At 45.0% G+C, this 144,179-nt stretch overlaps 3 protein-coding genes and 1 long non-coding RNA gene across 9 annotated transcripts; 2 read left to right on the top strand and 2 right to left on the bottom strand.

Annotated features, from left to right (window-relative positions):
• Window positions 1-46,525: 46,525 nt before the first annotated feature.
• Window positions 46,526-57,008, bottom strand: GEMIN4 (gem nuclear organelle associated protein 4). 3 transcript variants are annotated; one of them, XM_040424781.1, is made up of 3 exons: window positions 56,915-57,008; window positions 56,771-56,828; window positions 46,526-51,053 (listed from the first exon to the last, which is right to left on the bottom strand). In XM_040424781.1, exons 2-3 carry the CDS (start codon window positions 56,778-56,780, stop codon window positions 47,851-47,853), a joined length of 3,213 nt encoding a protein of 1,070 aa, XP_040280715.1. In that variant the 5' UTR covers window positions 56,781-56,828; window positions 56,915-57,008; the 3' UTR covers window positions 46,526-47,850. The 3 variants fall into 3 exon arrangements, with proteins under 3 accessions (XP_040280715.1, XP_040280717.1, XP_040280716.1); XM_040424783.1 differs by having other exon boundaries at window positions 56,899-56,929; XM_040424782.1 differs by lacking the exon at window positions 56,915-57,008 and having other exon boundaries at window positions 56,771-56,905.
• Window positions 57,009-77,939: 20,931 nt separating this feature from the next.
• On the bottom strand, window positions 77,940-93,778 carry GLOD4 (glyoxalase domain containing 4). The gene is made up of 9 exons (XM_040424780.1): window positions 93,565-93,778; window positions 92,461-92,510; window positions 91,366-91,486; window positions 91,015-91,159; window positions 90,071-90,207; window positions 88,317-88,403; window positions 86,307-86,420; window positions 82,830-82,916; window positions 77,940-78,104 (listed from the first exon to the last, which is right to left on the bottom strand). The coding sequence occupies exons 1-9, from the start codon at window positions 93,652-93,654 to the stop codon at window positions 78,039-78,041; spliced, it is 897 nt and encodes a 298-aa protein (XP_040280714.1). The 5' UTR covers window positions 93,655-93,778; the 3' UTR covers window positions 77,940-78,038.
• A 119-nt stretch (window positions 93,779-93,897) lies between these two features.
• Window positions 93,898-105,983, top strand: MRM3 (mitochondrial rRNA methyltransferase 3). The gene is made up of 4 exons (XM_040424779.1): window positions 93,898-94,222; window positions 98,332-98,576; window positions 100,280-100,447; window positions 104,967-105,983. Exons 1-4 carry the CDS (start codon window positions 93,915-93,917, stop codon window positions 105,497-105,499), a joined length of 1,254 nt encoding a protein of 417 aa, XP_040280713.1. The 5' UTR covers window positions 93,898-93,914; the 3' UTR covers window positions 105,500-105,983.
• Window positions 105,984-128,018: 22,035 nt separating this feature from the next.
• Window positions 128,019-129,653, top strand: LOC120995513. 4 transcript variants are annotated; one of them, XR_005777609.1, is made up of 7 exons: window positions 128,019-128,155; window positions 128,325-128,562; window positions 128,661-128,742; window positions 128,839-129,079; window positions 129,176-129,235; window positions 129,335-129,416; window positions 129,513-129,653. It is a non-coding gene; the product is annotated as an uncharacterized LOC120995513 (long non-coding RNA). The 4 variants fall into 4 exon arrangements; XR_005777608.1 differs by having other exon boundaries at window positions 129,335-129,653; XR_005777610.1 differs by lacking the exon at window positions 128,019-128,155 and having other exon boundaries at window positions 128,371-128,406; window positions 128,503-128,562; window positions 129,335-129,653.
• The last annotated feature ends 14,526 nt before the right edge of the window (window positions 129,654-144,179 follow it).

Here is a 144,179-nt window from a genome sequence, read left to right as displayed (position 1 = left end):
TATTAGCAGATAACATATTTTCCTTACAGCAGTTGTAAACTAAACAATGGGTCCCTATCTGTATAGTTTTTATCTTCCTGTGCTGACTGCTAAAGAAGGACAATATTTTCTATTTCATTTTCAATGGTATAGTACTGTCAAATAAAAAAACAAAACTTTTTTTTGAATATTGGATTTAAAAAAATACTTTTCTGACAGAAGTGTCCCTTTGAAGAGAACCTGTCACCACTCCTGACATGCCTGTTATAATAGCTTCATGCATTCCCCATGTAATAACAAGTCTGGAGCATCTATTCTTATGGCTCTATGTTGTACCATTCCTTTATTATTTCTAGTAGAAGTTATGGATGAATTGCTAGCAGTCTGCAGTAAGGGTACATAGGGGTATTAAACCAGTTGGGGGTGTGTACCTGCACAGACTCACTCTATCCAATCAGTGCTGCCATTTTTAGACTATTCAGGTACACACCCCAAACGTGTTACCACCCTCTGTACCCTTACTGCAGTCTGCTAGCAATTCATTCATAACTTCTAGTAGAAATAATACAGGAACGGCACAACATAGAGCCATAAGACTAGATGCTCCAGAATTGTTATTACATGGGGAATGCATGAAGCTATTAAAACAGGTATGTCAGAAACGGTGAAAGGTCCTCTTTTAAGGCTATGGACAACTTTGACATGGAATTAATCATTTCTTCTAGGTTAGTGGTTGCATTAAAGGGGTTATCCAGGAAAGAATATTAATGATATATCCTCAGGATTGGTCATCAGTAGGCGATCCGAAGTCGATTCGTTCAAACACTTCGTTTTAAAAATGCATGCCTTCCGCGGAGGCAAAATTAGTTTTGAATTTGTGAATGAAGTTAGTATTCATTTCTGCATCTTTAAAACATTTAAAATTAGGAACCCGTAGTCGTGTTTGGTACCAGCTGGTACCTTGACACGAAACCCGACTTCAGATTCCTGATTTGAAATGTTTTTAAAGATGCAGAAATTAATACTGAATTCATTCACTGAAGTCTCACATGACTTCAGGTGGAACGAATTTTGCCTCCATGGAGGCAATAGATATTAATGCTGTACGTTATAGCATTAAAACAGTGTTTGAACGAAATGGCTTCAGATCTGTGATCCGAAGCTCGATTCACTTAACACTAGTCATCATTATCAGATCTTCTGGAGTGCAACACCCGGAACTCCCTGATCAGCTGTTAGAAGAGCGCCAGCCTCTTCCTAGGCCAGTGACATCACTGTATATTGGCAAAAACCAAAAGATGACGGCAGCATATCCATACGAGGGTCCTTTATTCACCAGACATCCATGAGTAATGTACAAAAAAGGGTACAAAAATGCAACATTTTGGCTACATCCTAGTCTTTCTCAAGCATAGTAAGTAGTAACTATTGAGAATATTTATAGTGCTTCATGTTCCACCGACAAACATTAAAAACCAATCAGGTGACTCAGAATGTTAGGTTCTAACTATTCATTAAAATATCTCCAATAAAACCTGACCTATTAGTAATAAGTACTGTATCACCCAACCAACTTACGTGTGAACTAAATAAGTGATTACCTCATAAGGTCATAGGTGTTCTCCATGTGGTAAATGGCGGGCAATGGAATCCACAGAACATGACATCTCAGCGTCTGTCCAATCCCCCTGCGCATGTCAGCATGTGATCACTATCACTTCAGTTGTAGATGCTCAACGTCAGCTCATCATGTGATTAATATTAGTCACATGACCTACCCGGGACTCTGCTGGATAGTAAGCATCTACATCTCCATAGAGATCGATCCACAGCGCCGCGTTGAATCGTCTGCGCATCCTGTGACCTCCAAGCGTCACATGATCATCTCAAAGCTTGTCAGCTAGAGAAGCTCACTCTCTACCCCTGGAGATCAATCACATCATCCAGCGCAACACTCACAAAGCCCATCAGCCTGTCGCGCTATTAGGTCCCACGATCATGGCACAATGTAATATTGTTCAATCATGATCTATATAGTGTGGAATATTTTACTAAGATCATTACAACTACCTCTTACTTGTGCATGATATGGGTCCAGCATCCGCCACTTATCCATCTATAACCAAAAACAAAAACACAATTAAAACATTCCCATAAAATCAATGTATACTCCATAATGATGAATGATAACTAGAGACTTATTCTATACCACTTACATTGAATTCTGTGTTCAACACATGGGGTTGTAATGATTGTAATGCCACCCCGGGCATAAAAGGGGGTAAAAGCCGTTTAAGAGATATTCCCTTTCCAGATGCAAAGGCAGCTACTAAAGACACCAATCTCCTGAACTGGAGACCATATGAATGCTGCATACAGCCGAATAGGAAAAACCATATGAAAGGTTTACACTCCTAGCAGTCAGACTGGACAACATACAATTCCCCAAGAACGAGACCAAGCTCTGTGTTGAGGGTAAAGCAGTGGACAGCCAGAGCTGTGTGTTTATTGTTCTTATATACACATTCTTACACATTAGTACCACCCACAGGGTTTTGTAAAAACAACCAATAAACACGTACAATACAGTAAAACACTCCCATACAAAATCCTCCCCTCTGCCTGTGATACAATTACCTTACACAATGGGTTAATGTAATTATCACAGGCAGGAGAATACACAGTTTTACACAATGTCTTCTGTCCTGGAGACAATTGGGAAGTAATCCAATTTATCTCCAAGGGCAGAGAAAAAAACTCCATTAGCCACATGGTAGCAAAAGACAATAAAAGACATAAGAATATTTAACTGTGCAGCTATTGCATAAAACATAGACATTGAACATATCCCCAGATAGTTCAGGTCTGAGTGCATTCAATTATTAGGTGAATGGCACTCAGACTACACGAATACAGTTCAATTGCCATGGAGCCAAATTCTTTCACATAGTCTTTGCAGGGGAAAATCAAGCGTATCAACATGGGGCCATAGTCTAAAGGAAGCAGGCGGGCAACCAGGCTTCTCCAATGCAATGTGGCGAGATTGGTCTCGTCACAATGATCTTAGAGTAAAAATCCACCTTAATTCTTTTTTTTTTAGTAGATTCATTTCCCTGTCCCCTCCTCTCCTCAATGTCCCCACCGAATCAAATACACGGAACCTCAATTGGTGGATCGAATGGCCACACTCTACAAAATGTTTTGCAACTAGTTTGCCGAACATCTTTTTTCTAATGGTGCATTTATGTTTATTGATTCGCTCCCTAATTTCCATAGTGGTCTCACCAACATATATAAGGCTACAAGGGCATTGAATCGTGTATATTACATCCCTAGATCTACACGTATAGTGACCTTTGATGTTATATGTATATCCAGTGTATGGGTGTACAAAAGTGTCCCCTTTAATCAGGTTCCCACAATTGAAACACCGCAGACATGGGAAATTGCCCATTTTTCACGTAGCTAGGTATCACTGTCTCTCAATTTGTGTGCCACCTATGTCAGTTTTAACCAATTTATCACGTAGACTGGTATTCTTTTTGTATGCCATAGCTCATCCACAGCTTTATCTAATATCTCTTTCAAGATATTCATTATCTTAAAATTTCGGATCCGCCTTTAAAACCTTGTAGATTTCCTCATCCTCGAGTTGTCTCTGTGTCTCATTGATGTATTTGTCAGAGTACATAACTGATGAACTAAGATTTTAACGCATTTCTTTCCTGTTTGGACATATTATATCTTTGTTCCTCCCTACATTGTTCCCTTAATTTCCCAATCTGTTTAGAGACTATCTCCACATATGATTCTATCATGGTTATTATGTGGTGGAGAAAAGTTACTCTTTTTTTTTTCAGATCTAAATCCTTTAAACATAGCATATCTTTATTCGTTTCATTATTATTCAATTTTGTACTTATAGTTCTGTCTTTTAAGAAGAAACCCTTTAGTCGTATTCTTCTAAAGAATCGTTGTAGATCTAGTTCAACCTCAAATCAATCACATGGTTTTGTAGGGCAAAATGTTAATCCACGACTTAGAACTTTAATCTGGTCCATAGTCAACTCCATGGAGGAGATATTCACTACTAGCTGATTCATTTCCACGGATTGCATCTCGTTGGTCTCACTTGGGTTTCCTTGGTCTGTCCCGAGTATGTCGGTGGGATAACATTTTTTCTGGGACCTCCGGTGTTTCCTGCCGCCCCGTCTATATTTTCTCTTCCTCTCATTTTGGTTGTGCCTAAAAAAGACGATTTACTCGATTCATCTGTAGATTCCGAATCACATGTGGTGAATCCAAAATTGCTTTGCTCAAATCTCTTTCCTTTCCTCTTTTTGGGTCTCCCTTGTATCTGTTGATTTTGCCAATTATAGACCTTACCAGTCTGATAATCTTCCAAATCTCTATGTCAGGTATGGCCAACCTGTGGCTCTCCAGCTGCTGTAAAACTACAATTCCCACCATGCCCTGTTGTAGGCTGATAGCTGTAGGCAGTCTTTGCATGCTGGGAGTTGTAGTTTTGCAACAGCTGGAGACCCTCAGGTTGGCCATCCCTGCTCTATGTCATTTGTCACGTTTCGTCCTTTCCACTTCTGCTTTGTGGCGTTGTACGTATTATGCCATTCTCTCTTTATGAGTGGTCAACTCATCAGCTCCGAGTAGCTCCTGTATCTGGGCATCTAGTGTTGAAATAACATGCTTAATGGCATCAGCTTCTTTATGTTGATACTCTATGTTTAACAACATAATTGCTTCTTTATGTAGATACTCTATGTTTAACAACATTATTTCAAACGAGTATTTATTGCTGACTAGTTCAAATTCTTTTCAAAATTCTTCATTATTAGGGAAGAGGTTGGGGTGTAAATGTGATCTCAATCCCCATGGGATCCTTTGCATTTCATAGTATTCAATCAACGTTTTCAGGTGTAACTCAATTGTGGTGAGTCTCTTAGATTCTTGTTCAAATTTATTTTTCAACAGATCTATTGAGGGTGTTCTTAAAAAGGTCACATCACTTTCATCATTAATCAATCTGTTTATATCTTAATCAGTGTATAAGTACATATTCATGTTCATAGTCTCTTTAGTCTTACCGGGTCCTGGGGTATCCTCCATCATAATGAATATGGGGTCACCCGTGCTCACTCCTCGGATCCACAAGGTACAATAACAGCAATGTAGAGCAGCACCAGTACCACACAGACTCCCTCAGGAATGCATCAGCTCGTCCACAAGCATAGATCCTAAGCGGTCAACAGATCAGTAAAAACCAAAAGATGACGGCAGCATATCCATACGAGGGTCCTTTATTCACCAGACATCCATGAGTAATGTACAAAAACACAACATTTTGTCTACATTCTAGCCTTTCTCAAGCATAATAAATAGTGACTATTGAGAATAAAAATAAATAACAGCAGCACAGTGAAAAATAGGTTCGGGTGCAAATCCTAGGGAAAGGTGGACAACCTTCCTCAAGTATAGTGTATCCAAAGAAAAGACAGCACTCCAACTGTGGTGAAAGGTGATGACCCGTTTATTCCCTGGCAACGTTTCAGCCCACACAATGGGGCCTTTGTCCAGCATTACAATAGTGTCACACATGGGTATATATACCCGAATCAAGTCATGTGATAGGGGTGAACAGTTAATCATTTAAAGTCCCAAGTGGTTGCAACATAAGTTTACAAAGACAAATATAACACAATCAATATAGTGCGTGCATAATTACATTGAATAATTACAGTGTTTCCATGATTACAATCATAAAAATAATTTTTAATACATGATATTAATCTATATATACATAGATAATATAAAGTGCCAGTGCATACAGCGAGTGAAGGGTTAAAAACAAGATAGGCCCAGCTGCTCTCACACAGCTGACCTATATTAGACATAAGAGAATATCAAAACCAGCATACCATTGGTGGCTCAGCGTGTCAGCATGGAATCGGCATGAAGACGGCGTTCCCCTGCAGCAACTGCGCAGGCGCGAAGTCAGATAAATCGCTCACCTGCCACGGACGCAGCGGCGTCCATCCCCAGCTCAGCCCCCAAGACTTAAAGACGTGCTGACGAGTGAACTCCATCTACGTCAGAGGGAGGGGGCGAGTCACCTGACCAGGGCCCGACCAAGGGGTGTCTCCACAGTTGGACTATTGAGAATATTTATAGTGCTTCATGTTTCACCCACAAAGTATAGTAATACTTAGTAATAAGTATCACCCAAACAACATAAGTGAACTAAATGACCTCATAAGGTCATAGGTGTTCTTCACATGGTAAATGGTGGGCAATCGAATCCACAAAACATGCACATCGGGTTCATCTCAGCATCTGTCCGATCTCCCTGCGCTTGTCAGCATGTGATCACTATCACTTCCGTTGTAGACACTACATCTACATGGCCCAGGTGGAGGACACGCTGGTATATCAATTTGCATTTATGAAGAGGATCCTGTGCTGTGGCACTACATCGACGATGTCTTCTTGATTTGGAGTGGGACAATGGAAGAGTTGGAAAATTTTCACCAACATCCGAACAGAGGAGACCCTGGACTACAATTTACTAAAACAGTGTCTGAACAGGAACTACAATTTTTGGATGTGAGGATCTATGTAGAGGAAGGTATCCTCAAGACAGATTTATTTCAGAAACCATCGGATAAGAACAATCTGTTAAGGTATGACAGCAAACATCCTCTATGTATGAGTCATTACCGTGGAGCCAATTGTTGAGGGTTAGGAGAGCGGTCTCCAATGACAATAAGTTTGACAATAGGGTGGAGGAGATGTGTAACAGATTCTCTAAACGTGGGTATCCCCACAGATTATTGGGAAGATCTCGAGATAGGATATCAGCGACAAGTAGAGAGGTCACCCTACGAAAGATGTCTAACAGCAATGAGATAAGTAGGATTCCCAGGGGCGTAACTAGAAGTGACTGGGCCCCACAGCAAATATTTGTAAGGGCCCCCCCCCAGCGCGCTTCGCACCTTCCTCCTCCTGTGTAAACCCCACTCCTTTGGCACAGTGTAGCGGTATATTGTGTGGCACAATGTAGAGGTATACTGTATATTGTGTGGCACAGTGTAGCGGTATACTGTATATTGTGTGGCACAGTGTAGCGGTATACTGTATATTGTGTGGCACAGTGTAGGCTATATGTGTATAACAAACATATTTCACATGAAAACTTACAGTTACTTGGCTTGGCCCTTGGGGATCTCGGACGCCACTTCCACACTTTGGCCGGGGGCTCGGCGGAGCTGATGTTGTGCTTTATCCTAATGAGAAAGATTTCATAATAAGGATTTGGAGAAGGGGCAGTGGGGTCGCAGAGCAGGGAGAGGCTGGTGCTGCTACTAGGGGGTCATACCATGGGGGAGTAATAAAGCCCACCATAATGCCCCCCCCCAGTAGTAATAATTCTCCTTATAATGTGACAGTGCAAAAATACCCCCTTGTAATGCCCCCAGTTGAGCTAATGTCCCCATAGTGCCCCCATAATGTGCCAGTATAAAATACCCCTATATAGTTCCCCCAGTAAATGCCCCTTAGTGCTCCTCTCCCCCCTTCCTGCTAGTGCCCCCCATAATGTACCAGTATAAAATGCCCCATATATAGTGCCCCAGTAGATGCCCCTCAGTGTCCGGCCTCTGATAGGCTGCCGGCCTAGTGTCCCCCATAATGCCCCCCCATCATGTGCCAGTATCAAGTGCCTCTCTCCCCCCCCCACATGTCCCAGTATCATAGTGCCATCTCCCCCCCCCCCCCCACAAAAAAATGTGCCAGTATCAAGTGCCTCTCCCACCCCCCCATGTGCCAGTATCAGGTGCCAACCCCCCCTTCCCCCCCAGGTGCCAGTATCAGGTGCCAACCCCTCTCCCCCCCATGTGCCAGTATCAGATGCCTCTCTCCCCCCCCATGTGCCAGTATCAGGTGCCAACCCCCCCTCTCCCCCAGGTGCCAGTATCAGGTGCCTCCCCCCATGTGCCAGCATCAGGTGCCTCCCCCCATGTGCCAGCATCAGGTGCATCCCCCCCATGTGCCAGTATCAGGTGCCAACCCCCCTCCCCCCCCCAGGTGCCAGTATCAGGTGCCAACCCCTCTCCCCCCCATGTGCCAGTATCAGGTGCCTCCCCCCAGGTGCCAGTATCAGGTGCCTCTCCCCCCCCATGTGCCAGTATCAGGTGCCAACCCCCCCAGGTGCCAGTATCAGGTGCCAACCCCCCCTTCCCCCCCCCAGGTGCCAGTATCAGGTGCCAACCCCTCTCCCCCCCCAAGTGCCAGTATCAGGTGCCAACCCCCCCTTCCCCCCCAGGTGCCAGTATCAGGTGCCAACCCCTCTCCCCCCCATGTGCCAGTATCAGATGCCTCTCCCCCCCCCATGTGCCAGTATCAGGTGCCAACTCCCCCTCCCCCCCCAGGTGCCAGTATCAGGTGCCTCCCCCCATGTGCCAGTATCAGGTGCCAACCCCCCCTCCCCCCCCAGGTGCCAGTATCAGGTGCCTCCCCCCATGTGCCAGTATCAGGTGCCAACCCCCCCTCCCCCCCCAGGTGCCAGTATCAGGTGCCAACCCCTCTCCCCCCCATGTGCCAGTATCAGGTGCCTCCCCCCAGGTGCCAGTATCAGGTGCCTCTCCCCCCCCATGTGCCAGTATCAGGTGCCAACCCCCCCTCCCCCCCCCAGGTGCCAGTATCAGGTGCCAACCCCTCTCCCCCCCCCCCATGTGCCAGTATCAGGTGCCTCTCTTCCCCCCCCCCCCAGGTGCCAGTATCAGGTGCCTCTCTCCCCCCCCCCCCATGTGCCAGTATCAGGTGCCGACCCCCCCTCCCCCCCAGGTGCCAGTATCAGGTGCCAACCCCTCTCCCCCCCATGTGCCAGTATCAGATGACAACCCCCCCCAGGTGCCAGTATCAGGTGCCTCCCCCCATGTGCCAGTATCAGGTGCCAACCCCCCCTCCCCCCCAGGTGCCAGTATCAGGTGCCTCTCTTCCCCCCCCCCCCATGTGCCAGTATCAGGTGCCTCCCCCCATGTGCCAGTATCAAGTGCCCCCCGCTCCCCCCATGGCAGTAACAGTCGGGTATTAAAAAAAAAATATATAAACACTTCTACTTACCTCCATGTCAGCGATGCGATGCAGCCTCTTCCTGTGTCCCGCCCTGTATGTCCATATATGGAGTCAGTGCTTATATTTCAGAAAAGGTTTCTGCTGAGATTCGAACCCACGACCTTCTGTATCAGAGGCAAAGCATCTAACCACTAGACCATAGAAGACACCTTACTCTGACTGAAAAAAATTGAGACTTCTACTGTTATAGCTGGCTAAGTGTACATCTATACACATGACAGCTGCTCATTTATAGAGATAAAGCAGAGCTGAGTGTGCTGGGACAGCTGTCATATAGAGATATAGCAGTGCTGGGTGTGTTGGGGCAGCTGTCATGTGTATAGCTGTACACTTAGCCAGCTATAACAGTAGAAGTCTCTTTTTTTTTTTCAGTCAGTTGTAATGCAGCCTTTATGGTTGTGAGGGTTAATGCTTTGCCTCTGATACACTCAGACTTTGGAGGTTGTGGGTTCGAATCCCAGACACATTAGGAGACAGAAAGATTAGATCATATTAGCGAGGGAGCCTGGTCAGCTGCTGTGAAGGGGCCCTGAACAGTTAAGACATCGATAGAACTTGAAAATAAACTGTCACACACGTTGCCGACGCCGGGCCCCGAAGCAGCTGCTTCCCCGGTAGTTACGCCACTGAGGATTCCCTTTGTGTCATACAGTGGTAAGATAGCGGGTATTTTGAGAAAAGAATGGCACATTCTACAAAAAGGCCTACCAGGGATACGTGAGTTTGAGGTACCTCCCCTTATGGCATACAAAAAGAATACTAGTCTACGTGATAAATTGGTTAAAACTGACATAGGTGGCACACAAATTGAGAGACAGCGATACCTAGCTCCGCCAAAAATGGGCAATTTCCCGTGTCTGGGGTGTTGCAATTGTAGGAACTTGATTAAAGGGGACACTTTTGTACACTCATACACTGGCTATACATATAACGTCAGAGGTTACTATACATGTAGATCTAGGGATGTAATATACATGATTCAATGCCCTTCTAGCCTTATATAGGTTGGTGAGACCACTATGGAAACTAGGGAGCGAATCAATAAACATAAAAGCACCATTGGGAAAAAAGATGTTAGACAAACCAGTTGCAAAACATTTTGTAGAGTGTGGCCATTCGATCAATCAATTGAGGTTCCGTGTATTTGATTCAGTGAGGAGAGGAGGGGTGTGAGGGTTAAGACTCCATGTTGTGTCCTCAGCCTCCATGTTTGTATTTCATACTGCCATTTTTTGTGTAATGAACGATGAGCTTCTTGTGGAAAGTTACTGTAACTTCAAGGTCACTCCTTGCCCCCACCAACGCTTGTTAGAAAGGAATCTTAACAAGCCTCAGGAGTACTAGTATTTGGCTAGCACCCACAGTTAAGATTAAGGAGACGTTCTAGGCGTATAGCCAAGAAGATGTATTTTTTTATTTTTTTTATTCTGTTTATTTGAAGCTGATTCACAGAATAACAAGAACAAGGGCCATGTACATACAAATCATACAACAATGTATCCCCTTGTTCCCCCAGAGAGGAACAAAGGGGTCGGTACAGCATTTAAAGGAACATGAGCCTTACACATGCGTATCTGACTGCATTTTTCAAAATAAACAAATAAAACAGTGATCAAAAACCAGGGAGGGAAAAGGGGGAGGAAGAGGGGGTTGAGGGGAAAAGAAAAAGCAGGGCCAGATTGTGTTTTTAATGAGTTAATGATGTAAATGTTTGACTACGTCTTCAGTTGGAAATTATCCAGAAAATTGCTTTACTAACCGCTGCTTTTTTTTATTTTATAAAGTTTAGAAACACTTGATACACAGACCTATGCCTGTGTTGGTTTTTCTCTATGGATATCCATAACTTCTAATTTGGAGTCCACCGCTCATCCGACATTGGGGTTTTTGCCCTAACAGAAACTGGGGCCCGACACGTGGGGCACGTCCTTCCTGCTGAGACCCCCAAACAAAAAAGAGGGGGGGAGGTCAGCACATCCCAATGCGCAGGTGCACGTCGCTGAGGCTGCAAATACATATAGAACAATACATAATGCAACAGCACTCTACAAACCAAATAAAGTACAAAGGTATATTATATTGCAAATTCTATGCTAATAAATTAGAGATGCTTAGCAAATACATTTTGTACAAAATCATTTAAGCCCGTCTGCCGCATGCCAAGGCGATCTCTATAAGACGGGTCCTAACACTAAACTCACCTGTTAAGTGCCATAACAGCGACCATGAAATTCAGGAAGTGTAGGTCCCACATGCATGCTGGGCCCCTTTTGGTTTATATCTGTGTGTTGCCAAAATGGCCTCCATTGAATCCAGGGACTACAAATACCAGCATGCATGCCTTCCTGCTGAGACCCCCGACGCCTGGACATGCCATACCGGGACAAACAGATGAAAATCAGCGCTGAGGTAAGAGATTTTTCTTACAAGTAGTCTGTACCTCCCTGTGTGGCATTTGTCTTGTTCGAGGGTCCGGCAGAGTATAAGGTAACTTTACAGTCATGCCTAATTTATGTTTAAGAATCTGTGACCCTGATAAAGGGCTAGCGGATAACCACATGAGTGGTGGATGGATTTAAACCAGGATTTTAGCTGGGAATTGCTTAGGATTGTTCTGGGAGTAACTGTTTACGTATTTGTCATTGTTTATTGTGTGTGTAGAATCTGGCAGGAAACTAGGGGAAGGGGCCAGAAGCTCAGAGAGGCTTTGGCTTTAACACAGAAGGTACACCTGGAAGGACAGGGTGGGGAAGCCTTTTGTGGAGAAAATAGACGTCTAAGGTTACCCTTCGTAAGCACATATTGAGTAATAGACAATGGGTAATCAGAACAGCATTCCCGAAGAGTATGAGACAGCTAAACAACTGGTAGGAAAGACAGGTGGCAAAGATGCATTAAAGAAAGTTGACAAGCAGGTATGAAACATGGAAACCTCGATTTAGAGGTTTGGGAAAGGTTCAAACACACCCACAGTGGGTGGATTAAAGATCATGCATGTGAAGATGTAGTTAACATCTAGATTAAGGTAGCAAGAGAGATAGAAACCGAAGGTTGGAAGCCACAAGTTTACAGGGGAAAGTTGTACTACAAACTCCCTGAAGAGGAAACTGAAAAGGTTAAATCTGGAGGTCCACCACCTTATAATCCTTCAAGGGCGCATGCATCTCCCACGGCCCCTGCAAAGGGACCGGAGGGATGGATATGCAGGACTTGCGGGAATCAGAATCCAGATTGAACTGAAACCTGCAGAGTGTGTGGTGCCCCCAGATACAGCACTTGATTATATCCAGTGCTATTGAGAACAGGCATGATACCATAGGTCCCTCAGGCGCCTGCCGCCACCGATGGAGCTGGTGGTGGAGATGGCCAAGACGGCCAACAAGCAGCACTACCTCCTCAGGCTCCCCATTATTTTCAACAGCACTTTATACAGTATGTTCCATGGAGTCCTAAGGACCAACTGTGACTACTGCCAAGGATACTTGACCCACTGACGTGAACCATGCCCACATCCCGAATGTTACTAACAGATACAGGCCACTTACAGAGCAACATGGGCAGACTTATTAAATGACTTGGTAGCCCTGAAATTAGGGGAGGCACAGTATAGCTCAGTTAAGAATACCCTAGAGGGCGACAGAGTGAAAAATGACCCAAATGTGGCTTGGAGGGATTGGGAGAAGACAGAACAGTCAGGGACAGAGTATAGCAGGACTTTTTGTAGATGGGCCAGGACAAAGGAGGATGAGAGTTCACGGAGCCTGAAGTACGTAGTGCAGGAGGCTAAAGAGGATGTAGTCTCCTTTGAGTCAAGACTAAGAACTGTTCGGACTGACATGGGGTGGGATGCCACGGGGCAAATGGGAGAGAAACTGCCGTGCTCCTCCCCAGCAGCAGGAGAATCAACAGACCCAGGGAACCCCAGACGTTAACCCTGTCTCTGCTGGTTCACAATAGGAGATCGGCAACCCAGTGTCCTTATCTGCCATGAGTATAGCTAAACAAGGGTGTCAAATTCAAATACCAGTACAAGTTGGGAATAAACAAGTCCCTTTCTTGGTGGACACGGGGGCAGCCAAAACAGTGATAAATCCAAAACATGTTCAATCATGGCAGATGAGTGGAGATTATGTACCTGCAGCAGGTTTCACAGGGGAGACAATTTTTGTTCAAGAAACAGTGCTGTAATTGAGAATTAAAACACAATTGTTAGTCAAAGAAAATATTCCCTATAATTTATTGGGCACTGATGTGTTGCAAGCTCTAGGGCAGGGCTGGCCAACCTTTGGCTCTCCAGCTTTTGTAAAACTACAATTCCCACTATGCCCTGCTGTAGGCTGATAGCTGTAAGCAGTCTAGGCATGCTAGGAGTTGTAGTTTTACAACAGCTGGAGAGCCGCAGGTTGGCCAGCCCTGCTCTAGGGGCACATATACATTTCAATGAGGACGGTACCACATGGGTAGATATAGGAGCCTTGAATGAGGTTCTGTGTCAAGTTATTGCTTTGTACCTAGAGCCCGAGACAGGATGTTAGTTACATTACAAGGATTGTGAGGAGTTACAGGTAGTGCCGAACAAGTTGTGGGCATCCACAACGTTGGACATTGGGAAACTTAATGTTACCCTTTTCATGGTTCATCTCAAACCAGGTTGCCAACCAACCCGTGTTAAACAGTACCCCTTGAGTCATGCCCAATAACAAGCAGTGGCCTTACAGGTGAACCAGTATGAGAGAATAGGGGTATTAGTAAGGACCAGTTCACCAGCAAACACACCCCTGTTCCCAGTTAAGAAGAAGCCAGCAAAGGGACAACCAGTAACATACAGGATGGTTCATGATCTTAGGGAGGTCAATAAAGTCACGATGCTGCAGACTCCCATTGTGCCAAACCCGCAAACTTTGTTGTCCCAGGTGCCACCAACTGCAACACGTTTCACTGTGATAGACCTAGCAAATGCATTTTTCAGTGTTCCCCTACATTCTGATTGTCAATATCTGTTTGCGTTTACATTTAAAGCTAATCAATATGCCTGGACAGTTTTACCCCAGGAAGCACAGAATTTGCATACTATGTATAGGCAGGCCCTCCAGTCAGTTTTTATCTGGTTTGTCAATTCCTGATGATGTTGTGTTACTTCAATATGTTGATGATCTACTCCTGTGTGCAAAAAACTGGAAAAGCTGTAGGGAAGCCACGCTGTCATTGTTGATATTCCTTGCAGAAAGTGGTTGCAAAGTTTCCTGTGACAAGCTGCAATATTACCAATCAAGGGTCACATTTCTGGGACATTGTCTCTCAGAGGGTGCAAGGCACCTTACTGAGGAGAGAAAACAAGCGGTGAAGGACATAAAACTCCCTCATGGACCAAAACCACTCAGGATGTTTTTGGGTCTGGCCTCGTACTGCAGACCCTAAATAAGGCATGCATCCATGCTTATACAGCCTTTGCATGATTGCCTGTCATGAGAACCTTTTTGTCTGACGGAACATGCAATCGAGTCCTTTTTCACTCTTAAATTGGCAATATTGTCTGCAGCGGCATTAGGAATCCCAAACTATGATCAACCGTTTAGGCTACTTTTACACTTGCGTTTGGTGCGGATTCATCATGAACCATCGTTCAGATAATACATCTGCATGCATCTGTTCAGAACGGATCAGTTTGCATTATCTTTAACATTGCCAAAACGGATCCGTCTTGAACACCATTGAAAGTCAATGGTGGACGGAGCCATTTTCTATTGTGCCATATTGTGTCAGTGAAAACGGATCCATCCCCATTGACTTACATTTTGTGTCAGGACGGATCTGTTTGGCTGCAAGCAGAGTTTTGGTGTCTGCCTCCAAAGCGGAATGAAGGTGGAACGAAGCCAAACGGATGCATTCTGAGCGGATCCTTATCCATTCATAATGCATTAAGGGCAAAACTGATCCGTTTTGGACTGCTTGTGAGATTCCTGAATGGATCTCACAAATGGAAACCAAAACGCCAGTGTGAAAGTAGCCTTTTTGTTCAGAACTCCAGGAACACAGCATAGCAGTGTTAACCCAGAAACATGGAGATAGGCAGAGACCAGTAGCATACTTCTCTGCCAGACTTCTCTGCCAGACAGACTGTGGCGGCTGTCCAGCTCATGATGGAAAAAGCATCTGAGATAGTCCTCGACTACCCCTAGTGGTACAAACACCACATGACATCCAGGGTATTCTTAGTCAAGTTCAGCGAAAACACATTTCCATGGCTAGATAACTCAGACTCCAATGTGCCCTCCTCATGCCAGACAATATTTCTTTCAAAAGACATACTACTCTGAATCCTGCTACTTTGTTACCAATTACAGATTCCGAAATGGGGGAGGGTAGCACAGGTAGCTTTTGTCTGATTTAGCTGAAAATGATCCTCATGATTGTATACAGTTGATGCAACAAGAAACTTCTGGATTTTCTCATGTGCATGAAAATCCTCTTGATAACCCTGATGTTGAGTATTTTGTAGATGGAAGCAGGTTTATGGCAGAAGATGGCCGGTTCCACACTGAATATGCAGTGGTCACACAGCATGAGGTAGCCGTTGGTAGACATGTCTGCGCAAGAGTTGAAGGCACTCACTGAGGTGTGTAAAATGATCGAAGGGAAGAAGGTGAACATCTACACAGACTCCAGGTATGCTTTTGGTATTTTACATGACTATGGACACATATGGCGGGCTAGAGACTTTTTGACTTCTGCAGGTCCACCCATTAAAAACAAAGACTCTGTGCTTGAACTAATGAACTCTTTACTGTTGCTAGAAGAAGTTGCTAATGTGAAACTAAAGGCTCACACAAGGTGTACCACGGCAGAGGTAAAAGGCAATGACAGAGCTGATAATGCAGCCAAGCTCCGGCTACTGAATGCTGATGCCACCCCGGTAAGAGCCTTAAAATCTGTGAATATATCCAAAGACACTCTGATCAAATTGTCTGAACAGGCCCCACCTGTAAAAAAAGAACTATGGACTAAACAAGGGGTTGGGCCAGATTACCAAGGACTATGGGGAGACAAAGACAGAATTTGTCTACCACGCCCTCCGCACCCAGCTATGGCTCAGGAGGCCCATGGGCCTACACATCTGTCAAAAGGTGCCATGGTAAGTGTGGTAAATAAAGGGTGGATTGCTCCAGGGTTTTCTGCAGTAGCCACTCGATTTGTACAAGGATGTATGGTCTGTGCATTGAACAACCCCGGCCAAGTGGTGAAGACTCCAAACAAGCACATTCCTAGGCCATTTAACCCGTTCCAGAGACTGCAGATAGACTATCTACAACTGCCTAAGGTAGGAGTATATGAGTTTGTTCTTGTGTGTGTTGATCTCTTTTCAGGGTGCCTGGAAGCGTGTCTAAGGCAGATGAAAAGAACACCGCAAAGAAACTGGTCAGTGAACTGATATGCAGGTATGGTGTTCCTGAAGTTATGGAGTCAGATAGAGTTTCCCACTTTACAGGTGAAGTGATGAGAGAGGTTATGCAAGCCTTAGGGGTGACCCAAGCCTTCCATACGGCGTACCACCCAGAAAACAGCGGCAGTGTCAAATGCTTGAACGGGACAAAAAATCTGAAAATTCAGAAAGCCATGCAGGAAACAGGTAGACCATGGACAGAATGTTTGCCTCTAGCCTTATATTCCATAAGACCAACCCCATACAAGAAGACAGGGTTGTCCCCCTTTGAGGTATTGTTTGGCAGTGCTCCAAGGCTAGAATTGTATTTTCTTCAACAGTTGCAGTTGCAGACTGATAGTATGGTCAGTTACATGAAGGCCCTTACTGAAAGGTTAGATCACACTTATTAACAAGTGTTTGCTTCCATTCCAGACCCTGATTCAGTAAAAGGCACACACAGTCTTGAGCCTGGAGATTGGGTGGTGATAAAGAGGCACGTGAGGAAAACCTTTGAGCCCAGATTTGATGGTCCCTGCCAAGTGCTGTTGAAAACAGCAACCTCTGTAAATGTGTAAGGAAAGCCTAAACTGGATTTTCGCCTCACATTGCAAAAAAGGTGCCCAAACCTGAGGATGGAGATCCTTGCATTGCTACTTCTGGGTCTCAGCATTCAAGCTCTACATGTGAACCTAAAAAGTGACTGGGACAATGCCCTTATTAGGCATCATCAGGTCATGTTAAAAAAAATATATAAAAGATGTGGACAGTTATAAAAACTGTTGGATCTGTACTCACAGTCCTGTGAGTTCAAAGACTATGCCTTATTTAGCGATTCTGGTACCGTGGTTAGAACTTGCTGACATAAATTGTAGAGACTTCTTATCTATCTGAAGACCAGAAAATGAAAGTTTTAAGTTTAACTCCTCTGACTACCTAGATGACCAAATATGGGATGCGTTAGGCCTTGCAAACCAAACTAATGATGTACAATCTAAGTTAATCATAGTTACTAAACAGCATACTCTAGTTTTAGACTATCTTACTGCTAAGGAAGGAGTAATGTGTCAAATAATAGGATCTGCTTGATGTCATTATATTGATCCACAAGGTAACCTTCAAGTAAGAGCAGGTATCGAAAAGATGAAAGAAATGAGAGATAAATGGCTGGATGCACATAGTGCTGACAAGGGCTCTTGCTTGGCAGGCAGATACCTTCTCTTTCTTGAATTTAGCAAACTGGTTTAAAACTGTTGGTGGGTGGCTTATTGGTATAGTACAGGGTATAATACAGATTTTGTTGATTGTTGCATTCATTTACATTGTCATTAAGCTCACATTTATGTGCTTGAGCAGAGTGTGTAACAAGAACAAAGGTAGAAAAGACTATGAGACATGTTGAGATGATCCCTCACACAGGTGCAGATATGCAGAATCTGGGAAACCAGCAGCAAGGGGAATGTCTGGCTAAAGTATGTGTATCTGACACCTGTGCCGAGTGAATATCTCAAAATGAGGGAATTGTGAGGGTTAAGACTCCATGTTGTGTCCTGAGCCATCATGTTTGTATTTCATACTGCCATTTTTTGTGTAATGAACTGTGAGCTTCCTGTGGAAAGTTACTGTAACTTCAAGGTCATTCCTTGCCCCACCAACGCTTGTTAGAAAGGAATCTTAATAAGCGTTAGGCGTACTAGTATGTGGCTAAATGACCTAAATGTTTGACTACGTCTTCAGTTGGAACTGATCCAGAAAATCGCTTTATTAACTGCTGCTTTTTTTAATAAAGTTTAGAAACACTTGATACACAGACCTATGCCTGTGTTGGTTTTTCTCTATGGATATCCATAACTTCTAATTTGGAGTCCACCGCTCATCTGACATTGGGGGTTTTGCCCTAACAAGGGGACAGGGAAATTATTCTACGAAAAAAAGAATTAAGGTGGATTTATACTGTAAGATCATTACAACCCCATGGGTTGAACATACAATTCAATGTAAGTGGTATAAAATAAGTCTCTAGTTATCATTCATCAGTATGGGATATACATTGATTTTATGGGAATGTTTTAATTGACGCTGGACCCACATCACGCACGAGTAAGAGGTAGTTGTAATGATCTTAGCAAAATATTCCCCACTATATAGATCGTGATTGAACAATATTACATTGTGCCATGATCGTGGGCGCTAATAGCGCGACGGGCTGATGGGCTTTGTGAGTGTTGCGCTGGATGATGTGATTGATCTCCAGGGGTAGAGAGTGAGCTTCTTTAACTGACAAGCTTTGTGATGATTATGTGATGCTTGGAGGTCACATAATGCGCAGGCGATTCAACGCGGCGCTGTGGATCGATCTCCATGGAGATGTAGATGCTTACTATCCAGCAGAGTCCCAGGTAGGTCATGTGACTAATATTAATCACATGATGAGTTGACGTTGAGCGCCTACAACGCAAGTGATAGTGATCACATGCTGACATGCGCAGGGGGATCAGACAGATGCTGAGATGAACCCGATGCGCATGTTCTGTGGATTCCATTGCCCTCCATTTACCACGTGGAGAACACCTATGACCTTATGAGGTAATCACTTATTTAGTTCACACATGTTGGTTGGGTGATACTTATTACTAATAAGTCAGGTTTCATTGGAGATGTTTTAATGAATAGTTGGAACCTAACATTCTAAGACACCTGATTGATTTTTAATGTTTGTGGGTGGAACATGAAGCACTATAAATATTCTCAATAGTCACTACTTTTTATGCTTGAGAAAGGCTAGGATGTAGCCGAAATGTTGCATTTTTGTACCCTTTTTTGTACATTACTTATGGATGTCTGGTGAATTATGGATGTCTGGTGAATAAAGGACCCTCGTATGGATAGGCTGCCATCATCTTTTGGTTTTTACTGATATGTTGACCGCTGAGGATCTATGGTTGTGAACGAGCTGATACATTCCTGAGGGAGTCTGTGTGGTACTGGTGCTACTCTGCATTGCTGTTATTGTATCACTGTATATTGGTCACATGGCCTAGTTGCAGCTCAGTCCCATTGACTTGACTAGCAAGCACTGCCACTATACGATACACTGCGCTGTTCTTTGTTAATCTGCCAGTAGCTTGCATTGCTCCCCAGAGCTCCAGTGAGCACAGTGGCTCCTTGAAACAGCCGATCGGTGGGGGATGCCAGCACTTGGACCCCCACTGATATTATAATGATGACCTATCCCTGTGAAAGCTAACCTCCGGCACTCCAGCTGTGGTAAAACTACATCTCCCAAGATGCACACTTGCTTGGCTGTTCTCAGAACTCAATAGAAATTAATGGAACATGCTGGGAGTTGTAGTTTCATCACAGCTGGAGTGCCAGAGGTTAGCCATCACTGGCCTATCCCGAGAATAAGTCATTATCTTTTCCACTATAACCCCTTTAAGTTTCAGTCTGGAATCTTCATTGCTTTATTCATTTTCCTGTGCCATCTGCGCATGTGCAGGTTCCAAATGTCTGGAATCCAGAGCATTGGGTTTCAATGGAGGAGGCTGAGAACGTGGCTTCAGCAGTAATGAACACTGCGAAGAACTTAAATATAGGATGTATTAGTAGCATCTATCTAAAATTGTTAAAACAAAAATAAAGATTCTAATTTGTATAATATGGTCCACATGCTGAGTAAACATTTTTCTTTCTTGTGGCTGTAAAGCATTGTGGTATGTTACTATTATTCCTATACCTTCAATGTCTGATAGGTGTGGGTCCCACCTTTGGGACCCGCACCTATACTTAGAAAGGCAGCTGCCCTCCATTGATTTCTATGAGACTGCCGAATCTAGCTGGCTATTTCCGTAAGCCACATAGAAGTGAATGGAGCGGTGGCCGGATTTAGTGGTGCACTTCCCATTAATTTCTATGGGACTTCAGAAAATAGGTCCCATTGAAATGAACGGAGGGTGGCCATGTATGTGTGGTGTGGGCTCCGTTCTAAGTATAGGTATAGGCACCTCTGGGACCTTCACCTATCAGACATTGGGGGCATATCCTAGCGATATGACCCCAATGTCCAGGATGGGAATTCCTCTTAAACCCCTTAAGGACTCAGCCCTATTTCACCTTAAGGACTTGGCCATTTTTTGCAAATCTGACCAGTGTCACTTTAAGTGCTGATAACTTTTAAACGCTTTGACTTATCCAGGCCATTCTGAGATTGTTTTTTCGTCGCATATTGTACTTCATGACACTGGTAAAATGAAGTAAAAAAAAATCATTTTTATTTATAAAAAAATACCAAAATTTACCAAAAATTTGTAAAAAATTGCAAATTTCCAAGTTTCAATTTCTCTACTTTTATAATACATAGTAATACCTCCAAAAATAGTTATTACTTTACATTCCCCATATGTCTACTTCACGTTTGGATCATTTTGGGAATGATATTTACATTTTTGGGGATGTTACAAGGCTTAGAAGTTTAGAAGCAAATCTTGAAATTTTTCCGAAATTTTCAAAAACCTAATTTTTAGGGACCAGTTCAGGTCTGAAGTCACTTTGCGAGGCTTACATAATAGAAACCACCCAAAAATGACCCCATTCTAGAAACTACACCCCTCAAGGTATTCAAAACTGATTTTCCAAACGTCGTTAACCCTTTAGGTGTTCCACAAGAATTAATGGAAAATAGAGATACAATTTAAAAATTTCACTTTTTTGGCAGATTTTCCATTTTAATAATTTTTTTCCAGTTACAAAGCAAGGGTTAACAGCCAAACCAAACTCAATATTTATGGCCCTGCTTCTGTAGTTTACAGAAACACCCCATATGTGGTTGTAAACCGCTGTACGGGCACACGGCAGGGCGCAGAAGGAAAGTAATGCCATACGGTTTTTGGAAGGCAGGTTTTGCTGGACTGGTTTTTTTTGACACCATGTCCCATTTGAAGCACCCCTGATGCACCCCTAGAGTAGAAACTCCAAAAAAAGTGACCCCATTTTAGAAACTACGGGATAGGGTGGCAGATTTGTTGGTACTAGTTTAGGGTACATATGATTTTTGGTTGCTCCATATTACACTTTTTGTGAGGCAAGGTAACAAGAAATAGCTGTTTTGGCACCGTTTTTATATTTTTTTATTTACAACATTCATCTGACAGGTTAGATCATGTGATATTTTTATAGACCAGGTTGTCATGGATGCGGCGATACCTAATATGTATACTTTCTTTTTTATTTATGTAAGTTTTACACAATGATTTCTTTTTTGAAATAAAAAAAATTATGTTTTAGTGTTTCCATAGTCTGAGAGCCATAATTCTTTCAGTTTTTGGGCAATTACCTTGGGTAGAGTATGATTTTTGCGGGATAAGATGACTGTTTTATTGGCACTATTTTGGGGTTGGTGTGACTTTTTGATCACTTGCTATTACACTTTTTGTGATGTAAGGTGACAAAAAAATTGTTTATTTAGCACAGTTTTTATTTTTTATTTTTTACGGTGTTCATCTGAGGGGTTAGGTCATGTGATATTTTTCTAGAGCCGGTCGATACGGACGCGGCGATACCTAATATGTATACTTTTTTTTTTCTCCTATTTTTTACCAATTTTTTTTTACTTTATTTGGGGAAAATGACGTTTTTGTTTATTTTTACTTGAAACTTTAAATTTTTTTGGGGGAAAACTTTTTTTGTCCCACTTTGGGACTTCAACTTTTGGGGGTCTAATCCCTTTTACAATGCATTCAAATACTTCTGTATTGGAATGCATTGGCTGTATGAGTAATACTGTGTGTATTACTCATACAGCTTCCGGCCTGTGAGATCCAGGGGGCTAGATATCACAGGCTCTCCACCGAAAGGCAGCGCGATGCCCTCCTTAGACATCGCGCTGCCTTCCATGCCATCGGGTCCCCCCCCTACAGCCGCATGGGGACCCGATGGGACCGCCACACGCCACCACCGCAATAGGTAAAAGCTGCAAACCGCAGGTCTGAATTGACCTGTGGTTTGCGGCGATCACCGACACCGGCGTTGTGACAGGATGGCCGCTGAATAATTTCAGCAGACATCCTGTTGCGATTAACCCCCGCCGGGCGGCAATCGCGATTTAAACTTAGGACGTACCGGTACGCCCTGAGTCCTTAAGGGGTTCTCCGGGAATTAAGAAAATGAAAATAGGTAAATATTACTTTATTATAAATATATTCCAAAATACCTTTTATTAGTTATAATGACTAGTTTTGTCAGAGAACCCCTTCTGTGACGTCAGTGATGTACCGGGGCCCTTTGTGCAGAGCGAAGCCTCTTCTTACGCTTCGCAAGGAGCCCGGTGACGTCACAGTCAGTCACAGTAATTATGCAGAGCGCACAGAGGGCGGTAACTAGGTGGCAACACACTGCTCTAAGCCACGCCCCCTCTGGTCCAGTAACGTCACCGGGCAGTGCGCTTTCTTATCAATGAAGGAGGCAGAGCACTATGCTATTTAGCATAGTAAACGCCTCCAATGTAAATTACAGGCAAATGGGGTGGCAGGCTGGAGAAATAAGCAAATAAATAAATGAGATGGGCGATGCACAGAGGAGTTGATAGACAGCTAAAACCACGCGATGCTACGCTGCGCTGGGACCCACAAGGCAGCGTTGCAGGAAGTTACCGCACACATAAACATCGATGTAAACAATCAGTGGTGGACCGTCGGAGCCTTGCAGAAGTGTAAAAAATACATAAAAACATCTGGGGGGACCTTGAATTAGCTATTAATAGTGAGTTAACTTTTTTTTATCATTTTTTTTTATCCCGGACAACCCCTTTAACCTCTTCCGGACACATGACGTACCGGTACGTCATGTGTATTTCCGATCAACGCCGCCCGGCGGACGGTGATCGGAACATGGTGCCTGCTCAAATCATTAAGCAGGCACCTTGGCTAAATGCGCGGGGGGTCCCGTGACCTGCGGTTTGCGGCTTTTCAATGTTGCGGCTGGCGGCGGTGCCATCGGGTCCCCGTGGGGCTGTAGGGGGGACCCAATGGCATGGAAGGCATCGGCGCTGCTACTCATACAGCCAATGCATTCCAATACAGAAGTATTGGAATGCATTGTAAAGGATTAGACCCCCAAAAGTTGAAGTCCCAAAGTGGGACAAAAAATAAAGTGAAAAAAAAAGTTGAAAAAATAAAAAGTGAAAAAGAAAAAAAAAGTTGAAAAAAAAGTTTTCCCCCCCAAAAATTAAAAGTTTCAAGTAAAAATAAACCAAAACGTAATTTTCCCAAAATAAAGTAAAAAAGAATTGGTAAAAAAATAGGGGAAAAAAGTTGACATATTAGCTATCGCCACGTCCGTATCGACCAGCTCTATCTATAAACATATCACATGACCTAACCCCTCAGATGAACACAGTAAAAAAACCTGTGCTAAATAAACCATTTTTTAGTCACCTTACACCACAAAAAGTACAACAGCAAGCAATCAAAAAGGCGTATGCCCACCAAAATAGTACCAATCTAACAGTCACCTCATCCCGCAAAAAATGAGCACTTACCTGAGACAATCGCCCCAAAAATAAAAAAAACTATGGCTCAGAATATGGAGACACTAAAACATAATTTTTTGGGTTTTAAAAAAGCTGTTATTGTGTAAAACTTACATTAAAAAAAAGTATACATATTAGGTATCGCCGCGTTCACATCAATTGGCTCTATAAAAATATCACGTGACCTAACCCCTCAGTTGAATACCGGAAAAAAATAAAAATGGTGTAAATAAAGGAATTTTTTGTCACCTTACATCACAAAAAGTGTAATAGCAAGCGATCAAAAAGTGATACGCACCCCATAATAGTGCCAATCAAACCGTCACCTCATCCCACAAAAATCATACCCTACCCAAGATAATCGCCCAAAAACTGAAAAAACTATGGCTCTCAGACTATGGAAACACTAAAACATGATTTTTTTTGTTTCAAATATGAAATCATTGTGTAAAACTTACATAAATAAAAAAAAGTATACATATTAGGTATCGCCGCGTCCGTGACAACCTGGTCTATAAAAATACCACATGATCTAACCTGTCAGATGAATGTTGTAAATAAAAATAAATAAAAACAGTGCCAAAACAGCTATTTCTTGTTACCTTGCCTCACAAAAAGTGTAATATAGAACAACCAAAAATCATATGTAGCCTAAAATAGTACCAACAAAACTGCCACCCTATCCTGTAGTTTCTAAAATGGGGTCACTTTTTTGGAGTTTCTACTCTAGGGGTGCATCAGGGGGGATTCAAATGGGACATGGTGTCAAAAAAACAGTCCAGCAAAATCTGCCTTCCAAAAACCGTATGGCATTCCTTTCCTTCTGCGCCCTGCCGTGTGCCCGTACAGCGGTTTACAACCACATATGGGGTGTTTCTGTAAACTACAGAATCAGGGCCATAAATATTGAGTTTTTTTTGGCTGTTAACCCTTGCTTTGTAACTTGAAAAAAATTCTTAAAATTGAAAATCTGCCAGAAAAGTGAAATTTTAAAATTGTATCTCTATTTTCCATTAATTCTTGTGGAACACCTAAAGGGTCAACAAAGTTTGTAAAATTAGCTTTGAATACCTTGAGGGGTGTAGTTTCTAGAATGAGGTCATTTTTGGGTGGTTTCTATTATGTAAGCCTCACAAAGTGACTTCAGACCTGAACTGGTCCTTGAAAAATGTTTTTTTCAAAATTTCTCAAAAATTTCAAGATTTGCTTCTAAACTTCTAAGCCTTGTAACATCCCCCAAAAATTTAATGTCATTCCCAAAATGATCCAAACATGAAGTAGACATATGGGGAATGTAAAGTAATAACTATTTTTGTAGGTATTACTATTTATTATAGAAGTAGAGAAATTGAAACTTGGAAATTTGCAAATTTGGTATTTTTTTTATAAATAAAATAGATTTTGTTTTTACTCCATTTTATCAGTGTCATGAAGTACAATATGTGACGAAACAATCTAGGAATGGCCTGGATAAGTCAAAGCGTTTTAAAGTTATCACCACATAAAGTGACACTGGTCAGATTTGCAAGAAATTACTCTCACTTGGCCATACACATAAGACAAATGTTAGACAAACCTGCCAATTTCAAAACCAGCCAACCATCTAATGAGTAGGGGTGTTTCCCCAGATTTCTCCTGACAGCAGAAGTGTGTGTGGGAGGAAGGAGGATTGGGCATGACAAATTTTATCATGTCTGATCCTTTGTTTTCACAGAAGATATGCCAATGCCAGAGGCTTATTTCTATTTCTCCATTGAAGTCACATGTATGATCAGACATACTGAGCATGCATGTATATGGGGAGTTAGGAATACCTGCTGGACGACAGCTGTCTCATGGTCACTTTTAGGGCTCATGCACACGACTGTATGCGTTTTGCAATCCACGGAACAAGGATCCCAGCCATGTAAAAACTTTCATTTTCTTCACTTCAACAGAGGTGTCCTATCCTTGTGCACAAAATGTACAAGAATAAAACATGTTCTATATTTTTTACCTGGCCACATAACGGACATGCAGATGTGGATGGCACACTGTGTGCTGTCCGCATCTTTTGCAGCCCCATTTAAATGAATGGGTCCACATCCAATGTGCAAAAAATGTGGATCAGCTGCAGACTAAACATACGGTCGTGTACAAGAGCTTTTATGCTTCCACAGCATTCACATATCAATCCTTTAAGGTAATTTGGTTGCATTACCATATTCTAATTAGGTTCTTGGTGCAGCCTGTATAAAGAATGACAGTTTTTTTGTTTAGCGGAGACTATTTGTTTGAAAAGCTATGTTTCATGAAATAGATACTTGGGAAATTCCTCGGCTTCTCAGCCTTTTGGTAAGATCAAGTGTAGTATATGTTCTTATCGATTCCTGGTGGACAGAGCCTGCTAGGATGTAGAACAGAGAACCACACAGCATTGCTAGGGTGTACGGCTTGGGCCATTAGTGCCCTATGCTAGGTGACCAAGGGTTCTGCTGGACCTAAGCCCGGGGCTGAGATGTTTGAAAGCCTGAGGTGCAGAAGTGCCCCAGGAGTGGTGGCCCTGGGGTGCCTGAACTCACTGCGGGTGAGAGCACACTGAGTGATGGCACATTTGCACGCACCTCACTTTCTCACATTTTGAGCGCACACACCTCTATTCTTTGCCTGGCCGTCAGGAAGATACATTTTTTATCATTCCGGCCAGATGTCCGGCCTGAGCTTCAGCACACATTCACTATTTATTTAACTTTTTTGTTCACTGTGTGTTCACTTTTCATGTTTGTTTTGTCACAAGGATTTCTTGGGTTGCGGAACCCTTATGGGTACCCACCTAGAGGTCTAGGGGGGTGTGTGTGTGACCATCCTGGTTCCGAACCCCCCTGACAAACCCCTTGGTCTCTCCTTTCGGGGAGAGACCAGACCTAGTAGTCAAAGCTCCGTGCCGACACCCTGGGTGAAGGCCGGAGCAGATTTGGCGTAGTTCGGCTGAGGGTTGCCTAGGCGTACTACCGTCAGGGAGTTTCCTATTTTGTCTTGGTCCCTTGCAGGAGCCTTCTGGCCCGGAGGGACTAGGAAAGGTTTATGGGGGACCCATCTGTTATGGAGAGGGTCTGTGATAGACCATAATCTTGTGCACGTTTTTGTGTGGCACTCTGCACAATTTTTTTGCATGGGTGTAGAAAGTACGCTCCTAGGGCTTTAAAAAAATAAATAAATAATTGGAAATTCCTCAGCACCTTTACAGGCATTGTGTAACATGAAATTTATTTGTGTACTTCTTCAATGAAGAAGCTTGACAGTTTATAATAACATTATCCATTAGACAAACAGTACAGGTCAGGTCTTGAAATGTAAAGTAGTCCGATTCGGTCCCTAAAAGGGGTATTCCCATCTGGACATTTATGGTTTATCTGCATGTGTCATAAATTTCCGATAGGTCAGCACCTCTGTGACCATATCCTTTTTTGAGAACAAGGCGCCGTCTCGCTTCATCAAAAATTGAGAGGTGGGTTTTCTTCAGGGAACCCAGCATTTTACTGGACCAAATAGCCCCACAGGTTGTACTATTATGTCCACCTTTTTTGACGGAATCTAGAACATAGCTTGCTAATGGAGCCTCTGACACATGTGAATGAAGCCTTAATTAGAGTACAAGTCACTTACTATATTTGAGCCCAGAGCTGCATTTGCAGTTCTGCTAGTTATTTGTGGCTAAGGGCTCATGAATATGGTTTTTGTCCGCATCTGATCCGCATTTTTTGCGGGTTAGATACGGACCCATTCACTTCAATGGGGCCGCAATGCGGATAACACACCGTGTGCTGTTCTTATCTGTATGTACGTTCTGCGGCACCCACAAAAAATTTATAAAAAAAATTAAATAGAACATGTCCTATTCGTGTCCGTTTTACAGACAAGGATAGGACTGTTCTATAGAGGGACGGATGTCCTGTTCCACAAAATAGGGAATGCACGCGACCATTTTTTTTGTATGTGCATGAACCCTAAATGAAATTTCAGAGCTGCTTCACATAAAATTCTTTGGATTTCAAACTGTTTTAATGTTTTTTACAGGCTTTTTGGTGTTTTGTATTGTAAAATTGTGTATATTATTTCTATAGAAAACACCATAAATACAAAATGCCAAGTTGTGATTAGAAATAAATAAGAAAATAGAACGCCACTGACCTAAATAACACTACTAAAAAGTGATAAAAAAAGCCAAAACATTAAAGCTGTAAAGTCATGGCCACTAAGGGTCTCAAGTCCACCTAAAAGTTGCAGTCCACTGCTTGGCAAGATCCGTCCCTGGTAATGGAGACACAGAAGACGCCAGCGAGGAAGTGGAGGGTGTCAGAGCTAACTTCTGATAGAAAAACTGAACATCACAGGAGCCTTCTGCCTTCTTGTAAGGGCTCATCCACATGAACATTTTATTTCCGTGTCCGTTCCTTTTGTGGACCATATGCAGAACCATTAACTTCGCTGGAATCTGTGTTTTGCAGACCACAAAACATCCAACGGTCACGTGCATGAGACGCAAGTGTGAACACTCATCTGTTCTGTGAGCTCCAGAGCTGAAAAAAAGATGGTGAGAAGTAAGGGAAAGGATGTCACAGTAGTACAGAGCAGGCAGAAGGGAGACCCCCCCCCCCCCTGCTTCTGAGTGAAATGCATCTAGCTGTGCATCTGAAACAGGGAATAAAATGGCTAAAGACTTTAGAGAAGCCCAAATATAACTGTTCCTTCACAGTTATGATTGTACAAATAAGCACATCTATTATGCACTTATTTTTTTTTTAACTCCGGTACGCTTTAAAGCCATTTTACATTTATAAAGGAAAAAAAAAATAACATGCATTATTCTCCTACATTCTAACATTGCCAGTTCCCAATGAGATTGGCAAGACCTCATCATGCACAGTCACCTCCACAGGGCTGCAAAGCTGTGCAATGATCCTGTTATGTCTTTTCAAACTATGCAGAGGGAAACACAAGCCCTAAATTATAAAACAGTTTTTGTCTTTATTTTGGAGTAAATTGTGACTTTTCTGGTGTAAGGTACGGTTATCAATATTCTGCAACATGCAGAGGTCGCAAGAATGCCTGTACAAGCAATTTTACTCTGTATCAGCACAGCACATATTTAATATCGACATAATCACACCGACTCGTAGAATATGAGTAACATACTAGAGGACTCCCCTGCGTAACGGAACGGATCCGTTTTGCAGCCCATACACTTCTATTATGACGGAATGAATAAAGGAATGCCTCTAAAGGCATTCCGTTAGGCATTCCGTCATAGAATTGTGTTATGGTCCGTGGGAACGAAATCCATAACGCAATTCACCTTTTACCAGTAAACAAAGCGTGAATAAATTTCAAAATATGAAATTCGCTCATCTCTAGTCAGAACGGTAAAGGCCGCAGGGCTTACAGGAGCGCTGGTGCCTTCTCAAACAGCTGTTCGGCGGAGGTTCCGGTTGTCGGACCGCCACCGATCAGATACTGATGACTTATCCAGAGGATAGTCTCGGAAAACACCTTTAAAAACTTCACCCTGTGGACCCAGTGTAAAACGGTTGAGGTTGTTTTTCTTTTGTAGCCGATTTGAAAAATGCTTGAGAAGTGACATGTTACTTCTTGGAAGCAGATTTGATTGTGTACTTCAGAGAAGTCAATGGGAAAGCAGAAGAAACCTTAACCAACTACTTTTCTAATAATCTTGTAAAAACTCCTCTAAAACCTCTACCAAATTAGAAATTTGCCACCAAAAACGACCTGTTTTTTAACTAGTAGCCTGCAACTAATCTGCTAATTTTTCTGCCACTGAGTTTGCCGTGTGCATTTAGCCTCAGTCTTCAAAGTCTTCTCCATAGACCTGTAATGAAAGTCATGAAGAAATCTAGCAGAGAAACAGGAGTCCTTCCATCGTTGTCCATTCCACATCTTGGACAGCATGTCACAAGGCAGCTGGTCTTCGCTAAATGATGGGATGTTCGTATGGTCACGATGATTGCTCAGGTAAAAAGATCAACCATAATTCATCTTAGATCATCACTGGGCGTCTAATGGACCCTTAGCTTCCACTGCAGCATAGCTATGGGGAATCCAGTAAAGGACGCAGTCTCCCAGAAGCCTAATCCACCAGTGTTTTTCATAACCCTGTGTTCATATGCTCCAAACAGAGGAGAAGGGAAATAAATTTATCATCATTAGGAATATGCATACTGTTACTACCCCAAATAATAAACATAACAGGATCAAGTACTTTATTAAAATTGATAATATTCAAAGAAACCTAGAATGATACAACACTCAAACCCCATTAGGGTATATTCACACACAGCAGATTTGTTGCAGAACCTTCTGCAAATGAAACTCTATTGCATCCATCTGAATGCAGTTGTTTTCAGAAGAATAGGACAGCCACAGAAGTGTCTCCAGAAATCTGCCACGTGTAACAACATGCAGTCTCGTGCCAGTACAGGAACTGGCATTTACTGCTGGTTACCTTCCAATTACTGTAAGAACAGCAAACAAGCCAATTTCCTCTAATGTACCAATGCTTTTTGTTCCAACGTTAACTATAAACACATCTGTAAAGTACATGGCAGAAGGAGTTGAGCAGATTGATATAATGTTTTGTGGGAAAAAGGTTCTGCAAATTTCCCCTTTCCCCCATATGCATTTTTCACTTTAGTGACCAAGCAATTTTTTTGATCGTCACATTCCAAGAACTATGTTTTTTTTGGGGGACAAGTTGGACTATTTAATGTTGTACACATAACTCATTGATTAAAGGGGTTATCCAATACTATAAACTGTTCCCCCCATGTGCCAGGCCCCTCGTAGAGAATATACTTACTAGGGATCGACCGATATTGATTTTTTTTAGGGCCGATACCGATAATTTGTGAACTTTCAGGCCGATAGCCGATAATTTATACCGATATTCTGGGAATTTTCATTTTTGAGAAAAAAATAATTCCTACACAAATCTGCTGAAAATTAATATGTTTATTGTTAATGTGTATTTTTTTTTTTTTAATTTTTCATTTATATTTAATATTTTTATTTATTTTTTTACTAACTTTTAACCCCCTTAGGGACTAGAACCCTTGTCCTATTCCCCCTGATAGATCTCTATCAGGGTGAATAGGAGCTCACACTGTCCCTGCTGCTCTGTGCTCTGTGCACACAGCAGCATGGAGCTTACCATGGCAGCCAGGGCTTCAATAGAGTCCTGGCTGCCATGGTAACCGATCGGAACCCCAGGATTACACAGCTGGGGCTCCGATCGGAGGAGCAGGGGACCCTGTGGCCACTGCCACCAATGAGTAATACTGGGTGGGGTGTGGGGGGGGGGGCGCACTGCGCCACCAATGTTTTTACTATTGGGATGGGGGTGGGGGGCGCACTGCGCCACCAATGATTAATGCTGGGGGGCTTGGGGGGGCGCACTGCGCCACCAATGAAGATAAGTCTCTCAAATATTCACATACAGGAGGCGGGAGCTGGCTGCAGAATCACATAGCCGGCTCCCGACCTCTATGAGCGGTGGCTGTGATCCGCGGCACCTGAGGAGTTAACTACCGCGGACCGCAGCTACAGCTCATAGAGGTCGGGAGCCGGCTATGTGATTCTGCAGCCAGCTCCCGCCTCCTGTATATGAATGAAAGACTCATCTTCATTGGTGGAGCGGTGGCCACAGCCCCTCCCCTCCTCTTATGTTCTCTCCTCTCATTGGCGGCAGCAGCAGCACAGGGGGAGGGAGACACTGCTTCCTTCTCCCCTGTGCTGCGGAGGGAACACAGAGAGCGCTGAGAGCAGCGCGTTCTGTGTTCCCCATATGTTATCGGTATATCGGCAAAATAGATGCCGATAACGTTCAAAATCCTCAATATCGGCCGATAATATCGGCCAAACCGATAATCGGTCGATCCCTAATACTTACCCCGCTCCCTGTGCCGCTCCTGGTCCCTGCATCGCCGCTGCTGCTTCTCCCCGTGCACGGATGATAACATTCTATGTCGGGGGAGCAGCCAATGGCAGGCGGGTATGGGGGGGTGCCTCCCTAGCGTCACCTGCGATGCTGGGGAGGCTCCCCCCGACACCAATGTTTTCATTGGCACGCGGGGAGAAGCAGCAGCGGCGGTGCGGGGACCAGGAGCGGCGCAGCGAGCAAGGTTAGTATATTCCCTGTGAGGGGCCCAGCACATGGGGGGCAGTTTATGGTATTGGATAACCCCTTTATCTTTTTTGGGGAAAAAAAAAAAACAGCAATTCCCAGGGATCTCCCTCCAATTAGTGGCCTTAATGTATATAAAAGTACAATATCACCATTATGAAGGCTTTGCATCTTGGTAATTACCTGGTTGCCCCGAGGAAGTATGGGGCACTACAAATGATATTCCAATGTTATTCCCCCAAAAACTCTCTCTATATTACTGAAGCTGTTTTGTATACTTTAGGAGAGCACATCCACACTGGGATCTTCAGAGCATATTACATATTGATGTATCATTTATATGTCTTCTATGGAACACTAAGGGCTCTTTCACACGAGTGGATGCCGTGCGGGTAATCTGCTGCGTGAAAGAGTGCCAAACCCCGCTCTGGACAGCAGAGACATGGAGCATTAACATGATTGATAACGCTCCGTGCCTCTCTGTGACCTTTTTGCTGCAAAATCACGGTGACAACTTTATCTCATTGTGATTTTGTAGTAAAAAGATCACAGAGAGGCACGGATTTACTGCTCTGTGTCTCCGCTGTCCGGAGCGGGGTTTGGCACTCTTTCACGCAGCTCGTTACCCGCACGGCATCCGCTCGTGTGAAAGAGACCTAAGGCCCTTTTCACACGGGCGAGTATTCCGCGCGGATGCGATGCGCGAGTTGAACGCATTGCACCGGCACTGAATCATGACCCTTTCATTTCTATGGGGCTGTGCACACGAGCGGTGATTTTCACGCATCACTTGTGCGTTGAGTGAAAATCGCAGCATGTTCTATATTCTGCATTTTTCACGCAACGCAGGCCCCATAGAAGTGAATGGGGTTGCGTGAAAATCGCAAGCATCCGCAAGCAAGGGCGGATGCGGTGCGATTTTCACGCATGGTTGCTAGGTGACGATCGGGATGAGGACCCGATCATTATTATTTCCCCTTATACCATGGTTATAAAAAGGGAAAATAATAGCATTCTGAATACAGAATGCTAAGTAAAATAGGGCTGGAGGGGTTAAAAAAATTAAATAAAAATTTAACTCACCTTAATCCACTTGTTCGCGCAGCCGGCATCTCTGTCTTTAACTGTGAGCAATCGGACCTTTGATGACGTCACTACGCTCATCACATGATCCATCACCATGGTGATGGACCATGTGATGAACGCAGTGACATCAAAAGGTCCTATTGCTCACAGTTAAAGACAGAAGAGATGCCGGCTGCGCGAACAAGTCGATTAAGGGGAGTTACATATTTATTTATTTTTTAACCCCTCCAGCCCTATTTTACTTAGCATTCTGTATTCAAAATGCTATTATTTTCCCTTATAACCATGTTATAAGGGAAAATAATACAATCTACAGAACACCGATCCCAAGCCCGAACTTCTTGTGAAGAAGTTTGGGTTTGTGTACCAAACATGCGCGATTTTTCTCACGCGAGTGCAAAACGCATTACAATGTTTTGCACCTGCGCTGAAAAATCGCACATGTTCCCGCAACGCACCCGCACCTTTTCCCGCAACACCCGTGTGAAACCAGCCTAAGAGTTCACATCTTCAGGCTCATTTATGTTTGAAGCACTCTGCCACTGATGGATTAGTCTATGGAAACATGCCAGTGACATGCTTTATCATATATAGTGGATATAAAATGTACCACTCAATTGAAAAACAAAACTAAAATCTTTTAGGTAGAGGGAAGAAAAAAAAAAATAAAAAAAAAAATAATGTTTTTGCATAAGTATGCACACCCTCTTATAACTGGTGATGTAGCTGTGTTCAGAATTAAGAAAATCACATTCAAAATCATGTTAAATAGGAGTCAGCATACACCTGCCATCATTTAAAATGCCTCTGATTAACCCCAAATAAAGTTCAGCTGCTCTAGTTGGTCTTTCCTGAAATTTTCTTAGACGCATCCCACATCAAAAGCCATGGTCCACAGAGAGCTTCCAAAGCATCAGAGGGATCTCATTGTTAAAAGGTATCAGTCAGGAGAAGGGTACAAAAGAATTTCCAAGGCATTAGATATACCATGGAACACAGTAATCATCAAGTGGAGAAAATATGGCACAACAGTGACATTACCAAGAACTGGACGTCCCTCCAAAATTGATGAAAAGATGAGAAGAAAACTGGTCTAGAAGGCTACCAAGAGGCCTACAGCAACATTAAAGGAGCTGCAGGAATATCTGGCAAGTACTGGCTGTGTGGTACATGTGACAACAATCTCCCGTATTCTTCATATGTCTGGGCTATGGGGTAGAGTGGCAAGACGAAAGCCTTTTCTTATGAAGAAAAACATCCAAGCCAGGTTACATTTTGCAAAAACACATCTGAAGTCTCCCAAAAGCGTGTGGGAAAAGGTGTTATGGTCTGATGAAATCAAGGTTGAACTTTTTGGTCATAATTCCAAAAGATATGTTTGGCGCAAAAACAACACTGCAAATCCCCAAAAGAACACCATACCCACAGTGAAGCATGGTGGTGGCAGCATCATGCCTTGGGGCTGTTTTTATTCAGCTGGAACTGGGGCCTTAGTAAAGCTAGAGGGAATTATGAACAGTTCCAAATACCAGTCAATATTGGCACAAAACCTTCAGGCTTCTGCTAGAAAGCATCTTTCAGCATGACAACTACCCAAAGCATACATCCAAATCAACAAAGGAATGGCTTCACCAGAAGAAGATTAAAGTTGTGGAATGGCCCAGCCAGAGCCCAGACCTGAATCCGATTGAAAATCTGTGGGGTGATCTGAAGAGGGCCGTGCACAGGAGATGCCCTCGCAATCTGACAGATTTGGAGTGTTTTTGCAAAGAAGTGTGGGCAAATCTTACCAAGTCAAAAGTGCCATGCTGATGGACTCATACCCAAAAAGACTGAGTGCTGTAATAAAATCAAAAGGTGCTTCAAAGTATTAGTTTAAGGGTGTGCACACTTATGCAACCATATTTTTTTTTTCTTTCTTCCCTCTACCTAAAAGATTTTAGTTTGTTTTCCAATTGAGTTGTACAGTTTATAGGTCACATTAAAAGGTGGAAAAAGTTCTGAAATGATTTATCTTTGTTTAATTTTTTTACATCACAGAAACCTGACATTTTAACAGGGATGTGTAGACTTTTTATATCCACTGTATACGGCATGGACACTGACGTTGATTGTATCTCCTGTACGGCTATTCATGTGTGTGGATATTCTACAGTCGTGGCCAAAAGTTTTGAGAATTACATAAATATTGGAAATTGGAAAAGTTGCTGCTTAAGTTTTTATAATAGCAATTTGCATATACTCCAGAATGTTATGAAGAGTGATCAGATGAATTGCATAGTCCTTCTTTGCCATGAAAATTAACTTAATCCCAAAAAAACCTTTCCACTGCATTTCATTGCTGTCATTAAAGGACCTGCTGAGATCATTTCAGTAATCGTCTTGTTAACTCAGGTGAGAATGTTGACGAGCACAAGGCTGGATATCATTATATCAGGCTGATTGGGTTAAAATGGCAGACTTGACATGTTAAAAGGAGGGTGATGCTTGAAATCATTGTTCTTCCATTGTTAACCATGGTGACCTGCAAAGAAACGTGTTCAGCCAACATTGCGTTGCATAAAAATGGCTTCACAGGCAAGGATATTGTGGCTACTAAGATTGCACCTCAATCAACAATTTATAGGATCATCAAGAACTTCAAGGAAAGAGGTTCAATTCTTGTTAAGAAGGCTTCAGGGCGTCCAAGAAAGTCCAGCAAGCGCCAGGATCGTCTCCTAAAGAGGATTCAGCTGCGGGATCGGAGTGCCAGCAGTGCAGAGCTTGCTCAGGAATGGCAGCAGGCAGGTGTGAGCGCATCTGCACGCACAGTGAGGCGAAGACTTTTGGAAGATGGCCTGGTGTCAAGAAGGGCAGCAAAGAAGCCACTTCTCTCCAAAAAAAACATCATGGACAGATTGATCTTCTGCAGAAAGTATGGTGAATGGACTGCTGAGGACTGGGTCAAAGTCATATTCTCCGATAAAGCCTCTTTCCGATTGTTTGGGGCATCTGGAAAAAGGCTTGTCCGGAGAAGAAAAGGTGAGCGCTACCATCAGTCCTGTGTCATGCCAACAGTAAAGCATCCTGAGACCATTCATGTGTGGGGTTGCTTCTCATCCAAGGGAGTGAGTGGGCTCACTCACAATTTTGCCCAAAAACACAGCCATGAATAAAGAATGGTACCAAAACACCCTCCAACAGCAACTTCTTCCAACAATCCAACAACAGTTTGGTGAAGAACAATGCATTTTCCAGCATGATGGAGCACCGTGCCATAAGGCAAAAGTGATAACTAAGTGGCTCGGGGACCAAAACGTTGACATTTTGGGTCCATGGCCTGGAAACTCCCCAGATCTTAATCCCATTGAGAACTTGTGGTCAATCCTCAAGAGGCGGGCGGACAAACAAAAACCCACTAATTCTGACAAACTCCAAGAAGTGATTATGAAAGAATGGGTTGCCATCAGTCAGGAATTAGCCCAGTAGTTGATTGAGAGCATGCCCAGTCGAATTGCAGAGGTCCTGAAAAAGAAGGGTCAACACTGCAAATACTGACTCTTTGCATAAATGTCATGTAATTGTCGATAAAAGCCTTTGAAACGTATGAAGTGCGTGTAATTATATTTCACTACATCACAGAAACAACTGAAACAGCAAACTTTGTGAAAACTAATATTTGTGTCATTCTCAAAACTTTTGGCCACGACTGTACAGACATACAATCCCATATGCTGTATCCCCAGACTCTAGAGAACCAGTGGTACACAGTGTGTACAGTGGTGCTGTTCATGTATGAACACTGATCCAGTATCATTTTCTCTATTAAACTTATGTACAAGTGAAACTTGAAAAATTAGAATATCGTGCAAAGTTAATTTATTTCAGTAATGCAACTTAAAAGATTGAAACTAATATATGAGATAGACTCATTACATGCAAAGCGAGATATTTCAAGCCTTTATTTGTTATAATTTGGATGATTATGGCCTACAGCTTATGAAAACCCCAGTCACAATCTCAGGTACCCTTTGCTCAGGGGGTTTGGATTATTAGCCGACTAGAGTGGGACACTGAGTCTAGAATATTAAACCTTTTCACAATATTCAAATTTTAAGTTGCATTAATGCAATTCTTTTTAAGTTGCATTACTGAAATAAATGAACTTTTGCACGATATTCTAATTTTTCGAGTTTCACCTATATTATTAGTGTGTGTAATACATGTGTTTTTTATGTCCTGTGAAATTGTCCTGAATAAATCTACATGCACACGTCCTTTGTGTGTTTTGCGGTCCACAAATTGCGGATCTGCAAAACAGGGATGGCATCCTAAATTGCGGAAAGGCACGGATAGCCATTAGTATAACTGCCTATTCTTGTCCGCAAGAAAACTGTAATTCTGAAATTTTTTACTGTGTTCAATGTGCGGGATAAATCTAACAAAAATTGTATAGTTGGGGTCATTATAGATGTGGCAATACTGAATGTGAGGAGCGGGTTTTATTTTTTCTATTTAACCCCGTGATCTCATTCATGGGGTGCTGATGGCTGACAGAGGGAGCCTGCTAAAACCACTTAAATGTTGCAGTTGCCATTGACCACAGAATCTAAGGGGTTAAACATCCAGGATCAGTGCTTCTGATGATCCAAGCTGTTAGAGCAGAATCCCATGCTGCACTTAATAATAAAAAGGCGACGGCCTAGAATAAGGTCTCTTAAAAACCACCATAAAAGAGACATATCGGGGGTCATAAACCCCTTAAAGGGGTTGTACGGTTATTTTAAACTGATGAAAAAGGATAGATCAGCAGCATCTGATCGGCAGGGGTCCGACACCCGGGACCCCTGTCAATCAGCTGTTTTAGAAGGCAGCGGCGCTGGCAGTAGCGCCGCAGCCTTCTCGCCGTTTACTGCAGGCCCAGTGACGTCACGACTAGTATCACTGGCCTGGGCGGAGCTAAGCTCCATTCATGTGAACAGAGCTTAGCCCTGCCCAGGCAGCCTCTGAGAATGAGACTGTGCGCAGGCGCGATGCGATCCCGGCCAGTGAGGGTGCCGGGCGCATGCGCTGAAGATAGCCGGGGACACTAGTTAGCCGCCCAGCGAAGTGAATATTGATGAGCTGGGCGGCGCTTCAAACGGCAGTTGTGGCGAGGCTGGCTGGGCGCAAGCTGAGGTGAAACACCGCCCCTTGGGCAGATTGAACCCGATTCCAGCAGGTTATAAAACTTCACATTACTGTAGTTATAAGGTGGACAGGGGGGATACTTACATGATTCTTATACACTTTATAAGACCTGTACGGTCATATATATACCTTAACCACCTCCGGACCGCCTAACGCAGGATCGCGTTCCGGAGGTGGCAGCGCTGCGCACAGTCACGCATATATGCGTCATCTCGCGAGACGCGAGACTTCCTGTGAACGCGCGCACACAGGCGCGCGCGCTCACAGGAACGGAAGGTAAGAGAGTTGATCTCCAGCCTGCCAGCGGCGATCGTTCGCTGGCAGGCAGGAGATGTGTTTTTTTTAACCCCTAACAGGTATATTAGACGCTGTTTTGATAACAGCGTCTAATATACCTGCTACCTGGTCCTCTGGTGGTCCCCTTTGTTTGGATCGACCACCAGAGGACACAGGTAGCTCAGTAAAGTAGCACCAAGCACCACTACACTACACTACACCCCCCCCCCCCCCGTCACTTATTAACCCCTTATTAGCCCCTGATCACCCCATATAGACTCCCTGATCACCCCCCTGTCATTGATTACCCCCCTGTCATTGATCACCCCCCTGTAAAGCTCCATTCAGATGTCCGCATGATTTTTACGGATCCACTGATAGATGGATCGGATCCGCAAAACGCATCCGGACGTCTGAATGAAGCCTTACAGGGGCGTGATCAATGACTGTGGTTATCACCCCATATAGACTCCCTGATCACCCCCCTGTCATTGATTACCCCCCTGTAAAGCTCCATTCAGACGTCCGCATGATTTTTACGGATCCACTGATAGATGGATCGGATCCGCAAAACGCATCCGGACGTCTGAATGAAGCCTTACAGGGGCATGATCAATGACTGTGGTGATCACCCCATATAGACTCCCTTATCACCCCCCTGTAAAGCTCCATTCAGATGTCCGCATGATTTTTACGGATGCACTGATAGATGGATCCGATCCGCAAAACGCATCCGGACGTCTGAATGAAGCCTTACAGGGGCATGATCAATGACTGTGGTGATCACCCCCCTGTCATTGATTACCCCCCTGTAAAGCTCCATTCAGATGTCCGCATGATTTTTACGGATGCACTGATAGATGGATCCGATCCGCAAAACGCATCCGGACGTCTGAATGAAGCCTTACAGGGGCATGATCAATGACTGTGGTGATCACCCCCCTGTCATTGATTACCCCCCTGTAAAGCTCCATTCAGATGTCCGCATGATTTTTACAGATGCACTGATAGATGGATCGGATCCGCAAAACGCATCCGGACGTCTGAATGAAGCCTTACAGGGGCGTGATCAATGACTGTGGTGATCACCCCATATAGACTCCCTGATCACCCCCCTGTCATTGATTACCCCCCTGTAAAGCTCCATTCAGATGTCCGCATGATTTTTACGGATGCACTGATAGATGGATCGGATCCGCAAAACGCATCCGGACGTCTGAATGAAGCCTTACAGGGGCGTGATCAATGACTGTGGTGATCACCCCATATAGACTCCCTGATCACCCCCCTGTCATTGATTACCCCCCTGTAAAGCTCCATTCAGACGTCCGCATGATTTTTACGGATCCACTGATAGATGGATCGGATCCGCAAAACGCATCCGGACGTCTGAATGAAGCCTTACAGGGGCGTGATCAATGACTGTGGTGATCACCCCATATAGACTCCCTGATCACCCCCCTGTCATTGATTACCCCCCTGTAAAGCTCCATTCAGATGTCCGCATGATTTTTACGGATGCACTGATAGATGGATCGGATCCGCAAAACGCATCCGGACGTCTGAATGAAGCCTTACAGGGGCGTGATCAATGACTGTGGTGATCACCCCATATAGACTCCCTGATCACCCCCCTGTCATGGATTACCCCCCTGTCATGGATTACCCCCCTGTCATGGATTACCCCCCTGTCATGGATTACCCCCCTGTCATGGATTACCCCCCTGTAAAGCTCCATTCAGACGTCCGCATTGGAATATGGGCCCCTTTGCCCACCTAGGCTGCAAAAAAGTGTCACACATCTGGTATTGCCGTACTCAGGAGAAGGTGGGGAATGTGTTTTGGGGTGTCATTTTACATATACCCATGCTGGGTGAGAGAAATATCATGGCAAAAGACAACTTTTCCCATTTTTTTATACAAAGTTGGCATTTGACCAAGATATTTATCTCACCCAGCATGGGTATATGTAAAATGACACCCCAAAACACATTCCCCACCTTCTCCTGAGTACGGAGATACCAGATGTGTGACACTTTTTTGCAGCCTAGGTGGGCAAAGGGGCCCATATTCCAAAGAGCACCTTTCGGATTTCACAGGTCATTTTTTACAGAATTTGATTTCAAACTCCTTACCACACATTTGGGCCCCTAAAATGCCAGGGCAGTATAACTACCCCACAAGTGACCCCATTTTGGAAAGAAGAGACCCCAAGGTATTTCGTGATGGGCATAGTGAGTTCATAGAAGTTTTTATTTTTTGTCACAAGTTAGTGGAATATGAGACTTTGTAAGAAAAAAAAAAAAAAAAAATCTCATCATTTTCCGCTAACTTGTGACAAAACATAAAAAGTTCTATGAACTCACTATGCCCATCAGCGAATACCTTAGGGTGTGTACTTTCCGAAATGGGGTCATTTGTGGGGTGTTTGTACTGTCTGGCCATTGTAGAACCTCAGGAAACATGACAGGTGCTCAGAAAGTCAGAGCTGCTTCAAAAAGCGGAAATTCACATTTTTGTACCATAGTTTGTAAACGCTATAACTTTTACCCAAACCATTTTTTTTTTACCCAAACATTTTTTTTTTATCAAAGACATGTAGAACTAGAAATTTAGAGCAAAATTTCTATACGGATCTCGTTTTTTTGCAAAATTTTACAACTGAAAGTGAAAAATGTCATTTTTTTGCAAAAAAATCGTTAAATTTCGATTAATAACAAAAAAAGTAAAAATGTCAGCAGCAATGAAATACCACCAAATGAAAGCTCTATTAGTGAGAAGAAAAGGAGGTAAAATTCATTTGGGTGGTAAGTTGCATGACCGAGCAATAAACGGTGAAAGTAGGGTAGGTCAGAAGTGTAAAAAGTGGCCTGGTCTTTCAGGGTGTTTAACCTCTTAAGGACACAGGGCGTACATGTACGCCCTGTGTATTTTCGATCACTGCCGTGCGGCTGGCAGTGATCGGAACCCGGTGCCTGCTCAAATCATTGAGCAGGCACCTAGGCTAAATGCGCGGGGGGGTCCCGTGACCCCCCCATGTCGGCGATCGCGGCAAACCGCAGGTCAATTCAGACCTGCGGTTTGCTGCTATTTCTGAAGTTTCTGGTCCCCGCAGTCCCTGACCGCGGGGATCAGAAACTTTATATGCCAAAAAAAAAGTTTTATTCACCCCCCCCTGCACCCCCGAATGATTTTTATGGTGGCGGGAGGTGCAGGGGGAGGGTTGCGGGCGGTGTGGGCGGTGCGGGAGGCGGGCGGTGCGGCAGGCGGGATCGCGATCCCCCGCCCGCCTCCCCTTGTATAATCGTTGGTGTCTAGTGGGGATACCAGGGTGCCAGCACATTGCTGGCACCCTGGTATAAACGGCTGACATCTGCGATGCGATGTCAGCCGTTTAACCCTTTCCATACAGCGGTCCGTACGGACCGCTGTATGGAAAAGGTTAACAGCGCAAGGAGCTCCCTCCCTCTCCCATCGGGGGGCTGCTGTGCCTTTGCAGCCCCCCGATGGGGAGGGAGAGAGCCCCCAGAGAGCCCCCCGAGAGATCCCCTCCTTACCCTTCCCCGTCTGCGAAGTTCTGAGCAGTACTGAGCAGACGGGGAAGGTTCCCATGGCAACAGGACGCCTCTCAGGCGTCCTGCTGTCCATGGTGCTGAACAGATCTGTGCTGAAAGGCATAGATCTGTTCAGTGTAAGTAAAATACAGTACAGAACAATATATACTGTACTGTATTATACAGACATCAGACCCACTGGATCTTCAAGAACCAAGTGGGTCTGGGTCAAAAAAAAGTGAATAAAAGTGAAAAAAAAGTAAAAATCAAAAAACACATTTATCACTGATAAAAAATGAAAAAAATAAAATTCCCTACACATGTTTGGTATCGCCGCGTCCGTAACGACCTGATCTATAAAACGGTCATGTTACTTTACCCGAACGGTGAACACCATAAAAATAAAAAAAAAAAAACTATGATGAAATTGAAATTTTGCCCACCTTACTTCCCAAAAAAGGTAATAAAAGTGATCAAAAAAGTCGCATGTACGCCAAAATTGTAACAATCAAACCGTCATCTCATCCCGCAAAAATCATACCCTACCCAAGATAATCGCCCAAAAACTGAAAAAACTATGGCTCTTAGACTATGGAAACACTAAAACATGATTTTTTTTGTTTCAAAAATGAAATCATTGTGTAAAACTTACATAAATAAAAAAAAAAGTATACATATTAGGTATCGCCGCGTCCGTATCGCCCGGCTCTATAAAAATATCACATGATCTAACCCCTCAGATGACCACCGTAAAAAAATAAAAATAAAAACGGTGTAAAAAAAGCCATTTTTTGTCATCTTGTGTCACAAAAAGTGTAATAGCAAGCAATCAAAAAGTCATATGCACCCCAAAATAGATGCCAATCAAACCGTCATCTCATCCCGCAAAAAATGAGACCCTACTTAAGATAATCGCCCAAAAACTGAAAAAACTATGGCTCTTAGACTATGGAGACACTAAAACATTTTTTTGGTTTTAAAAATGAAATCATTGTGTAAAACTTACATAAATAAAAAAAATTGTATACATGTTAGGTATCTCCGCGTCCGTGACAACCTGCTCTATAAAATTACCACATGATCTAACCTGTCAGATGAATGTTGTAAATAACAAAAAAAAAAACGGTGCCAAAAAAGCTATTTCTTGTTACCTTGCCGCACAAAAAGTGTAATATAGAGCAACCAAAAATCATATGTACCCTAAACTAGTACCAACAAAACTGCCACCCTATCCCGTAGTTTCTAAAATGGGGTCACTTTTTTGGAGTTTCTACTCTAGGGGTGCATCAGGGGGGCTTCAAATGGGACATGGTGTCAAAAAAACCAGTCCAGCAAAATATGCCTTCCAAAAACCATATGGTGTTCCTTTCCTTCTGCGCCCTGCCGTGTGCCCGTACAGCTGTTTACGACCACATATGGGGTGTTTCTGTAAACTACAGAATTAGGGCCATAAATAATGAGTTTTGTTTGGCTGTTAACCCTTGCTTTGTAACTGGAAAAAAAATATTAAAATGGAAAATCTGCCAAAAAAGTGAAATTTTGAAATTGTATCTCTATTTTCCATTAAATCTTGTGCAACACCTAAAGGGTTAACAAAGTTTGTAAAATCAGTTTTGAATACCTTGAGGGGTGTAGTTTCTTAGATGGGGTCACTTTTATGGAGTTTATAATCTAGGGGTGCATTAGGGGGGCTTCAAATGGGACATGGTGCCAAAAAAACAGTCCAGCAAAATCAGCCCTCCAAAAACCAAACGGCGCACCTTTCACTCTACGCCCCGCTGTGTGCCCGTACAGTAGTTTACGGCCACATATGGGGTGTTTCTGTAAACAGCAGAGTCAGGGCAATAAAGATACAGTCTTGTTTGGCTGTTAACCCTTGCTTTGTTAGTGGAAAAAATGGGTTAAAATGGAAAATTAGGCAAAAAAATGAAATTCTCAAATTTCATCGCCATTTGCCAATAACTCTTGTGCAACACCTAAAGGGTTAACGACGTATGTAAAATTAGTTTTGAATACCTTGAGGGGTGTAGTTTCTTAGATGGGGTCACTTTTAGGGAGTTTCTCCTCTAGGGGTGCATCAGGGGGCTTCAAATGGGACATGGTGTAAATAAACCAGTCCATAAAAATCAGCCTTCCAAAAACCAAACGGCGCACCTTTCACTCTACGCCCCGCTGTGTGGCCGTACAGTAGTTTACGGCCACATATTGGGTGTTTCTGTAAATGGCAGAGTCAGGGCAATAAAGATACAGTCTTGTTTGGCTGTTAACCCTTGGTTTGTTAGTGGAAAAAATGGGTTAAAATGAAAAATTAGACAAAAAAATTAAATTCTCAAATTTCCTCCCTATTTGCCAATAACTCTTGTGCAACACCTAAAGGGTTAACAACGTATGCAAAATCAGTTTTGAATACCTTGAGGGGTGTAGTTTCTTAGATGGGGTCATTTTTGGGCGGTTTCTATAATGTAAGCCTCGCAAAGTGACTTGAGACCTGAACTGGTCCCTAGAAATTGAGTTTTTGTAAATTTCGGAAAAATTTCAAGATTTGCTTCTAAACTTCTAAGCCTTATAACATCCCCAAAAAATAAAATATCATTCCCAAAACAATTCAAACATGAAGTAGACATATGGGGAATGTAAAGTCATCACAATTTTTGGGGGTATTACTATGTATTACAGAAGTAGAGAAACTGAAACTTTGAAATTTGCAAATTTTTTTCAAATTTTTGTTAAATTAGGTATTTTTTGGTGCAAAAAAAATTTTTTTTTTGACTCCATTTTACCAGTGTCATGAAGTACAATATGTGACGAAAAAACAATCTCAGAACGGCCTGGATAAGTCAAACCGTTTTAAAGTTATCAGCACTTAAAGGGACTCTGGTCAGATTTTCAAAAAATGGCCTGGTCCTAAGGTGTAAAAAGGCTGTGTCCTTAAGGGGTTAAGCACTGGGGGCTGAGGTGGTTAATATGCTTTTTGGCCCTGTCAGTGTCCCTTTAAACTTAATTTTTTTTATTGAAAACACTTTTTTTTTAAACCTTCTGTGGGACTTCAACTTTTGGGGGTCTAATCCTCTCTGCAATGCATTACAATACATCTGTATTGTAATGCATTGCCTGTTAGTGTATTATACAAAGTAATACACTAACAGGTTGCTTAGGAGACACAGCCTGAGGCTGGATCTCCTGGGCACCCATAGAAGGCAGGTCCCGATGCCGTGTGAGGCATCAGGCTGCCGTGTCACACATCGGGTCACACGCCACAGCAGCGAGCGGACCTGATGCGCTCCTTCATCCGCCGCTAACCACTTCTATGTCGCAGTCAGCGCTGACCGCGGCATAGAAGGAGTTAATCCGCTGGCATTTCTATAAACAGTCGGCGGATACAGCAGAGGCCCGACTACCAGGGACTGCCGGACTCCTGCAGTGATCGGGCAGGAACAGCTCCTGCACCCACCCGATCAGCCCGCCGTGCATGTACAGCAGAATGCGTTCTGGCACAGCATCCCCCGCCGTACATGCACAGCGTTTTGCGTTAAGGGGTTAAACCTCTGCTCTTTGTATACTTGAGACCACCCCATTTACAGCCATTAGTGACTGACAGCTATCTTATACACAGAGAGTGAATGCTATGAATCATTGATAAAAATGGCCCCTGTGTACAACTGAGATCAGAAAAAGATGACATTTTACTGAATCTTTCAATCTTCTCAGCTCCTCCTGCTCTGCATTTCAAGGCAACATTGCAAACCATACTCAAAAGTAGGCGGTTACTAGCACGTGTTCACATCTGACTATGGCCCATTGTGTGCCATGCTTAGGAGATCCACCCTCCTACCTGTCTTTTCTGATTAGCTGGAGTATCAAACCTCAACACAAGTGAGAGGGGGTTAACATTAGGGAATGTTTTTTGTTTTTATCTACACTCTTTCAGTTATGATGGGAGAGAGCGTCTGAGGCAACAAGGTTGGAGACTCATGAACCATGCATTCCCTCAAAGATTGCCAAATACTTGACATTTAAGTCATGCATCTACCAGGGCAGAGTACAGATTTTTGTACAGCTGGACCATTCAAAATCTATCCTTCCGCCCTGAGGTAAGTTGGAACAGGACTCAAACAAGATCAACCTGAACAGCATTTGAAACAAAAATGAACAGAGACGTGAAGAAATGTATGAACATTTAATGAACTCCTGCTCCAACGTCATATGAAGTAACAGGTTAACAGCCTTTTATTAAGCCCGAAATTAACACTGGATTAAAAGCTATGAACTAGAAGTAATTCAGGAACAACATTGGGCAAAGCGACTAACTACTATGTCTTAAAGAATTTGGCTTAAAAACATATTTTGCTTCACTCATGGCTTTTATTAAATTACTTATTTCTTCTGTAGCCATGCAAAAAAACTTTAATTTCTGTTACCGGTATAGTAAAAAAAAAAAAAAACAACAACAAAAAAACACAACATTTTGGGTGATGACATTTTATCATTCCAATTTTCAGACCATCAAATTCTGAATGTATGTTAAAGGGGTTGTCCCATGTCAGCCTTTCATGACCGAGATGGGAAAAAAAAAAATTTTGTCGGCCGGAGGCGGAAGGACTTACAGAAACATCAGTTTGCGAGTTAAAGGGGTTATCCAATATCTAAAATATCCCACCCAATGCCTAGGCCCCATCCAGTGACGGGGCGGAGCAGCCAATAGCATGCCATGACGGGAACAAGCTTCCTTGAGGCTGGTCACTGGCCCGCTATTGGCTTCTTACCCTATCACCAGAAGTTTTGATCCAAGCAATGGGAAGATGCGGAGACGCCCGTGCAGGGTTCCAGAGCTAGAGCACCATACGAGGGGCCCAGGCATTGGGGGGCCCATTTTAGATATCGGATAACCCCATTAAGGAAAGTGTAGCTTGCTGCGCTTTGGGCAGCTGCGCCCCTGCCATTTCCACAACTCTGCCTCCCCTGGCCAGCACTTACTGTGGTTATTCCCATTTAACCTCCAAGAAGAGCCCTAAAATGTGTACAGCTTTGGGGCGTTTCTATGCCAAAGATGTTGCCGAGTACTAGTTTAAAAGGGTCACTGAGGTTTCATGAAACTCTTGATATGTCAGAGACATATCAAAGGTTTTGACTGGTGGGGGTCTGAGTGAAGAGACCCCCAGAGATTGCTAAAAGGAGGAGAGAGAAGCACTAGCATATTGCGCTTTCTATCCTCACTGCAGGAGAGGAAGCTAGATGGATTCAATAGAAAGTCTAACGGTCCATCTCGATTCTGTTCCCTGCAGTGAGGAGAGAGAACACAATATGCGTGCGCTTCTCTCGCCTCTGTGAGGTCTTCAGCACTCAGACCCCAGCTGATCAAAACCTTTATGTCTATGACTAAGTCAAAAGTTTTATGAAAACTCTGTGATCCTTTAAGAGTCCAATATACAGTGCACATACAGCAGGGCTGATATTTCGAGAGCAGATAACTAACTGGACACCTTTTATAAATGCTGTATAGGACCACACAGGTCTTTCTTTACAGCTTGTTAATTTTTTGCATTAGTGTAGCTCGATGGCTTTCATTGCTCACGTTCTCGATAATGGACTTCAGGAAATGTCTTTCATTAGCCAACCTGAGCAATCGGTTTTTGGAAGTGTCATTTGCTCTCAGGCTTTCGTACAGGGAGAGAATTTCTAGTGACAAGAAGAAGAGAGGTGCACATGTATTTTCTGGCATCATTGCAATTATGTGGAGGACATGACAGAATACCTGACTGTAGATAAATAGGACCTCCTGTACACAGTCCGATTCTTTTTCAACTTTCTGCATTTGAAGACTGTCTTCTACGAGCTGCTCTTTAACGCCATCCAGCATGTCAGATACACAGACACTATAAAGTCTTGCAATATGCTTCTGACCATCAAAGGTAAGCCAGCTGGAACAGCTCGAGCTACAGAGGAGCTGGAAACCTCTGAGTAATAGAACAGAGAACTGAAGAACATAGGCAAATGGACGAAGATTCAAAAGAGGCATATACTCTACATACTCCAGAGAATATGGTACATGGAGAAGTTGTCTTTTCAAAAGACACATCACAACCTGAGAAAGAAGCTTGCATTCCGTTGAGCTGCACCATGGCAGGACTTGTACCATGGCTACTAAAAATCCTTTGCTGAAAAGATTAACCTCATCTGGGTCTTCCATGTTGACACAAAGGATTGAAAGCATTAGCTCTTTCATTTCTCCTGAAATACAACAGCATTCCACCCAAGCCATAAGCCCTGTACCGGGACCATACTCTGGTAGATCAAGTGCTGCCCAGTCATTCTCAGAGAGTTTGCAAACTGCAAACAAGGAAGCTGGGGCTTCATTTTTAAAGTGCTCTCCAAATAAAGGCTTTAGCCTCAAGCGTACAACCCAATCTAAATGCTCCATTTTCCTGTGCAGCCAAAAGAGTGACTTGCCCCAAGTTTCTGGGCTAGTTTCAGCCACTGGCAATATCAGTGGGCAGAGCTGTGTGAGAATTTCAACTATCAACTCCTTGGATCCAAGTGTAAGGCAATATGGTTTATCAGATTGTTGCCAGCACCTACTGAAGCTATTGAGGAGTTTACAAAGTGACATAATGAGAGGGAATGGTGAGCAAGAAAGAACCCAATGCTTATCCGACACATCTAGTGGGTTCTCAACATTTAGTGCTTTATGAAGAATATTCAAGCATAACTCCACATGAACACATTCATCAAGTATATAAGGAAGGACAAATGTCCTCACTACTTCTGCTGGCCGTAGTAGGGAAACACTTTCACCTGTGGTTTCGGAAGGATTCATTAGGTAACACAGCAAGTATAAAAACTGATTTTCTTCTTTATCAGAGGACAGTTTGCCCCAGCATGTCTCCATCAAGCAGCGAGATAATAATGAGCCTGACGTATCTGAATTATTAGAGCCCCTAAAGCTTAAAGCAGGAAGTGAAGTCAATATTTTTGCTAGAAATACATGAGCACCAAGATTTGAAACGGCAAAGTGGCATGCTTTGCTTATGACATACTCTGGATACAGGAGGGCCAGTCTCGCCACTCTTGAAACATTGTTATAGTCTGTCACATTTTGTGAGATTTGATTGAACGTCATGTTGAGCTCTTCCTGGAAATTATCTGTAAATGCAGACATGCAGTGAGACAGACCTTTTTCACCCCATGTATTTAGGGCTCTCATCAGCAATTCATCCATCTGAGCAAGTGAAAGCTCAGAAAACAAGTCTAAAATGACAGCTGTAGACTTCTGAATCTCCGTGATACTTTGATTGTTCTGCTCGTATGTGGCTTTACTGACTGTTTCCAACAATTTTAAGATGAGGTCTGGCTCCTGAAAACTCTGTTTATTCCTTTTAAGACAATTTAGCCAGTCACTGGAGAAGGCCCATGCTATTTCAGATGCGTACTCAAAACATATTTCTTTATAGCGGCACATTTTAGAGTCAATTATATTTTTGGCCACAGTAGCCATCATGTCCACATCATTCATCTTGCACGTTATCTGAACATTGGAGGTTTTCTCCAGGAGGCTAGAAATGCAGTTTGCCAGTTCTAAAGCGTTCCCTTTTTGCTCTTCAGAAAAAGTCTCACTTGGCTCTAAGGCAACCAAATTCTTTTGTAACGATGCAAGACTACCATTCATCCGAAAACATTCATAGGAAATCTTTTCGCAGTTATTCATGTAATTGTGCAGCTCTTCCCCCCAATGAAACAGCAGGTCTTTTAGACATTTTAAGCCAAAGTGTTGGGCGCCTCCTAATAACCTAAATCTGGAAGCACTGTTGCCACTCTGCACAATCCTCTCGGCTTCCTGAATCATTTCTGGGAGGCTTTTTTGGGGATTATCATCTTTCACTGTTGCGTTACAAAAACAAAGCACAGCGACTAGCTTCTCCAAATACAGTCTTATAGGAAGATCGCCCGATTCTTTATCTAGAAAAGCAGACGAGCACAACATGTCTGCTAGGTTTGCTATAGTGTAGCACTTCAGTTTGCTGTTATTGATGCTTGGCCTGAGTTTATGAAGCCCCTCTAAAAACACAGCAAGAATGTTATCAGCTGCAGGTAAGCATTGCTCAGGATCCGGCTTAAATCTTTTAGAGCTTTGGCCAATTTCATCCTTAGTCTTAGGCAAGTACTGGCATGCAACAGCTGAAAAGGTTTCAATAATCTCATCCTTCCGATTTCTACTATTTTTCATGATCTCCCACCACACATCAAGGAAAAAAGTCACATCTGCTATGGAAGTGTCATCACAAATATGGTTCAACAACAAAGACGCTTCGCTTACCCAAAAATCTGCTGGCAGGGCCAAGAGAAGTTCTGCAAATACATCTGCTGCTTTTGCAGCCTTGAGTACTTCAAACAAAAGTGTGTGGTTCATTTTTGGGATCATGTTTTCCACAGGAAAGAACTCTTCCTCTTTCCATCTCCTGTCAATATCAAAGTCTCCATCTAAGGAGAGTTGCGCTTGACATGAGAGTACTTTGGCCCAAAATATTGCAATGACTTTCCTTCTCCATTCAAGGCTTTGTGACCAGGTACCTGAGCTGATTTCTTGTAAAGCATTTATGATTGTCTTCTCCACAAGAGGCCATTCAGCCTTTGTGAGCTTCAGCAATGTTTTCTGTAAGGTGAGTTTTTCTGCTAACAGTAGAGCTCCTTGAAGAACCACTGTTTGTTCACATATGTTCCAGCTTCCTACACAGAAGAAACAAATTATAACGTCAGGATAAATGTTTTACTTTCCACAAATAGATTTTACTGTTTTCATTAACTGTACATTGCTGTTGAAAATTACACGCAATAGAAAAATATAATACAAGAACCTGTTTAGCAGCTTGCTGTTCCTTAATTAGAGGCTAGCCCAGGAGGCTGAAAACCCTACAACGCTGTTAAAACCTACATGGATATTATAATTTGTTGGAGAAAATCAGAAGCAAACTAAAAATAACTTAAAGTTAACTGTGAATTGTTTAAAGTGTAACGGTCATTGTTTTTGTAATGTGCAGGGGCAGTGACCATTCTTATAATATACTTTAATCACTGAAATTGTACATTTCTGTTAGAAAAATAGCTCTAAAGTGGCCCATTTTGTGCATTAGCAGTTGTCTCTGTCTTCTGTTTACTTAAAGAGGACCTTTCACCGATTATTACACTATGAACTAACTATACAGACATGTAGAGCGGCGCCCGGGGATCTCACTGCACTTACTATTATCCCCGGGCGCCGCTCCATTCTCCTGCTATGCCCTCTTGTATCTCCGTTCCCTAAGTTATGGTAGGCGGAGTCTGCCCTTGTTCTTCTGTAGCGCTGGCCAATCGCATTGCAGAGCTCACAGCCTGGGAAAAAATAACCTCCCAGGCTGTGAGCTCTGCGCTGCGATTGGCCAGCGCTAGAGCAGAACAAGGGCAGACTCCGCCTACCATAACTTAGTGACTGGAATCTCCGCCTACTATAACTTAGTGAGCGGAGATACCGGAGGGCATAGCAGGAGAACGGAGCGGCGCCCAGGGATAATAGTAAGTGCAGCGAGATCCCCGGGCGCCGCTCTACATGTCTGTATAGTTAGTTCATAGTGTAATAATCGGTGAAAGGTTCTCTTTAAAGGCTATGTACACCTTTGGGGGCAATTTTTTTTATTATTGCATTGTACTAATTTGAGCTAAAAATCTTTTTTCAATTGGTATTTATTAATTTCTTTTTTTTATTATTATTTTATTATGGTATTAATTATTATTTATTAAAAATATGAAGTCCTTTTTTCTGTACAGAGTTGAGAGGCTCTAGTACAGGTCTCTGGGTTTGCTCTCTTTTCCCGTCAGTTAGGGAGTCGTCGGGCTCCTTATCTCTGACATTATAAACACCCATAGTTCAGTTCTTATCTTACTGATAAGAATGTGGCTTAAATAAGTCTTCATGACCTCTTAGTAGTTTAGAGATAAGGGTTATTAGATGACGGCACAAAGTGAAAGTGCCAGACACACAGTTTGAAAAACAGTTAAGCTTTAAGCCTTTGTGACAGAACAGCTCAATATTTTTCATAAAGGCCAATTGAAAATATGATTTTGAGCCAAAAATGAGTAATATGCAATCATAAACAAAAATTGCCTCTGAAGGTCTACATAGCCTTTAACTATAAAAATAATAATAATGCTTTTTCATACATAGTTGGGTTTAGCGGGAGATGCCTCCCATGACTTTCACACTCGCGTTTTGGCTTTCCGTTTGTGAAATCCGTTCAGGGCTCTCACAAGTGGTCCAAAACGGATCAGTTTGCATTCTAATGCATTCTGATCCGCTCAGAATGCATCAGTTCAGTCTCCATTCCGCTTTGGAAACTACACCAAAACGCTGCTTGCAGCGTTTTGGTGTCCGTCTGATGAAACTGAGCCAAAAGGATCCGTCCTGGCACACAATGTAAGTCAATGGGGATGGATCCGTTTTCACTGACACAATCTGGCACAATAGAAAATGGATCCGTCCTCCATTGACTTTCAATGGTGTTCAAGACAGATCCGTCTTGGCTATGTTAAAAGATAATCCAAACGGATCTGTGGCAAAAGTCTTCCATGGGAGGGAGAGATGTGTGGCGAAAGTAACCTTCGCCACTGGGTTTTGGAGGGGCCTGTTTGCCAGCCTCTTGCCTCAGGATTATGGCCAATGTACATTCTGGAAGGAGAAGATAGAATGCGACTTCCATGGAATTCAGGAACCCCTGACCGGATCTGGGTGATTTTTGGATATGTTGTTCGACTAGATCAGAGCTATCTAGGGATGTATAATTCAGGGGGATATGTGGGGTTTTGAGGTGTTTTCTGTGTTTTGGGAAAAATGTGTGTTTTCTGCCTGTGAGTGATTAAGTTAATTGTGTTTGGTAATTATATCACAGGCAGAGCCCATTGTATTTTGTTGATTGCATCACAGACAATGCCCATTGTATTTTGTTAATTGTGTCACAGGCAATGCCCATTGTACTTGTTGATTGCGTCACAGACAATGCCCATTGTATTTTGTTAATTGTATCACAGGCAGAGGGGGGATTGTGTACAATTGCTGGGAGTGTTTCCATACTGTAAATGCAAGTCCATGACGGATCCGCACAAAACGCGAGTGTGAAAGTAGCCCACAGCTCTACTACCATAGATTTCATTCTGTGGTGAATGGAATTGCCAATGATGCACTAAATCTATTAAGATGTATGCACCTCTTAATAAATTTGTCACATCCTACTTCAGATTAAGACCGGCCTTAATGAATTTCGCACATAGTTTTCCAAAGCATTGTTGCTTGTCAGTGATATACTAACAAGCAATCTATAAGGCCATGCCTCAAACCTATGGCAGCCATAGGGGACTTTTTTAAAAGTTATGGACAATTTCGGGGGCAATTTTTTATTATTGCATTCTACTAAAATCATTTTTTCAATTGGTCGTTATTAAACATTTTAAGTCACTTTCCCAGTATAATGGTGTACTCTGCAGAGCACCAGGGTTCTATGCTTAAATTGAATCCCGTCATCTGAAGGCTCATGTAAATCCTGCATCTGTGATTTCATGAAGCCCATAAACACTTATTTAAGCCATATTCTTATCAGTGAGACAAGAATTGAGCTGTATTTATGAGCTGTCAAGAGTTCAGAGAACAGGACTACAGACTGAGCAGGCGCTCTGCTAAATGATGGGACGCAGGTAAATAGAAACTGACAGTCTGCAGATATACTGTTAATTAACACCTGTTTAATAAAGACCAACTGAAAAAATTATTTTTAGCCAAAAAGGAGTAGAATGCAATAATAAAAAAAATTCCCCCCAAAAGGTGTCCATAGCCTTTAAAGGGGTTGTCAGGTTTCACGATATTGATGACTTATCCACAGGATAGGTCATCAATAACAAACGGTGGGAGTTCAACTCCTGACGCCCCTTTCGGTTAGCTATTTGAAGGGGACACGACCAAGGGCTGTGTCCTCTTCAACGGTTCAAGGTTTACCTGCACGCTGTCTAGACTCTAGCGGCGGTGAAGATAATTACAGCTTGCTCTCTCATTCAAGTGAATGGGCTGAAAAGCTAGAATTACACTGCACCACCGCTACAATCTAGACAGCACACAGGTAAACACCGAAGAGGACGCAATGCTCGTACGAATGCAGCGGCCCCTACAAAACGTGGGGGTTTCTAATGTCCGACCCGCACTGATCTGATACTGATGACTAGGGATCGACCGATTATCGGTTTGGCCGATATTATCGGCCGATATTGAGGATTTTGAACGTTATCGGTATCGGCATCTATTTTGCCGATATACCGATAACATATTGGGAACACAGAACGTGCTGCTCTCAGCGCTCTGTGTTCCCTCCGCAGCACAGGGGAGAAGGAAGCAGTGTCTCCCTCCCCCTGTGCTGCCGCCAATGAGAGGAGAGAACATAAGAGGAGGGGAGGGGCTGTGGCCACTGCGCCACCAATGAAGATAAGCCTTTCATTCATTCATATACAGGAGGCGGGAGCTGGGAGCTGGCTGCAGAATCACATAGCCGGCTCCCGACCTCTATGAGCGATAGCTGCGATCCGCGGTAGTTAACTCCTCAGGTGCCGCGGATCGCAGCTACCGCTCATAGAGGTCGGGAGCCGGCTATGTGATTCTGCAGCCAGCTCCAGCCTCCTGTATATGAATGATTGAGAGACTTATCTTCATTGGTGGCGCAGTGTGCCCCCCCCCCCCCCAAGCCCCCCAGTATTAATCATTGGTGGCGCAGTGACCCCCCCATCCCAATCCCAGCCAATAGTAAAAACATTGGTGGCGCAGTGCGCCCCCACCCAGTATTACTCAATGGTGGCAGTGGCCACAGGATCCCCTCTCCCCTGCTCCTCCGATCGGAGCCCCAGCTGTGTAAGCCTGGGGCTCTGATCGGTTACCATGGCAGCCAGGACGCTATTGAAGCCCTGGCTGCCATGGTAAGCTCCATGCTGCTGTGTGTACTATGCACAGAGCAGCAGGGACAGTGTGAGCTCCTATTCACCCTGATAGAGATCTATCAGGGGGAATAGGACAAGGGTTCTAGTCCCTAAGGGGGCTAAAAGTTAGTAAACAAAAACCACAAAAATATTAAGTATAAATGAAAAAGATTTATAATAAAAAATACACATTAACAATAAACATATTAATTTTCAGCAGATTTGTGTAGGAATTTTTTTTTTTCTCAAAAATGAAAATTCCCAGAATATCGGTATAAATTATCGGCTATCGGCCTGAAAGTTCACAAATTATCGGTATCAGCCCTAAAAAATCTATATCGGTCGATCCCTACTGATGACCTATCCTTAGAATAGGTTATCAATATAATAAAACCAAATGAAACCCTCTAAGATCCAGCCGAGTTACACTGCAGGGACTCCAATCATAGTAGCTGTGTCAACAGCATTGATATAGTCGCGCTCTCGCTACATCAGTGACTGATATCCTGTGTGAATGGATAATATCCATTGCTGGTCATGAAGGAGTCATGTCCAACTATGACAGCTCTCTCTGGTGAAAGGACATGTGCCTAGCATACACCTATCAGATGATCAGGATAGGATTTCAGCCTTTATATGTAAATGTTTTCATTCACTGATATTCATACCTCCCAACCATCCCTGATCCGGCGGGACAGTCCCGGATTTCAGTAGCTGTCCCGGTACGGGGGAGGTATGTTCTGCTTTCTGGCAGCTCTCGCTGCTTCCATAGGAGGCAGAGACAATTGCCTGTAATTATGAGGTAGAGAGTAGTGTTGAGCGAACTTCTGTTTTAAGTTCGGCATCTAAAGTTCGGCTTCCGGTTAGCGGAGAATCCCGATATGGATTCCGAATTCCGTTGTGGTCCGTGGTAGCGGAATCAATAATCGGCCATTATTGATTCCGCTACCACGGACCACAACGGAATTCGGAATCCATATCGTGATTCTCCGCTAACCGGAAGCCGAACTTTAGACGCCGAACTTAAAACAGAAGTTCGCTCAACACTAGTAGAGAGCCATCGGCTCCCTGCTCCATCATTCTTCACATACCTGGGCATCGCTACTGTGAGGGGGCACCTACCTGGGCATCGCTACTGTGAGGGGGAACCTACCTGGGCATCGCTACTGTGAGGGGGCACCTATCTGGGCATCGCTACTGCGAGGGGGCACATAATGTCCCTCTTCCTTTTTTTCAAAAGTTTGGAGGTATGGATATTGGAAATGGGGGCCTAAAGCATATTATAAAGTAGTACAGCTTTGCACTATACAATTATTAACATTTATTTACGTAAAACTAGAGACTTTTTCGAGAAAGTGTAACTGTAGTCAGAAGTTGTCACCAATGTGGCAGCACTGGTATGTATCTGATTGGATGTATAGGTGCATTACATACAGCATGTGCAGCACATCTCACCTACTTACCCACTTCCATTGTATTACTGATGGGTTATAAATCCTTATGGCATACCTCCAGCACAACCTACAAACAAGCAAACAAGTAAGAATGTGGTCACAAGACAACTAAAGCCGTCATTATATAATGATGTTACTTGTCTAGTCACGAACCGCAGCCTGAGCATGCAACGTCCTATGACAGAACTCCCTCTACAAGCAGCAGGGCAATCACTTCTAAAACGGCTTCATTTTATCACAGCTATGGGACTTCGAAGCAGACATATTACCGAAGACATCATTACGCTTAGCTAACGGAGTATCACCTCCAAAATGGCTCCAGGTCTGAAGACTTGAGAAGTATTGGTTTCTCGTCATTGGAACGCGACATTGCGGAGGTTAATTTTACCAGCAGGGGGCGCGGTCACGCTTGCGCCTGTACTGTACAGCGGCGTTGTCAGGGTAACGGGAGGCGGAGCTACAGTTGTATTTAGCTCTGCAGGACGCTCAGAAACGACGTCTGACGTTGGAAGTTTTTTTTTTTTTTTTTTGTTAATAATTTTGGCGGCAAGCGTCCATCCCTGAATGTTAGAAAATACCCCTCTTATAAGCAGCGGGAACTGACAGGAAATCTGTCATTTGATTATGTAAAGTTTTACACATGAGAAGCAGGTTTTCTCTGAGCATTAGCCCCTCTTGGGTGCACAGAAGGCCTTTCTTTTTTTAAATTATTTTTTGTTACATAATAGAGCAGGGATCAGCAACCTCCGGCAAGCCAGCTGTTAAGAAACTACAACTCCCAGAATGCTTCATTCTCTTCTGTGGGAGTTAGAAGAGCAGCCGAGCATGTTTGCATGCTGGGAGTTGTAGTTTCACAGCCGCTGGAGTGCAGAAGGTTGCTGATCCCTGGAATAGAGGATTCCCTACTCCCTAGTAGATTTTGGTGGGTAGTGGAAAGGTCATTGCAGGCTACAGACTGTATCTAACATGGTGGCATTAGGAGGCTGAGGACTAACGGCAATAACTGATCTGGAAAAAGAGGAAGGAGATCATTTCTTTTACTACTATTTGGGGTGGTTGAGGATGCTGGGCCATGGGTCAGGGTGCCGTGGCATGTATGTGATACATTAAGGCAGGTTACCTGAGTGGTTAGGTCATGTGATTTTTTTATAGAGCAGGTTGTTATGGACGCGGCGATACCTAATATGTCTACTTTTTTTAATTTATTTTACTTTAACACAATAATAGCAGCTTTGAAGCAAAAACAAAATTATATTTTAGTGTCTTTATTGTCTGAGAGTGATATTTTTTTTTTTGACCGATTGTCTTAGGTAGGGTATCATTTTTTGTGGGATTAGGTGACTGTTTGATTGGTATTATTTTAGGGGGCATACGCTTTTTTGATCGCTTGCTGTTGCAATTTTTGTGATGTAAGGTGATAAAAATGGCTTTTTGTTACACCATTTTTTTTTTAACGGTGTTCACCTGAGGGGTTAGGTAATGTGATATTTTTATAGAGCTGTTTTTTTATGTATTTTTAGTGTCTCCATGTTCTGAGAGCTATAATTTTTTATTTATTGGGCGATTGTCTTAGGTAGGAGCTAATTTTTTGCGGGATGAGGTGACGGTTTTATTGATACCATTTTGTGGGACATACGTCTTTTTGATCGCTTGGTGTTGCACTTTTTGTGATGTAAGGTGACAAAAATGTTTTTTTTTTACACCGTTTTTTTTTATTTTTTTTATGGTGTTTATCGGACAGGGTGGATCATGTGATATATTTATAGAGCCTGTCATTACGGACACGGCGATATCTAATATGTGTGTGGTGTTTTTTTTTCTGTTTTTTATTATAAAATAAGGGTAAGGGGCAGGTTTTTTTTTACTTAAAAACTTTATTAAGTTTATTAAAAACACTTTTTTTTTAACTTTTTTTTCTTTACTTTATTTTTGACGTTCACTTTTGGGGGTCTGATACCCTCTGCAATGCATTACAATACATCTGGTGATGGACTATGTGATGAGCGCAGTGACGTCACCAAAGGTCCTTTTCCTCCCAGGTCAGCAAAGAAGAAGAAACACGAGAAGCCGGGCTGCGCGAACAAGTGGATGAGGTGAGTTTAATTATTATTTTCCATAGGATCATCACGACAGCATACAAGGAGATTGACCCCTGACCTCTGTAGGGGGCAGGAACAGAGAAAGAATTAAATTCCCCCCTCCCACCACCAACACCAGTGTTTTCCTGTCCCCTGCAGAGGACAGGGCAGAGAAAGGTCTCCCTGTATGCAGGGAGATGAAGCTTCTACCGTACAGTGTTACCTTTCATGGTACTCCCCTGCCCTCCCGCGGTCCTGGTACGAACGCTGGGCAGGGGAAGGATCGGGAGGACTTGCTCTGGTCCTATCTGGATCCTGCTCCAGGGGTGACGTCTACCGCCTTACCTCTGGTAGGCCAAGCCGGGTTTTTTCTCATGACGTCACTTCCGTCGGACGGAAGTGACGAGGGCAGGCATGCGGCGTTCTGACTGGCTAAAAGCCGAACACAGGGTCTGGTCGGAGCCGTGCACCCAGCTGAACATCGGAGTAGTTACCCGTATACCCAGCAGCAGTGCTCGGCCTCAGAATGTTTGGAACGGAAACACGCTCACCCAAGGAGTCGGACCCGCTATTGCCACCAGCCCTGAGTTCCCCTTGTGGGAAAAGTTCCTAAATTATGATGGTCAGGGAGTCTCTTTGATCCCCCTCTCCTCTTGCTGGAGGATTATATGGGCATTATTTTTTAGCGCCTATAATGCCCCCCCCCCCCCAATCTCTATTCCTCATGGATACCCTTTTTTCTTTTAGGTCTCCAAGGAGGCACAAAAGAAAATCAAAAGATCCCTTAAGTGCATTTCCTGTAATACCCGGCTCCCTGATAATTGCTCCAAGAAGTTATGCAAAGCCTGCATTTCCAATATTGTCCGTGATGAAGCTCCTTCTCTGAAATACGAACTTAGGACAATGATTCAAGAAGAGATACGGTCATCTTTATCTCATTTATCTTCCAATCCTGTGGACACTCCCCACCCCAAAAAGAAGAGGCTTAGATCCCCCTCATCCTCCGATTCTGAGGCTGTGTTAGATGACGTTCCGTCGGTCAAATCGCAGGAAGAGGGGGAGTGGGACTCGGACGCAGGATCATCTGACAGTAACCGTAGGTTTTATTTTTCCATGGAGGACATGTCGGATCTCCTAAAAGCTGTTAGATCAACTATGGGGGTGGAAGAGGTACAGAGAAACCATTCTATCCAAGAGGAAATGTTTGGATGCTTACGGGTTAAGAAAACCCGTGTGTTACCTATTGACGAGAATATTAGGGACATGATTTTGGAGGAGTGGTCTGACCTTGAAAAACGTTTAGGGGTCTCCACTGCCTTTAAAAATCGATTGTTATTCGATCCTGAGGAGTCCAAAAATATTAATGAGATCCCTAAGATCGATGTCCAGGTGGCAAAGGTGAATAAGAAAACATCCCTTCCCTTTGAAGATGTTTCCCAGTTAAGGGATTCCATGGACAGGAAAGCCGACAGCCTCTTAAGGAAGTCATGGGAGGCCGCAATGTTTAACATCAAGTCCAATATCGCGGCAACCTCCGTGGCCAGATCCATGTTCCTCTGGCTTAATGAATTAGAGGACCATATTAAAAATAAAACCCCTAGGGAGGAGATCCTAAATTCCCTACCCCTCCTCAAATCAGCCACCGCTTTTCTGGCTGATGCCTCGGCCTAGTCGGTCCGTTTCTCAGCTAGGGATGGTGCCCTCTCCAACGCCGCCAGAAGAGCGCTCTGGATGAAATGCTGGTCAGGGGATAAAACATCTAAGATGAAATTCTGCTCCATACCATTCTCGGGAGAGTATGTGTTCGGGTCCGTATTGGATAAAATCTTAGAAAAAGCCTCTGAGAAAAAGAAGGGTTTTCCTGAAGATCGGCCCTATAAACGCTGTTATCCCTTTCGTTCCTCCTCAAATCAGGACAGATCTTACATAGGGAAAGGGAAGACCGGGCGCTAGAGCTACCCCAAAGGGGGTAAAGGAAGAGGTTTCCCTACCTCCCACTCTAAACCAAACGATAAACAATGATGCTGCAGTGGGGGGGAAGGCTCTCAAACTTCCTGACATCCTGGGAATTGATCTCCCAGAATGCTTGGACAAGAGAGATCATAGGTTCAGGATACAGGATAGAGCTGTCTTCAAACCCCCCAAACTGATTTTCAATAAGGCGCTTCCAGACGAATCTATGGCAGGAAATTCAAGACCTTCTAAAAAAGAATTTAATTACTCAAGTTCCCATACTACATCAAGGAAAGGGATTCTACTCGAACCTTTTTCTGGTAAAGAAAAAGGAGGGGTCGTTCTGCATGATAATAAATTTGAAACCCTTAAACAAATTCATCTTGTATCGGAAATTCAGGATGGAGTCCCTGATGTTGACAATACCTTTGTTAAACCCAAATGTCCTGATGTGTACGATAGATCTACGAGACGCATAATATCACGTCCCAATCCATACCAACTCCCAAAAGTTCCTCTGGTTTGCCATCGGAGACGACAGAGGCCGAATCCATCACTATCAGTTCAGGGCACTCCTGTTCGGAATTTCCTCGGCCCCGAGGATCTTTACAAAGTTAGTAGTGGAAATGGTGGCATTCTTAAAGCGGGCCTGACGCTAGTTCCGTACCGAGACGACTTCCTTCTAATGAGCGACAGTCCACGTCAGATGAGACTAGACTTAGACACCCTTCTATCAACACTAGACAGGCTGGGATGGATGGTAAACAGGAACAAGTCTGTCATTTCACCTTCCACAAGAATTTGCTTTCTAGGAATGATCCTAGACTCCCAGGCCCAGGCTACTTTTTTTCCCCAGGACAAGATCTCAGCTCTGCAATGGAAAATCAGAACATTCCAGGGGAAGGGAACATGCTCAATAAGAGAAGCGATGAGCCTGTTGGGTCTATTAACCTCATGCATTCCAGCAGTATCCTGGAGTCAGAATCACTTCAGACCCTTACAAAACTGGATCCTGGGGATCTGGGACAAACGACAATACTCACTAGACCGCAAGGTGCCTATCCTACCGCCAGTAAAGAAGTCTCTAGATTGGTGGAAGTTCTCCTCAAACCTGTCCAAGGGGACACCGTGGCCCATTCCCTACATTCAAGTAGTTACAGATGCAAGTCTTTCAGGCTGGGGAGCGAAGGTAGGAGACAATCTGACCCCAATCAATCAAGTCACAATCGTCAAATTACAGGGAGCTGAGGGCGGTCTGGGAGACCCTAAAAGTGACGGAGAGGATTTTTCAGGGTTACCATGTGAAGATCCTCTCAGACAACACGACATCCATCGCTTATCTCTCACACCCCGGTGGGACACGGTCAGCGGCTCTTCAGTCACTGTCATCCAAAATCTTCACCTGGGCAGAGCAAAAGATGAGCTCCATCTTAGCGGTTCACCTCAAGGGAGTATTAAACCAAGAAGCAGACTTCCTCAGTCGCCACAGGCTAGACCAGACCGAATGGTTCCTGAACGAAGACGTGTTCCAGATGGTGGTGGACAGATGGGGAAATCCCGAAGTGGATCTCTTCGCCTCAAGGGCAAACTCGAAGGTGGAAGTATTTTGCTCCCTAAACCCCAGGGACAACCCATGGGCCTTGGATGCATTCGCCGCAAGATGGCCTTCCCTCCACTACCATTGATTCCAAAGGTAATCCAGAAGTTACATCAGGACAGAACCACACTAATCTTAATAGCCCCGTTCTGGCCAAAAAGAGGCTGGTTTTCTTCTCTCAAGAAACTCTCCATCCGGGAACCTTGGCCTCTTCCCATCAGGAAGGACCTTCTGCATCAGGGTCCAGTCCTATACCCCAATCCACAATTCCTGAAACTGTTTGCCTGGATCCTGAGACCCAGCTCCTGAAAAGACAGGGATTGTCGGACAAGGTAATAAATACACTAAAAGCCTCTAGGAAGAAGGTGACCTCAGCAATCTATTTAAAAATATGGAAGAAGTTCTGTTCCTGTTCGGGGGACGCGACTCCGAATTTTAAAAAACCTAACATTCTGAAAATTCTTGACTTTTTACAGCAGGGGCTTGACTTAGGATTGAGACCTTCCACCCTCAAAGTCCAAGTATCTGCTCTTGGCTGCTTTTTTTATCAAGATATCGCAGGCCACCGCTGGATTAGAAGGTTTATGAGAGCAGCCTCTAGACTTCGTCCAACTATTAAGTCACGAGTTCCCTCCTGGGACCTCAACATCGTACTCTCAGGACTGATGCTACCTCCCTTTGAGCCTATAGCTCTCTATCTATCTCTATCCCTCCCTATCTATGTATCTAAGACGACAGGACAATTCTTAGATTAGATCCAGGTTTCCTCCCCAAAGTTGTATCCAACTTCCATCGCAGCCAAGAGATCATCCTACCTTCTTTCTGTCAAAATCCCTCAAATAGCAAAGAGTTTATCTTCCACTCCTTAGATGTTAGACGCTCCGTATTAAATTACATCGAGGCTACCAAAGATTTCAGGAAGTCCGACAATCTCTTAGTCCTGTTCGCTGGAAAAAACAAAGGCCAGAAAACTTCCAAATCCTCTCTGGCCAGATGGATCAAAAACGCTATATCTCTGTTTTGAGATTCAGAATCTCCCATGTCCTGTTAACCTGAGGGCCCATTCAACCAGAGCCATGTCATCCTCTCAGGCAGAGAGGGCTGGCGCTTCCCTTGATGACATTTGTAAAGCGGCCACATGGGCCAGTGTCCATAGTTTTGTCAAACATTACAGACTCGACCTTTCCGGGGCTTCTGATCTGTCTTTTGGACGTAGGGCGGTTGCCTTACTCAACCTTCAGGCGGCTACCCCCCCTTGATATATATTTTGTATATCTCCTTGTATGCAGTCGTGATGATGCTATGAAAAAAACGGAATTAGTACTTACCGGTAATTCAGTTTCCATGAGATCATCACGACGGCACGTTATTCCCTCCCATTTTATTGTTTGTTCTGTGTTCTCGGGAGGCCCCCGGAATGTATGAGGTAATATCTTCCTTCACTAATCTTATTCTTACTCACCACCTTTTTTACTCTGTATGATTTTGGAAACACTGGTGTTGGTGGTGGGAGGGGGGAATTTAATCCTTTCTCTGTTCCTGCCCCCTACAGAGGTCAGGGGTCAATCTCCTTGTATGCCGTTGTGATGATCTCATGGAAACTGAATTACCGGTAAGTACTAATTTTTTATTTTTTTTTTAACCCCTCCATCCCTATTTTACTTATCATTCTGTATTAAGAATGCTATTATTTTCCCTTATAACCATGTTATAAGGGAAAATAATAACGATCGGGTCCCCATCCTGATCGTCACCTAGCAACAATGCGTGAAAATCGCACCGCATCTGCACTTGCTTGCGGATGCTTGCGATTTTTTTACGCAGCCCCATTCACTTCTATGGGGCCTGCGTTGCGTGAAAAACGCAACGCACAAGTAATGCGATTTTCACGCAGCGCACAAGTAATGCGTGAAAATCACAGCTCATGTGCACAGCCCCATAGAAATGAATGAGTCCGGATTCAGTGCGGGGGCAATGCGTGAGGTGAACGCGGGAAAACTCGCCCGTGTGAAAGATGCCTAAGGGTCAGGGCTTTCAACTGCAGCTAAAATGGTTAGAAATTTAAAGGGAACACGTCACATGAAAATGCAGTGCAATCTGCAGGCAGGAGGTTATAGAGCAGGAGGAGCAGAGCAGAGCAGATTCATGTATATTTGTGGGAAAAGATTCAGTAAAACTTGTATTTTATTCATTTAATTAAAGGGCACCTGTCAGCAGATTTGTACTTGTTGCCTGTGCACTTGACATTTGAAGGCATCTGTGTTGGTCCCATGTTCATATATGCAGGCATTGCTGAGAAAAATAATGTTTTATATATATGCAAATTAGCCTCTAGAAACAACAGGGGCATTATCATTAACCACCTCCGGACCGCCTAACGCAGGATCGCGTTCCGGAGGTGGCAGCGCTGCGCACAGTCACGCATATACGCGTCATCTCGCGATGGCCGAGATTTCCTGTGAAGGCGCGCACACAGGAACGGACGGTAAGAGAGTTGATCTCCAGCCTGCCAGCGGCGATCGTTCGCTGGCAGGCTGGAGATGTGTTTTTTTTAACCCCTAACAGGTATATTAGACGCTGTTTTGATAACAGCGTCTAATATACCTGCTACCTGGTCCTCTGGTGGTCCCCTTTGTTTGGATCGACCACCAGAGGACACAGGTAGCTCAGTAAAGTAGCACCAAGCACCACTACACTACACTCCCCCCCCGTCACTTATTAACCCCTTATTAGCCCCTGATCACCCCTGATCACCCCATATAGACTCCCTGATCACCCCCCTGTCATTGATTACCCCCCTGTCATTGATCACCCCCCTGTAAAGCTCCATTCAGATGTCCGCATGATTTTTACGGATCCACTGATAGATGGATCGGATCCGCAAAACGCATCCGGACGTCTGAATGAAGCCTTACAGGGGCGTGATCAATGACTGTGGTGATCACCCCATATAGACTCCCTGATCACCCCCCTGTCATTGATTACCCCCCTGTCATTGATTACCCCCCTGTAAAGCTCCATTCAGACGTCCGCATGATTTTTACGGATCCACTGATAGATGGATCGGATCCGCAAAACGCATCCGGACGTCTGAATGAAGCCTTACAGGGGCGTGATCAATGACTGTGGTGATCACCCCATATAGACTCCCTGATCACCCCCCTGTCATTGATTACCCCCCTGTCATTGATTACCCCCCTGTAAAGCTCCATTCAGACGTCCGCATGATTTTTACGGATCCACTGATAGATGGATCGGATCCGCAAAACGCATCCGGACGTCTGAATGAAGCCTTACAGGGGCATGATCAATGACTGTGGTGATCACCCCATATAGACTCCCTGATCACCCCCCTGTAAAGCTCCATTCAGATGTCCGCATGATTTTTACGGATGCACTGATAGATGGATCCGATCCGCAAAACGCATCCGGACGTCTGAATAAAGCCTTACAGGGGCATGATCAATGACTGTGGTGATCACCCCCCTGTCATTGATTACCCCCCTGTAAAGCTTCATTCAGATGTCCGCATGATTTTTACGGATGCACTGATAGATGGATCCGATCCGCAAAACGCATCCGGACGTCTGAATGAAGCCTTACAGGGGCATGATCAATGACTGTGGTGATCACCCCCCTGTCATTGATCAACCCCCTGTAAAGCTCCATTCAGATGTCCGCATGATTTTTACGGATGCACTGATAGATGGATCCGATCCGCAAAACGCATCCGGACGTCTGAATGAAGCCTTACAGGGGCGTGATCAATGACTGTGGTGATCACCCGACTGTGGTGATCACCCCCCTGTCATTGATTACCCCCCTGTCATTGATTACCCCCCTGTAAAGCTCCATTCAGACGTCCGCATGATTTTTACGGATCCACTGATAGATGGATCGGATCCGCAAAACGCATCCGGACGTCTGAATGAAGCCTTACAGGGGCGTGATCAATGACTGTGGTGATCACCCCATATAGACTCCCTGATCACCCCCCTGTCATTGATTACCCCCCTGTAAAGCTCCATTCAGACGTCCGCATGATTTTTACGGATCCACTGATAGATGGATCGGATCCGCAAAACGCATACGGACGTCTGAATGAAGCCTTACACGGGCGTGATCAATGACTGTGGTTATCACCCCATATAGACTCCCTGATCACCCCCCTGTCATTGATCACCCCCCCTGTCATTGATCACCCCCCCTGTCATTGATCACCCCCCCTGTCATTGATCACCCCTCTGTAAGGCTCCATTCAGACATTTTTTTGGCCCAAGTTAGCGGAATTTTTTTTTTTTTTCTTACAAAGTCTCATATTCCACTAACTTGTGTCAAAAAATAAAATCTCACATGAACTCCCCATACCCCTCACGGAAACCAAATGCGTAAAATTTTTTAGACATTTATATTCCAGACTTCTTCTCACGCTTTAGGGCCCCTAGAATGCCAGGGCAGTATAAATACCCCACATGTGACCCCATTTCGGAAAGAAGACACCCCCAGGTATTCCGTGAGGGGCATATTGAGTCCATGAAAGATTGAAATTTTTGTCCCAAGTAAGCGGAACGGGAGACTTTGTGAGAAAAAAATTTAAAATATCAATTTCCGCTAACTTGTGCAAAAAAAAAAAATTTCTATGAACTCGCCATGCCCCTCATTGAATACCTTGGGGTGTCTTCTTTCCAAAATGGGGTCACATGTGGGGTATTTATACTGCCCTGGCATTCTAGGGGCCCCAAAGCGTGAGAAGAAGTCTGGTATCCAAATGTCTAAAAATGCCCTCCTAAAAGGAATTTGGGCCCCTTTGCGCATCTAGGCTGCAAAAAAGTGTCACACATCTGGTATCGCCGTACTCAGGAGAAGGTGGGGAATGTGTTTTGGGGTGTCATTTTACATATACCCATGCTGGGTGAGAGAAATATCTTGGTCAAATGCCAACTTTGTATAAAAAAATGGGAAAAGTTGTCTTTTGCCAAGATATTTCTCTCACCCAGCAAGGGTATATGTAAAATGACACCCCAAAACACATTCCCCAACTTCTCCTGAATACGGCGATACCACATGTGTGACACTTTTTTGCAGCCTAGGTGGGCAAAGGGGCCCATATTCCAAAGAGCACCTTTCGGATTTCACAGGTCATTTTTTACAGAATTTGATTTCAAACTCCTTACCACACATTTGGGCCCCTAAAATGCCAGGGCAGTATAACTACCCCACAAGTGACCCCATTTTGGAAAGAAGAGACCCCAAGGTATTTTGTGATGGGCATAGTGAGTTCATAGAAGTTTTTATTTTTTGTCACAAGTTAGTGGAATATGAGACTTTGTAAGAAAAAAAAATAAAAAATAAAAAATCATCATTTTCCGCTAACTTGTGACAAAAAATAAAAAGTTCTATGAACTCACTATGCCCATCAGCGAATACCTTAGGGTGTGTACTTTCCGAAATGGGGTCATTTGTGGGGTGTTTGTACTGTCTGGCCATTGTAGAACCTCGGGAAACATGACAGGTGCTCAGAAAGTCAGAGCTGCTTCAAAAAGCGGAAATTCACATTTTTGTACCATAGTTTGTAAACGCTATAACTTTTACCCAAACCATTTTTTTTTACCCAAACATTTTTTTTTTATCAAAGACATGTAGAACTATAAATTTAGAGCAAAATTTCTATATGGATCTCGTTTTTTTTTGCAAAATTTTACAACTGAAAGTGAAAAATGTCATTTTTTTGCAAAAAAAATCGTTAAATTTCGATTAATAACAAAAAAAGTAAAAATGTCAGCAGCAATGAAATACCACCAAATGAAAGCTCTATTAGTGAGAAGAAAAGGAGGTAAAATTCATTTGGGTGGTAAGTTGCATGACCGAGCAATAAACGGTGAAAGTAGTGTAGGTCAGAAGTGTAAAAAGTGGCCTGGTCTTTCAGGGTGTTTAAGCACTGGGGGCTGAGGTGGTTAAACCTAGAGTCTCTGCTCTCTCTGCAACTGCTGCGTCCTCTGCATTTTGATTGACAGGGCCAGGTAGGGAAAATGTCATTATGACTTCCTGACCTTATTAATCAAAGTGCAGAGGGAACAGCAGTTACAGAGAAAGCATAGCTTCTGGGTGTAAGGCTAGGGCTGCGCGACATTGATGTCGCACGACAATTTTTATAATGATAGTCTTTGGTGTTGCACTGGATGGATTATTTTGCTATTGTCGTGTCGCAGTCGCAGCATAGACGATCATTATAAAAATTGTCGCGTGACATTGGTGTGACACATGTCGTCGTGTAGCCCTAGCCTAACAGCAACATCCCTTTTGCTCCTAGGGGGCTCAATTGCATATAATAAAACTATTTTTCTTAGCCCCCTGTGGTGTGATTGTGGAGTGCTGGGGGGTTGCCATGGAAGCCAAGGGGCCTAACAGTGGTCCTCCGGCTGGCTATGTTTGGATCAGACCGAAGTCAAATTTACAGTAATTGACTTAATACACAGTGTATTTTATGGGCAATTAGAGGATCGCAGATTCAATTCCACTAAGGCTACTTTCAAACTTGCATTGTTAATTCCGGCAGAGGATCTCAATACTGGAATTTTACACATATGGATGCATCCGTTCTGTTACGATGCGGTTGTGTGAAATCAAAAAACGGATCAGTCAATAAATACATTGAAAGTCAATAGGTGACGGATGCATGTTTTTTTTAGGCTCCTAAAAAACGGATCTGTCACCATTAGTGTTGAGCGAGCATGCTCGGCCGAACACCATTTTGACTCTAGCATCGGGGGATGCTCGGCACATCGTGGTGTTCGGCTATGCAGCTAATAAACGTGCAGGGAAATACTGTAATGCCATAGCCATTAGTATTGAGCGTGATAATCTTGAATCCTTATTATGCCATCTATGTTCTGTACCTTCTTTTTTTTAATAGTTTTTATTTTACCTACCATTAATAAACTTATTATAAGTATTATTTTACCTATCACTAATAGTTTCGTTTTATAGATGCTATATCATCACCTATAACATACAATAAACATATAATCACACAAAGCCAGGTATGTGCAAGCCAACAATCTATCCATAAGATAGGTAGTCAGCATACCTTACAATGGCAGCCTTGTGTGCAATGAAACCATTCAAATCCATTTACCACCTCAAAGTTGCCTGATCTGCGTTGGATAGCTTGGGGGAACCTGCACACCTAGACCATTATGATTTTGGTGACAAAAATTTTAATAATTTTTTTGGATGCCAGCTAACTCTTCTCTCACTGCTTAGGAGGGCTGCGTAAAAATTTTCAGTTTTCTAATTATCCTAACATTTATATTCAACAACCTTTCTATACTGTTTTGTCATGTAAACTCATTTGCATAAACATGGGCATATGGGAAAGACATGCAAAAGCTAAAAAACAGATTCTGCTAATTTGCATGCCTTTCCCATATATCCATTTTTATGCAAATGAGTTTACATAACAAAACAGTATAGAAAGGTACCGAGCATCCCGAGGTGTTCTACTCGAGCACCGGAGCACTTTGGTGCTCGATCAACACTAGTCACCATTGACTTACATTGGTTTCAGTGCCAGATCCGTTTTTTTTCCATTTTTATGAGCGGACACAAAACCGCAGCTTGCAGTAGTTTTGTGTCCGGTCCTGACACAAAACTGACATCCTGACCGGATCTCTTTCCATTCAGAATGCATGAGGACTAAATGTATTTATTTATTTTTCCGGGATTGAGATCCTCTGCCTGATCTCAATACCGGAAAACAACAATGCAAGTGTGAAAGCAGCCTAATAAATAAATAAAAAAGTTGAATAAATTCTAGAATTGCTGTTTTGTTTATCCCTCTTTCAAAAAATAAATAAAATATAAAACATGAAAAATGATCAAATAAAATATATACAGTATATGTGCCCCAAAATAGTTCAGCTCAAAAGTCCCTTTGAGGAAATTTCGTATTGACCAGAATAAAGTTAACATGTCATTTATACTGCACGGTGAATGCTATGGAAAAAAAAGTCCAGAATTACAGATTTTTTGTTTATTCTGCCTGCAATAAAGTGGAGTAAAAAGTTACAAAAAAGACCACCTATGCCGTTTTGTGGTGTAAAAAAGCCACTGGATTTGAGAGTTTGCTGCCGTAGATTTCTTTCTGGCACTTGGACTGCCAGAGGAGACATGTCATTTATGATGAGGCCTGTGCAGGCCCCATCAAGACCGATGCAGCAGACACTGGTCTTGATGAATCAGGGCCTATGTGTCCCAAAATAATTCCAATCAAATTTATAGCTTGTACCACAGGAAAAAAAGCCCTCACACAGCTTCTTCAATAGAAAAATTAAGATGTTAACGCTTTCAGAATATGGTAACACAAAACAAATGCTAACAGTAGTGTTCAGTGATGAAAGCAGGTTCTCCCTTGAAGTGTCACGGATGAAGTTGCAGATAGCTGGAACTAATAAATAAATGACCGAATGGCTTGATCCCAAACTAAGGAGCATATAGGTGAGCCCTATAAACCCTTAGAGCTCTCCCTGAGGGTCAAGGGTCTCAATGGTAGACGATTGCATGCCCACGTACCTAAGACTGTGCGACACCTGAAAACCCTATAATAGTGAGGGGACAAGACCACCGGCTACCTGCACTTAATACGGACAGAGTCAGGGTCACCTAGAATCAAGCCAGCAAGGAAACACAATAAAGGAAAAGACTTATCTGAGAAAACAGCAGCAGCAGCCTCCAGCAGTGAACACTTCATCCAGGAAGTAGTACAAACCGCAAAGTGAGGCAGTATGGGAGAGAATATAAAGGAAGACGATTAGTCTAAATAAGTGACACCTGGCAGAAGGAAAGGAGATGACAAAGTGAAACCAAAACAAAGAACGTCATACAAGAGGTAGAGAAGAACGTCTACCAGACCTTCTCACACAACTGGCGGTGACATGATGCTAATGATGCCTGTATGAGAGTTCTTAGAAGGGCTGGAGGACACTTACTGCAATCATACATAGTGTTGACACACACAGGACCAACACCAGGTGTCATAGTGTAGGGTGCCATTAGCTACCATGGCTGGCCCTCTCTGGTGTTCATGGAGGGAGCAGTGACTAGCCTTTGGTATGTCCAGGACATCGTGGAACCAGTCCTACTGCTTTTGCTTTTTTCAAGAGATGTGGTGTCCCAACAATATAACACCCACACACTATCCGCACTACACAACATGCTCTTCAGGGTATCCAGCAGCTCCCCTGGCCAGCTTGATCACCAGATCTCTCCCCCATCTAGAATGTCTGGGACTGGATGGGGTGATGGATCTCCCACTCGCAGCAGCCAACAATGACCTTGGATGAACTACGGGTCCAAGTTAAAAGAGCACAGAATGACATACCAGAGGAGGATATTCAACATCTGTATGGCTGTTACCATGCCAGAGTGGCAGCCTGTATCACAGCAAGGGGAGATGTAACCCTGCCTCTACATATACCCTGCTGCAGAACCCAGAATAAAGGAGGCACCACCTGGGTTGTGTGATCATTGACCAAACACCACTAGCATTTTATGCTCTGTAAATCTCAACTCAATAACATTAAAGGGGTTATCTAATATCATGCCACAGCCCCCCATGTACCGGGCCCCTCAGAGGGAATATACTTACCCCGCTCCCTGCGCCACGCCTGGTCCCCACACCGCCGCCGCTGCTGCTGCTGCTTCTTCCCGTGCGCCGATGAAAACATCCGGTGTCGGGGAGAGAGAGCAGCCAATGGCAGGGACCAGCTTCCCTACCGTCATTGGCTGCTGCTCCCCCCCCCCCCCCCCCGACAACGGATGTTTTCATCAGCGCATGGGGAGAAGCAGCAGAGGCGGTGTGGGGACCAGGAGCGGTGCAGGGAGCGGGGTAAATATATTCCCACCAAGGGGCCCGGCCCATGGAGGTGGCTGTTGTATGATATTCGTTAACCCCTTTAAGTTTTCAAGGAGATCTTTTTTCATTTCCCGGTAGTGTATTTAGAGCTTATTCACATAGCTGTATTCTCTTACCAAACTTGGTAGTGATGTAATCAGATCACATCACTAAAAGGCAGGAAAGCCTTTCCTAAAGAATTACTGTTTGACTAAGACATAGTGGTAGGATGCATGTTTTAACCCTTTCGCTACCATTGACATATTATAGAGCTGGAACAATGTTTAAACATGGCACCCGATCGCGGTCATTACAGCCTTTATGCTGTGATCAGGTGTGATCATGGCATCTAAAGGGTGAAAATATGGCATCTCAATGCGGTGATTGGGAATGCCGGTAATGAATTCTAATAGGCCGGGTCTTTCTGAAGAGACCCAGCATATTAGAAGTGCAGTTACTATGTTGGCCAGCAGGTGGCAGGCCAACATAAGAAATCAGTAACTCATGCAATACTATACACCCTATGGGTATATAGAAATAATTTATAAGAAAAAAACAAGTAATGAACGTTGTAGCCTCCTAGACTGGCTACAAAAACATAAAAAATAAAATAAATATATAAAAATTTAAAATCACCCCCCTTTTATTAGAATAAAAAAATAAATACATAAGTAATAAAAAGTATAAACATCATGGGCATCACCAAGGCCGAAAACGCCCGTACTTATAAAATATGGTGTAATGGAAAAATGTATCAAAATGGCCGATTCACCATTTTTTCATCCCTTCTCTTACCCAAAAAATAGGTCAGAGTTATGGCTCCAGGAAGACAGGGAAGAAAAATGAAAATGCAAAAATTAAAAAAAAAACTCTGGTATTATAAGGGTTAAAAGTCCATGCATCCATATAAAAATGGATGCTGAAGTATGGTTGTTATGGGCTTGATCTAGTTACCATACACAGTAGCTAGACTGCTGATATGGTTTCTGATTAAGAACTCCAATGCCTTGACTAATGGTGTGTGATTCACTGAAAGTAGCTAGTTAATGCAGTACAAATTTACTAAATAAATATTGATCTTTATATCAGTTTTGCTAGGCGCCTTATTCCTTTGAGCCATTTATAGTAGTACAGTGCACAGTGTCAGTAACAAGTTGTACTGACTTTTGAGACACTATTTTGAGCTAGAGATGAGTGAATCTGAGAAAATGTTCTATATTGTAACCCTGTATTTTCCCATATAAGACAATGAAGGCTAAATTCCAGAGATTGGCAGTACTGAGCGGCCTCTGCTACTGATTGTTCTGCTATAGTGAAGTCAATAAATAATGTCTCAATCATTAAAGGGGTTTTCCAGGATTTTAATATTGATGACCTATCCTCACCGCTGCGCTGTCGACAGCGGGCAGGTAAACAATGAAGGGAAGGCAGCGCTTGCATGGACTGTGGCCTTCTCTTCAACCAGTTGATCGGTCGTGTACTGGGTGTCGAACCCCCGCTGATCTGATATTGATATGACCTATCCTGAGGATAGGTCATCAATACTAAAATCCCAGAAAACCCCTTTAAGGACCCTCTTCTATAGGCAGGGTGGAATTAGCATTTCTAGGTCGCACTGCTAAGCTCCACCCCAGCACACCACTAATCTCTGCCCCGATCAGCCTGCTAAGCTCCATCCCCATGCAGCCGGGGCATTTCTGCTACTGATTTAAAGAAGCACTCCCACAAAAATCTTTATTATCTGGCCTATTAGAAAGGTACGTGATATAAATTGTAGTGAAGGTAATATTCTTAACAGTGACTGTATTTGTGAGTTATAACCTCCGTTCTGATCCTAAGCTGTGTCATGTGACCAACACTCTTCCTCTCCAACTGACAAAGTACAGGAAGTCAGTTTCTGCACTGATTCCTATGAGACTGACATTGAGGCTCCCATAGGAATATATAAAGAAACTGGATGGATATGTAGAGAGAATCTCTAAATCGCACATCCTTATACTTATGCTTCTGATATACAACTGTTTTCAATTATCAGCATTTCTTATGATAAAACATGGCTATACAGCGATGCTATCAATCATTTGCTGTGCACTATAAAGAGACAATTAGTATACAGTTTGATCAAAGCGCATAGGCCCACTTACCGCGACAAGGTTGCCTCTTGTTTAAGTGGGAACCTACTCTAACCATGGCGCAGAGCCGTGCGGCGACCACCACGCCTCCACACCGCTCCAGCAGGCAATGGGATCCAGCAGCCGCACAGCAGCCCCACTATACAGTGAGGCCACATGGGCCCCGGGTCCCATCACTCCACCAGCACGGCACAGAAGCAGAGACGGCCGCCGTCCAGCGCCGCATGTGAACTGGTGCAAATGGCTCACCTGTTCACAGCCTCTCAGGAACTCCAACTGAGATGTGGTAGGAATTTATAGACCCTTTGCAGACTTCTGCTAATTAAAAAGCACCTAAGCCACATGGGGAGGAGTGCTGATTCAGGGGAGGGGGGGAAAGAAGTTTATAGCATAAATTGTATGGATATGTAGAGAGAATCTCTAAATCGCACATCCTCATACCTATGCTTCTGATATACAACTGTTTTCAATTATCAGCATTTCTTATGATAAAACATGGCTATACAGCGATGCTATCAATCATTTGCTGTGCACTATAAAGAGACAATTAGTATACAGTTTGATCAAAGCGCATAGGCCCACTTACCGCGACAAGGTTGATAGCATCGCTGTATAGCCATGTTTTATCATAAGAAATGCTGATAATTGAAAACAGTTGTATATCAGAAGCATAAGTATAAGGATGTGCGATTTAGAGATTCTCTCTACATATCCATACAATTTATGCTATAAACTTCTTTCCCCCCCTCCCCTGAATCAGCACTCCTCCCCATGTGGCTTAGGTGCTTTTTAATTAGCAGAAGTCTGCAAAGGGTCTATAAATTCCTACCACATCTCAGTTGGAGTTCCTGAGAGGCTGTGAACAGGTGAGCCATTTGCACCAGTTCACATGCGGCGCTGGACGGCGGCCGTCTCTGCTTCTGTGCCGTGCTGGTGGAGTGATGGGGCCCATGTGGCCTCACTGTATAGTGGGGCTGCTGTGCGGCTGCTGGATCCCATTGCCTGCTGGAGCGGTGTGGAGGCGTGGTGGTCGCCGCACGGCTCTGCGCCATGGTTAGAGTAGGTTCCCACTTAAACAAGAGGCATCCTTGTCGCGGTAAGTGGGCCTATGCGCTTTAATCAAACTGTATACTAATTGCCTCTTTATAGTGCACAGCAAATGATTGATAGCATCGCTAGATAGCCATGTTTTATCATAAGAAATGCTGATAATTGAAAACAGTTGTATATCAGAAGCATAGGTATGAGGATGTGCGATTTAGAGATTCTCTCTACATATCCATATAAAGAAACTGGGTTCCTGTCCACACATAAGATGCTGTCTTATTTGTAGACAGAGTGTCTGTCACAAGACATAGCTGAGGATCTGAAGAGAGGTTATAACTCACAAATACATGCAAACATGGTGGAGGAGTTGGTCTTACAGCCCAATTCCACTGCCACCCTCCATTACGCTCACCTCATTTGAAGTACACTCTGTTCGCATCTACTCTCCCTCCAACCTTAAAGTAGCCGTCATTTACCGCCCCCCAGGCCCAGCCACCATCTTTCTTGACCACTTTAACACCTGGCTACTACACTTTCTTTCTGCCGACATCCCCACTATCATCATGGGTGACTTTAACATCCCTACTGACACGTGCCACTCGGCCGCCTCTAAACTCCTATCACTCTCTTCCTCCTTCGGCCTATCACAGCGGTCTTCAGCTCCCACCCACAGAGATGGTCACACTCTGGATCTTATCTTTACCCGCCTCTGCTCCCTATCTAACCTTTCTAATTCGCCTCTCCCCCTATCCGACCACAACCTACTCACCTTCTCTTCATTGGTCTCTTCTCTGCTCCCCCGGTCCACACACCAGCACACCCCCGCAGGAAACATCTCAACATTCGCTTTCTTTCTGACTCTCTTCTCCCACTCTCTACCATCTGTTCCCTCCAAGACCCAGATGCTGCTACCACCCTATATAACACCACAATAAGTACAGCTCTGGACACTGTTGCCCCCCTCACACACAACAAAACCCGAAAAATTAACAGACAACCCTGGTACACCAACCTGACCAAAAAACTCAGACAAGTTCCAGCGCTGCTGAGCGGCGATGGAAGAAATTCCATTCTAAAGATCATTTCACCGCATTACAAACAATCCCTCCTCATATTCAAATCCTCACTCGCTGATGATAAAACAGGCCTACTTCTCATCTCTCATATCTTCCCTGTCCCACAGCCCTAAACAACTTTTTAACACTTTTAACTCCCTTCTCCGTCCCCCAGGGCCCCCAACCTCTCTTCTCAGCTGAGGACTTTGCCAAATACTTCAAACAAAGGACAGTCAACATCAGAGAAAGCTTAACTACACAGTCCCCACAGACCCTCTACATAACTGCTCGGTCCTCTTCTCCCACCATTACAGAAGAAAAACTCTCCACTCTACTCTCCAGATCTCATCTCACCACCTGTGCACTTGACCCAATCCCATCCCACCTCATCACAGTGTTTATGCCAGCCCTAACTCATCTCTTCAACTTATAACTAACCACTGGTGTATTCCCCTCTGCTTTTAAATATGCTACCATTACATCCATCCTCAAAAAGCCTTCACTTGACCCATCTTCTTTGTCCAGTTATCGCCCCATATCACTTCTTCCGTATGCCTTAAAGCTACTTGAACAACATGTCCATTCTGAACTGTCCTCTAACCTCTCCTCCTGCTCCCTCTTTGACCGCCTACAATCTGGCTTCCGACCCCACCACTCGACTGAGACTGCCCTTACCAAAGTCACCAATGATCTACTAACAGCCAAAACCAAGAAACAATACTCTGTCCTCCTCCTTGACCTGTCCTCTGCCTTCGACACTGTTGACCACTCCCTTCTGTTGCAAACCTCCTGGATCACATCATACCTCACAGACCTCACTCCCGCACCACCTCGCCATGACCAACTTCACCCGCACCTACTGTGTCCTTCTCCCATACCATGTAGATTGTAAGCCCTCACAGGCAGGGCCCTCTCTCCTTCTGTACCAGTTTGTAACTTGTCTTATGATTAGTGCAATTGTCTGTATTATGTATGTATACCCCTTCTCATATGTACAGCGCTATGGAATGAATGGCGCTTTAATAATAAATACAGTCACTGGTAAGAAAATTACCATCACTACAGTTTACATCATCACCTTACTATCAGACCAGAGAATAAAAAATGTTGTGGGAGTGCTTTTTTAAACCTCCTTGGCAGCTGAACTTGCTGCACAGGCGGTATGTTTGCCCCTGGTTTAGTTGTTCTTCTGCCCCATGATTTCTGGGGCCCAAAGCATTTGCATAGTGGTAAAGTCTGCCACTGTCTGTAAACCATATCAAGAAGTGTCTAAGAAAAAGCAGCTCCAGTTCTTGTAGACTGAGCCAAGCTCTGCATCCCGTACTCGGCCATGCAATTTTATATTTTGCCTGGACGAGCCAATGCAGGGAAAACAGTGCACCCTTTGTTATTCCAAAAATCTGAACAGATTTTATATCAAAACATTTAATTTTATGCAACTTTATTGGTCATCACGTCATTTTTTTTCCTTTGTGAGCCTATAAAGCAGAGGCTGGTAAAGGCTTTTACATCATTCTGGTTGATCACGCAGATGGCTTCTGTCTTTGGTGTTTTGCGAACCATTCATCACTCTTGTCTGCTGACATTGCCTGTAAGAAATGAACAAAGCAAAAAGATTTATGGGCATCCATCACAATTACATATACTAGAATTTTAAAGGGATTCGTTACTTGATAATAAGGCTTCCTAAATGCCCATAAACAACAAAATGCAAACATTATTTCACCTCAGTTGTTGCCATTTCAGTCAATTGTAAGTGCATACTTTTCTATGCCCTGAGCGCCCCTAGTTGTTGCTGCAGGAATACAGTTTTGTAATAGATGTGACGCAGGAGAATTATAAATGCATTTACGTGCCTGCCTCCCTTTGCAAGGCTCCGGGCACAGTGCTGATCACGTCAGTGCTATTTTCAACTTGAAAACCTTCCCTCACAGTTCCTCGGACCACACTGACAGGATGTTGCCAAGATGGCATCAGGATATCCATCAGTGGCGTCTCTAGCTTTCAAATTTTGGGGGGGGGGCACACTGGGGGCCAGGACAAAAGTAGGGGAGGCAGCTATAACAACGATACATTTACACAAGTATGCTTAGAAATGCTGCGATACTTTACCCAATACCTAAAACCGCAACAGGGAAGAAAAGTCCTGCTGTCTGTGTTTTTAAAAAAAAACTTTTATAGGGAGGGGGGATCTGTGGATGACACTGCTATGGGGGGGGATCTGTGGATGACACATACAGTATATAGCATCTTATGCTATATGTGTCATCCACAGACCCACCCCATTACAGTGTCATTCACAGATCCACCCCATGACAGTGTCATCCCCATTTCCCCCTCCATAACAGTGTCATCCACAGATCCCCCTCCCTATAACAGTGTTATCCTCATTTCCCCCTCCATAACAGTGTCATCCACAGATCTCCTTCCCCGCCTCTCACAGGAGTGTACATTTGACATTTCTAAACTGTAATCCATATCCTACAGTAACTTTAACTTTAAATCAGGATTCAGCGGCCGATCATCTCTACTAGTACCTTAACCTTACACCACTCAGCTAGCTTCGGTAACAGGGCCAGGCTACAGTCTACAGGCACTGTTAGTTGTTACCGAGCTGATTTCTGCAGGTCAGAGGGTACGGATTACAGTTTAGAAGAAATGTACACTGCTGTGAGCGGTCCAGACCAGTGGCGGATCCATAGCCTGGTCTCGGGAGGGGCACTTCCAGATTATTTTCTGTCTGCCGCCACAGAACAAGGGTGCTTATAGAACAGACTCCACAGTGTAGAGGTATACTGTACATTGTGGGGCACAGTGTAGAGGTATACTGTACATTGTGGGGCACAGTGTAGAGGTATACTGTACATTGTGGGGCACAGTGTAGAGGTATACTGTACATTGTGGGGCACAGTGTAGAGGTATACTGTACATTGTGGGGCACAGTGTAGAGGTATACTGTACATTGTGGGGCACAGTGTAGAGGTATACTGTATATTGTGTGGCTCAGTGTAGAGGTATACTGTATATTGTGTGGCACAGTGTAGAGGTATATTGTGGGGCACATTCTCCTTATAATGTGACAATGCAAAAAATACCCCCTTGTAATGCCCCCAGTTGAGCTAATGTCCCCATAGTGCCCCATAATGTGCCAGGATAAAATACCCCTATATAGTGCCCATAGTGCTCCTTTCCCCCCTTCCTCCTAGTGCCCCCCATAATGTACCAGTATAAATTGCCCCATATATCGTGCCCCAGTAGAAGCCCTCAGTGTCCCCCATAATTTACCCATAAAATACCCCTTCTTAGTGCCCCCCGTAGATGACTCCATAGTACTCCTCTCTCCCCTTCCCCATAGTACCCACCATAATGTGTCCCAGTATAAAATGCTAATGTACAGAGCCCCCATATAAAATACCCCTTCTTTGTGGCCTCAGTAGATGCCCCTATAGTGCCCACCAATAACGTGCCAGTAACAAGTGCCCCCCATCACGTGCCAGTAACAAGTGACCCCCATCACGTGCCAGTAACAAGAGCCCCCCCATCACATGCCAGTAACAAGAGCCCAGCCCCCATCACGTGCCAGTAATAAGCCCCCCATCACGGGCCAGTAATAAGCCCCCCCATCACGGGCCAGTAATAAGCCCCCCCATCACGGGCCAGTAATAAGCCCCCCCATCACGGGCCAGTAATAAGCCCCCCCATCACGGGCCAGTAATAAGCCCCCCCATCATGGGCCAGTAATAAGCCCCCCCATCATGGGCCAGTAATAAGCCCCCCCATCATGGGCCAGTAATAAGCCCCCCCATCATGGGCCAGTAATAAGCCCCCCCATCATGGGCCAGTAATAAGCCCCCCCATCATGGGCCAGTAATAAGCCCCCCCATCATGGGCCAGTAATAAGCCCCCCCATCATGGGCCAGTAATAAGCCCCCCCATCATGGGCCAGTAATAAGCCCCCCCATCATGGGCCAGTAATAAGCCCCCCCCATCATGGGCCAGTAATAAGCCCCCCCCATCATGGGCCAGTAATAAGCCCCCCCATCATGTGCCTGTAATAAGCCCCCCCATCATGTGCCTGTAAAACTATTGTAAAAAAAAAAAAAAAAAACACTTATACTTACCTCCATGTCAGCGATGCGATGCAGGCCTATTCCGGCCTGTGTCCTGCGCTGTATTGCTCAGGCGGCGCAATGACGTCATCGCGCTGCCTGCGCCGGCCTCTGATAGGCTGCAGGCACTAGGCTGGCAGCCTATCAGAGGAAGGGACACGCCTCTCCCTCCCCTGCCCCGCCGCAGCACAGGCAGAATCTGACTATGGAGATGAGCGCAATGGCAGCCGCTCATTTGGGGGGGGCATTTTAGTTGGGGCACAGCGTGATGTAGGGGAGGGCGTAGCCCCTCTGGCCCCCCCCTGGCGACGCCACCGATTCCATAGAGTGAGCAGTGTGCAATACATTATGTCATCTTGCCTAGTCTCACCACCCACTCTGAAGACTGAGAGGGAGCCTACATGTTGGCTGCAAGATGGAGGGTAAGTAAATTCACCTGAAGGGGAGCAGAAACATTAAAAATATTACAAAGCATGTGCTCGAAGATCATCTGTCACTATGTACCCGAGTAATAAACCAGTAGCTTCATCATGGTCTCCTGATTTAAAAGTTGTTGGCCCCCTGCAGATCAGTGCCTCCATTGCTGAGAAAATAAGGCCCCTTTCACACGGGCGAGTATTCCGCGCGGATGCGATGCGTGAGTTGAACGCATTGCACCCGCACTGAATCCCGACCTATTCATTTCTATGGGGCTGTTCACATGAGCGGTGATTTTCACGCATCACTTGTGCGTTGCGTGAAAATCGCAGCATGCTCTATATTCTGCGTTTTTCACGCAACGCAGGCCCCATAGAAGTGAATGGGGTTGCGTGAAAATCGCAAGCATCCGCAAGCGGATGCGGTGCGATTGTCACGCATGGTTGCTAGGAGACGATCGGGATGGAGACCCGATCATTATTATTTTCCCTTATAACATGGTTATAAGGGAAAATAATATCATTTTGAATACAGAATGCATAGTAAAATAGCGCTGGAGGGGTTAAAAAAAATAAAAAATAATTTAACTCACCTTAATCCACTTGATCGCACAGCCCGGCATCTCCTTCTGTCTTCATCTTAGCTATGTGGAGGAACAGGGCCTGTGGTGACATCACCATGGTAAAAGATCATGTGATGGATCATGTGATGACCGGAGTGACGTCACCACAGGTCCTGTTCCTCCACACAGCTAAGATAAAGACAGAAGGAGATGCCGGGCTGTGCGATCAAGTGGATTAAGGTGAGTTAAATTTTATATTTATATATATATATATATATATATATATATATATATTTTATTTATTTTTAACCCCTCCAGCGCTATTTTACTATGCATTCTGTATTCAGAATGCTATTATTTTCCCTTATAACCATGTTATAAGGGAAAATAATACAATCTACAGAACACCGATCCCAATCTTTTGCACTCGCGCGGAAAAATCGCGCGTGTTCCCGCAACGCACCCGCACATTTTCCCGCAACGCCCGTGTGAAAGAGGCCTAAGACTTTTGTGCAAAATGAGCTGTTAGGTGTAACGAGGGCATCACCGTTGCACTAACAGCTCCCTTCCCTATTGCGTGTAGCCCTGCCCTCCAGCTCTTAGTGACAGGACCAGGCAGTGGTAATGTAATCTTGCCTGGCCCTGCGTTCTCGCCTGTGTGCTGGTGCACATGCAGAACAGTACTATGCAGCCCTAGCAAGCATCGGGGCTGTACTGCCGATGCACAGGCTAGAACAGAGGGCCAGGTGAGATTACATGGCCACTGCCTCTCCATGTCACTCAGCACTGGGGGTGGAGTTAAATGAGATAGGGAAGGGAGCTATTGGTATGATGAGGTGCAACGGTGATGCCCTCATTGCACCAAACAGCTCATTTGCATTATACAAAAGGTTTAGTTTCTCACCAACAGAGGCACTGATCTGAAGGGGGACAAAAACGTTTGAATCAGGAGACTGAGATGAAGCTACCAGTTTATTTGGCTTACTACTCAGGTACAGGGTGACAGATGATGAGACCAGCACAGCTCATATATATGTTTAGCACTCACATCCTGCAAGGTCGCTTTAATAGTAGACAAAAATACACAGTAAAAAAACAAAACACAGTTTTCCATACTTCAGATTCCTGCATTCACCTTTCCTGAGCCAGGTTGAAATGAGAGAAGAAGCATGACAGGGTGCCACAATACAGAACAGTCTTCATGTTTTTCACTGATGGAAACTTACATCATTGAGAAGCTGATCAGCCTTTGGATCGAACTGGGACAGTTCTTGGAATGCTTTATCTTCAACAAAGCAAATTTCATGACCATCCTAAAAGACAACAGCAAACAATGAGTGTATACAGTGCGCCACTTTTATAGTACGGCAGAGAACCCCCTAGGCTGCATCCTATAGAGCTATGCCATCGAGAAAGTCTCCACTCGCAAGGTCAGCTACACAAGAAACTACGCTAACCTGTAAGTGATGACTTCAAAACATCCCATAGAAATGTAGCCGCATGTTCTGTTCTGAATTATTCCACAGTAATGTGCTGCTATCAGTTTATGATGATGAAAGTGAAAACTAAAATGCTGCTGCCATACGGAGATGGAACCAATTTAGGAGGAATATTACTCGGAGTCTACAGTCCTAAAGCTCCTGTATTTAATATGTCTCTTATGCAGCATCTGGTTAAGATGTTTACTGGGTAATTAAAGAGGAAGACATTATTGGGCCTTTCCTATGATCTGAGGTATTGAGTCTTTCTAATCTAATAAATCCAATAGTTCCTGAACCGGTAAAATGCAATAAAGTCATTTAAGACTAGGGCAGCTGGCATGGAGCCAGACCGGGAGAGCTATCCTAGGAGTCTTGTAATCATTACAATGCCAAATATTGGGGAAAGAGTTTAGAGGTTGCATGATGCCAAGAGCTTATGAAAAACGTGTGACCGCTATTATATTACACCATGGCTCCGTGACCAGTGTATTGCAGCACCAGGGCTTTGATCCAGTCTTCCACAGGTCATAACATAGGATCTAAGTCACTGTATCGAAAATAACCCCTTACCAACATCCACTGGATATACATGACACTGTTGGAAAGTACTTTCCACAACCCACCATACAAGTACAGGACAGCAACCACCCAGGCTCAGGAGCTGAGTGCACACCATCAGAAGTGGATATCAGCTGTAACATACAGCTGACACCCTGCTCCAGTGGTCAGAATTGGAGACAACTCCACTCATGGTCATCCAATGTTTTATTGGGTCAAAAAAATTAAAAGAAGTACACAAATGGTTTTGCTGTACACTACAGTGATGCTTGAAAGCTTGTGAACCCTTCAGAATTTTCTATATTTCTTCATACATTTGACCTAAAACTACATCAGATTTCCACACAAGTCCTAAAACTAAATAAAGAGGACCAAATCAAACAAATGAGTCAAAAAATTAGAAAAAAGATCCATTCTGTGAATGGCAAATGTATGTAAACCTTCACTTTCAGTATCTGGTGTGACCCTCTTGTGCAGCAATAACTGCAACTAAGGCCTCTTTCACACGGCCGTTTTTTTTTCCCGTTTACTGGCCGTTTTTTGCGGTCCGTATACGGTCCGTATACGGAGCCATTGATTTCAATGGGTCCGCAAAAAAAACGGAATGTACTCCGTATGCATTCCGTTTCCGTTTTTCCGTTCCGTTTTAACATAGAACATGTCCTATATTTGGCCGCAAATCACATTCCGTGGCTCCATTAAAGTCTATGGGTCCGCAAAAAAAAACGGAATGCATACGGAAGTGCATCCGTATGTCTTCCGTATCCGTTCCGTTTTTTGCGGATCCATCTATTGAAAATGTTATGCCCAGCCCAATTTTTTCTATGAAATAACTGTATACTGTATTTGCCATACGGAAAAACGGAACGGAAAAACGGAACGGAAACGGAAACACAACGGAAACAAAAAACGGAACAACGGATCCGTTTAAAACGGATCGCAAAACACTGAAAAAGCCATACGGTCGTGTGCAATAGGCCTAAGGGGGAGATTTATCAAACTGGTGTAAAGTAGAACTGGCTCAGTTGCCCATAGCAACCAATCAGATTCCACTTTTCAAAGGAGCTGTATAAAATGAAAGGTGGAATCTTATTTTTTGCGGGACAAATTGTACTTTCTTATGGCACCATGCAATTATATACAATGTAAAAGGAAAACATTTCCAAATGGGGTGTAAACGCAATTCTGTCATTTTTTAATGGGTTTTCTTTTTACAGCGTTCCCTATTCGGTTAAAATTACCTTTTTTACTTTAATTTGCAGGTCAGTATGATTATGGTGATACCACATTTTTATATAGTTTTTCTTGTGTTTCAATACTTTTAAAAAAACAAAATGCTTACTTTTCATTGCCCTATTCTGACCTCTATAGCTTTTTTAAATTGATATCCATGGAGCTGTGTAAGGGCTCATTTTTGCTGAGCGACCTGTCTTTTTCATTGATACAATTTTGGGGTGTTTATAACTTTTTATTCAATATTTTTAGGCGGGAAAGTGACCAAAAAATAGCAAATCGGACTTGGAGTGGTTATGGTGGCCGTCATGGTTGTTAGAAATAGCTAAATACATTTCTCCAGGTAGCAACTTTTAAATACCTAAGGAAAGACATTTATTTATTGTTCTGTGTGAATTTTGTCTTGTTCTTGCTTAAAAAATATGAAAAATATGCAAACACAACACTAAAAAATGTTTAGGCTTCCCATCGATATGCCAGAAATGTATGTGGTGGTAGAAGAGATGTCGTTGTGTTTTTGATTAAATCATACAAAGATGTTTAAAGGGGGTTGTCTCACTTTAGTAAGTGGCGTTTATCATGTAGAGAAAGTTAATACAAGCCACTTACTAATGTGCTGTTATTATCCATATTGCTTCCTTTGCTGGCTGGATTCATTTTTCCATCACATTATACACTGCTCGTTTCCATGGTTACAGACCACCCAGCAATCCATCAGTGGTGGTAGTGCTTGCACACTAGAAGAAAAAGAGAGTCAGCCTCTCTGGTGGCCGGGGCCATGGGACCGAACATAGGCTACGGCTTTTTCCTATATTGTGCAAGCACGACCACCACTGAAGGATTGTAGGGTGGTCTGTAACCATGGAAACGAGCAGTGTATAATGTGATAGAAAAATGAATCCAGCCAGCAAAGGAAGCAATATGGACAATAACAATACATTGTATAAACTTTCTCTACATGATAAATGCCACTTACTGAAGTGAGACAACCCCTTAAAGTGTAACTCTCATTCTTTTTGTAATGTGTAGGGGCAGCGATAATGACCATTTTTGTAATATACTTTAATTACTGAAATCGTACATTTCTATCACAAATATAGCTCTAAAGTCAACCATTTTGAGCCTTAACAACGCTCCTCTGTCTTCTGTTTACATAACATTGGAGACTTGCTAACACTGACTGTTATGTAAACAGAAGACAGATGAGCGTTGCTAAGGCTCAAAATGGGTCACTTTAGAGCTATTTTTCTAATGGAAATGTACTATTTTAGTAATTAAAGTATATTACAAAAATGGTTAGTATCACTGCCCCTAATAATAAATAAAAGAATGACAGTTACACTTTAATGGCAATTTTGCACCATGGAGTAAATCCTGATCATAATTAACTGGAGCTACACTTTAATATCTACTGGTGAAGCAATTACTCACAGGATCAGCCAAGATAACAACTTGGACTGTAGCTTTCCCTGGGGTGTCCAGGCTTACAAGTGGAGTTAGGATCTTTTGATTCTCTCTTTTCATGGTTGCCTCAATAGCTGGAAGCTGGCAAAAACAGAAGACAAATACCAAAAAAGTGATATAAAATATATGGAATCTAACATCCTAGTGATAGTTGTATTCTTTGGTTAGATACTGGTCCTCATTTTTTTTGCGGATCAGATGCGTATCCATTCATATTAGCTGGGTCCATAAAACATGTGGACAGCGCAACATGTGCTATTCGCATCCGTATGTCCGTTCCGTGGCCCCCCAAAAAATAAATAAAATAGAACATGTCCTATTTTTGTCCATTTTGTGAACAAGAATAGGCATTTGTAACATACTGCGGGCCTGCAGAAGGGGAAAATGCAGGATATACACAGCCGGTATCCGTGTTTTGTGGATCGGCAATTTGCAGACTGCAAATACGGATACTATGTGTGTATGAGGCCTTGTCATGTGTTTTATTTTCTTCCTTTAGGAGAAATTGACTTTAAAAAAAAAAAAAAAAAAAAAGTGAAGCTCTTTCCACACTGGTATCATGAGGGGAAACTGTGCCATATCCCATGGTATGATGTATCCAATATGATGAACAATAAACCCAACGACTTATAGCGGTGTTACCATTAAAGGTTTTCATGGTACAACATGGCAGAACTCCTGACAAAGGCTCACAATAGCCAAATGTGGATGAAGAGGCATTTTGTCTTTGCCATGTTACAAAAACAACAATATATGGAAAAAATAAAAATAAAATTCACTACTAGCACATAAGCTACCTCAGTATGTAGCTCCTTTTAATAATTATACAAATGAAGCCATTCTTATTGAATTCTCCAGGTGGGAGATCTAACAAGAACTGTAATGAACAGTTCTGCACTATTACAAATTTGTGGCCTACTGGAAGTACATTTAAAGGGGATCTGTCACCTGGTTTGAGCAGATTAAAGTGTTACTACTGTCATGTACAATAAAATACCTGCGCCTTCGAGATGTAGAAGCTCCTGAGGGCAACAGCTTCAAATGTGTCACTAGGCATGCGCCGAGCCCAGTGACAAATTTAAAGCTATTGCCCCCAGGGGCTTCTACATCGCGCATGCAGTCCGCGGTACTGCGCCTGCCTGAGATTTCATCGAGTGGACGCAAGGAATCTGTGGGCGCAGTTGCATCCAAATAATGACGTATCAGACGGGGGGAGGTGGTAAGGAGTTCGGGTGTGGGCAGTTACTTATGCTGGAAGAGGCGGGCTGGGCTCTAAAGGAAGGCGGGCTGGGCACTGTACGGGGGAGCTCCTGGGCTCCAGAGAAGGATAATAACGCCCCTCTGGGCACCTTGGCTACTCATTTGCATAACAGAAATAGTGGATTTAATTGCTAATGAAACAAAAAATGAAGACTACAGCAAGAAATAAGGTATTTTATTGTACATGGCAGTAGTAACACTTTAATATGCTCAAACCAGGTGACAGATTCCCTTTCAAGTAAATCCTCATTATGGGCCATCACTTGGTGACTAGTAGGGAGGGGATCAATGCCGCCGATCAGCTGTTCGGGTGTAGCCGAGGGAGAACCTTACTACAGACGTCAATGGGAGCAGCCCTGCAATGATGAGCTCTGTCCACTAGTTCCAACACTGACTCCTGGCAACAGAACTAAACCCAAACAGCTGATTAGCAGGGTGTCTGACCCCCAACAACCTGCCAGGATCGGCCAGGAACCCCTTTAAATATGAAACTTTAACAAAAATATTTAATTCACAAAATATAATTATATGTTGCGTTTTTTTACATTTCTTTTCATTCTGCTACTGAATAAGTTACTATTTTATCTTTTCAACTATGATAAACTTGAACGTTTGTACAGATACAACTCGCTTGGTTGAGTTTTTTGTTATTTTTATATGCAATATGCAAAAAAACTTTGGATAATTTAAATAATAAAAAGTCATTTAAAATCTAACCTCATCTTTTGGACAAGCAAATGCAATTCGTCCAAACGCTGTAGCATGATCCACTGGTCCCCCGATATCCTGCAGCTCCAGCTTGCACTATAAAGTGACACCTAAATTAGTTACCCTCTCCCCATTTTTGGAGATTCATTCAGGTAATGTATGATGTTCTGGAGGATGAAGAGTTATTAAAACTGGTGCAGAGGAGAAGTTGCCCATAGCATCCAATCAGATTACTTCACTTGTCTTCATAAAAAGCAGGTGGGAATGTCCTGATATGCTTGGTTTTTCCCCTTGGAAACAGCAACAGTAAAAGTGAATCTGTCACCACCATACGATGCCCTATCGAAGGGCAGCAAACTACAATAACAGCTCTGCTGGGCTATTATATCAAACATCAACAAATTATGTTCATTTTGGGTAACCTGCCAAAACAGAATACAATATGCTCATGGTTCTGAATCTGCCCTATTCAGAAAGAGGGCACTTAGAATAGTTGCAAATTTTGTTACAAGTATCGTTTGCATCAAAATGTGCAACTTTTTGACTTTTTCACTTCCCTTACCACTTTTCCAAAAAGTGGGTGGGAGGAGGCGAGCTGCAAGTAGGAGCTAGACTGCCTAACTCATTTAAAGGGGTTCTGCACTTTCATTTAACTGATGCTCTATCCTCTGGATAGATTATCAGCTTCTGATCGGCGGGGGTCCGACACACGGGACACCCGCCGATCAGCTGTTTGAGAAGGCAGCGGCGCTCCAGCAGCGCCACGGCCTTCTCACTGTTTATCGCCGACCCAGTGACATCACGACTAGTATCAACTAGCGTGGGCGGGGCTAAGCTCTGTTCACTTGAATGGAGCTTAGCCGCGCCCATGCTAGTTGATACTAGTCGTGACGTCACTGAGCCAGCGGTAAACAGTGAGAAGGCCGCGGCGCTACTGGAGCGCCGCTGCCTTCTCAAACAGCTGATCGGCGGGGGTCCCGGGTGTCGGACCCCGCCGATCAGAAGCTGATGATCTATCCAGAGGATAGATCATCAGTTAAATTAAAGTGGTTTAATGACATTGAGCCAGAAAGCAAGTACATTTCTGTTCTGACTCACGGACAGCAGATGATGTGACAAATATATTAAGTGCACCTCCTAATAAATTGGTCGGATCCTCTGACAGCAGGGCGTTTACTGAGAAAGGCATGTAAAATGGCAGACTTCAGTAAATGACCCCCTATGAGTCTGCTGTATCCTGTCTCAGCTGCTATTAAGCAAACTGCACATGACCTTTTAGATGCAATTATATAAAATAGCCCAGTTAACCAGTTACAGGACACTGTTCCTATATAAGTCAATGATCTGTGTTTTCAGTAAATGTTATTCTCTGACCTGCAGTGTCTGTATTTGTGAGCTATCCCCTCCCTTCTGCGTCTCAGCTGTGTCATGTGACCAGCAATCAGACTTTCCAAATGACACAGCATCTTATGTGTGGACAGGAAGTTAGTTTCTCTATGTATTTCTATGGGAGCCTCAATGTCAGTCTCATAGGAATGAATAGAGAAGTAACGGACTTCCTGTCCTGTGTCAGTCAGAGATCAGAGTATTGGTCACATGATACAGCTGAGGATCAGAAGGGAGGGGATAGCTCACAAATACAGTCACTGATGAGAAGATTACATCATGTGTCTTTCTAGCAGGTCAGAGAATAAACATTTTTTTGCAGGAGTTCTACTTTAAGAATAGTAGCGTGTAACAAAATAAAATGAAGATGTCTCTACCTGGTTGTCTGCATAGCCCAACAGGACGCTCTTTTTGGCCTTATCCTCATGATAGACTCTGAGGCCTAACAAGTCAGACCAGTAGGCAGTAGACTTTTGCAGGTTGGATACAGCAACAGTCACTTTCTGCACTGGATCTGTAAAAATATTGCATATCAAATAAAATATCCTCTTAGATCTGCTTCGAGTTCTAGAACTCTAAATGTGACATATCTCACTAAAAAGGCTTTATTTTTTTTATTTTTTTAAGATAGAAAAAGTTGATAATCAGAATAGAGTTAAGGCAGGGATCAGCAACCACTGACACTCCAGCTGTTGTGAGACTACAACTCCCATCATGCTCCATTCACTTCTATGTGAGTTAGAACAGCCGAGCAAGCCAGCATGCTGGGAGTGTAGTTTCCCAGCTGGAGTGCCAAAGTTTGCTGACTCCTGGTATAAGGCCTGGTTCTAAGAACTTTTTTTTTATGCCGATTCTGCCACACAAATCGCATTGGAATGAGCATGGAAAAAAAATGCTTTAAACCTACCTCCAACTGTTTTCAGTGGGAGGCAGTGACTGGTGCTGCCCTATCATGTGGAGGAAAGAAGGTTTGTACACAAACATAGAAGAGGATTCTTTACGGTAAGAGCAGTGAGACTATGGAACTCTCTGCCTGAGGAGGTGGTGATGGTGAGTACAATAAAGGAATTCAAGAGGGGCCTGGATGTATTTCTGGAGTGTAATAATATTACAGGCTATAGCTACTAGAGAGGGGTCGTTGATCCAGGGAGTTATTCTGATTGCCTGATTGGAGTCGGGAAGGAATTTTTTATTCCCCTAAAGTGGGGAAAATTGGCTTGTACCTCACAGTTTTTTTTTGCCTTCCTCTGGATCAACTTGCAGGATAACAGGCTGAACTGGATAGACAAATGTCTTTTTTTGACCTTATGTACTATGTTACCTGTGTTGGGTTGAGTTTTGTCTTCTAATAAGAACTTGTAACCTCCAGGAGCTTCAGTCTGGAACAGTCCAGGTGATACTTCAGAAAGCGGCCAATTCATCTTCTTTGCATTGACTACAGCTTGACTGGACTGTAGTGTCAGTCCCTGATGAAACACAGTAACAGAACACACTTTCAGTCCCTCACGTTAATTTAATGCTCTGAATGCTGCTGCAATGAGTCTCATTTCACTAAATAACTATTTTATTAAAAGGCTAGTGTGCGTTTAAACAACTAGTATTAAACCACAGTAACTATAAAACAAGTCACCTACGTGTTCATCTGAGAAACACCATGAAACATTAGGCATACCAAAAAATCATTGCCGAGACGGTACTCCCCGACTCCATAGTTGTAGGTCAGCTCCACAACAAAGTGGCTGTCTTCAGACCCATAGCCTATCATGGTTTTACTCCACTTCCCATCATAGGGGCTGAAATGATGTACAACAGGTTGTAGTTAAACACATTAATCATAAATATACTGCAAGAAAGTACGACTACATGACATTAACTTGACAGAAGAGAACAGGAACTTGGGGGACATTCATCAAGACCGTCGTTTTCTGTGGCCGTCTCTAATCATCCTGAGCAGCCGGAAGATGCGCCAAATTTATGCAGAAACGCACACCTCGAGTTGTTGCATCTTCCTGCAGACTCAAATCTGGCAGCCTCCTGTCTTTATTTATGGCAGAAAACTGATGTGAATAATGGTAACGGAGACAGCTCTGCTGTGCCACCTGCCAGGGCCCCTTTTCTTGTCCCTTTAGAGAAGTGGCATAAAGGGCCAAAAGTTGCTAATTGTGCCTCAAATATTGCATACAACAAAATGCGCAGTTTTCTTACACCAATATTTGAGGCATAATGACCCCCTTGTTTTTTATTTTTAAGGTACTCTGACTAAGGGTGGATTCACATGACCTCAGTATTAACGACTGGTACACCTCAGATAGGGCAGCATAAAACTGGTGACAGACTCCCTGTAAAACACAGGTCAGCAGGCTATTTCATGCTGCCTGTGGTTAGGACAGCTGCTGACAGGTTCCGTACATAGATCTTCAGGGATGCCCAACCAGTGGCCCTCCAGCTGTTGCAAAACTACAACTCCCAGCATGCCCGGACAGCCTACAGCTATCAGCCAACGGGAGGGCATGATGGGAGTTGTAGTTTTACAACAGCTGGAGGGCCGCAGGTTGAGCATTCCTGTGCTAGAGGTATACCACCCAAGAACCACAAATTTGGTCTCATTCCTTCTTCTTTGGGATACCTTCCTGGCTATGTAATCATGGGACGATGCAGTTAGTTGATTCACTAGGTTTCATATTCTTCATTTGATATTTTGCGTGTCACTAGTTTGTCATTGTCCCTGCGTCATCAGTAGAAGCTGGTAACATCTCATCTTCCATACCCATTGCAAGCTGCTTTGCAACCTTCTTCAAATTCTTCATGACGTAAAACCTGAAAGAGACATTACAACATGCATGTTAGGACTCGGTCACGAATCAAACGAAAGGGACCTACAGCGCTCTGACCCCTTTGGTGCTGTGTAGAGATTTTAGAATATAACTTCACATTCCCACTACTCCTGGTGAGAAAAGCTCCATAAAAAAGGTATGTTTGTCCAGTAAAGCATGGTCAAAACTGCTGACAGACTCCCTTTAGGTGAAAGGGGTTGTTTGGCTTCAGCAGGAAACCAAACAACCCCTGACCTGACAGCTCCCACACTGCGGCTCATGTCCTTCCGGCAGGGCTCTGTTTACCCCACTGCAGCGATGACATCATGTCAACACCTGACTGCTGCAGCCAATCACTGACCTCAGTGGTGCACTGAAGAAGCCAGTGATTAGCTGTAGTGGTCACATGTTGTCGATATGACATCACATCAGTACTGCCAGGAGAACTATAGCGGCGGCCTGGGTGATGTCATGTAAGTAAGGGTGCCTTCACATGCTGCGGATTTTGTTGCAGAATTTTCCACAACTGAAAATGAGTTCCATTCATTTCAATGGGAAGGCACGCACATGAATTTCTGATAAACGGAACAGATTTTCAGTCGCGGAAAATTCTGCAACAAAATCCACAGGGTGTGAAGACACCCTAACAGTCTATTCTTTATTGAAGGTGGATCACATGCGTTGTTCGGTTTCCTCCTGAAACCAGACAACCCCTTTAAGTGGTCATCAGGGCACATCTGCTTTGGCTTAGGAAATCTGAAGTGACATTTTACCAGTTTGCTCTATTTTCGGTTCCATTCCCAGTTTTGCTTACAAAGGCACAGTTATAGCTTCACAACAGCTGGACTGCCTGAGCTTGCTGTGTTAAGGGGTCCAGGGTGGTGGAGCTGAATGTATGCCTAAGGACCAGGCTGTGGGCAGGTGAGGATAATAGGCTCAATTCCTGCCCCCTAGCCAGCACCTGAGCACGGTGGGGCATGTCGATCCCAATGGCTATCCTTGCTTTAGTCCTAAATACAAACCAAGTGTCACCTGTCTGATCAGTATACACTTCTCACCTTCATTCCGAGAACATCTCGGAAGAATCGTGCAGTCTGAGGCCTATCAGCCACTTTGAGGACATAGTGCAGGGCTCTCCTGCCTCCCATTTTTGACAGCTACAATAGCAACTCCACAACCTGCCTCTCAGCCGGCGCTTCTTGATGACGTCAAGCATCATCACCATGGAGACCACACCCTTCTTCCGCCCCCCATTTACAGTTCAGTACTTGTTTTACGTTATCTCAAAGCAATAATAAAAAATATAGTAACTGCAGCACATTACGGCCCCTACACAAGTTGTATTCTGCCAGTCACAACATGGCCGCTACTCGTTAGACGCTGACGTCACTAAGTGCGACGGCCCAAGATGGCGGCGCTCATGAGGAGCGTGCTTGGCTGCCCTAGGTTGACAATAAGGCTCCCGGTTAGTGTGCAGGTGAAGCGGGATGTGCGTGCTCTGCGGAGGAAACCCGTGCGGGTCATTCCTCCAGAAAGCCACCGTGATGAGCGAGAGAAGAGGGCTAAAGACCTGAAGGAGCCTGTACCTGGCAAGCACCGACATGACCCTGTCACTAGGGACAAGAGCCCCGCGGATATGCAGGATGCTACTGCCGAGAAGCATCAGCCATACGAGCTCAAGTATGACCGAGCCACCGCGGGGGATAAGAGACTCAGGTACCAGCGAGGTCCGCCTCAGTGTAAAGCAGCTGCCTATAGCAACCAATAAGTTTTCTGCTCTCATTTCTCTTATGCAGACAGGGAAATCAGAGCTTGGACCTGATTGGCTGACATGAGTAACTTCTGCCTTGGCACTAGTCTTTATACAGTCACTGACTAGAACAGAACCATACTTCCCATTAGGGTTGCCACCTTTCCCAACAAAAAAATATGGTGAAGTTAAGCCACACCCCAAAGGGAGTGTGGTTGTGGGGGCACGGCTTAACACGGGGCGTCCAATAATATTAGTGCCCCCCAGCATTAATAATGTCGGCATTAGTGACCCCCAGTAATATTAATGACGCCATTAGTGCCCCCCAATAATAGTAATGCCACCCATTAGTGCACCCCAGAATTAATGACCCCATTAGTGCGCCCCAGAATTAATAATGCCCCCAGTAATAACGCTCCCGTTAGCGCTCCCCAGTAAGAATAACGCCCCCGTTAGCGCTCCCAGTAAGAATAACGCCCCCGTTAGCGCTCCCCTGTAAGAATAACGCCCCCGTTAGCGCTCCCAGTAAGAATAACGCCCCCGTTAGCGCTCCCCTGTAAGAATAACGCCCCCGTTAGCGCTCCCCAGTAAGAATAACGCCCCCGTTAGCGCTCCCCAGTAAGAATAACGCCCCCGTTAGCGCTCCCCAGTAAGAATAACGCCCCCGTTAGCGCTCCCCAGTAAGGATAACGCCCCCGTTAGCGCTCCCCAGTAAGGATAACGCCCCCGTTAGCGCTCCCCAGTAAGGATAACGCCCCCGTTAGCGCTCCCCAGTAAGGATAACGCCCCCGTTAGCGCTCCCCAGTAAGGATAACGCCCCCGTTAGCGCTCCCCAGTAAGGATAACGCCCCCGTTAGCGCTCCCCAGTAAGGATAACGCCCCCGTTAGCGCTCCCCAGTAAGGATAACGCCCCCGTTAGCGCTCCCCAGTAAGGATAACGCCCCCGTTAGCGCTCCCCAGTAAGGATAACGCCCCCGTTAGCGCTCCCCAGTAAGGATAACGCCCCCGTTAGCGCTCCCCAGTAAGGATAACGCCCCCGTTAGCGCTCCCCAGTAAGGATAACGCCCCCGTTAGCGCTCCCCAGTAAGGATAACGCCCCCGTTAGCGCTCCCCAGTAAGGATAACGCCCCCGTTAGCGCTCCCCAGTAAGGATAACGCCCCCGTTAGCGCTCCCCAGTAAGGATAACGCCCCCGTTAGCGCTCCCCAGTAAGGATAACGCCCCCGTTAGCGCTCCCCAGTAAGGATAACGCCCCCGTTAGCGCTCCCCAGTAAGGATAACGCCCCCGTTAGCGCTCCCCAGTAAGGATAACGCCCCCGTTAGCGCTCCCCAGTAAGGATAACGCCCCCGTTAGCGCTCCCCAGTAAGGATAACGCCCCCGTTAGCGCTCCCCAGTAAGGATAACGCCCCCGTTAGCGCTCCCCAGTAAGGATAACGCCCCCGTTAGCGCTCCCCAGTAAGGATAACGCCCCCGTTAGCGCTCCCCAGTAAGGATAACGCCCCCGTTAGCGCTCCCCAGTAAGGATAACGCCCCCGTTAGCGCTCCCCAGTAAGGATAACGCCCCCGTTAGCGCTCCCCAGTAAGGATAACGCCCCCGTTAGCGCTCCCCAGTAAGGATAACGCCCCCGTTAGCGCTCCCCAGTAAGGATAACGCCCCCGTTAGCGCTCCCCAGTAAGGATAACGCCCCCGTTAGCGCTCCCCAGTAAGGATAACGCCCCCGTTAGCGCTCCCCAGTAAGGATAACGCCCCCGTTAGCGCTCCCCAGTAAGGATAACGCCCCCGTTAGCGCTCCCCAGTAAGGATAACGCCCCCGTTAGCGCTCCCCAGTAAGGATAACGCCCCCGTTAGCGCTCCCCAGTAAGGATAACGCCCCCGTTAGCGCTCCCCAGTAAGGATAACGCCCCCGATAGCGCTCCCCAGTAAGGATAACGCCCCCGTTAGCGCTCCCCAGTAAGAATAACGCCCCCCAGTAGGAATAGCGCCCCCCAGTAGGAATAGCGCCCCCGTTAGCGCCCCCCAGTAGGAATAGCGCCCCCGTTAGCGCCCCCCAGTAGGAATAGCGCCCCCGTTAGCGCCCCCCCAGTAGGAATAGCGCCCCCGTTAGCGCTCCCCAGTAGGAATAGCGCCCCCGTTAGCGCTCCCCAGTAAGAATAGCGCCCCATCATTCTGCAAAAAAAACACAACACTAACTGGAAGCTCAGGACAGGACCTGCGCTCCAGCGTGATGATGTCTCACACGTCCTGTCTTCCCCACAGCACGAGCAAATGGAGGAGGTGATTTATTTTTTTATTTTACACAATTGGCGGGGGAGGAAAAGGCTGTACTAATGAGCACTCCACAATGGAAGCACTCACTAGTAACAGGCCTTGTAGAAATATACTGGCAATTAATATTGCTGGTAGAAAACAATTACCAGCACCAGCAGGGCCACTAAAATACTGGCCGGGTGGCAACCCTACTTCCCATCTTTGGAAAAGCCCGAAGAGGGACAATAGCAGTGGCGCTCGTAATGCACAACACCTTTAAGGCTACATTCACACGTCCGTGGTGTGTTGCGGACCCGCAAATTGCGGGTACGCAACACACCAGCCCGTCACCCCCATAGAAATGCCTATTCTTGTCCGCAAGCTGCGGACAAGAATAGGACATACTCTATCTTTTTGCGGAGCTGCGGACCCAAAATCGGTGCCGCGCTCCGCAATTGCGGCTGCAGACAGCACACTGTGTGCTGTCCGCATTCATTCCGTCCCCATAGAGAATGAATGGGTCCGCACCCGTTCCGCAAAATTGCGGAACGGATGCGGACACATTTTGCGGACGTGTGAATGGAGCCTAACTCCGCCCAACATAGGGCTCTTTCACACAAGTGTGTTCCTTACGGGAATCACGCTTTGTGTGAGAGAGGCATTGTGCGGTCTGGACTACAGAAGCGCATGGCATTATCATGATTTATAATGCTGTGTGCCTCATACTGACAGCTTTATACTAGTATCTTTTATAGAATATGGCGATCGCTACCCTAGGCGCGCACCATGTACTCATCAGCTGACACAGTGGAGAAGGAGGGAGACTCCCTCCCCACTGTGATGTGGCAGCCACTTCCACCAATGAAAAGATTAAGGGAAGGGGGCTATGAAGCTGCCGCTGCCACCAATGAATAATATTACTGAGGAGGGTGGGGGGGGATCCTGTGGCCACTGCGCCACCAATGAATATAATTTACCCCTAAATACAAATGTACATGTGATGCAGCTGGCACCAGGCCTCAATGACAGGGAACGGCGATCCTACTGAACCCTGTCAGTTAACCCCTCAGATGCTGTGATTTGCGTTGATCATGGCACCTGAGGGTTTAATTGACTGGTTGCAAATGAGCCTCTAGGTGCTATGGGGGCGTCTTTTCAGCACCTAGAGGCTCCATCCACTCACCATTTCTGCCGCCCAGCGCGCTCCAGCCCGCTTCTCTCCTCTAGATTGACAGCCTACTTCTCCCCATCTCGGCCGAATTCTCGCGCCTGCGCCGTGTGCTTCTGTATTCGGCGCAGGCGCAGTGACTGTCGGACCGCTCCTTGCGCCGTAATCGGCGCAGGCGCAGCGAAGATGCCGGCGCAGGGAGCGGTCCGACAATCACTGCGCTTGCGCCGAATACAGAAGCACATGCGAGAATTCGTCCGAGATGGAGAGAAGTAGGCTGTCAATCTAGAGGAGAGGGACGGGCTGTGCGGCAGAAATGGTGAGTGGACGGAGCCTCTAGGTGCTGAAAAGACGCCCCCATAGCACCTAGAGGCTCATTAGCATACCAATAAAACTACGTTTTTAAGCTTAACCGCTCCAGACAAAGGTAATACATTAACATGGTTAAGTACAGCAGACACTAGCAGATCGCTAGTGTCTGACAGCTAAATAGGTGAAAATGTGGTGGTAGAAACCCTTTAAAATGCGGAATGCACACGGCTTTTTTGGTGTTTATTTTTCTTTTGTGTGCTTCATTGTTTTGTTTCTTTTGGTATCACAAAGTCCCATCATCCGATTAATCTGACTTTGAAAACGTTTTTTTGATGTCTTGAATACAGCAAAGTAGTTACGATTGCAAAGTCCAAAAAATTTCGTGAGCGCCATGGACAGGTTTTGCTGGAAGGACAGAGGCTGCTGGCGGACGCTCTAGACGCTGGTGCCGTCCTGCAAACACTCTTCTTCAGCAGAGTTGACCAGCTAAAGACACTGCCCGTGGAGAAACTTAAAAAGGCCAACCTAATCAAAGTGAAATTTGAAGATATTAAGATGTGGTCGGATGTAGTCACGCCACAAGGACTAATGGGTGAGTCAACATGGGATGAAAGCCTGTGTGGCAACATTTTACTTTATACTATTGTAATTGTATTGTTTGTATATTGTCATCTTGCATTGTATAAGATGGTTTATCCCATAGAACAGGGATGCCCAACCTTCGGCCCTCCAGCTGTTGCAAAACTACAACTACTAGCATGCTCTAATAGCTGTAGGCTGTGCAGGCATGCTGGGAGTTGTAGTTTTCCAACAGCTGGAGGGCCGCAGGTTGAAAATCCCTGCTATAGATGATTATTGTGGACATGGGTCTACTGTAATCCATGTGCACTGTGGCTGAGCCAGACATTTAGCATGTACACTCGAAAAACCTCTGGTATATACTAGGGCTGCACGATATATTGCAAAATGCAATTATCGAATCGCGATAATAATCGGCAAATGCGATATGGCGATTTGGCCGACCCAAAAATGCCGCGATTATATATGAAGGGGCCCCGCGCACATAACTGGCTTTGTGTGTAAAGTATTTTACTAGTGTGTGAAGCAATCTCTCTCCTATTGATAACAGGTCCAGCCTCTGTACTCACTTTCACGATGAATGCACTGCAGCGAGCGGGCCGGCCGGCGCGTGACTGACGTCACTTAGTAACGCTCCTGCTTCCTGAAGTGGGAGGAGCGTTACTAAGTGACGTCAGTCACGCGCCGGCCGGCCAGCTCTCTGCAGTGCATTCATAGTGACAGTGAGTACAGAGGCGGCCATGTTATCAATAGGAGAGAGATTGCTTCACACACTAGTAAAATACTTTACACACAAATCCAGTTATGTGCGCAGTTTAGGACACATAGGGCCATGAGGGGGACCAGCATAAGATGCTATATGTCTTATGCTGGCCCCCCTCATGGCCCTATGTGTCATAGCACACATCCCCTATAACAGCGTCCTCCACAGATCCACCCCATAACAGCGCGTCCTCCTCAGATCCACCCCATAACAGCGCGTCCTCCACAGATCCCCCCCCATAACAGCGCGTCCTCCACAGATCCCCCCCATAACAGCGCGTCCTCCACAGATCCACCCCATAACAGCGCGTCCTCCACAGATCCACCCCATAACAGCGCGTCCTCCACAGATCCACCCCATAACAGCGCGTCCTCCACAGATCCACCCCATAACAGCGCGTCCTCCACAGATCCACCCCATAACCGCGCGTCCTCCACAGATCCACCCCATAACAGCGCGTCCTCCACAGATCCACCCCATAACAGCGCGTCCTCCACAGATCCACCCCATAACAGCGCGTCCTCCACAGATCCACCCCATAACAGCGCGTCCTCCACAGATCCACCCCATAACTATGACATACCCAGCCGCGTCAGCGGCTCATATGGGAAAATCCAAGCAAATAGACCTTTAGCACAATTCCCTTTAAAATATTGCATCGCATATCGTTATCGCAATTTTTAGGGCCCTAATCGCAATCGCACAAAATTCCCATATAGTGCAGCCCTAGTATATACTGTATGTCAAGCATGTATCCATAGTACTCCACTACTGTAAAAAAAAAAAAAAAAAAAAAAGATTGTGCTGTAGGTTTTTTATTTTATTATTTTTTATAATGTATATGGCTTACAGTTGCACACGTCAAGTGATACATCGCGAGATCTTCCTCCACCACAATGCTTGGTCTTGTAATGTTACTGCAGGCACCAAATGACACTTGACTTCCTCCATAGGAATTTTTGGGAAACCCGATCATGTGAAGATGAAGTTTCCTGATGTCCAGGTCCAGAACAGTTTACCACTATCTCTTATCTGTGACAACATCCGTGATCCTGGAAACCTGGGCACCATTTTGAGATGTGCAGCTGGAGCTGGCTGCAGTAAAGTCTTGCTCACAAAAGGTTTGTATGGACCTGAGCGTGTCTGATCACTGCTGTGTACTAGGGGACTCTGGGGCCATTGATGCATCCGTTTTTCCTATTTTTGTTCAGCTATATTCACATTTTGTTAATATTTAGATTAGATCAAAATTGTCACTTACCTTGGAGATTTGTCACTCTGCTAAGAAGTTTATTAATGCTACTAGCAGTGTATAGCCAGATACAAGAGGTTGTGAAGTGGAGGTTAGGCTAGTATCCGAATGATGGTATGAAGAAATTATTTAAAGGGCATTTGTCAGCAGATTTGTTCCTCTGAAACTGGTTGACCTAATGTATGTTGACAGCTGAAGGCATCTGTGCTGGTCTTGGTCCCATGTTCATATGTGCCCGCATTGCTGACATTTAAATATATGCAAATAAACCTGTAGGAGCAACTGGCGTGTTGCCGTTAGGCTGGGTTCACACCTGAGCGTATTCGATAAGCGCTTTTTACAGGCGTTTTTGAGGCGTTTTTGTAATTTGGAAACGAGCGTAGTACGCGTGTTTGTGTGATTAACCACAGAGGCATCCAATGAAAAACTACCACAATACGCGCCACAATACATCCCCAAAGAAGCTCCTGTACTTCTTGGGGCGTAGGGCGTTTTACAGAGCATTCGTACGCGCTGTAAAACATTCAGGTGAGAACCATGCCCATAGGGAAACATTGGTTTTTGCCTGTTGAGCGTTTTACAGCGCGTAGGAACGCGCTGTAAAACGCTCAGGTGTGAACCTAGCCTTACACCTAGAGACTCTGCTCTCTCTGCAACTGCTGCACCCTCTCCACTTTGATAGGGGCAGGCATGATGGCATTTACACTGCCTGGTCCTGTCAATCAAATGCAGAGGGCGCGGCAGTTGCAGAGAGATCGGAACCTCTAGGTAAGGGTAACGCCCCCGTTGCTCCTAGAGGCTCATTTGCATACATTAAAACATCATTTTTTTTCAGTTTCATAGGTACAAATCTGCTGACAGATGGTTCTTTTAAAGGGTTTTTCAAGATCTGTATTTGGGCTCTGAATGGAAAAATAACAAATGGTGCATTTGTTGCCCCTCATGTTGACATGACATCACGTCAGTTGGCTGCAGCAGGCTGTTGCTGGCTGCAGTTGTCACACTTCAACTGAAGTGATGTTACCACTTGAGCCCATATGCAGATACTATGAAATCTTGGCGGCAATGTCTGAATCGGGCTACTTTCACACCTGCGTTTAGGTGCGGATCCGTCTGGTATCTGCACAGACGGATCCGCACCTATATGCAAACGCTTGTGTCCGTTCAGAACGGATCTGTTTGCATTATTCTTTTTTTAAAAAGTCTAAGTCAATCCGTCCTGACTTACACTGAAAGTCAATGGGGGACGGATCCGTTTTCAATTGCACCATATTGTGTCAGTGAAAACAGATCCGTCCCCATTGACTTACATTGTAAGTCAGGACGGATGCGTTTGGCTCCGCATTGCCAGGCGGACACCAAAACGCTGCAAGCAGCGTTTTGGTGTCCACCTCCAGAGCGGAATGGAGGCTGAACGGAGGCAAACTGATGCATTCTGAACGGATCCTTATCCATTCAGAATGCATTGGGGCTGAACTGATCGTTTTGGGGCCGCTTGTGAGAGCCCTGAAACGGATCACCAGTGTGAAAGTAGCCTCAGACAGTAATCGGGACGCTAAATTCCAGCCGGTCATTGGTGTGCAATTCTATTTGTGACTGGAGGAATTAAGAACCTATCTGTCTCAAGGGCCACAGAAAGCCAAGGATTCAGCAATCAGTGGTGTAGACTCCTTGCGTCACATTTATTGTTTTAACTTTGTCCGGCAACAAGGTGTGACAATAATGCCCTAGATTTATTGATGTGGCTGCACCAATAATTTGTCTAAAAACTGGCACAAATTGCCTAGGTGGAGATTTATCTGAACTAGTGGAAAGGCAAACTGGCTTAGTTGCCCATAGCAACCAATCAGATTCCACCTTTCATTTTCCAAAGGAGCCCTGAAAAAATGAAAGGTGAAATCTGATTGGTTGTTGTCGGCAACTAAGCCAGTTTTTCTGTACACCAGTTTAGATAAATCTCCCCCTACAGTTTCTATACTTTTTTCCTACATGCTCGACAATGGGTGCGGCCCAAGATGCTTCACAATTCTGGCAAAAAACTCCCAGTAAGCCAACCAATGGTCAGTGAAAAGTGTCTATCCCTACACCACGTTTCTCATCCAGTCTGGTGCAGGTCTAGACAGATGATTCATCATCTTTAGTAAATCTGGGCCAATGTGCTCCAAAATTCTGGCACAAAGTAAGCCAACTAATATATGGTATACATTATACATTTAGACTAGACAGTTTAAAGTCATCAACCACTGTGATGATTCTGGTGCATATTTAGACTGCCTAGAACTCCAGCTGTTGCGAAACTGTGACTCCCAGTATCCTCCACTTTGTATAGGAGGATGCTGTACAGTTGTGAATGCTGGGAGTTGCAGTTTCACAATAGGGATCGACCGATTATCGTTTTTACTAATATTATCGGCCGATATTCAGGATTTTCAAAGTTATTGGTATCTATTTTGCCGATAACGAATAGGGAACAAGGATCGTGCTGCTGTCAGCGTGATTAGTGTTCCCTCAGCAGCACAGGAGAGAAGGAAGCAGTGTCTCCCTCCTCCTATGCCGCCGCTGCCACCAATGAGAGGAGAAGAGGAGGGGAGGGGCTGTGGCCACTGCGCCACCAATGATGTTAACTCACTCATTCATTCAAAATCAACAGGAGGCGGGTGCTGGCTACAGAATCATATAGCCGCACCAGACCTCTATGACAAGTAGCTGCGATCCGCGGCAGTTAACCCCTGCCGCACCTGAGGGGTTAACTGCCGCGGATCGCAGCTACAGCTCAAAGGTTGGGTGCGGCTATATGATTCTGCAGCCAGCACCCGCCTCCTGTATATGAATTAATGGGAGAGTTATCTTCATTGGTGGCACAGTGCTCCCCACCCACCCCAGTATTAAAGACATTGGTGGCGCAGTGCGGCGCCCCCCAGTATTAATCATTGGTGGCAGTGGCCACAGGGTCCCCTCTCCCCTCCTCCTCATTGGTGGTGCAGTGGCAGCTTCTGATCAGAGCCTCAGCAGTGTAATCCTGGGGCTCCGATCAGTTACCATGGCAGCCAAGACGCTACTGAAAGGGTTTCTGTCACCCTGCTAAACTCATATTTTTTTTTTGGGCTAGTTAGATTGCTCATAGTGCGATATAGCAGAATATAATGGTATTACTTACTTTCATGCGGCCGATTCTTTATAAAACGAACTTTTATAATATGTTAATGAGGGCTCTACCAGCAAGTAGGGCGTCTACTTGCTGGTAGCTGCTGCAGAAATCCGCCCCCTCGCCGTGTTGATTGACAGGGCCAGCCGTGATCTCCTCCTCCGGCCGGCCCTGTCAGTAATTCAAAAATCGCGCGCCTCGCGTCATTCGGCGCAGGCGCTCTGAGATGAGGAGGCTCGTATCCTCAGCACTCCCTCAGTGCGCCTGCGCCGATGACGTCTTCTCTTTCGGTGATGTCATCGGCGCAGGCGCACTGAGGGAGTGCTGAGGATACAAGCCTCCTCATCTCAGAGCGCCTGCGCCGAATGACGCGAGGCGCGCGATTTTTGAATTACTGACAGGGCCGGCCGGAGGAGGAGATCACGGCTGGCCCTGTCAATCAACACGGCGAGGGGGCGGATTTCTGCAGCAGCTACCAGCAAGTAGACGCCCTACTTGCTGGTAGAGCCCTCATTAACATATTATAAAAGTTCGTTTTATAAAGAATCGGCCGCATGAAAGTAAGTAAGACTATTATATTCTCCTATATCGCACTATGAGCAATCTAACTAGCCCAAAAAAAAAAAATGAGTTTAGCAGGGTGACAGAAACCCTTGAAGCCATGGTTAGCTCCAGGTACTATGCACAGGGCAGCAGGGACAGTGTGAAGTCCTATTCACCCTGATAGAGCTCTATCAGGGTGAACAGGACAAGGCTTGTAGCCTGTAAGGAGGCTAATAGTAAGTAAAAAATAAAACACAAACACCAAAATATTAAGTATAAATGATGAAGAAAGATTTACAAAAAAAAAAGCTAAACGTTGACAATAAACATGTTCATTTAGAACAGATTTGTGTAGGAATTATTCTGTGCATTTTCATTTTTGAAAAAAAAAATATCAGTATAAGCTATTGGCCTGAAAGTTCAGATTATCGGTATCGGCTCTAAAAAATTAATATCGGTCGATCCCTATTTCACAAGACCTGAAGTGTTTAAGGTTGCTGACCCCAGGTCTAGTCTAACTTTACACTGTCTAAAAACTGTACAGTCTTAGTAAATCTGAAACCAGACCTCTGAGGGTTTTGAATCTGGAATCCTACAGATACAGAACACTTGCTCCATGCTCTTGATTGGTTATAACCGTAGCTATTGGCTAACCTGTCCTTAGCGGAGTTACTGGAAACTAATTTCTGTATCTTTCTAGGGTGTGTGGACGCTTGGGAACCTAAAGTTATCAGAGCAGGCATGGGAGCCCATTTTCGCTTGCCAATAATCACCAGCTTGGACTGGGACACTGTCTCTAACTATCTCACAGAAGACACCAGAGTGTTTCTGGCGGATCACTTCTGGCAGAACATCCCCACTGAGACCACGTGTTCTTCTAATAAAGCTATTGATTATGGCTGGATTTCTACTGATCCCAGGAGGCTACATAAAATACAAGAATATGACTATTACTCATCCAGTGATGAAGAAGATGGCGAGGATAACAAAGTACAAGGGATTCCTAACATTCCTATTCAAGGATATTCTCAACCTTGGGCCAGGGGCCCCAGTGCACTTGTGGTTGGGGGAGAGACACATGGACTGAGTTTGGAGTCATTACTACTGGCTGAAAAATCAAGTGGCAGGAGACTGTTCATTCCTGTTGTACCAGGCATTGACAGCTTGAATTCAGCTATGGCAGCTAGCATCCTCTTGTTTGAAGGCCGAAGGCAGCTGAAGCCAAGTTCATAACTGAAGAAACCTTTTTCTTGTAGATACATGAAGCTAGTGGGAATGCAAGAGCTGTGGTCCTGTATAGAGTTACGCACTGCTTCCATTTATGCTTTATACCATGTTCATTCTACCATCTTGTTACATTTAACATGTTCCTTACACTGTGTGTCATGAATAAAAAAAAAAAAGTGTAGCTTTTATGGCTGGAGCACTAGACCTCATGTCCCAGCTCCTGTACGGCTTGGCACTGTGTAGTTACACACTTATTGGCTCTATAGGTAACTTTATCATAGTGCATATCCAATGGTCTGCAAGCAGGAAGAACGGAGAATATTTTTTTACAGAACGCACATACGGAAACGGAATGCACACTGAGTAATTTCAGTTTTTTTTGCTGACCCATTGAAATGAATGGTTCTGTATACAGTCCGCAAAAAAAAAACCAGAATGGACACGGAAAGAAAATACGTTCGTGTGCGTAAGCCCTTAGGCCAGACACATGAGCAAGTTCAATGCGAGGAACTTGCAGCGTCTGTCAGTGTGAGGTCCTGTTTTGACCTCCACTCCTCTGACAGGATTGGACAGCATTATAATTAGGGATGAGCGAATCGGCTTCGGATGAAACCATTTCCCGATTTCTGGTTTGGTTCCAAGGTACCACTTGGAACCGAACCCTAGTTCGGGAAATGTTTTTTTTTACAGTAGAAATCAATTTCTGAAGTTATTATGCAAAGTTTTGCATGACTTTGCAAAGTAATAACTTTGGCTCATCAGAGCCAATATATTCTAATACTGAAGCGCTCGCTTCATACAGTATTGAAACTAAGTTTTATTCAAATTGACTTCGGATGTTTCATCCGAAGTCAATTTGCTCATTCCTAATTATAATGATTTAGAGTCGTGGAATCTACTGAATTACACTGACAGTTGTTCCATTCTGCAAAATACGGAATGCACACGGGCATAATCTGTATTTTTTGCGGACCACAAAATACATACGGTCATGTGCATGAGCCCGAATGCTGTGAGATCCTGTCAGTGGAGTAGAGGTCAGAACGGGACCTCTCACTGACGCACGCTGTGAGTTCCTTGCATTGAACTCGCTCATGTGTGTCTGGCCTAAAGCTCTAAATAATTAGAGATCTAAATGAATATTGTACACGTTCTACTGATTTATTTTTTTCCCCCCACAAAAATACACTGCTCGAAAAAAGAAAATAAAGGGAACACTTAAATAACACAATGTAAGGCCTCATGCACACAGCCGTTGTTTTGGTCTGTATCCGAGTTTTGGCGGCTCGGATGCGGACCCAGTCATTTCAATGGGGCCGCAAAAGATGCGGATAGCACTACGTGTGCTGTCTGCATCCGTTGCTCTGTTCCGTGGTCTGCAAAAAAAATATAACCTGTCCTATACTTATAGGCAGTTATATCAATGGCTGTCCATGCTGTTCCGCAAATTGCGGAACGCACACGGACGCCATCCGTGTTTTGCAGACCGCAAAACACACCGGTCGTGTGCATGAGGCCTAACTCCAAGTCAATCACACTTCTGTGAAATCCACCTGTCCTGTTCTGAAGGATTTCTCCTGCAGACAACAGGTAGAAATAATAGGCAATTAGCAAGACAACCCCCTATAAAGGAGTGGTTCTGTAGGTGGTGACCACAGATCATTTCTCTGTTCTCATCCTTTTTGGCTGTTGTTTTGGTCACTTTTGTCATTGCTCTCACCCCTAGAGGTAGCATGAGGCGGTGTCTATAACCCACAGAAGTTGCTCAGGTAGTGCAGCTCATGCAGGATGGCACATCAATGTGAGCGGTGGCAAGAAGGTTAGATGTGTCTGTCAGCACAGTGGCCAGAGCGTGGAGCAGATACCTGAAGACAGGCCAGTACACCAGGAGACATGGAGGGGGCCATAGAAGGGCAACAACCCAACAGCAGGACTGCTACCTCCTCCTTTGTGCAAGGAGGAGCAGTGCCAGAGCCCTGCAAAAATGACCTCCAGCAGGCGACTAATATCAATGTGTCTGTTCAAACTGTCAGAAACAGACTCCATGAAGGTCTGGCAGATTCAACATGGACAACCCTATGATCTTCATGGATGAGAGCAGGTTTGCACTAAGCAAATGTGACAGAGTCTGGAAACACAGTGGAGAACGTTCTGCTGCCTGCAACATCCTCCAGCATGACTGGTTTGGCAGTGGGTCAGTAATGGTGTGGGGAGACATTTCTTTGGAGGGCCGCACAGTCCTTCATGTTGCTAGCCAGAGGCATTGATGCTATGGACTGGCCTGCCTGTTCCCCAGACCTGAATCCAATCAAGCACATCCGGGACATTATGTCTCCTTCCATCCACCAAAACCACTTTGCACCACAGACTGTCCAGGAGTTGACTGATGCTTTAATCCAGTTCTGGAAGGAGATCCCTCAGGAGAACATCTGCCGCCTCATCAGGAGCATGCCCAGGCGTTGTAAGGAGGTCATACAGGCATGTGGAGGCCACACACACTACTGAGAGGCATTTCCACTGAAGTTGGATCAGCTTGAAATTTGATTTTCCACTTGGATTTTGAGTATCATTCCAAATCCAGACCTCCATGGAATAACAATTTTGATTTAGGCCTCATGCACATGGCTGCCGTTTTGGTGGTTCGGATGCGGACCCATTCACTTCAATGGGGCCGCAAAAGATGCGGACAGCACTCCGTGTGCTGTCCGCATCCGTTGCTCCGTTCCGTAGCTCCACTAAAAAAATATAACATGTCCTAATAGGCATTTATATTGAAGGCTGTCCGTGCCGTTCCGCAAATTGCGGAACACTCACGGACGCCATCTGTGTTTTGCGGATCCGCGATTTATGGACTGCAAAACACACCACGGTCATGTGCATGGGGCCTTACATTGATTATTATTAAGGATGAGCGAATCTACTTCGGATGAAACATCTGAAGTCGATTTGCATAAAACTTTGTTCTAATACTGTACGGAGTTTCATACAGTATTAGAATGTATTGGCTCCGATAAGCCGAAGTTATTGTTTCACGCAATAACTTCATAAATTAATTTGTACTGTAAAAAAACATTTCTCGTGGTACCTTGGAACCGAAAGTGAGTTCGGGAAATGGTTCGCGAAGCAATAACTTCGGCTCGTCTGAGCCAATACATTCTAATACTGGACGGAGCTCCTGCTCTGTACAGTATTAGAACGAAGTTTTATGCGAATCGACTTCGGATGTTTCATCCTAAGTCGATTCGCTCATCCCTAATTATGATGTTTTATTGTTGTCAATGTATTCCACTATGTAATGAATAAAGATTTGCAACTGGAATATTTCATTCATTGAGATCTAGGATGTGGTATTTTAGTCTTCCCTTTATTTTTGAGCAGTATATATATATTTGTGTCAGGCGCTTACAATGGTACAGTGAGGAACCCTAGGAAACAGGGTAACAAACGCAGTCGGTTGTGGTGTGCCGAAACCGAGGATGAGGTAGGCCTGAGAAAGAAGAGGGCAAAATTGAAGTGAACAAGTTTATTGCAGACAATCAATATACGTATTTCTCAACCAGACATGTTTTTGAAAGCCTCCCTAACCTCCTGAACTGGATTGGGTATGTATCGCGAGTAAGCGGATGATTTCCAGCACCCTAATGTTTTTATGACATGAGTTGGGATGTTGGCGCTGGAGGCTGTAGATGCGGCCCCTATACGAAAGGAGTGCCCTGAGTAGTTGGCTGCGTTGAGGCCTAGTTGTGTGAGGGAAGACCTGACATGAGTCATGAAGGTGGTGGTGGTGAGTACAGATCCTTGCAGCTGTAGTAATGGTTGTGAGGGTAGGAAATTATGACGCTTCATGTAGGCATCAAGAACCCTGACTGGACACCATCTGTTGTGCGTGGGGTAGTACGGAATGTTGACGGGTATGTGCTGGCTGCTCTTGGAGTGAGGTAAGGTCAGGATGTAATGATCCATGTGTTTTGACAAGTGGGAGAAAAGGCGTAGTTTGGGTCGTGGAAGACGTAGTGAATTCTCCCGGCCTTAGGAATCCGTAGAAAGCCAAGTATATCGCTGTTTTGATGATGGAGTTTGTACCTGTGTCAAAAGGTTTGCGTCTAGTAGGTCGGATAACGCCTTGAAGATATGATTGTCTATGGGTAGCCTCTGGGCTGTGCGTGCGGGTTCCGCTTTCTGAATACCTCTGAGTATGGTTTTGACTTGGTGAGAGGCCATGAAACTGATGTTGTTAGGATGTAAGATAAGCATATGGTGTTGAATGCCAGTGAGATAGAGTTTGATGGTGTTGTATGACATTTTGAGTTTAAGGTGGCAGAAAGAAGCAAACCCCAGAAGAGAAGTCATGACAAAAGGGTGCGTGATGTTATGATCCAGAAGGAATCTTTTAAAAAGTGTGAACGCTCTGCTGTATGTTCTGTGTGTTTTGTCGGACAGTGCTAATTGGGACAATGTCCTGCTATGCTGCATGATGGTTTCTAGTCCAGTATGAGCTGTTGAAAAGTTGGAGTGATGGTGGCTGTGGGCATCGCTGACGGGAGAGCCTGGTGAAATGCCTGAAATTTAAAGCGAGACAGATTGTCAGCAGCTGTGTTACACACCCCTGGGACATGGAAGCAATGTAAGGAAAAATTATTGCAAGCTGCCAACCAAGTGAGTTTCCGCAGGAACCTCATGATTGTGAGAGATTTGGAACGGCCTTTGTTAATGATTTGACAGGTTGCCTGGTTGTCTGAATAGCAACGGACTGGCATGTTTGCCCATAAATGACCCCAAGCTACGGCAGCCGCCACGATGGGATAAATTTTGAAAAGAGCTGAGGTAGCGGAAAACCCTTCAAGATCCTGGACTGCAGAAGGCCAGCTGCCCCAAAGCCAATTGTTCCCAAAAATTGCCGCAAAGCCTGTGGTAGATGCCGCATCTGACCAGATGGAGGGGGATGAGTCCGTCAGCTGAGGGAGGAACAAGCTTTTACCATTCCAGGTGGATAAAAATCTCTTCCACATGTTTAGATCTGCCGTAGCGTGGGCATCCAGGGACAACCTGTGCGTATCGTGTAAGAAAAGTGGGAACAGGTGCAAAAGTCGTGATATGAATGAGCGACCCTGAAGTATAATTGCAGCACGCCAGACCTGCAGGGTAAAGCGAAGCGAGGTCACGGTTATGGGCAATCGAGGGTTGCTCACTGTATGGGAGAACCCTGGGCAGGCATGCGGCAGTGAAGGAGAGGTAGACACAGTTCCTCTGGGGCACACTCGGTATGTAGGGACCAGGCCTGATGGTGGATGAGGTGCCCTGGATGTTACAGGTATTTTGAGTGCCTGGGGCAAGGTCCCTGTTGGATTCATGACGCCAGTGCCTGTAACGGTGGCACACCGATTTATAGTTGGAATAATTGAGGTACACAGGTGGTATAGTGAACCAAACGTTGCTTTACTTAGCAGTCCAACTTTGTACATACAGATGGTAATACAGTCCTTTAGATCAAGTACTTCACAAGCAGGCTTTATTCCACAAACTGGCAGGTATTGATTATGCAAGATACTCAGAGGGTAAATCCACAACACACTCAGAATCAGGTTGTACCTTTCCTCAGAAATAGCGTACACTGTCCTTTCTAGAACTCCTGTCTGGTTTCAATCCCAAGGCCCGGATGCCTAAATGGTGGCTTAAATCCTTGGTATATATATCTTCCTCTTGTATTAAATCCTTGCTTTGCTTCCTATATAGCATCTGCCCATCAGTGTTACTTATCTTTGCTTGTAATATCCTGACTTGTCTTGATAATGACTGTAGGTTTCTCCCAGGAGGTTCTGTCCTGCAACTGGGGTGTCTCTACTGAGCTAATCCTAGCCTCAGGAGCTTCAGGTGGACGAAGTAACTCCTCTAGTCCCCTGGAATGAACTACCACTCCCCTGTCTGGGCCTTCCTATATATATCTAGGGCTCTCTAGCTCCCTCTAACGTCTGGAAGGCTAAACTGCACCCTGACAGGCCTGACACCCAGATAACACAGGGAAATGCATACACATGACATTAAATGCAATTCAGACACATTAACCCCTTTTGTGCAGTGCCCACCTTTACCTAGTGGGACACTACATACCACCACGCTATAACGTTGCCCGTCCTCGCCGCAACATGGAGGGGCCCTGCCCGGCTGGATACTGCAGCCTGAAAGACAAAATGAGAACCGGCATACATGGCAAATATCACAGCAACAATACAAACATTAACAAACATTGTAACTGAAGGAATGGTGAAAAGGGGCGTCGTTCTCTTCTCTCAGGATAATGGAAGGGAACAGGGGCGCTGACCTGGTGCAGCGTATCAATAAACCAGGATAGTCCATAAGTGCAAATTGTCCATAATATAACAGTAGAACAATATAAAACGATGTAAAGTTCTTGGAGGCTCAAAGAAACACATGAGTCCGTACCCAGGCTTGCAACAGGGTTAAACAGGGGTTTCCCGTGAGGGGCTACCTGGGCCCATGATGTAGTCCTCAAACCTCACAGGTGGGTGTCCCCTGGTAGAACGTGTAGACCTCCTTAGTGGCAGAGATTCTTCCTGCCTGGACTCCGGAAGGTCAAGGGAGCTCACCGCCTCTGGAACTTCTTCAGGAGCTCTCTGAGGTAAGGTCTCCTGAGCCGGGAGACCAACAGGAACAGGAGCAGGAACCAGCAAATTCAGCCAAGGCGTGAGGGCCCAGTGGAGTGGCTCTTTATCGTGGATCAAGTTCTCCACAGCCTGCATACGGTCCATAGGTGGAGCCGGCAATTCTTCCTCGGAAGGCTCAGGCTCCATCTCCTCCGCCGCTGGTTCTCCCTCTATACAGGGCTTGAGGCGGTTCCTGTGAACGACTTGGGGACCTTTTCCTTCTCTGGAGACCTGGTAAATGTGGGCTGCAGCATTGGGTATGGCAGTAATAAGGTAGGGAATCCTTTCCCATTTGCTGTCCAACTTGCTGGTCCGGTGGTTGTTTTTCAACCATACCTTGTCTCCCAGAGCCAGGGGTCCCGCATGGGCAGTCTGGTCATAGTCCTTCTGCTGCCTCTGACGAACAATCTCCATCCGTTCCTGGACAATCTCCTTAGCATTGAGGAGACGCCTTTGATGCTCCACTACCCAATCGGTCCTGGGCAGTGGGTTGATTACATCCGGTACTTGGACACCCAGAGAGTGATCCGCAGGCAATCTCCCTTGTCGGCCAAACATCAAATAGAACGGGGTGTAACCGGTGGAACAATGGATGGTGTTGTTGTAACATTTCAATGAGAGTCTTATTCATTTTTTCGCAGAGTCCGTTACCTTGCGGATGATAGGCGGTGGTCCGGACTTTCTGGCAGTTGTGCAGCAGACACATCTCCTGGAACAGCTGTGATTCAAACGCAGACCCTTGGTCCGTGAGGATCCTCTCTGGGCAGCCGTAGGGCAACAGGAAATGCTTCCAGAACGCCTCCGCTGTGGTCTTGGCTGTCAGGTCAACTTGGTGAAGTGATCAATTATAGTCATGGCAAAAGTATACCCAGAGTGACTCGGCTCCAACTTCACATGATCAATCGCGACAAGTTCTAGAGGAGCTGTACTTACAATAGGATGGAGAGGCGCCCTCTGGTCATGGCGTTCAGTCCATCCCACAGCACAGGCAGTGCATTCTCGGCACCATTTTTCGATATCCTCTCTCATCCCAATCCAATAGAATCTCCTCCGTATGGTAGCCTCAGTCTTTTGCACACCGAAGTGTCCGGACTGGTTGTGGTACATGTCCAGTACCAGGCTGGCATCCCGACGTGGCAGGAGAATTTGGTAAACTCTATCACAGGACACTGGATCCAGACTCCTTCTGAGCAACAGACCTCTTTGAAGGAATAATTGGTGGCGATGTCTCCACAGTCTCACTAGTTCTGGGTCTGCACTCTTCCTGCGGATTCTCTCAGGGATTTTCCCACTGGTAAGGAAGTCGAGCAGTTCACCGAGGACTCTACTTTCGGACTGGAGCTTAATCCATCTTTCTTGATCGCCTCTGGACTCAGGATCATCTGATGAGGGAGGATCAGCAGCAGGGAGATTTTCAGTACGGATATTATCCTGCTGGGCGAATTTATTGTAGAACGCGGGCATTTCCACTTCTTCCCAAGCATCTTTTAGCTCATCTGGGGCCTCTGTAGTGGGAAGCCGCGACAGGGCATCAGCATTATCATTGGAGCGGCCTGCCCGGTACTTCACAGTAAAGTCATAGTTGGCAAGGCGGGAGGCCCATCTTTGCTCCAGTGCCCCTAACTTGGCCGTGTTCAGATGCGCCAGGGGATTATTGTCCGTGAAGGCAACAAACGGTGTGGCAGCGAGATAGTCTTTGAACTTTTCAGTCACAGCCCACACTAAGGCAAGAAACTCCAGCTTGAAAGAACTGTAATTCTGGTCATTCTTTTCAGCTCCCTTCAGGGATCTGCTGGCGTAGGCAATTACCCTTTCTTTGTTGTCTTGCACTTGAGCCAACACGGCTCCCAGGCCTCTTTTACTGGCATCCGTGTAGAGGAGGAATGGCTTCTGATAATCTGGGTAACCCAGAACAGGGGGTTCAGTCAACTTCTTCTTTAGGAGTTGAAAGGCAATTTCTCGTTCTTGGTTCCATTCAACAGGAATAGGAGTTTTCGGGCTCTTCTTTGGATGCCCCCTCAACAGTTCCTGGATGGGATCCGCAATTTGTGCGAAATGCGGGATGAAACGCCTGTAGTACCCTGCAAAACTGAGAAAGCTTCTCACCTCTTTCACGGTCGTTGGAGTAGGCCAGTTGCGGACAGCAGCAAGTTTATCAGGATCAGGCTGTATTCCTTCGGCACTGACAACGTGCCCAAGGTATTTGACCGCTGGTTTCAGTAGGTGGCACTTGGATGGCTTGATTTTGAGGCCATATTTAGCAAGAATTTGAAACACCTCACCCAGGTGCTTTAAATGGTCCTCATACGTCTTGGAGTATACAATGACGTCATCCAGATATAAGAGTACAGTCTCAAAATTCCTATGGCCTAAACAACGTTCCATCAGCCTCTGGAACGTTCCTGGAGCATTACACAGTCCAAACGGCATGTAATTGAATTCAAACAGGCCCATAGGTGTAGTGAAAGCAGTCTTTTCTCGATCTTCTGGGGCCATGGGTACTTGCCAGTACCCACTGGTTAAGTCCAAGGTGGAGAAATAGGCTGATGACCCCAGAGCAGTCAAGGACTCTTCAATGCGTGTCAATGGATATGCGTCTTTGTGGGTGATTTGATTAATTTTTCTGTAATCCACGCAGAACCTTATGCTGCCATCTTTTTTTCGGACAAGAACTAGGGGCGCAGCCCAGGGACTATGGCTGTCCCAGATTATATTAGAGTCTTTCATCTCTTTTATCATCTCTTTCACAGACTGATAGGTAGTAGGTGGTATGGGTCTGTGCCTCTCCTTAATAGGAGGATGAGAGCCGGTGGGTATGGTGTGTTTGATTACACTGACCTCTCCGTAGTCCGTGGAGTGCTTGCTGAAAGCCTGGTGGTGCTCCTTCACCAGCTTCAGGACTCCCTCTATTTGCTCTTTTGGGGTGGATTCGTTCCCCACATGTAGTTCTTCCCACCAGGATGTCGTAGGGGCACTGCTGCTCTGTGTGGTCTGGAACGCCTCCGTGGCAGGCAGACGGATTACATCCTGGAAAGACACCTGGAAAAGCTGAGCAACGGGGCAATGTTTAAGGAGAGTAACGGGATGATCACCAAAGTTAATTAAGCGGACAGGCACTTTACCTTGAGACACAGTCACCATGCTCTTGGCTGTCCGTACGAAGGGATGATTTTCAAAGGGAATAGGTCCCACTAGGGCTTGATAGTCCTGGCCCTGGATCCCTAACACCGCACGGCACCACAGGATGATCTGGGAATTTGGAGGCAGAATTACCGGCCGGTTATCCCGGATCCGGACAGTGCAAATTTCTCCTTTCTTGTTGGCAAACTTTTGTTGAGCACTCAGCACACTAATAGTCTTTTGGATAACTCTTCTGGAAGCAGGTGAGGCTGAAGATATAGTTTGATTCAATGCTTCAAGCACTTCGGAGTAGCAATTTTTTAGAACGTTAGTCCCTAAGATCACAGGGTGTCCTCCTTTATCTCCTGCTTGTACCACAATTACGCCTTGCTGTGGCAGGGTGGCATCTCCCACCTGCAGGGTAGGTTCCCAATACCCATGCACTTTCACGGGCTTACCGTTGCTGGCAATAATATCTAGCCAGGACTCTGGTGGCTGGGTGAGGAGACTTGGATACCAGAATTTGTCAAAGGCAGGCCGTTGAATGGTGGTGACCTGTGACCCAGTGTCCAACAGGGCTTCAAAGGGTATCCCGTTGATACATATATTGACTTTTGGACGGGATCCTACATACTTAGGCATCCAGCTTGGATCCTTTGGACCTACTGTTCTACCTCCCGAGGGGCGGTCCTCTGCCTCAGGGGTTGCCCGTTTAACTGCCAGCACATTGATTCAGTATGTCCATATTTCTTGCAGTGGTGGCAGACAGGCTGTTTTCTACTTCTGGGCCGGTACCTTGGTCGCCCATCAGGCTCTTTTGGGTATACGTCTCCATATGCAGGTGGGAGCCTTGGAGGAGAAGGACCTTCATCTTCTAGTAACAATGGTCTCTCCCATTCCTCTATCTTCTTGCACACCTTCTCTAGACTTAGAGTAAGATGGTTCACTTGCTCCATGAGGGCTGCCACTACATCTGTGACTGGAGCTTGGGTGGCCTGACTGACCCCTGCAGACCCCACATTAACAGTCTTTGGCTGACAAGCCTGAGGTTCATAGGATGCTGCTGGCCCTGGAGCAGGGTTCTGGCTTAATATACTGATGGCCAATTCCTTAAAGTCCAGAAATGCACAGTGGGGGTGTTGAGCTGACAACATGCGTAGCTGGCCCTTTAAATGCTCATTACTTACGCCCGCAATGAATTGCTCTCTAAGAGTCCGGTCCTGGTCCTCAGCTTCTTTAGGATCCACTTGGACTACAGCTCTCAATGTCTCTTGTAAGGACAGGGCAAAATCACGGAGCGACTCTCCAGGCTGCTGCTTTCTGCTGAAGAAACGCATTTTAACTTCTGACACCGTTCTGGCCTCAAATGTGGTGCCCAAGCGATCAAAGATCTGTTCCAGGCTACTTTTCTCAGAGCGGGGCCACGACATGACTTCCCTGCGGGCGGCCCCTTCCAACTGAGCTAGGAGGATCTCCATTTGCTGTTCGGCAGTTATGGGATAAAGCCGGAACAAGGCCAGTATCTGTTCCTAAAGTCCTTTAACTTGTGGGCTTCCCCTGAATAACGTGGGAACCAGGGGGCCCCAAAATAGTACGGCATAGTTAGCGGCATCAGGCTTGGCGGTGCCTCGGCGGAAGGGGCCCTAGGGTCGGCTGGGGATACTCCAGAAGGCACGACTGGGGCCACCTGTCCGATTTCCTCAGGTGTAGACATGGCGTTGCTAGGTGGGTATGGCCCTTTAAATGTAGCGGAGCGGACCGGAGCGGCAATGATAATAACTTTTTTTTCTAGAAAAGTCTTTGGCTACTAACGGGAGTCCCTCCGGTGCCCTGGCAGGGGTCGGGAATGTTCCGGTAAGGTGATCGGGGGAGCCAGCAAAAGTTCTAAGTCTGTACTTACTCCGGTGGTGCTCGCTCCAGGTCTCGCGAGATGCGTGGCTACGGGCGTTGAGCGTCCTGCGTACAGCGTCAGCAGGTCGGCGCGGCCTCTTGTAGCTCCGGGACTCAGGTAGGCGGCACCTTTTCCTCCAGACAGGGCGGCGTTCTTCCTCCTCGCCGGCTGGGTGATGACTCCGCCTGGTTCTTTTCGCGCCAAAGTCCTCTTTTTCGCGCCAAACAGTTCACCGGGCGCACTTGCAATCCACCTCAGGTTTAAGTGGCAAAATGGCTGTCTATTCACTGACAGCAAGCGGTGGCTCAAATAAGCAGCAAACAGTCCAGAAAATATTATCTTCACACCGCTAATTATGACAGTTCTTTGGCCCAGCAATTTTTAACAAAACAATAGGGCTTGGTCACTTTGAGGCAATTTTTAGCACACAGTTTTATATCCGCAATGGCGCAGGAATGTTCCATAAATCCTGTTTGTGACGCCAATTTATGCAGCACGCCAGACCTGCAGGGTATAGCGAAGCGAGGTCACGGTTATGGGCAATCGAGGGTTGCTCACTGTATGGGAGAACCCTGGGCAGGCATGCGGCAGTGAAGGAGAGGTAGACACAGTTCCTCTGGGGCACACTCGGTATGTAGGGACCAGGCCTGATGGTGGATGAGGTGCCCTGGATGTTACAAGTATTTTGAGTGCCTGGGGCAAGGTCCCTGTTGGATTCGTGACGCCAGTGCCTGTAACGGTGGCACACCGATTTATAGTTGGAATAATTGAGGTACACAGGTGGTATAGTGAACCAAACGTTGCTTTACTTAGCAGTCCAACTTTGTACATACAGATGGTAATACAGTCCTTTAGATCAAGTACTTCACAAGCAGGCTTTATTCCACAAACTGGCAGGTATTGATTATGCAAGATACTCAGAGGGTAAATCCACAACACACTCAGAATCAGGTTGTACCTTTCCTCAGAAATAGCGTACACTGTCCTTTCTAGAACTCCTGTCTGGTTTCAATCCCAAGGCCCGGATGCCTAAATGGTGGCTTAAATCCTTGGTATATATATCTTCCTCTTGTATTAAATCCTTGCTTTGCTTCCTATATAGCATCTGCCCATCAGTGTTACTTATCTTTGCTTGTAATATCCTGACTTGTCTTGATAATGACTGTAGGTTTCTCCCAGGAGGTTCTGTCCTGCAACTGGGGTGTCTCTACTGAGCTAATCCTAGCCTCAGGAGCTTCAGGTGGACGAAGTAACTCCTCTAGTCCCCTGGAATGAACTACCACTCCCCTGTATGGGCCTTCCTATATATATCTAGGGCTCTCTAGCTCCCTCTAACGTCTGGGAGGCTAAACTGCACCCTGACAGGCCTGACACCCAGATAACACAGGGAAATGCATACACATGACATTAAAGAGGACCTTTCACCTAAAAAAAAAATTCAAACTAAGACCATAGCTTTACTTACATGCCCCCATGATTTCTTGATCGTTATTTCTTTTTTCATACTGGGCCCCCGTTTGTCCGCTATGCTCCCCGGAATACTTCCCGCCATTTATGTTAATGAGCCAGCCTCAAATGGGCTGGCTTTAAAAGTTCTTCTCGGCGTGCCTTACATCTTCTCCCTGGCACGGAGCGCATCCAATCAGCGCGCTCCGCTCTTAGCCAGGGAGAAGGTGCTCCAGTTCTCGCGAGACTTCAGAGAACTGGAGCGATTTCGTCTATCCGGAGCCGACGCCATCTTGCATTCCTCGGTGAGCATCGGAGACGGCAGCAGCAGCACCCGGATCCCGTAGGTAAGTTTGTCAAACACCCCTAGACAACGAGCAAAGTTGTTCCTATGTACCCCCCTAGACAAACGAGCATGATGGGGGTTATCCCCCCTTCCCTATGACAACGAGCATGATGGGGGGGATTCACCCCCCCACCCTATGGCAATATTATTGATGGGGGTGATCCCCCCCTCCCCTATGGCAATACTAATGATGGGGGTGATCCCCCCCCCTAGACAAACGAGCATGATGGGGGTTATCCCCCCTCCCCTATGACAACGAGCATGATGGGGGGGGATTCACCCCCCCACCCTATGGCAATAATAATGATGGGGGTGATCCCCCCCCACCCTATGGCAATAATAATGATGGGGGTGATCCCCCCCCCTAGACAAACGAGCATGATGGGGGTTATCCCCCCTCCCCTATGACAACGAGCATGATGGGGGGGATTCACCCCCCCACCCTATGGCAATAATAATGATGGGGGTGATCCCCCACAACCCTATGGCAATACTAATGATGGGGGTGATCCCCCCCCTAGACAAACGAGCATGATGGGGGTTATCCCCCCTCCCCTATGACAACGAGCATGATGGGGGGGATTCAACCCCCCCACCCTATGGCAATAATATTGATGGGGGTGATCCCCCCCTCCCCTATGGCAATACTAATGATGGGGGTGATCCCCCCTCCCCTATGGCAATACTAATGATGGGGGTGATCCCCCCCTCCCCTATGACAACGAGCATGATGGGGGGGATTCACCCCCCCCCACCCTATGGCAATAATAATGATGGGGGTGATCCCCTCTCCCCTATGGCAATAATGATGGGGGTGATCCACCCTCCCCTATGGCAATAATAATGATGGGGGTTATCCCCCCTCCCCTATGACAACGAGCATGATGGGGGGGATTCACCCCCCCCCACCCTATGGCAATAATAATGATGGGGGTTATCCCCCCCTCCCCTATGACAACGAGCATGATGGGGGGGATTCAACCCCCCCACCCTATGGCAATAATATTGATGGGGGTGATCCCCTCCCCTATGGCAATAATAATGATGGGGGTGATCCCCCCTCCCCTATGGCAATAAAATTGATGGGGGTGATCCCCTCCCCTATGGCAATAATAATGATGGGGGTGATCCCCCCTCCACTATGGCAATAATAATGATGGGGGTTATCCCCCCTCCCCTATGGCAATAATAATGATGGGGGTTATCCCCCCTCCCCTATGACAACGAGCATGATGGGGGGGATTCACCCCTCCACCCTATGGCAATAATATTGATGGGGGTGATCCTCTCCCCACCCCTATGGCAATAATAATGATGGGGGTGATCCCCCCACCCCTATGGCAATAATAATGATGGGGGTGATCCCCCCCCACCCTATGGCAATAATATTGATGGGGGTTATCCCCCCCTCCCCTATGACAACGAGCATGATGGGGGGGATTCAACCCCCCCACCCTATGGCAATAATATTGATGGGGGTGATCCCCTCCCCTCCCCTATGGCAATAATAATGATGGCGGTGATCCCCCCTCTCCCCTATGGCAATAATAATGATGGGGGTGATCCCCCCTCCCCTATGGCAATACTAATGATGGGGGTGATCCCCCCCCACCCTATGGCAATAATATTGATGGGGGTGATCCTCCCCCTCCCCTATGGCAATACTAATGATGGGGGTGATCCCCCCTCCCCTATGGCAATACTAATGATGGGGGTGATCCCCCCCTCCCCTATGACAACGAGCATGATGGGGGGATTCACCCCCCCACCCTATGGCAATAATAATGATGGGGGTGATCCCCTCTCCCCTATGGCAATAATGATGGGGGTGATCCCCCCTCCCCTATGGCAATAATAATTATGGGGGTTATCCCCACCTCACCTATGACAACGAGCATGATGGGGGGGATTCACCCCCCCCCACCCTATGGCAATAATAATGATGGGGGTTATCCCCCCCTCCCCTATGACAACGAGCATGATGGGGGGGATTCAACCCCCCCACCCTATGGCAATAATAATGATGGGGGTTATCCCCCCTCCCCTATGGCAATAATAATGATGGGAGTTATCCCCCCCTCCCCTATGACAACGAGCATGATGGGGGGGATTCACCCCCCCCACCCTATGGCAATAATAATGATGGGGGTGATCCCCCCCTCCCCTATGACAACGAGCATGATGGGGGGACACAACCCCCCCACCCTATGGCAATAATATTGATGGGGGTGATCCCCTCCCCTATGGCAATAATAATGATGGGGGTGATCCCCCCTCCCCTATGGCAATAATAATGATGGGGGTTATCCCCCCTCCCCTATGGCAATAATAATGATGGGGGTTATCCCCCCCTCCCCTATGACATCGAGCATGATGGGGGGGATTCACCCCCCCACCCTATGGCAATAATATTGATGGGGGTGATCCCCTCCCCACCCCTATGGCAATAATAATGATGGGGGTGATCCCCCCACCCCTATGGCAATAATAATGATGGGGGTGATCCCCCCCCCACCCTATGGCAATAATATTGATGGGGGTTATCCCCCCCTCCCCTATGACAACGAGCATGATGGGGGGGATTCAACCCCCCCACCCTATGGCAATAATATTGATGGGGGTGATCCCCTCCCCTCCCCTATGGCAATAATAATGATGGGGGTGATCCCCCCTCCCCTATGGCAATACTAATGATGGGGGTGATCCCCCCCACCCTATGTCAATAATATTGATGGGGGTTATCCCCCCTCCCCTATGACAACGAGCATGATGGGGGTGTCCCCCCCCCACCCCTATGGCAATAATAATGCTGGGGGTGATCCCCCCACCCCTTTTGCAATAATAATGATGGGGGTGATCCCCTCTCCCCTATGGCAATAATGATGGGGGTGATCCCCCCTCCCCTATGGCAATACTAATGATGGGGGTTATCCCCCCCTCCCCTATGACAACGAGCATGATGGGGGGGATTCACCCCCCACCCTATGGCAATAATAATGATGGGGGTTATCCCCCCTCCCCTATGACAACGAGCATGATGGGGGGATTCAACCCCCCCACCCTATGGCAATAATAATGATGGGGGTTATCCCCCCTCCCCTATGGCAATAATAATGATGGGAGTTATCCCCCCCTCCCCTATGACAACGAGCATGATGGGGGGGATTCAACCCCCCCACCCTATGGCAATAATATTGATGGGGGTGATCCCCTCCCCTCCCCTATGGCAATAATAATGATGGGGGTGATCCCCCCTCCCCTATGGCAATACTAATGATGGGGGTGATCCCCCCCACCCTATGTCAATAATATTGATGGGGGTTATCCCCCCTCCCCTATGACAACGAGCATGATGGGGGTGTCCCCCCCCCACCCCTATGGCAATAATAATGCTGGGGGTGATCCCCCCACCCCTTTTGCAATAATAATGATGGGGGTGATCCCCTCTCCCCTATGGCAATAATGATGGGGGTGATCCCCCCTCCCCTATGGCAATACTAATGATGGGGGTTATCCCCCCCTCCCCTATGACAACGAGCATGATGGGGGGGATTCACCCCCCACCCTATGGCAATAATAATGATGGGGGTTATCCCCCCTCCCCTATGACAACGAGCATGATGGGGGGATTCAACCCCCCCACCCTATGGCAATAATAATGATGGGGGTTATCCCCCCTCCCCTATGGCAATAATAATGATGGGAGTTATCCCCCCCTCCCCTATGACAACGAGCATGATGGGGGGGATTCACCCCCCCACCCTATGGCAATAATAATGATGGGGGTGATCCCCCCCTCCCCTATGACAACGAGCATGATGGGGGGGATTCAACCCCCCCACCCTATGGCAATAATATTGATGGGGGTGATCCCCTCCCCTATGGCAATAATAATGATGGGGTGATCCCCCCTCCCCTATGGCAATAATAATGATGGGGGTTATCCCCCCTCCCCTATGGCAATAATAATGATGGGGGTTATCCCCCCCTCCCTATGACAACGAGCATGATGGGGGGGATTCACCCCCCCACCCTATGGCAATAATATTGATGAGGGTGATCCCCTGCCCACCCCTATGGCAATAATAATGATGGGGGTGATCCCCCCACCCCTATGGCAATAATAATGATGGGGGTGATCCCCCCACCCTATGGCAATAATATTGATGGGGGTTATCCCCCCCTCCCCTATGACAACGAGCATGATGGGGGGGATTCAACCCCCCCACCCTATGGCAATAATATTGATGGGGGTGATCCCCTCCCCTCCCCTATGGCAATAATAATGATGGGGGTGATCCCCCCTCCCCTATGGCAATACTAATGATGGGGGTGATCCCCCCCCACCCTATGTCAATAATATTGATGGGGGTTATCCCCCCTCCCCTATGACAACGAGCATGATGGGGGTGTTCCCCCCCCACCCCTATGGCAATAATAATGCTGGGGGTGATCCCCCCACCCCTAAGGCAATAATAATGATGGGGGTGATCCCCCCCCCCACCCTATGGCAATAATAATGATGGGGGTGATCCCCCACCCTATGGCAATAATATTGATGGGGGTGATCCCCCCTCCCCGATGACAACGAGCATGATGGGGGTTATACAAACCCCCCCACCCTCCTCTCATAGCACTGCTTGGAGGAAGCCATTTAGACTAATTTTTCTTAGTCTGGGACATTACGAAACCCATTCTAGTCTGTGAATTCCCAAAAACTGTCTTCCCGTATGACCATATGTGGATCCATATGTTGATCCACTGATTTTTTATTTATTATTTTAGGATTATTCCTTGGACTTCATCTGAGCGGAGGAAGAGCAGAAAATAGTAAATTTAAAAATTAACTCATTAAAATGGTCAACAGGGTCTTACTTTACTTTGTTTCAATAAACTTGTTTCAGAGATGGCTACTTGTATTCTTGCTCTACAGTACTTGCAGTGGTAGTAATGGCTGCTTCTGTCCAGACGCTACCATAACTTTTACCGGGTCTTATTGTCAGCCAGCGTGTGGTATAGTGTCATAACTGTGCCGACAGTAAAACCCCAAGACAATTATCCCGGTACCCAAAGCCCAAGGGGTCCTGTGAAGAGCCAGGTTGCCGCCAAGTGTGAAACCATTTTATTTTATGGTTTTGCTCTTGTGGTGGCTGTGAGCTGTTATTAATAGTCTGAAAAGGCGCCAAAAACCATGGACCTTCTCACCCTGATAATGTCAACACACAGCCCCTTGGCTGGTTATGAAAACTAGGGGGGACCCCAAGTCCTTTTTTTTTTTTTTTTTTGGTATAAAATAAGCCCTGTGGCCCCACCTGTTATCATAATCTGCCATGGTTTACCCTCCTGCTTCTAAAAGCTATTTTCAGACACCCAGACAAGCTGTTCCAACTACTTGTTGATGGAGGAATCTCTTTACTTCTGGTGTCTTTGAAATCTTCACTCCAAGCTGTGTTTACCAGCTTGTAATCATCACTTTAGCCTCTGACACATTACTGCTGCCTCAGGTTTTACCACTGCAAGTATTTTGTGAGAAAAAAAATATTAGCCATTCATAGTACATTCATAGTAGCCATTTTTGGACAAATTTATTGAAATATACACTTCACAACCACCGCCCTCTTCCAATCATAAGTTGTGGACATTACTCTACGCCACTGTTGATGGTCATAATATATATCGGACAGTAGAGGCATTGCCCGAAATAGCACCCCCATCGACCATCGCATTACTACTGTTACTCACACCTTATTACATTGAATTATGTACCCTGCAAATGAATAACATAAATGCATTTTTTTAATCGTCAAAATAGATCCATAAAACAGGTATAAGAATGTATAGTGACTCGCATCAAGTATTATCGTTTTTTCTTTTGTTTTTTTTTATTTTATTTTTTAGGATCTCTACACTGTTAGTAATCTATTCATATTTTCCAAATTTAAACCATTCGAAAAAGGTAATTATAATACAAAAATACTTTTTCGGTTATGTCTGTTATAGTAAACAAAAAATAGTAATGATAATAATAGAAACCCATATACTCATTATTCTTCATTCATTTTTAATATTTTTAATTTTTTTGGTAAGGATTTGCATTTTACAACCAGACCGGTAAGTTTCAATCCAACGTTCCTCGCTGGAAGAAGAAACATGTTCCGTAAAGTTTTGGAGTTCGGAAACCCTATCCATGGTTTCAAAAGTTTATTTGGCGGTTCAACTGTTAAACTGTTCTTTGTGTTTATACTTTTTAACACGAATGATGGTAAGTAAATACATTAGGTAAGTATTGAACAAGAAGCGAACGGAAAAATATTCCTTTAAAGAATCGACAATGGAAAAAAGAAGATTATCCCAATTTGTTTGCGCACAAAATTTATTCCCCGTTGGAATACATCTTTTAAGAGTTCTACGTTTTGACGATACCAAGTTTATTTTTACGGACAACATACATGGTAAGTTAACATTTAATTTTCATTATGTACGCACTCAGAATGTATTTACTAATCCCTTTTTTTTTTTCACAGGAATTTGCAAAATGCCTTCAACGTGTTGGGTCAAAAACGGCAAATTTGTCCCAGGGCGAATGGTCAATGGCCATGAAATAAAATTACATAGCTTTCCATACAGTAAGGATAGAATTATAGAATGGTTGTCACTGCTAATGCCTTCTGATATTGAGAATGTTAATTATCTAGCAGAAGAAATTTTGGTATTAAAGCAAAAAAGATATAATAAGTATAGATTATGCTCTTTACATTTTGCTCCTAATAATTTCATTGTCAATGTTGGTGGCTGTGCACTTTGTGACAATGCAAAGCCAACCATATTTGAAAATTTACCAGATTTTGAGCGAAAAGTGCCTAAAACAAAAATGACTAAAGCAAAAGTTTCAGAACCACAATTAGACAACAGAGCATTATCATCTGAATCATCTGTAACTTTCTTTAGAGTCTAGTGGTCAAACTTCTTCGGTTTCATACCATGAAATTCAACATGTTACAGACAATGTTGAAATTCCAACTACCAAATTCATGGACGCTTGCACTCAGACAGATTTTGATCTGACCAATTCTATACTTATTGGTATTGACCAAAATGTTGTGCTTACGGAAGAACAGTCCCCTGTACGTCCGTTTACCAATATAGTTATAGAATCTACACCTTTGCCGGAGTGTTCCACTACTGTAAATCAACCTAAAAATATAATTCCATTTGGTAATATTCTTTCTCCAATTTGTGGGAAAAATGACCACAACTTGGTGCAACAAGAACAGGTGGGTAACCGTGATGATGATAATGTTAGTGGAATATTTCCATTGACAGCTGAAATGGATGAGTCGGATAATGAGTACACTACTTCTCATGTAGACGGAGGCGAAGTTCTTGATTGTAGGGATACCTCGTACGACCCTTTGATGGTTAGCCACTGTTCCTCTGATTTGATAGCATTACAGTCCTTTGATGAAACTGATAATGAATCTTCCTTTCATGAACAACATGTTGAAGACATGGTTAATGAACCTAAATTCATAATTAACCAAAGTTGCCTAGATATCCTCTTACGGCAGGTGAAGTGTCAGTATCCCAAAGGTTGCAATCTGACCGTCAATTCATTTTCCAAACAAAGACAGGGTAGTGCTTTAATAGTTCGCGGGAGTTGCAGGAAAGGGCACCAGTCTTTATTATGGAATACCCAACCAAAAATTGGTCGTTTTTGGAGTGGGAATGTCCTTTTGGCAGCATCAATCTTGTGCAGTGGACTAAACTTTCAAAAGGTGGACGAGTTGTTTAATATTTTTGGTTTGACAACATTTTCAGAGACAACCTTCTATAGATATCAAACGAAATTTATTTTCCCTGCAATCGATATTGCCTGGCAGCAACAAAAGAGAAAATTTCAAGAAGAAATGCATACTTTTCCAATGTGTTTAGCTGGAGATGGCCAATGTGATAGTCCTGGTCACTCAGCTAAATATTGTATTTATACTGTTATGGAACTGTATACTGAAAAAATTATCGATTTTGAAGTTGTTCATCGCAGCCAGTGCAATTCTTCGGTTGCAATGGAGAAGTTCGGTTTTAAAACAGTTATGGAAAGAGTGATTACCAATGGCTTTGACGTTTGTGTCTTTGTCTCTGATCGACATGTCAGTATACAAAAGGTGATGCGTGAGTTGTACCCTGACATAGATCATCAATTTGACATTTGGCATTACGCAAAGTCAATAAAGAAAAAGTTGATAAAGGCAAGTAACGGAAGAGCTGGACAGGAACTCAAACCATGGATTGATAAAATTGTAAACCATTTCTGGTGGACCGTGAAAACTTGTGATCACAACAAACTTTTCTTCAGGGAACGTTGGAATTCTGTTCTCTATCACATAGTCAACAAGCATGAGTGGGAGGATGGAGAACACTATAAAAAATGTTCCCATGCAGAATTAGAAATTCCAAACAGTTCTGTTTTATGGTTAAAAAAGGAAAGCAATGCTTTTCACAGATTGTTCGAAATAAACAGTTTAACAGTGATGTTCCCCACTTGATCCGTAATTGCCACACCGGACCATTAGAAGCCTTCCATAGTCTAGTATTAAAATATCGTACTAAAAGGATACATTTTGGTATTGACGGCATGGAAGCACGAACAAAACTAGCCATCCTGGCACATAATAATAATATAGGAAGAGATCAAGCTGTTGTTCATGTACCAACATCTGTCTCCGCACCCATCGGTACCAAACGAACAAAATTAATTCTGCCAAAGGGAAAAAAACGCTGGACGGTGAAAAACGTCTATGAACCGATGAGTGTACAACATGTCGAGAATATTTTAGTCGACTGTTTGAAAATAGCCTTGGGAGACATAACTCCTGAATGGAACAGTCGAACACCCGATCTTCCGCCTAACATACTAACATAGCAAATGTTGAGCGCCCAAAAAAAGCTGATATTGTACGTCAACATTGGTCTAGATTTGGCAAAAAATAAATAATTTAAAATCCATAAAAACCAAAAATTATTCATTTTTAAATTAAGTTTCAAAATTTTGTTTAGCTCATCCGTTACTTTCCGGTTTAGTTACGTTTACTAGTTATTCTTGTTATTAATTTTTACTATTTGAAAAGTTATTTTATATGTGCAGCTCAACAATGAAGTAGAGGATATGCGGTATCAACTCGACATCAAGAATTTATAAGGTAAGTATTATTATTTTATTTTTCTATTTTCTAAATCTAGAAAATCTATATTTTACACATCATGTACTTTATAGAGTGGTTTTTGAGAAAAAGCGATTTGTGAATCGTAAAGTGCCACAAACACTTGAAATTGAAAATGCTTGTACCTTTCAATGTATTTTTTTTTCAGACTTTTTTGGACAGGTGGACAGCCGGCGCGTGGTAGAATAGCTCTCTAGCCGTGGAGTGTGATTTGTATCAGCGTCTCCACGGTAGGTGGTAGTTATTTGACTATCCCGTTGAGGACCGGTTTGTGTCTGCTTCTTTACCTCTCCATCCAATGCCTTACCAGTACTTTTCTCACTCAGGTGGAGAACCAGTACCACCCCATTCTTGACACCACCTGGACTCAAGACAGCGGACAACATGTGAGCGCACAGCGGTGTGAAGAGCCACAACCTTGCCGAGACCTCTGATGCTTTAGTTGCGTTTATTAATAAGTATATTTTTTTCTTGACCTTTCCAGACTTTTTTGGACAGGTGGACAGCCGGCGCGTGGTAGGAAAGCTCTCTAGCCGTGGAGTGTGATTTGTATCAGCGTCTCCACGGTAGGTGTTAGTTATTTGACTATCCCGTTGAGGTCCGGTTTGTGTCTGCTTCTTTACCTCTCCATCCAATGCCTTACCAGTACTTTTCTCACTCAGGTGGAGAACCAGTACCACCCCATTCTTAACACGACCTGGACTCAAGACAGCGGACAACATGTGAGCGCACAGCGGTGTGAAGAGCCACAACCTTGCCGAGACCTCTGATGCTTCAGTTGCGTTTATTAATAAGTATATTTTTTTTCTTGACCTTTCCAGACTTTTTTGGACAGGTGGACAGCCGGCGCATGGTAGGAAAGCTCTCTAGCCGTGGAGTGTGATTTGTATCAGCGTCTCCACGGTAGGTGGTAGTTATTTGACTATCCCGTTGAGGTCCGGTTTGTGTCTGCTTCTTTACCTCTCCATCCAATGCCTTACCAGTACTTTTCTCACTCAGGTGGAGAACCAGTACCACCCCATTCTTGACACGACCTGGACTCAAGACAGCGGACAACATGTGAGTGCACAGCGGTGTGAAGAGCCACAACCTTGCCGAGACCTCTGATGCTTCAGTTGCGTTTATTAATAAGTATATTTTTTTTCTTGACCTTTCCAGACTTTTTTGGACAGGTGGACAGCCGGCGCATGGTAGGAAAGCTCTCTAGCCGTGGAGTGTGATTTGTATCAGCGTCTCCACGGTAGGTGGTAGTTATTTGACTATCCCGTTGAGGTCCGGTTTGTGTCTGCTTCTTTACCTCTCCATCCAATGCCTTACCAGTACTTTTCTCACTCAGGTGGAGAACCAGTACCAACCCATTCTTGACACCACCTGGACTCAAGACAGCGGACAACATGTCAGCACACAGCGGTGTGAAGAGCCCCAACCTTGCAGAGACCTCTGATGCTTTTTTTACAACTTACATTTGCTGTAACCATGTCAGGAACTAAAAAAATTTTGTATGATATGTATAAATCATGGATCTCAAACTCATGGCCCTCCAGATGTTACAAAACTACAACTCTCATCATTCCCTGATAGCTGCAGTATGCCCAGGCAAGATGGGAGTTGTAGTTTTGCAACAGCTGGAGGGCCACGAGTTTGACATCCCTGGTATATATCAAGTAATATTTGCAAAATAAATTATATATAAATATCTAATAAGTTTTTGGACAGATTTATATAAATATATATATTTGGAAGGGAAAGTATTTTCTTTTAAAAAAATATAATTTATATGTGAATGTCCAAAAAAATTATGTGTGAGGATTGGAGGAGGCCTTGTTAAAAAAAAAAAATATATATATATTTATATATAGTTCTGAATTTTTATTTTAAATTTTGTTTGGATGCACAAGTGTATACAGGTAGTATGACTTAGGTCTCTTTAAAAAGAACGTTTTTATGGTTCTGTTTACAGGCCTTTTACTTGCTTATGTAGACGGTCTGTATATCCAAAAGAATCGTTTTAATGGGTCAGTGAAAGATACCGACAGCACTACATGTGCTGTCAGCATCCGTCTCTGTTACGAGTCCCTTCAAAAATAATGCAACTTGTCCTCTTCTTGGCAGTTTTGAGTACAAGAATATGTCTGTTCATTATGGGCTGAGCCTTCAGCCAATAGTGGAAGGCACACAGGCAGCATCCGTGTTTTGCGTATCTGAAAATAGGCGAGCGTGAAGAACCAAACGTTTATTTGAAAGAGCCCAAGTTTTCATTTTAAAAATAATTTTATGAAATGTATTTATTTGTATAGTAAATAGTTTGTAACAATGGTGACATGTTTTATGCTGTTTCATTATATTTCGACAATCGTGTTCAAGTGTTATTATATAATAAATAACAATATTCAAGTAAAAGTTAGTTTATTGTCATAAAATAAGATTTATTTAGTATTTTTTGGGAGAAAAAGGGAAAATAGACACAGAAAAAAATCTCTATAAGAAACATGGTCGTCGCTGTTAGTCCTAGTTTACAAGAACGTGTGTGCCCCATTGCCATGCAGCGGATCGATTTACTTTAATGGATCCACCCGTAAGTATAGGACGAAACCCCCCTGAACCAGTAAGGTAGTGCTTCCAAGGTGTCCCGTTCCGCATCCATGATGAGAGCAGAGGTCTAACGACGACCCAAATGTTGCAAATAGAGTCTCATTTGCGTGTACTACAACATAATTCGTTGGTGAATTTTGGACAAATAAAAAAAATCAAGGAACCAGTATACACGTAACAGGTCAGCCACTGTAATAGGTTCAATTATGATGACAGATGCCCTTTATCTACTCCATGGCAAGATACTCCGCTGGCTCTTCTCTAAACATCAGAAACCCACAATAATCCTGCTCTGGGTCATAACTTTTCTTATGACGGAAACAGCACAAGAAGGAATTGGTCCTCTTTTGGCCACGCCAAGATAGCCATGTATCCACGATGTGAACCCACGATAAGCTGTTTTTCTGAGTAACCTATAATGAAATAGTAAATACTTTAAAATTTTATTTTTAAACAAATTATCAGGTTTACATAGAATTGAATAGAAACTGAAAAGCCAAATTCAGGTTTTTGAATCAATTCAATAATCTGTTGAACCATCCTTTACAAACATTTACTAACCTGTTCAAATCTTTGTCCGGGGGTGGATGCAACACTTGACCTATTGACCTCATCGACACCTCCACTTTTCCTCGATCTTGACAGAATTGATGAAAGTAGTCATGTTCGATTATACATCCCATTTCTTCTAAATAAGGTTCAATATTTGAGACTTCTTGGCAGCATATTGATTCGACTGGCGTTGGCATTGGTTCACAATTGTTACAAGTACACCATAGCTTATTTCCAAGTCTGTAGTCTGACTCTTCAATTTCAACGTTGTCCTCCGAGTTTGAGGGTCTAGTGGGGTTTTCAGGAAAACAGGGTTCTGAATTGTCAGGACAACCATATTTTTCTTGGAGACGCTTTTTTATCCATTCCAACTAGACATGACAAATAAAAATAATCAGAATTATCAAATAAATTCTAGTCAAAATTAAAATGCAAATGTAATAAGTTTTTTACTTTTTCAGCTCTTGTTGTTGACGCACTCGATGATACTTGATGCGAGTCACTATCCATTCTTATACCTGTTTTAACAAAATAAAAAATTTGATATTTTGATAATTAAAATAGTATTCATGGTATTTATTTGAAGGGTACATAATTCCATGTAATAAGGTGTGAGTAACAGTTATAATGAGATGGTCGATGGGGGTGCTATTTCGGGCAATGCCTCTACTGTCCGATATATATTATGACCATCAACAAAACAGTGGCGGAGAGTAAGGATAACCCCCATCAATATTATTGCCATAGGGTGGGGGGGGATCACCCCCATCATTAGTATTGCCATAGGGGAGGGGGGATCACCCCATCATTATTATTGCCATAGGGGAGAGGGGGGATCACCGCCATCATTATTATTGCCATAGGGGAGGGGAGGGGATCACCCCCATCAATATTATTGCCATAGGGTGGGGGGGTTGAATCCCCCCCATCATGCTCGTTGTCATAGGGGAGGGGGGGATAACCCCCATCCATATTATTGCCATAGGGTGGGGGGGGATCACCCCCATCATTATTATTGCCATAGGGGTGGGGGGATCACCCCCATCATTATTATTGCCATAGGGGTGGGCAGGGGATCACCCTTATCAATATTATTGCCATAGGGTGGGGGGGTGAATCACCCCCATCATGCTCGTTGTCATAGGGGAGGGGGGGGATAACCCCCATCATTATTATTGCCATAGGGGAGGGGGGATAACCACCATCATTATTATTGCCATAGGGGAGGGGGGATCACCCCCATCATTATTATTGCCATAGGGGAGGGGATCACCCCCATCAATATTATTGCCATAGGGGAGGGGGGATCACCCCCATCATTATTATTGCCATAGGGGAGGGGATCACCCCCATCAATATTATTGCCATAGGGTGGGGGGGTTGAATCCCCCCCATCATGCTCGTTGTCATAGGGGAGGGGGGATAACCCCCATCATTATTATTGCCATAGGGTGGGGGGTGAATCCCCCCCATCATGCTCGTTGTCATAGGGGAGGGGGGGATAACCCCCATCATTATTATTGCCATAGGGGAGGGGGGATCACCCCCATCATTATTGCCATAGGGGAGAGGGGATCACCCCCATCATTATTATTGCCATAGGGTCGGGGGATTGAATTCCCCCTCATCATGCTCGTTGTCATAGGGGAGGGGGGATAACCCCCATCATGCTCGTTTGTCTTGGGGGGTGGGGATCACCCCCATCATTAGTATTGCCATAGGGTGGGGGGGGATCACCCCCATCATTATAATTGCCATAGGGTGGGGGGGTGAATCCCCCCCATCATGCTCGTTGTCATAGGGGAGGGGGGATAACCCCCATCATGCTCATTTGTCTAGGGGGGGGGGATCACCCCCATCATTAGTATTGCCATAGGGTGGGGGGGGATCACCCCCATCATTATTATTGCCATAGGGTGGGGGGGTGAATCCCCCCCCATCATGCTCGTTGTCATAGGGGAGGGCGGATAACCCCCATCATGCTCGTTTGTCTAGGGGGGGGGATCACCCCCATCATTAGTATTGCCATAGGGGAGGGGGGGGATCACCCCCATCAATAATATTGCCATAGGGTGGGGGGGTGAATCCCCCCCATCATGCTCGTTGTCATAGGGGAGGGGGGATAACCCCCATCATGCTCGTTTGTCTAGGGGGGTACATAGGAACAACTTTGCTCGTTGTCTAGGGGTGTTTGACAAACTTACCTACGGGATCCGGGTGCTGCTGCTGCCGTCTCCGATGCTCACCGAGGAATGCAAGACGGCGCCGGCTCCGGATAGACGAAATCGCTCCAGTTCTCGGAAGTCTCGCGGGAACTGGAGCGTCTTCTCCCTGGCTAAGAGCGGAGCGCGCCAGGGAGAAGATGTAAGGCACGCCGAGAAGAACTTTTAAAGCCAGCCCATTTGAGGCTGGCTCATTAACATAAACGGTGGGAAGTATTCCGGGGAGCATAGCGGACAAACGGGGGCCCAGTATGAAAAAAGAAATAACGATCAAGAAATCATGGGGGCATGTAAGTAAAGCTATGGTCTTAGTTTGAATTTTTTTTTTAGGTGAAAGGTCCTCTTTAAATGCAATTCAGACACATTAACCCCTTTTGTGCAGTGCCCACCTTTACCTAGTGGGACACTACATAATACGCATGGCAAAATTCAGGGAGCCCAGCAGGGACTGTAGTTCTTTGCGGTTGCAGGTGCCGAGATGAAGGTAGTTGTCAATGTAAGTGAGAATATTCTGAATTTTGTCGTGTGGCAAACTGGCTTGCATTGTGGCTGAATCTAATTGGATACCCAAAAAGGTGATAACCGTGTCTGGCCCTTCTGTTTTCTTGGGGGAGATGGGTACGCCAAGTTCCTTGAACAGCTCGATGGTGGCTCTGAGACTGGAGGGGGGGGGGGGGAAGTGTTCCCTTCTACCAGTAGGAAATCATCAAGGTAATGTAATACCGTAGGGCATCTTGCAATGTTTAAAAGTAACCAGCATAATGCTTCAGCAAATGTGTCAAAAATGGCCGGGCTACTCTTGGATCCAAAGGTTAACCGGGAGAAAAAAAAGTAGTTCCCGGACCACTTGATGCCATGTAGGTGCCATAGTGAAGGGTGTATCGGAAGTAATTTGAAGGCGTTGGTGATGTCGGTCTTACTGAGCCAAGCTCCAACCCCTGCTTGTATGATGGCGGTAATGGCGTGGTCTACGGTGGTGTACTGCAGGGAGAACTCCTCAGAGGGAATGAGGGAGTTGAGACTGGGGTTGGCTGAAGAGTGGGGTGCCGATAAGTCGATGATGAGTCTTTGTTTCTGGGAAGACTTCCCTGTGACGATACCAATGGGGTTGGTGCACCATTCGGTGAATGGGGGAGTTTCGAAAGGCCCTAAAACAAAGCCCTCAGTTACTTCTTGGGTTATGAGGGCGTCGACCGCAGTGGGGTTGTGTTGGGCGGATTGAAGATTGGGACATTCCATGGTGCCGGTTGGCATGTGCAGGATACCCGTATGGAAGCCTTCTGTCAACCCCGAAATGAGAAAATCTGTGAGATGTCTGGACAGGTGCTGGGACACGAAAGCAGTAAAAACTGGCATATTGATGGTCGTTAGATACGATTTTGAATACATTTTATTCGGACACATGGTCTTGGCATGTGTCCTGAAACATTTTGTACATATATGCAGTAGCCTACACCCACTGTAGTTGCAGGACCCCACATTGAAATTGTTGCATATCTGGGATTTGCCCAGAAACTTGATTGGGCGTCCCAGTTTGTCCCGAGATGACTTGTCCGGAACCCCAGAGGGACCGGCTCCTTGCGTGAGGGCATGTCTGTCCGTCGTGTTGGGACAGAAATTCGTGGTGTGGGCTGTGGAGGAGCAGTATGCACAGGCCGGTGTTCTTAGACCCGCGAAGTGTCTGCAAAAAATGACAGTGTCAATCCTGGCCCAGTTGGAGCGGACTCCGTACTGGGAGAAGGCTCCAGACACTTTCGCAGAAAAAGACCTATGGTAATCATAGAAGCCTGAGCCCCCATATTTGTTGCCCAGGTCTACCAGCTTGTGCATATAGAGATCGAACTCCTCCCTTCTGTTGGGGTAGACGGCACAAATGACATCTCTGTAGATGCCAAAGGCCAGAACAAATTCGGGAATAGTCAGTTTCCTGTTCAGGCGGGCATCCCTAGATTTGACCACAACCGAAACATCGTCGTATGCGTACGTCTTGTTTTCGACAACATCCTTGGAGGCAATCAGCAGGGAAGCCAGGTTGACGTCCTTACCTTCCAGGATATCTCTTTTGATATGCTCCGGTATCATATGCGCCGGACTAACCTCCTGGTCATCCAGGTTGATGGTCTGCGCGATCACTGGCAAGCCGGGTGGTGCCTGTAAGACTGCCGGCGGAGGCCCCGCCAAGGAAAGGGTCGTGGTGACTGACTCCAGTCTCTCCAGCATGGAGTTGACCTTACTCATGGACGCCATGAGAGAGGATAGCATGGCACGTACGTACATGGCACGCTCCGCTTTCCTTGCCGTAGCGAGGTAGGGGATTTGCCGTCTCCTCAATTCCGTTGTTATGCGTGGGATCGTCCAGGATCTGATAGATGCTGGACAGGCTAGGTCGTCTCCCTGAGTGGGAGTGACCGATCTAGCCGGGGTGCCAGGTAGGGCGAAGTCCTCTACCCCTTCCAGAGACATACTAAAACAAAACAGTTGATTAGCGTTGGAAAACCATGGACTGTGCTGGCAGGCTAGCTAGGCCGGATGGCGAAAGATTATACTTGTTTGGGGACAGATGAGGCCCTGCTAATTGCCAAGCGGCTTGAGAGGCTCTATCTATGCGTTGGCGCGAGGGGTTAATGAGGCCACTCGTCGTAGTGGCAGGAGTTTTAGGCAACTCAGTGACTGTAAGACAGAAAATAGGGGAAGGGAGTGACAGATGAGGCCCTCTCTATGCAACATGCGAGGTGGCTAGCTAACGTGTGGCTCGATGGGCGGATGCCTCTGAACGTTTTGAGGCGGGGTGTTGGCCTCGCGGGACCACTAACTGAGGGCAAAGCCAAGACGGGGTAACCTAGTGGGCTGTCTGTGACCCTAATGCCAGCACACTATCCCTGACGGGGTCATCTGAAATGAATGGAGGAAAATCGTATGAGCAGGTGTACGTACCTGGTGGTCAGAAAATTCACAGAACACGTGTAGAGCAAAATATGTCTATGCTTGACCGCCTAAAAGGGGTTAAAAGAAAGTAGTATGACGAGTGTGAACTGTGGTGCGAACAGACACATGACCTTGATGGGATCATAACGTAAGTATGAAAACAAGTACATGCTTGCGCGTGTGACTGGTCGGATCAAGACGTGAGAAATGAGGCCTAGCATGTAGGCTGACATGACCGTCATGAACGTGTGACCGCATGTAGGCACTTAAAAAAAAATGTTTTTTTTTTTTCTTTTTTTCTGTCAGTGCTAAACAAGGGAAGGTCTATGTGTGATGGAGGATGATTATGAGTACACGAAATGACATTTATGGTGGTTTCCACACGATTGTATACCCATGGGATGGTAAAAATTCTTGCTGCCTGCAATTCAGAATTATGTTGTGGCTGCAAACAAGAATGATCTGAGTGTGCTGTGGATGGAACCGTGGCTCTAATGCGTGTTAGCCCGAGTGCAAGTACTTACGGCACTTACATGGGATGGCGGAGGTGGGGTCACACCCAGAATTTATGCATGGTAAAATCATGATTGAAGCCAGGATATGGCCTGTGTACTGTGCTGTATGGAGTTTGGTCACAAAGAGGAGCCGGACATCAGTATAAACACAGTATGAATCGACTGGAGTGCGAGTCAGCAAGGTATGGGGCAACCCATGTAGGAGCCGCTTAACATTTGACATGGTTGTGTTGCCTGACAAGCATATTCCTGGAAGCCCATATTACCTCGGATGCCCCAGCGTCCGTGCTGCCTAGTGAGTGTGGGGTAGGAGGCTGACCGCCTGCACCGGGGGCTCCGCCGGTTAGCCGGTAGAGACGGACAAACCCCGGATGCCGGCGGCCCCCTGCACTCGTTGCGGCGGTGGATGCCTGGACACTGCGCATGCGCCGGACGAGACCAGCCGCGCATGCGCAGTACTGCCGGCCGCGCGTGCGCAGACCAGCCAGTAGGACGCGGCCGGCCGCCATCGGCAGCGTGACAGGAGGGACGGAGGTAAGCAGGAACCGGAGGCAGAGTGGGGCCCTGTAGCCGCGGCGCGTGTGCCGGGCGGTGATGTGGCGATACATGAGGCCAAACAATGGTGAAATGCAAGATGAGATTGGTACAGGGGGAAATAATGGTGAGGCCCCGTGCTGTACCGTGTGGTTAACTCACAGTTTTAGGGGCAAACGCGATCTGCGGTGAAACCGGGTAGGAACAAGATGAATGGACAAGGTATGCTCCAAAATCCAGGACAACAATGGCGACGAACTTCCACAAACTCAGCAACTCGCAAGTAACTCTCCAGTGACTTCTCAGTGACTCTCTCTCAAGCAGTTCAGACCTCAGACGGTACAGGAGCCAGGTAAGGGGAGTGCCCTAAATAGGCTGGAGGTGGAACTCAGCCCCTCCCACAAATCCAGGCATTTTGCCTTAATACATATATCCAGCTGCTCCTGCCCTATAACATGCTGCCCGCAGCTTGTATTGTATTTTCATGGTGACAAGTTCCCTTTCAGTGGAGATGTATCCTGTGCAAACATTTAAATAATAGTACAAGATTGAAAGACATTCATTTAAATTGAATCTATCATCAGAAAATTACATGGGATTATGGATCATATACCACTCTGCATACAGCAAATCCCTTCTTTACCAATAAATCAAAACAGAAATAAATAAGACACGTGGACACTTTATATGGTGGAAGATTTTGGCCACGAACAGCTTTATTAAATAACAGCTTAAGGGAGCATTCACACGACCGTGTTTTTCTTCCGCGTCCATTCCGCAATCTTTGCGGACAATGCACGGACCCATTCATTTCTATGGGTCCGCAAAAATTGCGGAATGCCTTTCATTGTCATCCGTGTGCTGTCCGTTCCGTGAGTCCGTTCCTTTTATTTTAGAACATGTCCTATACTTGGCCGCAAATTGCGGTCCGTGGCCCCATAGAAAGTCATTGGGTCCGTGAAAAACGGATAGCACACGGAAATGCATCCATATGTCATCCGTTTTTTGCGGACCCCTGGACTGAAAACATTCTAGGAAACCCCATTTCAGTCACATGTGGCTGCACCTAGGACCAGGAAGTAGAGAAAGGAGGCTGCAAGAGAATCATGGCCATCATCAATGTTGAGAAGCTCATCATTCTTGTACAAGAACGGCCCCTATTATGAGACACCAGGTCAGAACTTTACCATGACCGTGTCCGAAAAGATGCGGCATGGGAGGAACTAACAAAGGAGCTGCATCCTGAGGAGTGGGAGAAAGCAAGCAAGGTCCAGCGAAAGAACATGGGTATGTGTAGACCTGTAATGTTACCATGTGCACCCCAAAGTATGTGACAACACTAAGTGCACCCCAAAGTATGTTACAACACCAAGTGCACCCCAAAGTATGTTACAACACCAAGTGCACCCCAAAGTATGTTACAACACCAAGTGCACCCCAAAGTATGTTACAACACCAAGTGCACCCCAAAGTACGTGCCCCCTCAAAGTATGATACGCCCCCCAATGTACCGCAAAGTATGTGACGCTCCCCAGTGCACCGCAAAGTATATGACAACATCAAGTGCACCACAAAGTATGTTACAACACCAAGTGCACCCCAAAGTACGTGCCCCCGCAAAGTATGATACGCCCCCAATGTACCGCAAAGTATGTGACGCCCCCCAGTGCACCGCAAAGTATATGACAACATCAAGTGCACCACAAAGTATGTTACAACACCAAGTGCACCCCAAAGTACGTGCCCCCCCAAAGTATGATAAGCCCCCCAATGTACCGCAAAGTATGTGACGCCCCCCCAGTGCACCGCAAAGTATATGACAACATCAAGTGCACCCCAAAGTATATGACAACACCAAGTGCACCCCAAAGAATGTTAAAATTTTTCAAGTAACACAGCAAGGGTTAACAGCCAAAGAAACCGCAATATTTATTACCCGGTTTACAGAAAAAACCCATATGTGGTCGTTACCTGCTGTATGGGCACAGGGCAGGGCACAGAAGGAGCTAGAAATACCTTAAAGGGAGTCTGTCACCTACATAACATGTTTTAAACTGATGATATAGCTGTGTGGGAGGCAGATCTATAACACTGATGGTACCCATGTTTAGTTTTTCAGAGCCTCCAAAGTACCTAAAATTAAGTTTTAAAAATATGCAAATTACCTATCGCAAGTGCCCAGGGGCGGAGAGTGTGCTGCAAGTGCCCAGTGCTCCCAGGCGGTAAAGCGCACAGGCTCTGGATTATGAATGGAGACGAAAATGACCCAGCAAGGATACAGGGCTGGCCGGACGAAACAGTGGGGAGGAGTCAGGAGCAAGTAAGGCGGGGAGCACTGGGCACTTGCAGCACACTCTCTGGGCACTTGAGTAATTTGCATATTTTTAAAACTTCATTTTAGGTACTTTGGAGGCTCTGAAAAACTAAACATGGGTACCATCAGTGTTATGGATCTGCCTCCCACAGAGCTATATCATCAGTTTAAAACATGTTATGTAGGTGACAGACTCCCTTTAACATTTCGGTTATAGTAAAGCATCAGGGGGAGGTACAGCGTGTATACTTGAGAGCCATGGCATCTATTGATTAAGGGACCTGGTTCTAGATTGCAGGGCAGGCGAGTAGATAATTTTGTGTTGCATATGCTGGTTTACCAGCTGGTTAACTTCTAGAAGAGGGGGAGTAAAGCTTTGTTTCCAGTGACGAGCTATCACCTTGCGCGTAGCCGTAAGTATGTGTGCAATCACCCATTTCTGGTCGTAGGGAGCATCATTAAGCCCGATACACAGTATAGCTAGTTGTGGGGTTAAATCAATGGGTAGATCAGTAACTTCGACAATGAGATCACGTGCTTGTCGCCATAAGGGAATAATAAGAGGGCAGGACCACCACATGTGAGCAGGAGTACCTTTTTGGCCACAACCACGCCAGCAAATGGGCGAGTAACCTGCTGATACATGTGCTAGCCTATCAGGTGTAAGGTACCACCTTTACTGAATTTTTCTGCATGGTTAATGCATTTGGATGGTTTGACTGCCCAAAACAACGCGTCTTGCCATACTGTCAGTGGAAACGTAGTGTCAAGTTCCTCCTCCCATCTGGTCATAAATTGCAATTTGTGTTCAGTATAATGTGAGGTCAGGAGTTGGTACATTATGGATAGCCCTTTTTTTGTAGAAGGAGGTAGGGTGAAGAATTTAACGGCTGCCATGACCATGGGTGGGTGTCTCTCATTTGTAAGAGGAGGGAGTGAGCTCAGAAGGTGCCGGATCTGGAGATACTGATAGAAATAGTGGTTAGGCAGGGTGTATTGACTATGCAGAGACTCAAATTGTACTACATGTTGGCCATCAAAAAGTTTCCCTATGATTTCAATGCCCCTAGTATACCAAGGGGAAAGAGACAAACCTGGAATAAGGAATTCTAGTGTTTTTAAAGGAAATTGTTTCCAATCCATGAATTGTGAAAATTTGAGGCTAGATAACATAGGTTTCAAGGCCGCAGAGGTAGCCACCATAGGCCCTGTGTGTAAATTGCTGTGAAGCTGGCCCAGAGATTGAGCAGCGAGGTAACTACTAAGGGAAGATCCTTTAATTAACGCTTCCTCAAGTTGTAGCCATCTCTGCGGACCGGACGGACACCACCACTCCTTGGCCTGAGAGAGTAATGAGGCCCAATAGTACGTCTTCACGTCCGGCACCTTCAAACCACCCCTACGTATGGCTGGATATAGAGCCGATTTACAAATCCTATGTTTGGTGTTGTCCCATATAAATCTCAGCATCTCCCTCTGGATTTGGTTGAGTGTATTTATGGGCACCCGCATTGGAATACACTGGAGTTTATACAAAATCTTTGGTAAGGTTAGCATTTTAACTAGGTTTATCCTAGCTATCCAGGACAGATTGTGAGCAGACATGTTCACATAGTCTTTTTGCAGATCATTCTTTAGAGCTTTAAGATTTGTGGATACCAGTTGTTGGGTTGATGGGGTTAGCATAATGCATAGGTAAGTGATATGGTCAAATTCCCAGTTAAACTGAAACTTATTCTGGATGTTGTTTTGGACACAGTCAGGTATGAACAGGGGTAGTATATTGGATTTTGAGACATTAATTTTGTAATAGGAGATTTCAGAAAACCTCTGTAAGACATCCCACAAAGCTACTAGTGATTTTTCAGAATTAGTCATGGTTAAGATCACATCATCAGCGTATAAGGTCAACTTGTGATGTTGCACACCGACAGGGATGCCCCCTATGGCACTATTTGACCTGATGGCTTCTGCAAGGGGTTCCATTACCAGTGCAAAGATTAAAGGAGACAGGGGGCACCCCTGTCGGGTACCGTTTGTTATGTGGAATGTCCTGGAGAGGAACCCTGAGGCCAATACTCTGGCTGAAGGGCTTAAGTATAATCCCATGATACCTCTCACGATAGGTCCCGAGAAGCCACATTTTTGGAGTACTCTTTCCAGGCACCCCCAGTGCACCCTATCAAATGCTTTCTCAGCATCTAGAGACAGGAACACTGTGGGGGACCTAGAAAGCTCTGCCATATGCAGGAGATCTATGATGCGCCTAGTCCCATCTCTGCATTGCCTGCCGGCCACAAACCCCACCTGGTCAATATCCACCAAAGTTGGAAGAACTTTGTGGAGTCTAGAGGCTAAAGTTTTTTAAAAAAGTTTGACATCCGTGTTCAATAAGGATATGGGCCTAAAATTGACAGGAGAATCTGCAGGTTTACCAAGTTTAGGCAATGTGACTATCGCCGCGGTTAACATTTCAGGGGGGATGTGGCCTGTGCATAAGAAGGTGTTAAATAGCTTCTGCAGGAGTGGGGTCAGGGAATTCCGGAAAGTTTTATAGTATTCGTTTATGTAACCGTCTGGGCCAGGGGCAGAATGTAATTTGGCTGAGCGTATCGCCCGTTCTATTTCTAGGGCTTCAATAGGGGCATTTAGGGTGTTTAGATCAGACTCTGACAGGCGGGGGAAAGATAAACGATCTAAGAACGCTGCTATGCCTTTAGACAGGGGCTGGGGAGTGGAGCTACTATTGCGTAGGTTATATAAGTTTTCATAATATTCTGCAAAAGTATCCGAAATCTTTTGGGGATGGGTAATGAGTTGGGAATTCTCTGATTTCAGATGGGCAATTCTGCTTGTCGCATTTTTGCGTTTTACCCTTCTAGCGAGTAGGGATCCCGCTTTGTCGCTTATATTATAATAGGTGGCCTTCATTCGTCTAAGCGAGCGCTCATGGTCGTATAACAGAATGGTCCTAAGATTAGCCCTTGCATCAAATAGTTGTTTTTGGAGTGAAGGGCTGGGGTGCAGTTTATATTCTGAGTCAATTTTGGAAAGTGACTCTAGTGCCTATGAGAGGAGCTTGAGCCATTGTTTTTTAAAACGAGAAGAAAGTTGGAGTAGAATACCTCTCATATACGCCTTGTGTGTGTTCCAGAGGGTAGATGCCGAGATCCCTGGACTATCATTTATATCAATAAATTCACCAATGGATTTGTCTATATATTCAACCCTTTCTAGCCGTTTCAGCAAGTAAGCAGTCAGTCTCCACTGCGGAGGGAGGGACTTGGCAAACCTGTTTGGATCTCAAGAGTTATGGGAGCATGATCAGACCAAGCCGTGAGACCTATGCTTGAGTCTGAGGCCTTCCATAGCAAATCAGTAGAAATAAGAAAATAATCTATTCTGGATTGTGATAAGTGAGCAGAGAGAGGGAAGTATAGTCATGTTGTCCACCATAGAGGTATCTCCAAATGTCATGAAGCTGAAATTCATCTATGAGGGATTTGAGGTCCTGTCTGTGTGTCAGGGTGCAGTTATTACAATCCATATCTGCATTTGCCGGTATATTAAAGTCACCCCCAATCACAGTGGAGCCTGATGCCACTGCTTCGAGTTTGCGGAAAAAACGGCGGAAGAAGGATATTTGTTTGCTGTTAGGTGCATAGACGGTGGCTATCGTCACTGGTAGGTTATCTAATAGACCCGTTATTATAATATATCTGCCCTTGCTGTCCGTCGTTACGCTACATTCCTTTTTATCGCTATTAAAACTCCTGCTTTCTTTTTCTTAAACGCGGGAGAGTAGAAGATATGTGGGAAATCAGGATGTGTACATCTATGATTATCTTTCAGCAGCAAATGGGTTTCTTGAGCCATTAGTACATTACAGTGTGAGGACATAGCATCAGCCCATAACATTTTCCTCTTAAATGGGGAGTTCAATCCCCTAACATTCAGCGAATACATTTTAACCCCCATCGAGATAGTAAGTATACCAGCTTAACCCTGCTCCGTTCGGACAAAGGTATAGGGACGTATATGGGGAGTAGACATCATCACACATTTTAACCGGAGGTAGAGCCTCCAAAAACATCAGAGTTGAAAAAACTAAGAAAACATAGAACGCAAAAGTTAACATATAAAGAGTAGAAGCAGTATTACAGTGCTTCAAAGTGGTATAGTGGTAGAAAGGGCTTTTGCCCCATAGAGAAGGGGGTGCCAAATACTATTGGGCAGTCCTGCTCAGGTCGGGTTCCAGTCCACTGAAATCTTTGCTCGTTCGCGAAGAGGATCACCTGCTGGCCGAGTGCCAGCAGGTAGAAGGCTCAGGGCCGACAATTTCTGCTCTG

The sequence above is a fragment of the Bufo bufo genome, chromosome 3, assembly GCF_905171765.1.
Source record: "Bufo bufo chromosome 3, aBufBuf1.1, whole genome shotgun sequence".
Lineage (NCBI taxonomy): Eukaryota > Metazoa > Chordata > Amphibia > Anura > Bufonidae > Bufo > Bufo bufo.
Note: the sequence above shows the minus strand (reverse complement) of the source record. Positions and strands in the feature narration are given on the sequence as shown.

Coding starts and splice junctions, on each gene's coding strand:
- GLOD4 (XM_040424780.1), bottom strand. CDS start 93,654: ATGGGAGGCAGGAGAGCCCTGCACTATGTCCTCAAAGTGGCTGATAGG. Junction 91,160..91,365: donor GTCTCGGCAATGATTTTTTG/GTATGCCTAATG, acceptor GTGTTTCATCAG/GGACTGACACTACAGTCCAG. Junction 86,421..88,316: donor TTGCTTGTCCAAAAGATGAG/GTTAGATTTTAA, acceptor TGTTTTTGCCAG/CTTCCAGCTATTGAGGCAAC.
- MRM3 (XM_040424779.1), top strand. CDS start 93,915: ATGGCGGCGCTCATGAGGAGCGTGCTTGGCTGCCCTAGGTTGACAATA. Junction 98,577..100,279: donor CACGCCACAAGGACTAATGG/GTGAGTCAACAT, acceptor CTTCCTCCATAG/GAATTTTTGGGAAACCCGAT. Junction 100,448..104,966: donor TAAAGTCTTGCTCACAAAAG/GTTTGTATGGAC, acceptor GTATCTTTCTAG/GGTGTGTGGACGCTTGGGAA.